Raw genomic sequence first — 144179 nt, 5'->3', positions numbered from 1 at the left:
AGCAGATGTGTACTGTGCGTCTTCCATGCCAGACACACAATCTACAGCTGGGAGCTACAGGCCCAGCCTTGCCCTTCCCAAGTGGGAAGGTCAGCCCGCAGTTTTAAGGGCTTTGGCTGAGCCATGAGCTCAGGCTGGCTCTATGGAACCTCCAGTCTGGTCCCTCTTTTTGCTCAAGCTTCTGCATCTGCCAACCTCTGTTCCTTGAGCTACGCAGTCAAGCCCCTCCAGACTGTGCGGCTAAGCTTACAGGGTTCTAGTGAGGTTCAGAAGAGATGGTGTAGGGGGACGCTGAACCGAACTGAAGCCCCTTAGAAATGAAGCTGGTTTTTAATTTTTATTCACTTATTCATTTGTTTTGGGTTTTTAAAAATTAGTTCTCCGGTGAGCTTGGTTTCAAAGTTGATATCTAAATTTCAATTTATATTGACATAGAATTGTCACACGTTTTAAGGCGACAGCATGATTATTCAACACTTGTGTATGATGGATGGTGAAACTAGAAAGTCTGACCCAGTCAAAGCAGAGGGTAGGGCTGTGGTGATGGCCTCTCTCACTGTGAATGCCTGGAAACATCTGAACGGAGGAAGGGCAAAGGATGATTTATTTTATTCATAGTTTTGGTTCACCACTGTAGGAAGACACAGTCCAACAAAGCAGTTTACATCACCCGTGGTCCGTAAGGTGACCTGTCTCCTCCAGCAAGACTCTGCCTCCAAGTTCCCAGTCACCCCCTAACCCCCCCCCCCCCCCCCCCACCTCCAGATGGCACCACCAGCAGGGACCCACCCATCAGTAACTCCAGGAGCCTTTTCCATGGTAACCATGACCACCAGGATGGGCAGAAGGATCGGGAATAGAGGATGGGCATGATGAGGAACGCTACAAAGTGCCTGGGGCTCAGAACCATGGGTGTGGTTCAAAGTGACAGGGAGAGGACAGTCCACAGCTCTCAGCACTCTCTGCTGAGTTCTTTAAGGTAAAGACAATTATCAGTTTCTGATGACAACAGTTGCACAGTCGTGCAACAGGACACAGAAACAAAAATGGGTCACTCTCCCACTATTGGCCGGTCATTTACGGCCCCACTGGTACATTTCCTTCAGGATACAGGGACATACTAGCTGCTGATGCTGAAAATCTGGGCACTTTGAGCAAAGTTCAAAATTTGTTTTCTTCCTCCCCCCCCTACCCTGACACATTGCTTTGGCTAACCTGGGACTCACTGCACAGAGCAAGCTGGCCTTGAATGCACAGAGATCCTCCTGCCTCTGCTTCCTGAGTGATGAGGTGAAAGGTGTGCGCTATCATGCCTGGCCTACTTTTATTTATTTTTAGTTGTGTGTGAGTGTGTGGGCACATGCACATGCATGAGCACACACACACACACACACACACACACACACACACCTACATGTGCCTGTGGAGGCCGAAGGTATCATATGCTCCATAGCTGGAGTCACAGACAAGCTATGAAGCTTCCCAACATGGGTGCTGGGAACTGAATTCAGGTCCTTTGCAAGAACTGAGTGTGCTCTTAGCCACTGACCCATCTCTCCAGGTCTGTAAAATGGAAAATTCTTACCAACCCCTAACTTGAATGTCAGCCTCTGTGTGACATGGCCCCTGCCTGCCTCTGCCACCTCCCTAGTCACTCCCCTCTCCAGCACTCAGGCTTTTGTCTCTGCCCCAAAATAAAATGCTTTTGCAGACCCTCATAGTTAGCTTTCCTTAGGTGTGTGGGTCTTAATCAAATGTTATACCTGTAATCCCAGCACTTGAGAGGCAGAGGCAGGCAGATCTCTGTGAGTTCGAGGCCAGCCTGGTCTACAAAGTGAGTCCAGGACAGCTAAGGCTATACAGAAAAACCCTGTCTTGAAAAAAAAAAAAACCCAAACAAACCAAAAAGATCATTAATTAGAATACTTTATTTACAAGCCAAGATCCTACCATATTGATGCTTTGAAATTGAATTTTCTAACTCATCAAGATGTGATCACAACATCTTTTAATGGCAGCATGGCTACACGACAGATGCATCCTAACTTTTAATCAAGATGGGTGGGCATTTCTACCTTCTCATTTTAAGGGGGTGCAACAGACTTTAGGGAGTCTTCATGCACTCCCCTGTGAGTCATAGCTAGTCAGAGACTGCAGGGTCAAAGAGTTGTATAGTTTTCACCCACTAGACACAGCTTGCCAGAATGACCTGCAGAAATCTTTCCTTACCTCTAGGTGTACTTTAATGACCCTACCTCAGACACACACTGAGTCCATTTTCCTCCCTTTGCTGTGTCCAGCACTCACCATGGGCCCCCCTGGGCCCCCCTGAACCCCACCCTTACCTGCCTGAATGTGCTGTACCTGTATCCAGGCTGCTTTTGCTCAGCTCATTTCATCAATGAAATGGACCGTCCCTGGTCCAGGTGCCAGGTCATCCTCCAGATCAGGACTGTCCTGGTCACCAGGCTCTCACCGCTCTGCTTCTCCCTCAGGAGCTTGCCTACAGCACCACAGTCATGACCTCTAGAAGAGTCAGGGCTGGAATGAAGCCTCCACTGACCAGCTCTGAGCACGGGAGATAGCATAGTCTACCCTCATGAGCATCCTTTTCCCCATCCACAAATGGGGCTCATACTATCTGGGCTTAGAGGATCACTTTGAGCAGCCAGGGTTTGTGAGGCACAGAACACACATCATGAACAGAGCTGCCTGTGAAGATGGTGGCCCTAGTAAAAAAAACACTTGCTGTACCAGCCTGACGGCACGTCCTCCACCCCTAAGCCCATGGGAGAAGAGAACTGATGACTGAAAGGTGTCCTTTGACCTCCTCACATATGCAGTGGCATGTGTGCACATAAATACACAATAATAAAAATTTAAACAATGATGATTTTGTCTCCCAAGAGCCATAGACTAACAAAACAAAAACAAAACCAGTCAAACAAAAACCAAACACCGGGCATAAGAAGCCCTCTTTGGAATTGTTGATCAGAGTTTTTCCAGATTACAAAAACATTATAGGCTATTGCTGTTGGCCTTGGTTGCCCCTCAGAGGTAAAAAGGAAGTCCTTATTGCTGAAGACACCATGCACTTTGGACACAGGACCCAGAGGACCCAAGCTGGACCTGACCTGAAAGCCTACCCCCTGAGGACTAGTTTTTATGGTACCAAAGGCACCATACAAGTTTCCAAATAGGGGAAGCAACCAATAGTCCTGCCTTGTATGACATTTACAAACTGAAACAATAACCAGCATGGCACAATAGCCCTAATGGTGCAGTAGAGGCACATATACGGTAGTAACCAACAGCAAGAGGGAAATCCTGCCTGGTACTGGAAACCCAGGAAACTGCCTGGGGCTAATGAAGTCATGGACCTTGGAGGAGAAGCTACAACCACCACTCTAGTAAACCAACACTGTAAACACTTGGCCCTGTGTGCATAGATAAGTATAGCCCTCAACTCATCCCTCATCAAGGAAACATCCCTTTGCAACAGACAGAGGCCACTGTAAAAAACAAAAAACCAAAAACAACAAAAAAAAACCCACAACTAAGCAAAATGCAGGGTTGTGGAACCCAGTCCCAACACAACTCTGGCACCTAAAGCTCGGAGAACACTGCAGAGGAGGGGGCAGAGAGATTGTAAGAGTCAGAGGATCAGATAATTTCCTGTGAGAGTGTGTCTTCTGGCAATATCAGAAGCCAACAGGACCACCCGAACATCGCGGAACAAGAATACCAACAGCCATGCTAAGGTGGAGGGGGGAAGGCTCACAAGACCTCAACCAAAGACAAAGAACCACAGGCAACAAAGGAATGCTGGGAGTGGGAGGAATGTCCTTCCCCAGGGAAGAGCACACCAGCTGGTAATCAAATACCAAATGGTCATGGTCATTTCTGAAAAAATAAAATAAAAGCAATGCTATACACACTGGGAAGGTTGTGTGTGTGTGTGTGTGTGTGTAACAACAATTAAAGGAAAGAGGCTATAAAACTGGACAAGGGGATTATATGGGAGCAGATAAATGGAAGAAAGGGAAGGAGGAAAATGGTATAATATAATCTTAAATTGTAAAAATTATAATTAAAATATACAAGAAACCATAATAAAATGCTCATTGGGACACTGGTATTAATTTTGTTCTTTTGACATTCAAGCAGAGAGTGGGCCAGATTCGATGCTAAAGGAAATATTTGTGGAACGGTAGGAATGGCTGTTGTTAGCATTGTTACTAGTGGGGTGGAGTCTCACCAACCAGATTGCTGCCAAAGCCAGCTTCAGACCTCCTGGGAGCTTAGTCTAATGCCCACTGGAGAAAAAAGATGAGTGGTCCCCTGTAACGCCCACAGCAGCCTGACAGGGAGATGTTTTGGTATCCCTAGGTTCCGAGATCCACAACTCATTGGTTACCTCCTGGGTGCCAGCTCCGTGGGAGCACGGGGTGGGGGGGGGGCGGTTTCTATGGGACTTCATTTAATCTCTCATGCTATCTTTACTCTTTAAAAGATTGGCTTGTATTTTAAAGTGTGTGTGTGTGTGTGTGTGTGTGTGTGTGTGTGTGTGTGTGTGTGTGTGTGTGTGTGTTGTGGGGACAGGCTCACCAGAGCAGGTTCCAGTCGGATCCCCTGGAGGTGGAGTTACAGGTCATTGTGATGTGCCTGAGGTAGGTGCTGGGACTGGAATTCAGGTCCTCTGCAAGAGCAGTGCTTGCTCTTAAAGGGGGAGCTGTCTCTCCAGTCACGCTTTGTGCTCTCTTGATGAGAAAATCAGGGCCAGGAAGTTCAGGAAACCACCGGAGGGAGGGTAGAGGTGCAAGAAGAGGAGACTGAAGAGCTGGGCTGTGAACAGGAGCTGCTAACACAGAAACCAGAACAATTCTCTTTTGTTTAAAAGGGGACAGCTTCGTCTCCCTCCTGCTGATCAGCCTTCTTAGCCTATGAGGGTTGAACTGAGGCCTCTAGAGCAAGGATTAATAGGGACCCCCAACCTCCCAGTGCTATGGCAGAGGAGTGGTTTATATTTCTGTTGCCCACTGCTGTTTCCAGGGAAATGCCTCTCTGCTTCTCTCACAGTGATCTTGCTTTCCTCCAGGCCCAGTGACTCAGCACAGAGCTCCAGAGGGCTTCCTGCACTTCTAGCCCTGTTGGCTGGGTGTTAATCACACGGAAGAGGCAGAGCCCCCCCCCCCCCCAGGCGAGCCCAGTCAGGGGTTGAGGGGTGGGGATGGAGGCAGCTCTCTACTGCAAAGCCTTGCAGCCCACTCTTGACATCTCTGCATAGGTTGCTTTCTCCCCCTTTCTGGCCTCCCCAGAGTATGTACGCTCCACACTTTGAAAGTGAGATCCAGGAAGCACATCCCATGTCCCTGTGGACCAGTGAGAGAGGGGCGGGGGAGGGCATTAGTGGAGCCTCACTGATCCTGAGCGAACACTGATCACCTCACTCCAAGGCTTGCAGAGTTAGGACTAGTGGATAAAACACAAATACTCTGGTAAATATGAATTTCAGACACATTGGTTTTTGTTCTTGCTATAAATATATCATTAATACTGCATTAAAATTTAGCTGGGTGTCCTTAACATAATTTGTTAAATCTGGCAGATAACCCTTCCAGCATGCTGATTGTGGAGCAAGGAAACCAACCAGCGTGCTTTTTCCTCCACCAAGACCCTTATACTTAAGAGCATCTTTGGTGTGAGATGCTTATGGTACCTGTGACAAACATGTGAAGAGGGATGGAGCACCTCAGCCAGGGAATAGAGTACTTAGGCCTTTTATCTGTTGCTTCATATTCAGGATGGACCAACGTCTGCGTGCTGCTGGCTGCCTGGTCCACGTCTAGACCAGGCCTCCTTGGGATTATGCTCTCCTCGTGGGTAAGTAAGAAGCTTAACTTGTTAGTGGTTTTGAACTGCACATGTAGCTGTAACGTGTTCCTGAAAGCCCGAGTGACGTGAGAAAGCCGCAGAGGACAGTTGACATGCTAAGGGACAGCCATGTTTCCTCTTTGGATTTGAAACATCTCTGTCTACCAAAATTCGAAACCTGTAAAGGGAGGGGCATGGGTCTCTTTTGTTCTCCATCACTCAGAATAAAGCCTGGCCCTCAAAAAGGTGGAGAATTGGATGAACTGAAGCCAGGCTGATGAACAACATAAACAAAACCAATACGCAACAGGCCCAGTGGCTCACACCTGTGATCCCAGCACTTAACACCCAGAGGCAGGAAGATCATGATCATCAGACTCGTGTGCACATAGTGACTGCAAGTTGGCCTGTCTCATGACACCTTGTCTCAAAAACCAAAGCAAAAACAAACAAACAAACAAACAAAACCCCAAAACCCATAGATAAATATGCACTCAGAGTCTATTAGAAGGGAACATTTCTGGAGCTAATCAACTTCCTTTCCTTGCTGAGACAGTCATAGCCCTACTTTGTTTATAGTAATTTATACCAAACTCAAACAGGACTTCTACTAGCCACTGACAAGTCACAAGTTCTCAGTGACCAAAGCCAAAGGCTTACATGCCTTTGATTGCTCTCCCACAAACTCTCCACAGATGAGAGGCTGTGCTTTTTTTTTTTTTTTTTTTTTTTTTTTTTTTTTTTTTAATCTTTAATATATGTTCGGTGACTCTTCTCTTAGTGTTCTGTTGCTATGATAAAATATCTGAGTCTGGACAACATATATATTGAAAAACGGATGTCCATATAATAAGTGGTTTCAGTGGCATGGGAGCTCTGGGGAGCACTCTTGGCTGCCTTCTTTACCTGTGGCACATGGCATCACAGTAGAGGAAATACATAGGAGGAAGAGGAAGACATGATGAAGCCAGAGAAGTGTGCTTGTGAATCAACTTCCTCACACAAGAACAACTTCAATCCCTCCCCCCTCCAGAATGTCCTGTCCCTAGTGACCTCCCACAAGGTTCCACCACTCAGCTTATGAACCAAGTCCCCAAGACATGTAGACCCGAAGGACAAACCACATCAAACCCCAGTGGGTCACAAAGCACAGAGAACTACCCAGCACTCAGTCAGTGTGTGGAGTCTATGACGACAGCATCACCAACAAGTACTGCAGGCAGGCTGCTAGAACGCCTTAGCTCCCAGAAAGCCCTAGTAGGTCACCCTGGTTCACCTGGGTGGCAGCGTGGGAGAGCCTGGTGTACCAGCTCGGACAGATGTTGTCAGGGCCCACAGCCAAGCTGGCCCCTCATTTGGTTCTGCACTGACTTCTCATTCTTTCATCACTCTCCCTGCTAATTCTCCAGGCTGGCCCCTCCTCCTGTCTCCATCACATGCTTTACACAGAGCTCGCCCACCTGCCCTCGGTGGTTGCTTTCTGTTGCTGTGGTAAAACACTGACTTGGGGCCAGGGGATTGATATGACTTTTAGTTTATGGTCTGTCTCCAAGGCAGGACCTCAAAGGCAAGAAGCCAGGGGCAGAAGCTAAAGCAGAGAGGATGGAGCAAGCCAATACTCTTGTTCATTTTTAGCTACCTTCCTTTTACACCCGAAGACCACTTGCCTAGGGATGGCACTACCCACAGTGGCTTGAGCCCTCCTGTGTCAATCAGCAATCAAGAAGATGCTCCACAGGTGTGCCCATAGGCCAATCTGATGGCGGCAGTTCCTCAAGGGAGGGTCTGTCTTCTCAGGTGTGTTAAGTTGATAACTGTGATGGCTTGAGAGAGAAAGGCCCCAGTAGACTCATATATTTGAATGCTTGATTCCCGGTTGGTAGAACTGTTTAGGAAGGATTAGGAGGTGTGGTCTTGTTGGAGGAGGTGTCACTGGGGTGGGCTTTGAGGTTTCAAAAGCCCCCACAATTTACAGTTAGCGCCCCCCTCTCTCTCTCTCACACACACACCTACCTCCACTCCTCCACTCACACAAAAGTACAGAAGTCATTTGAGTTGCCCTTCTGAAGGCTGGCAAGTCTGAGAAGCCATCTACTCTGCTTTGGGTGAGGCTCCCCAGCTGGTCGATGAGGTAGGATAACGTAGTGGAAGGCAGCATGAAAAGCAAATGCATGCATAAGAGGGAAAAAGCAAACAAACAAGCAACAACAAAAACATGTGAGGGAAGGATGCAGTTCCTAATACGCCACTCCATGGAGAACAAAACCAGTCCACAGCTAGAGATGGGGGCACACGTAATTCCGACCAAAGACTCAGGGAAGCAAGCGAAGGAACCCAAGAACAAGGCCAGTTGTGTAGGGACAGTACTGTGACCTAAGCCACCTCGTTAGGCTCTGTTCCCTACAATATCACAGGGGGGAACTGAGTCTCCCAAACATGAGCTTTTGGGGGACAGAGCCAAACCACAGCAGATAATCTCCCCACTCCCCATCCCAGGAAAAGCACAAAGATCATGTGGTGAGCATCACAGTTTCCTGGATGGAGGGCTTCGTGTGTTAGGAGGCATCATCTGCATGGGGCTCTCGCTGGCATCCCTGAACTTGGTTCTGAGGCATCGGGTGATATTCTTCCCATACACGTGTGAACAGGGGCATCATCTACTTTGAATACATAGCATAGTCATCACTTCAAACATTTATCATTTGTGACGAGAACACTCAAAATCCTCGCCCTGCACTAGCTATTTTGAAATACACAGTATGTCACTGCTAACTATAGACACACACTCTTAAAGCAATATGAAGTGCGTGATTCTTCTTCTTCAAGATGACAAGAGGAGGAACCAGGAAATGGAAGACACTAGTTTCTTGACATTGCCAGGGATCAGCTCTCAGACCTGACACGGCTCGGGCTCCTCGTGGAGGACACAGGTAGAGCCTGGCATGCCAGCCACTGCAAGTCGGGTGCTCTGCTCCTGGAGCTCCCACCTCGCAGGCCTTCCCCTCCTCCCACCATCGTGCCCAAGCCTCTTACTTGCTCCCACTTTTTTTCAAATCTGTCTAAGGCTCCATCACTAGCTGAAAACGTGGTCTCTTTACTTGCTTACAGGTTAGCCACTGTTTTCCCACAAAGAGGCACACACCAGGAGAGGAAGGAAGTCCCCTGGCACATAGTAAGTGCTTGATAAATATTTGTCAAATAAATAATGGGCCATGAATTTCATCATGAGATCTCCCTTAGGGAAGAGAAAGTCCAGACCACTCAGAAGGGCATCCCAGGTCATTCCCAGGCCCTGTCTTGTACCCGGCTCCCCAGTCAGCACTTCTGCCCATGGCACCCTCCGCTGAGCCTGGCACTGAGCCCTGTTACATGCGTTTTGAGGACAAATTATAAGCCTGAAACTCTTGAGGCACAATGTCCCACCCCATCTCCCTACCCCACGGTCCATGAAGTTGATTCTAAGACCCTGCTGGATGAACCTGCAGGCGGCACCAACGCTGGCCCTGACAGATCTGCAAAGAACGAATATTAATAAGAGATTAAGGACAACCAGCAACAAAGCAGAGTCACCATAACAATGTGCAACACAGGCTATTTAAAACCCAGCACTTGTTTGTCTCTGGGATTTTCCGTTGAATACTTTCAGAACAGAGCATGGAAGTGGGGACTGGGTCCTGATGAACGGCAGATGACCTAGTAAGACAGATGAGATTCTCCGTGGCACCAGGCCAACCACGCAGCCCCGGGCGAGCTGTTGGCTCAGGCTATGTGAAGGGGATGGCTTCCAGAGCATCTCATCTCTGCCTCTAGGTAGCAAACTCCCAGCATCCCTTAAAGCCTAGTTGTAGTGTCACCTCCAACAACTTCAGGTCCCTGGACTGGGGCCAGTTTCCCAGCATGCCCATGGCCTCCTGCTCATTCTACTGTCCTCTTCCTCCTGTGTGTCTCCCCAGCCAGCCTGATCCTTGTGGTCTAAGGTTTAGTGTGAGGCAAGACTTGGTTTTATTGGTCCGGATACTGGCCTGCCCCTTCGTCAGCTGTTGCCGCCCTTCCAACCTTAGGCAGCCCTGTCTCCTCTGCACAGTCAGTTCCCGAGCATTTCTTCATCTTGTTCTGAATTAACCCTTCTGCTTCCAAGGCTTTCCTTGGACCAAGAAATAGTAACTTCCCCTGGCTAACCGTAAAAGCTTAGTTGAAAGTTCATGGGGCTGGCTTTTCTGTTTCTCTTCCCTCCCACCTCATACTGTTACTCTCTTCCCCACATGTCTCCTCCCTCTGCAGCACTGTTCCCCTCTGCCCTGCCCAAGATGGCATTCCCAGTCTCATCCTATAGGAATTAGCACACTCTTTGGAGCCCAGTTCCCATATTCCATCCTCAATATGTCTCCCACCCTCAGGTCTCTTTCTGCACCTCCATGGAGAGTGGAGTGCTCCCACAGTGCTCCCTATTCGTCTGGCTAGGCAAGGTCCCATGCATTCTTGAGGTGCTTCTGGCATCCCATTGTTTTCAGAGTTCTTACCACCACATGGCCAAGGCCATGCCTGGTCTTGCAGTGTCCTTCCAGCACGGGGCCTGGGCCACACCAAGCTAGGAGCCACATAAGGGACTGTTGAGGCTGCTGGAGACCCAGGTGAGGGCTAAGAGGAATGGGTAGTCTTCCTGGGAACAGTGCTGTGGTTGCCTCTGGGGCATCACTGCCCGTCCATCCATCTAGCTTGACTAGAGCTAACCAAAGTATAGGACAGGGTCAGTGGCCCAGGGCAACCTGATCAGGTGGTTATCCTGCCCAAGAGTGGAGCAGCCATGGCTGGTGGTCAAGCCTGAGCATCGGGAGCACAGCTGCCATGTTAAGTGACAAGCAGGGACAGGGAAAGGCAAGGACCAAGAAGAACAGGGAGCCAAAGGTGAGTCAGACATAAAATGTCCCCACGAAATCCAGGTTATATGACACTCAGGCTACAAGAGGGATCAACACCAGCAAGCCTAGTTGGTGGCAGCTCTCAGAGAAGCCTGAAAAAACAGCCAAAAGGTCTGAGCGGTACCACAGCTCTGCTGCTCACTAACCAAGCTGGAGTCCCCGTCTCCTTGACCCCGAGTCTCTTCTTCAGTAATTGTGATTAGCAACTTACAGGGCCACTGTAAAGGCAACAGATCATGTGCATGTGGCAGTTAGTTCACGGACATCTTTGTTCTGTGCTGTCAGGAGCTGTGGTCTGGTCCAATAAGGCAAGGCAGGTGACATGCAACCAGTGGTGAGCCTTAAACAAAGGGAAAATAGAGAGAGGAGGGGACGCTGATGGCACAGGGCAAAAATCTTATGTTCAGAAACAACAGAAACTCAATTTGAAACGTGGTTAAGCAGAGAAAGTGGCAGTCCACAGCTGGGAAGGTCAGAGGCTTGTGGCCCTGTCACCCTGCCCACCTATTGGGTGGTCTCCTCCTCAGAGAGCCACTGCACACACCTACCCTGACCCCAGCCACCCAGGCCTAGTGGGTTTCTTACAGGAATGCAACAAGTCTCTTTGCCAGCTTTCCTGACGGTCTGGAAAGCCATTTCCAGAATGTTCCTGTTCTGGGGGCCATCAAGGAACTGACTGGCTAAGCCTGGGCCATGTGACCACCTAACCTGGGAGCCAGGCTAGAGGGAAGGAAAAGCCCCACCCACGCCCACTTCACCCTAAGCACAAATGAGGTGGGAGTAGGGATGGGCCTCTAGGGAAAATAGGTGTGTCACTCAAATGGAGGGTGGAGTGCTGGAAATAAGAACTCCAGGTGTGCTCTGCAAATGATGGCACGGGCTCTGATGAGGAAGGCTGGCAAACTGGAGCAATCAGCACCAAGCAGGCATTCTGAGCTGCTGCCTCAGCTGGGGCTCCTGATGCCACATGAGTGTGACTCAGCAGCAACGTTTGGTTTTGCAACCAGCTTCCCTCTGCTTCCCACTGCTCCGTGTCCCTAGGGCTACCCAGCTTCTGCTTAGAGATACCACTTGGCCTGGTTTTCCACCGAGCCCGGGAGAGGCTCCCCATTCTCTCTGCAGACCTTCCTTTCCCTCATCCTTCTCTGCCCAGGGCAGCAAAGTCTGGTGACTGCTGAGAAAATGTCAAAGGCCACCTTTCTTATGATGAGAGCTTCAGCCAGCAGTGTTGCTGTCTGCCCATGTCCTCCCTCAGTCAGGAAAAGGCCAGGACAGCTTGGCAAAGACCCCAGGCAGGCTCCAGAGACCAACCACCCAAGAGGCTGAGCCTAGGGTGTCAGCCGAATCCCCTCTGACCAGGCTCAGCATGTCTCAACATCAGCAGAGGTAGCCCCACTGGGGTGTGGAAAGACCTAGGGTGGTCACAAATGAAGGCTATGCCTTGAGAGGAGACTCCAACCTTAGAGGCCTTTTCCTGGATGCAACTGAGCTCTGACGGTCTGAACCGCACACTGCTGAGCAACGGGAGGAACGCTCAGCCCAACACAATCTGTGTGCAGAGCCGGTGCAGAGGTCAGCCCAGAGAAGAGAGAATCCTTTTGTTAGAGACATGCTGGGGATGAACACTGAGACCAGACAAGCCAGAACCAAGAGGCCTCAATGGGAAGAGCTGAGACAAAAAAGGAAAAGGGCTGTGTCAGCAGTAGCTCCTGTTTGAAAGGGCTAGGTGGAGACTGGGGGGGGGGGGGCACAGGGGGGGGGGGGAGAAAGCTGGAGTAGCAGACAAGGTCACTGTTCACAAGTTCCAAATAGGGATGTGCTACTGTCTGAGAGCCCTCTGCATCAGCTCTTCTTCTCTAAAGTGGGGTGCCCTGAGGTCCTTCCCTCACAAATGGCTTCTGGAGAAGGTGGGTGGGACTCTGGGAGAAGTAAAGAAAGCTTGACTTTCTAGGGAAGAAGCATAACATGACTGCTAAATCAAGGTCTCATCTGAGAAGTTAAGATGGCGGCAGATGCTTGGACTACAGCAGTAGTCAGGTGGACAGGTACACGGTCTGCACATCCAAGCTACGTGGCAAAGCGTCTGGGAGAGCATTCAGCAAGGAATGCTGCAGGTACCAAAGATCCCAGCCATCCCCACCCCAAGTTCAAAGCGTCTTTCTTTTCCTCCTTCATTTGACACTTCAAACTTATTGCCTGGAGAAAAGTGAAAGCCATTTGTTCATAGATTCCCAGCCGGGTGACCTTTGTCAGAGTTTTCATTGTCAGCTGAAAAAGTGATGTAGGCTCACAACCATCTGTAACTCCAGTTGCACGGGATCCGACCCCCTCTTCTGGCCTCCATGGGTACCAGGACTACACATAACATTAGTTGCAGACACACACTAAAAGCAAATATATCTTTTTATACAAGTCATGTGGCCTCAGGTGTAGGATGAGCACAGCTGTGCTGTGAGATGGACCTACAAGGTCCTCTCTCTGTCCACTGCCTGTGCCGGGGCCATGTGAGGCTCCCAGGAAGCAGACGGTGGGAGCATAAGACACAACGCCAATGGCAGCACCCAAGTGTAAAATGAAAGATGCCTCTTGTCCACGCTCCTCCACAGAGCCTCCTGAGGACCTAGAGGCTGGGTGGAGTGGCTCAGGTCTCTGGGTGCCACACCAGCAGAGGACAGCTGCTTCTTCATTGCCCAGAACCCACAGTGGGGCACCAGGAAAGAGATGGACACCAAACCCTAGTCACAGCTCTGTGCGCATTCCACAGAGCAGCTGCCCTTGATCAGAAGCTGCTCCTAGGGCATCTCCTGGCCATGTGGCCCTCATTGGGGGAGCCTAGGACGAGGCTTAGCATCAGAGCTAAGGGGCAGCTATGAAGGCGCAGGCCTTAGCGTTCCCTGGAGGGAAGTGTGTGTGCCACACTTTGAGCAAATCCCTTCATCCGCAAGACTCCTTACTCCTGACGTCCCAGCAGGGACTTCTGGGATGCAGGCCCCAGGGACAGAGCCCCACTGACCCTGGCCAAGAAAGTGGTGAGTGGGGTGGGGCATGGAGGGAGGGGGCCAGAGGAAAGCAAGGGGTTCTTGGTTTCATTATTTCAGCTGTAGTCAGAAGTAAGTGTCCAAGCCTCTCTGTGCTTCTCGTTTGGCAGGTATTTGAAGCTTGGACCCAAGCTGCTGAGTCTGGTCCCGGTCAGTGGGTATCAGCCATAGTCTTGGTTTCCAGGCCACCCCATGATAGCGATCCTCGGAACAGGACATCTGGACTTCTCAAGACAACCTGTCTGTGACTGAGAAAGAAACAGTCACACCCACCTTACATTTCTTCTATCTGTGACCTGGGATCATAAAAGTAAGCAAACCCTGCCTAGGCCTGCCTGGCAAGACTCCCCTGTCTCCCAGGCAGGCCAGGCCTGGTGCATCAGGTCCCTCACTGACATCCTAAAAGAAAACAAGTGACTTGGGGAAGTAGAGAAGGCAGAGGACAACTGACTAAGCGGAGGGAAAGCGTGACAGGGCCTATGAGTCTTGCAGGGCCGTGGAGAGCACAGACAGGCCTGAGGAGGGGCGGGGGGAAGGGGAAGGGAGGAACAGTGTCACCATAGCCACTCAGTGACTCTCCCCAGTGGGCCTTGATGGTGTCCATTCTGAGGGCTCAGTTCTACCACACTTTTTCCCAATTCCCCAATTTGCAATGAGACGCAGGGCCGCTCCCTTCTTGTCATGCCAATGAAAGAAGTTAAATAAGCAACTAAGCTATCTCTTTTTTTTTTTTTTTTTTAATTCTGTTGACAAATAGGTACTAGGCCCCACTGTATTCACCGTTGAATGCCTATCCTTCTGTGGGTACCAGCATCTGAAGATGCTCAAGTCCTTTCTATAAAGTGTCCTTGGGTTTGCATAGAACTTGCGAAGCCCATCCCTCTATACCTTGCCAGGAATGCCCACATCACGAAGCACCACACAAATAGTTGCTGGACATCGTTTAAGGAAAAAGACAGAGTAAGAAGTCTGTCTGTGCTAAATGCAGATTCAGTTCTGGGTTTCCACAGCATTTCAGCCTGTGGTTGCTTGAATCCACGGCGGAACGAAGGCCAACCATATACACACACGTATGTTATGTAAGCACAGGCTCATCCATAACACAAGTGATGCAGAACTTGCTTTTGCCTGCTGAATAAGTCACAACACACAGGCCAGGGCTGGAATCCCCAGTCAGGGCTGAGCCTTACCTAGAAGCCACTGTGCCTTGCTTGGCAGCAGCACTTCCTGTTGCCAGCCCTCAGGCTCCCAGTGCTGACCAAGAGAACTGCTTTGCCATCTGGTTTGACCTGATTTCCCTCCCTCGTTTTCTTCCCCACTCTGCAGGCTTGGGAGTCTGGGCGGGTGGTGCAGACGCAGCTGAGCTGGCAGAGCAGGCAGAGAAGCAGACTTTGCTCTTTTATGAGGCCAGTGGACAGTCCCCTGGCGTCAGGCCACTGGGGCCTTTGTGAAGGCATTTGGCCTGATCAGGAGGACCAGCTATGCCCGCAGGTGGGACATGGAAGTGCCAAAAAGGTTAGGCAAAGAGACCCATTCACATATTTAATTCCACACAAAGCTGTGGGTACCAGAGCAGGTTCTTAACTTCTTATTGTAGAAGGCATTGAATCTCGGTTGGTACAGAAAGAGTCTTGAGGTGATGTGCTCAAACTGCAGGAAAAACGAGGGGATGGGAAAATTTGAGAGATGAGTTTTAGGTGGGGCTAAGCAGAGAGAGCCCTGGCTAGTAAGGGCACTCAGGCAGGGGTTGTTTGGTTTAGCAAAGGCTGGCAGCCAAACAAAGTGTTGGGAGCCCAGAGATGACTGAACTGATGTCCCTTCCTTGCAGAACAGAGGAGGAAGTGGTTGTTGAGAGAGGAGCCTCTCCATCTGCTGAGTGGCCTTAGGACAGTCACCTGCCTCTCTGACCCTCAGACTGTCATCTTGCAAACCACATTTCAGGGTCCTAATCTGGCCTGCCCTTTATGCACCCTGAGAGCTCAGAGGCCCACAGAGGCTTTGCTCTGCAGATAGAGTCTACGCGTTTGATTCTGCTTAGGTCCTCTTCTCCACATTCCCACAGCCTCATCTGTCCTCAGCCCCTGGTGGCCTGAGGAGCAAGTGAAAGAGTCAGCCTAGGGGAGGTGCCAGGGGCATTGGGGAGGGGAGCTCTCTGGTGAAAGACGTTGGCGTCATTATGTAATTCCTGCTTGTTTTGTGGTTCTTCCTGCTGTATGTAGTTTATTTTATGTGTGATAATATAAATGTATATATAAAAATATAATAAAAATAAAAATAAAAAGAGAGCTGCAGGCACAGAGGTAAGGAGGAGGAATTCCTGTGGCCAGCAGACCGGCTGGGCTGGAAGGAATGGGCGCAGCCTGCTTGCACAGGTGGCTGGGCTGGGTGGGAAAGGCCAGGAGGCCAGTGCTTCCTGCAGCCTGGGATTCCAGAGCGTTTACAGGGTGATGTATGTCATAAGTCTGGAGGAAAGGCCTGGGAGGTAGGAGGACTAGTGTATCAAGGCTGCCTCCTCCACCCAGAAGGCCTCCTGTCCCTTTGGGTAGCACATGGGGGTGAGGAGAAAGCAACCCCTCTTCTAGCTAACTGATGAGCTGCATCAGACACCACGTTTCTCTCAATGCACAGTGTTGCCTCTGCAGCTCTGAGATCTAGAAGTCTCTTCTTCCTGTTTATTTCAGACACATGATTGAGCACAGGCCTCCCACCCTCTTGGCTGTGACCTCTGCTCCCTTAGCAGCCCTGTGGTGAGTTTATGTAGTCCTGATTGTTTCATAAGAGCCTTGCTCTAGCCACCCCTGCCCCGTCCTCCATCCACCCCCCACCTCTACCCCCACTGCCCAGATTCTGGGAGATTCCGGATCCTGGAGGAGCATACTACACATCCAATGAGGTGACTCCTTTGGAGAATGCAAACCAAAAGGCCAAAACAATCAGGGCAGCATTAACCCCTGGTGACAAGGTTCTAACAAGCCCCCACTCTGCTGACCACTGTACTCTGCCATGTGCTTTGTTCCAGTCTCACTTAAGTCTGTTTCAGCTGTCAGGTCTGATTAGCACTATAATGCAGGCGAGAAAAACAGTGTCCTGAGGATCCATGTCAGCTCGTCTCACGCACTGGATGTGCTACAGATCGTCAAGAAAAAAGGAAAAAAAAGGGAGTAAAAATTTAGGATACTTTACTACCTAGGTGATAGTCCCATATTTATACCAGGTGACCGCAAGCTCCCGTACGGAGAGTGCATAGTGACCTGCTGGTGGACATGCTATGCACCACAGACTGAGAAAGGTTTCCTAGGGCTGACACACAGATGAACCTGAGAAACAATGAAGCAAACGTGGGTTTGGGTTCTGGCTGGGCTTCTGCCCCGTCATTCATGTCAATTGGAACTCTGCAACCTGGGCCTCGTAGTGAGATGGAAATGTGCCTACCTGATCAATGGAGGAAGGTGTGGATGTGGGTGTGGCGGAGGATGGTCCCTCGGTCAGGGTAGTGGCCTGCTCTTTTGTTGTTTGCTATGCTTCCTACAGGGGAGGTAGTGGAGGGCTGAGGGGGTTCTGAGCCCTGAAACACTCAACTCCAGGTTGTCACTGTACTGGAGGAGGCTAGAGGGCCTGTAAAGTGACGCATTCCGCTGGAGGAACTGGGAAACAGTTTGGAGCCTCAAAGAGTGAGGAGAGCCGCCTCTGTCTTCCCTAAAGCCTAGCTCCTTCCTGCCACCTGAGGGGCGTTGCACCCTCTGGGATGTTCCCCTTTCAGGTGACTTTTCCTCACTTTTAAGCTGTTGTAGCAAGCACTACATAAAGGCCTGAGATATAAGAAATGCTTGGTTACAAATCCACTCTACAAATTCAACTGTCCCAGAGATGTCACATTTACTTCATCTTGTGGAGGTCAAAAGAAATGTGACCCTGAATGACAATCCTGCTGATGAGGGCCAGGCATGCCCCTCCCTGAGGGGAGGGCCTTCTTTAAGACAATAAACTGTGTGACATCTACCTCTGAAATGCACATGCACTCCACCTGGTCCCTCCTACAGGACCCCTGATGGTCAGTGTCACCTGTACAACTAGGCTGGATCTGGGCTGAGTTAGAGGCATCACTTGGTCACCTTCCCTGGATACTGCTAGCGCCCCGCCTCCACCCCGAGCACCTCTTCCCAGTCTTAGGGAAAACTCTCTGTGTTGCATGGCACAGAAAGGCACATGACTCTCTCTCTTTCCTGGAGGTAGGGAGGCAGCCTATACTGAGAACCTTCTAGAAGGAGAGCACGGTGTTAAAATGGAAGGAAAGAAAGTGTGTACAGGAACACACAGCATGGAGGAAGCCTTTGCACGTCTTTCTGGCACCTGCAGGTATGAGCTCCTGATGACTATACCATCCATCACCTCTCCCTGCAGCTCCATCCTCAGGGATCCTCCCTGTGCCCCCATCACCATATGACTGTGGTCAGTGTGAGGCTCCAGGCTGCTGCCAACAAATATTCTTTGGTTAACTCCTGGTAACACCCAGCCTACCTCAAAGAGGATGATGAGCATCAAAGAACCTCCTTATGGAGATGGCTTCAAATGTGGCAAACAAGCCACTGGGCAAAATATCCTTTTTTCTACCACTGACAGAATTCTGCCTAAGAAAGGGCAAGCTTGTATGCAGGCAGAGTCGATGGTCAAATTCTGCCAAGACAGAGTAAGCAAGTCCTCAATAGTTCCTGCCTCACAAATACATCTGTCAGATATATTGGGCCAGAAGGCTGAAGATGATGCTCCAATGTTGTAGAGAGTTTTGGGTGACTGCTCAGGTAGCAAACTGTCTCTGTCATCTTCTCATTTGGAAAGCTACTAACCTGCTCTCCCTGTATACTCAGGTAATCAATTTTATTCCTTCTCAAGTCTCTGATAGGGTTGAAGACCAGATAGTTTAGTTTTACAATTAAGCTTAGTTGTTTAGGGGTTAAGATGTTTTTAGGTCTAGATTGATGACAAGATGTCATGGAGATTGATTTACATTCAGAATTTTAGATGCACCAAGATAGGAAAGATGTTTTCTTCAAGGCTGTCAAATACAAATAGCCAGACCCCAAAGATGTAACATTTATATAATTCCTAATTGTTTCATGGTTCTTCTTGCTGTAGGTAGTTTATTGTATATATATGTAATAATATAAATGTATATGTAAAAAAATATTTAATTAAAATTGTTTCTTTGGACACCATCTCAGGAGGCTATCCAGGCCAGGCCATAGCTCATTCTTTTGGGCTCCTCTAGGTTCATGTTTATTGGATGTGCAAAAATGGCTTGCACATGCTCAGATCTGAGGCCATCACGTCCTGCTTTCCTGCTTAAAACCAAGCTCCTCCACACAGCTCCTCAGACCCCGGGTGACTGGATCCCCGTTTGTCTTTCAGCATTGGCCCTCAACCTCCTTCTCAGCGCCGTCATGTGCTTCGGCACCTCACATCATCTCTCTTCTGCTATGTGTCTGGTATGTGGCCCGTTTTCTTCAGAGTCTCTGGCTTCTCATCTGTAAGCTGGGCACCATACAACCACCAACGTCACGAGACTACAGTGAAGAGCCAGCGAGAAGACAAGTGTAAAATACTGCTGTCCCAAGGGCTCAGTAGGTAGAACCTGCCTTTGTCATGGTCCCATCTGCTGTCTCCTCTTGTTCATCCCTCAGCTGAATAAGCAGAGCATCGAGCATTTACTCAGTGAGGATATGGCCAGATAGATTCTCCATGAGGACTTTGTGTGATAATACGTAGAGGAGACAAGTGGTGGCCACGTTTGCTCCCACTTACTATCTGGCAGGCACCACGTGGAATGCTTAAAGGCATTAATCTGTGTCATTCCCCAAATCCACTAACTTGTATTTTATACCTGTCATGCCCAACTTAGTATAGTCTATGGTTTTGGGGTGTTAAACTGGAGCCAACATGATCAGCACTCCATAAAATTGTGGGTTGACTCTGGATGTTTGTTCCTTTTGTTCCAGACTAGTGATGAGCACTAGGATTCTTTCTGGAGTAGAGGGTAGCAGGCAGCTGCCACTTGGGGATCAGTCCTGAATCCTGGGGACCAGTAATGTTGTGCCCTCTGCAACTGAGTGTGCTGCTTGGAGCTTTCCACTTCTGCACACTGCAATTTCAACTCAAGAGCTGCCTTCATCGGATTGGCCAGCAAGCATGTCTGTGTGACACTTTTCTGCTTGTTAGTTGAGACAGGAGAGCCCGCCCACCACAGGCAGTACCACCAGGGCAGGTGGGTCTGGGCTGAATAAGAAAGCTGGAGCAGGCATCAGAGGGATGGGAGCCATTAAGGATCATTCCTCCCTAGCCCTTGCCTTAAATCCCTACCCTGCCTTTGATTGTGATGCGATGTGACCTGGAAAGGGTACCCAAATAAACTCTTTCCTCCAAGTTGATTTGGAACAGAAGGTTTAATCATAGCAGGAAAAAACAAACTAGAACACACACACACACACACACACACACACACACACACACACACACTCTAGAAGGCAGGAGGCGGTGGGGGAGGTGGGGGCACAGATAGCATCACAGGTGAGCCTCGGTGTCCTGAGCTCTGCTGACCCACTGCACTGAGCAGCAGTACGGACCTAGTAGCATGTGCTTCCTCTCCCCAAGAGGCTTCTCCTCAGAGCACTTCCTCTCCCAAAGAGGCTTCTCAGAGCAGTCACAGCGGTCAGGCCCAGCAAAGAGCACAGGTTTGTCCTCTATGGGGCTGAGACCTGTCCCTTAGCTCAGACACTCTGACCATCGCATGGTGTGGCAAGCCGCACGCACACAGGCTTTTGGGGAAATCCTCTTCTGATTTCCCCTCCACCTGGCCTCATTCTCCCGTTCCTGATGGTTTATTCCCGTGGTCATGTGGAGACCTGTCAGTCTATACATTTTGTAGTAAATTTGATGAAGAAAAATAAAGGGGTGCCTGTGAATAATGCCTGGAAGTGTTCTTGCATTTAAAACATATCCTCAGTTCATAAGTGGCGACAGCTAGGCCTGCAGGCCGAGTGCACACTAGCATTCATTCATCCGTTAGAATACATGTATTGAAGCGCATGACCTGGGTGCTGTTAGGGTGATAGGAGAAAAATCATGTACCAAATAGGCATGGCTCCTCTATTCAACCAGACTGCAGGGCAGGGACTGGAGAGATGGCGGTTCCGGGGTTAAGAGCCCTGCTACTCTTTCAGAGGAGCATTTCCAGCACCCACATGTGGCTCACAACTGCCTGTAATGCCTGTTCCCGGGGACTCTATGCCCTCTCTGGCCTCAAAGGCTACTGCATACAAGTGCTACACATAGCCTCACACAGGTTCACACTCATACACATAAATAAGAAATAAAATCTAGCCAGGTGTGGTGGTGCATGCCTTTACGCCTAGTACTTGGGAGGCAGAGGTCGGTGGGAGCTACACAGAAAAGTCCTGTCTCAAAACAAACAAATAAATAGAAAATAATAAGTAAGTAAGTAAGTAAGTAAAATCTTTAAAAATAACTGTTTAAGACCATAGGATAGAGGTAGAAAGTGAATTGAAAGCACTAAAAGGCAAAATAAGTTCAGTTGGCTAAAGTGACAAAACACAGGGTATGTAACAAAAAAAAAAGTTTGAAAAGAGGGTCCCCAAATGGATACTTCCACACAGATGTTACAGCATCACTATTTACAAGGGCTCAAAGCTAGAAGTACCAGTGTCCACCAACTGTGAGCATCCAATAGAAGGAAAATGACAGCTATATACGATAAGACACTATTCAGCCTTGTAAGGGGAAGGTGTTTCAGCCTCAGCTACCCAAGCTTTGCACATGCTGAGACCTGCCAGTCAGTGTACAGACAATTGACAGATGGGCATGATGGCATGCACTTCTAATCCAAGCACTTGGGCAGCTGGAGCAGGAGAGTGGTGAGCTCAAGGGCACCGTGGGCTACACAGCAAGTTCCATGCCAGCCTGGGCTATGCAGCACAACTTCCTCTCAAAAATAAATAAAGACAAAACTGTGTTGTTCCACTTAAATGAAGTGTCTAGAATAGCCAAATTCATAGAGACAGAAAACAGCATGGCAACTGCTACCCAGCTGGGGAAAGGGAAGGAGTAAGGAGGAGCTGCCTGGGGCTTGATGGTAGCAAGTGGGAGTTCTGCAGGTTGGGGTACAGCATGGGGGCACACCAGTGCACTGAGCTGCACTTTCAAACAGTCATTATGGCAGACTATATGTTATATAAGGCTATTTTTACCATCCTTTATATAAAAAGGACAGAACAAGAGAAAAGAGGTTGGAGAGAGAGAGAGGGAAAGACAGACAGACAGACAGACAGAGGAGAAATGCTGGAGAGAGGGAAGGAGGACTCAGACTCCCATGGAGAAAAGCCTGGGGCTGTGCCCTGGATCCCACATAAATGTGAATGAGTCTTCCTGTCCCTTGGGGCAGCTGTTGGGTGCCTTGTGAGGTGCTCTCGGCATCCCCACATCTGCACATGGTGCACACAGGATAGAGGTGAAGCCTTTGCTATTGTGATCTCTTGTGTAAATAAACGGCTGTTGGAATAAGCACAGAAAGCAGGGGTTTAAAGAGCCAGCTGCTCCTACTCCTAAAGGAAGGCTGTGTGCTTGGTCTTGTCCCCTGTAGGTCAAGTCCCCTCCCTAACCTTGAAGTGACCTTCTGAGCGCATCTCAGCTGTCACAAGTGATCACTCTTCCCAGAGACGTCGCCTTTCCCTGTCCCCAGTGACACCACTTGCTTGACCTCAGCCTCCTCTGCAGGCTTCCCCCCCCTCACCCCCCCCCCGCACACACACTACCAGGTGCAGCACCCACATTGGCATCTTCTGTCTTCTATTTCCACTCCTTCTTGAGACCTCAGCCGGACTTCCGGCATCCCCTACCACAAACGAATCCAGAATGGTCTTGTCTATACCCTGGCCACTCACTCCTTCAGTGTCTTCCTCCTACTCAACACTGTCACAGAGATGTCTAACTCAACATTCTAATGGACGAGCCTAACATGCACAAAATGAATAGGCCATACCCAGCAACTGAGATTCCATTGCTTAAATAAAAACCCTCATGCCATTTTTATCTTCTCACATGCCGCGTTCCACACACCAACAAGTCCTGCCTGGCCAGCCATTATACCATGCCAAGACTCTATTTGTCCAGTCTTACTGCCGCCATGTTGTTTCAGGCCCTGACAGCCATCTTGTGCCATCATTGGTACCTAATGAATATTTTTCCTGCTTTTGACTTGAACCCACTTCTAAACAATTTATCTCCCAAATAACAACTGATGTGATCCTTTGAAAATCTAAGATCACATCTCTTTTCCAAGCTGCATTGATATGGCCTTTCCTTTCATTTAGGGTAAAGGCAAAATATGTATCACGTCTACCACAGCTATAGTACACGGAGAACCAGAGGCGCCCAGAGCAGAGAGAGAGGGGAGGAAGCACCCTCTCTCCTTCCCTTAAGCCTACACCCACGAGGTAGGGGGGGCATGCAGGCCCTTCCTTTCCTGCACATGCCCTTACTCAGAATGGAAATTGTAATTATGGAAACAAGAGTCTAATTGAGGCTAAAATGAGGAGGAGGAGGAGGAGAATTCATTGGTCTATAAGATGAATAACTAAAATAATTATAGCTAGCCTTATACTCCCCTCAACAGTTTTGCCCAACTGAGTAGGGGAAAATAGTCAAGCCAGCATTCTGCAAAGACATGGTGGTTCTTTTCCCACTCCCCCCTCCTCACCCCCTCACCCCCTCCCACCCTGCCTTAAACTGTTTTAAAGTTCCCTGTTTCTCAGAAGCCAAGGAATTCTGCCTTTCTGCAAAGAGTTCTTCCTACGCACAGAGCCAGCCCAGCAACCAAGCTGCAGCGAGATTTCTCCCCAGCCCACGCCCCACCCCCACGCACACGCTGTGGCTTTCGCGGGCTGGAGGGATGCAGTGGTGCGATTCTGTCACTTAGGCACAAGCACACTTACGGCTGATGTACGGTTTTGCTTTAAATTGAAAGAGGGCCCCAGCAACTATTTACTACAAAAACAGTATTCCTTTCCTTTTAGGTCCAGGGATGTCACAAACACACAGCATGCTCAGAGCGCCACGCAGCAAAGACTTATCTTTAGTGTTCCGAATCTTTTGCCTAAACACTGAGGTGCAACCCCGGGCCACATATCAGACTGAAGCACTAAAGTGGACAGTCAGCTTTCTGCTGTTCCTGGACTAGCTAGCTGGCTGTCTCCTTGGGAGTTTTCTTTTATTCCCAGAATCCTCTCTGTTGCCTTTGGGTTCCGCATCTGTTTCCTCATTGTTGTGGCAGTGCTGGTGGAGGCTGTGATTACCTACTGACTTAGGCTGAAGTTTCTAGTTGAGAGTTAAGAAACTGTTTACAGCCTCCCAAGTGGGCTTGCTTGCTGCCCAGTCACTACTGGGCCAAACCGTGGTGAGCTAGGCTTGTGCTTGTTAGCTTCCCTACTAAGGAGTTCCTCAGACTCCTGCCTAGAGCCCATTCCAGTGGGGACCTCACTGCTTCATGTGGCATATTCACTCGATATTCCTGTGAAACACAGCTTTGTATTTTATAGCCTCTATCCAGCATGGTGCCCAGTACCATTCATTCCCCTTCCCCCAAGGAAAAGCATTCGGGATGCTATTGTGATAGAGGAGAGACATGTGCTTGGACTCACTGGCAGGGTGAAGGAGTGATGCTGGTACTGAGGGATGTACCAATGTGGTGGCGGTAACAGCAACAAGGACGGGTTTGGTGCTGGTGGTGGTGAGTCAGCAGCAGTGATGGTGGTGGCAGAGCTGCTGCTGGTGGTCTTAGGGGTGGAACCCGCAGCCATTATGGCTGAAGTGGCAGCACTGGTGGTCAGCAGTGATGGGTGTAGTGGTGGCAGTCAGTGGTGCTGATGGCAGCAGTGGTGGTCAGTGGTGCTGATGGCTGCAGTGGTGGTGGTGGTCAGTGGTGCTGACGGCTGCAGTGGTGGTCAGTGGTGCTGACGGCTGCAATGGTGGCGGTCAGTGGTGCTGATGGTCAAGTGGTGACTGTGACGCTACAGATGCTGCTGGTGGTGTCTCCTGCTCCTTCCAGCCTCCCTACTATCTCCTGCTCCACACCCCACTATAGAACTACTGAGTGGTCCTAACTCCTGCCATATTCTGGGAAACTCTGACTTTTCTCTTAGGGGTTGGTTAATGCTTCCTGGAGTCAGCAAACACATCCCTAGTCAGCCACCTGCTTCCCTTTTCACAGATGTTATCTAATGTATCTATACCCCAACTCTTTGTCTTTGTAACTGTATCTCCCTTTTAATGCCATGATCATGTCTGTGGGGCTTGGGGAAGAAGCAGGTTTTTTAAATAGAAGTTCCCCACTGCCTCTGGGACAAGGCTTTGTTTCTTACATCTTCTTTTCAGATTTCCTCTTTTTATTTTATTTTCTGTATAAAGACTAGGATCCTTCTCATGTGTCCTGGGTTCTCCATTTCTCAGGACCTGAAGGACCTGGGGCTCTTCAAGTTTTGAGATTTATTTTTTAAGAGTAGACTTTTCTTTCTTTTTTAAACAACAACAACAATACACACACACACACACACACACACACACACACATATATATGCTTAAGCAAAGTTTAGGAAACTTGAAATAAAATGTAAACGTTTACCAAATTTTCGTTTTCATTGCTGAAAACAAAACACAAAGTAATATAATTGTGTACTGTTCACAAGATAATTATAAGATGTATTAAATATATTAATTCATAATCCATAGGCAGAGTGGTAGAGTAATGAGATGCGAGCCTGAGCCAGTGTGAGCCTATGTGATGGGCGTGCCCTCTGCCTTTCACTTCAGCTCCTTTAGACGCAGCATCAGCCCTAGGAGTCAGGATCTCCATAGTGATGGCTGTCGTGCACATGCTCCATTTGTGCTCACATGCCTCGCCTCAGCCAGCTCCACGGACAGCAAGAATTCAGTGCCTGGCTGTGGAAGCGTCACTGTCATGTGCAAAGGGCCTGGTATGCAGTGTGCTTGTTTATAGCGGCCACTTCCTGCAACACAGCAAGCCATGCCATGAGCGGGCCTTGGGACAAGCTATGCCATGAGTGGGCCTTGACATAAGCCATGCCATGAGCAGGCCTTGGGACAAGCCATGCCATGAGTGGGCCTTGGGACAAGCTATGCCATGAGCGGGCCTTGGGACAAGCCATGCCATGAGCGGGCCTTGGGACTGAACGTCCTCTTGGCCCCAGACACGAAGACAGAAAGGGGATTAAATGACTAACTGCCTTATCTCCCTTTAAGACACTTAGGGCTACTGGGAATCGCAGAACGCCTCGGAACCCAGCTGGATATCTCTCTTGGCAGCATACTTCAACACCTAAAGAAATACAAAAGAGGGAAATTATATACACATATGGAGAGAGAGAGAGAGAGAGAGAGAGAGAGAGCAATCCAATCAGACTTGCATTCAGATTCCATCTCTTCATTCTCCTTTAACAAGTACATGAACGTAGACTGACTTGAACATTTGACAAATCCTCTGAGCTCCAGTTTTCATGTATATGAGCAGAATAACAATAGTGTCAATTATGTATATTATTTCAGAACAAAATAATACACGCAGAATAATGCTGGTCACAACAGCGGCTGTCTGTAGGTTCTCAGGGAACAGTAGCTGAATTCCTGCCCCTGTTGACACTTGAATTTAGTAAGTTGTTACTAAGTGCCAGGCATCAGGGGACAGAGAGCCAGATGTGGACATGTCCACCACAGAATGCTGTGTGCTAAGGACGCCATCTTACAAAACCAGCAGCCACGAGGCCTGAGTGGGCCTGGATCCCGAAGACAGGGGGAGAAACAGATGGATGGGCTCTGGCTGATGGAAGTCAAGAGGGGTAAACTTGCCGGAGGAGGAGGAGTTGGTACTCTGCCTTTAACTGAGCCCCACATTCCAAGCACCCCTGATGCTGGCTACTGCCTAATTTTCTCATCAGTTCTAATGACTGCATGACATCATCTGGCTCCCAGGTGTTGCAATCTCCCACACCTCCCCTGTCATTTGCTTTCTCGGTTATCAATTTGGAACTATTACAGGTCTCGCCACAACAAAGACATGCACCTGACAGTTCTTCCTCCTGGGAATGATGTCCTTATCACGCGACCTGGGTCAAGGGCTATGAGCCCTCTTCACAACTCATGGCCAGGCTGTCGGCTGGTTCACACACCAGATGTTACATAGTCTGTCTGAACAGGCAAAAGTAGAGCCCCGCTGCTGTTTAGTTCCCAGTTATTTGGTGTGATGTTTGATGTGTGTGTGTGTCGGGGGGGGGCATTCCTAACAGATCCAACACTGAGCTGCTAGAGGCGTAAGAAGCCCAAGTGGACGTGTAGGCTCCTTGGCTAGCAAGCCCTGCAAAATCATTTGTCATCCATTCCCACTCCCCTAAAGCAACCTTACGTCATCATCCCTCAGGAGATGACTCTGGGAATCACCCCCACTGTGCCTATCAGAGCTCAGGTGATAACAAAGAAAGGAGGCCATGGTAATAGTCAAACAAGTAGTGAGAATGTGGCTTCCACAGAAATCAGCAGTGAAGAAACAGCGGTGGAGGAAACAGGCAGCTGAACAGCAGTTCTGCAACCCTGAAAAATCCCAGCACATGTCTGTCTACCAAGGCAGTGCACTCCCACCTAGTTCCCACGGATTCCAAGGGCCTCTGCTCACCTAATCCAGACAGTTTCTGTCTTGCTGCACCTCTCCCTGAGGCTCCGGTTACCTATTCCATGAGCTTCCTGCAAGTGACAATTAATTCTTAGTTATCTTTTTAGCCCCGGCCACCCAGCTAGGCCCTGGCATTAGTTAGGAGCCCAGTCTGGAATGGGCAAGGGAAAGCAAGAGCAGAGCCCTGGGCTTTAAAGTCAGAGCTGTCAACCTTCAGGAGAGCTGAACATGAGATGGGAGCTGCATGGGCAGGCAGTCGCCGCCTCCCTGCGGATCTACAACGTAGGATGGCCTTGAGTGTTTCTGAAACACAGTCTTCCAGCTTTGTGGCTGGTCCCACTTGGGTGCTCCTCTTCCTCGGTGTGGGGTTAGCTGTGCTGCCTGCACAGGACCCGTTGTAATTAGTGGGGGTTGCCTCTTGTACAGCATGAGGAATCGGGGCTGTGATGTTCCTGCCTTGAGTCTGGACACTAAAGCCTCCTCTCTCCCCACCAAGGCTGCTCACACTCACACTGCTGGCCTCGCCCCAGAGCCTGACTCAGTCTGGGATGAAGCTTGAGAACATTCATTTCTAGCAGGCGGTGACCGAGCAGGGGACGCATAGAACAGATTATGCTTGGTGGAAGGCAGTGAGGAGAAAACAAAAACAAAACAAAAAACAAACAAACAAACAAAAAGAGGCAACAGAATCACAACAAAATCCCCAACGAAGCTGGGCATGGTAGCACAGGCCTTTAATCCCAGCACTCAGGAGGCAGAGGCAGGTGGATCGCTGGGAGTTCGAGGCCAGCCTGGTCTACAAAGTGAGTCCAAGACAGCCAAGGTTACACAGTGAAACTCTGTTTCGAAAAACAAAAACAAACAAACAAAGAATCCCCAACAAAACCCCAACTACTCAGAGGTTCTAGCTCAAAGTGTAGAGAAACAGGGCCACAATGCCCCTGACGACAGCTGAACAGGCTGTGCGCCGAACAAAGCATCTATCTATCTATTGTGTTACTCCTGACTCCAGGTAAGATCCACTATTTACCCCAAGATACTACAAGAACACGCTCCCTCCCTACATTTGCTGGGGCCCCAATATATTTTTTTAATATTATTATTTGGTTTTTTGAGATAAGGGTCTCACTGTGTAGACCTGGCTAGCCTTAAACTTGGAGCTCCTCCTGCCTCTGCCTCCAAGTGCTGAGATTAAAGGTGTGCACCACGGTCGGTGCTCAGCCTGGAAAGCCTTGTTCTGAAGGCGCAGTACCCAACACTGTGGTTAGAAAAAGGGGCCAGACACATGAGATAGCCCTGAAGTGTGACAGCACCACTTTGCCCAAACCTTAAACATAGAAACACAGGGGCTGTTTCTCTCAGGCAGGCTCATGACCTAGGCTAAGTGCACCCTGGTAAGAGCAGAGCAGAGCAAGTGACTGTGACTGGCCAGGGAGACGGTTTTGAGCATTTTCTAACCTTGACTGTGTTTACGCCCCCAGCAGCGCATGTGTCCTTCAAAGTCTATGTCAAAACCCCAACCTTTGTTGCATGTGCCACCTTTGTTCTCCTCAGGACAGGACAATGGAGTGAAGCCCTGGGTGGCAGGCGGATACAGCTGGTGGCTGCTTTATTTTCATAGCTCTGTGAACAGAGACCCAGCTTCTTCTGTTTGCATGAGAGAAATATGGAGATTACTCAGTGACAGGTGACCTAGCCAAAGAACCACTGTGGTCACCGTGGTGCCCTGCCATTCACTATGGCTGTGGAGCCTCCCAGAGTTGGATGGGGGCACTCTGGTGTGTGTGTGTGTGTGTGTGTGTGTGTGTGTGTGTGTGTGTGTGTGTGTGTGTGTGTATCAACAGAGGTCAGCCAGCTCCTTATGCTGGGTGTGGCTTGGAGTCTGCTGAGCAAACAGGCAGCATCTCCCTGGGAGGCCACCTCACCTCGACACACTTTGGCCCAACCTGTTCTCCTGACGCTGGGGTTTTGTAAGAGGCCAAATTCCAGGCTGGGGCAGAATAAACAAGAGTGCACAGCTAACGATTGGTGAGTTTGCCTGGAATGCAACTGACCGCACATTTCAGGAGAGACTTTGCGACCACACCTGACCCCATGCCAACTGTTTATAGTGCGACTACTGAACAATCTGGGGCTTTCTGGTCCCCATGGTGTCTCCTGGTGACTTCCTTCTGTCCTTTTAATACCAACAGAAACAAACCTGCTATCAACTTGGAGTTCTCTGCCCTAATCTGCTTACCAGATAAATACTATATTTCTGCTTAAAACCTCACACCCATCTAACAGGCCACTGTCTTCCAAAAGATTCCCAATTCTGCACCAGTTGGGACCTCTTGGGAGAGGAGTTTCGGCAGTCAGAGCTCAGAGAGGGCAATGACTTTCCCAAGGACACACAATTAGAGATGACTGGGTCAGAAGTTGAAATTTTTCTATAAGCAAGTCAGGCAAAAAACAATGGTTATATTTGGTCTTCCAGCCCAGAAGATACCCTTCCACTCTGGTTGAGATGCTTGGCCTGGAGTTGAAGGGGATGGGAGGGTCCCAATGTATTTCCATCTTGGAAGTAGCTCCACCCTCTGTTTAAATACAGCCACAGCCCTTCTGATTGCATTATCTATTTCCCCTCTTTTGGGGGGTGCTAGGGACCTCATACTTCTTAAGCATACACACACCACTGAGCTTAGAACCTCTCCCTCACCCCTCACCCCTCACCCCTCACCCCCTAAGATGTCAGAGTGAGCAGTCAGCAATTAGACAGAGTCAGTTTCTGGCCTGCCACCATCCTGCCTTCTAGAGCCAGGCTTTCTAAACTTTCTCCACTTGTGAAATGGCCCTAAACATTCTTTCAGAGATCGCTGGGAATTCTGTCCTAATCCCATCCCATCCATTGAATGATTTTTTAAAAAATGAAACTCAAGTCAGTAACGCAAACAGCAAATTTTATAATCAACCCTCCTATCACAGCGTAAAGCAAAGCTGTGCTGACTGGAAGACAAGATCCGAAGCCTTTGTCTTTTGTACTTAACTCTGTGCAGAGGGAAGCTTTGTCTGGACAGTACGGACCCTACAACTCAGAACACAGGGCAGTCTTGGATCTGAGCCGAGCTGTTTTGGGCATCGCTCAGTGGCACTGTGTGGAGTGAACACTTGTGCAGAAGAAAGTGAACCAAGTCTGCTCTGTGGTGAGGTTGCCTTGCCAGAAACACCACAGACTCGAGTTGAATTGACCCTGGCCTTTGTGTGTTTAGAAATCTTTGACCACCGTCAATTTGACTGCGACCCCACATTCAGCTACCTGACTCACTGTGGTGTCCAGTGATGGCTTTTGAGATGCGATTTAGGTGACAGTGGCTCTATCACTAGCTACTGTGGCTGCACTAGATTAGTTTTCTAATCTGGAAAGAACATGGGAAGACACAGTATACCCATAGATCCCATGTAGGCTTCTGAAACCGCTATTGAGTGTAAACGTCCAGTTACCTGAATGCTCCTCAGCTGCTGGAGACCCAGGTGTACCGTTGCCTTGTCCTGATGCCCGTTATGGGTATCCCCAGGCCTCTGAGGGGTGCCCCAACTACCCTGTCTAGTGCGATCAGCTGCCTCACTGGTGGGAGACCACTGCCCTAGCAAGGCTCAGGTAAGCAGTCTACCCCACTCCATCCTCCCACCCCCACCCCAGCTGCTTCTCCACACCTTCCTGGTGGCTTACTATTTCTTCTGACTAATTCTCAGTGAGCGCTGGGAAGCCCAGTTTAGGTTGGATTCTGCCAGTTCCCCAAAGCCTACTTTTAGCTTGCTTAATTCTCAGGCCTTCCTGCCACCATGATGGCTGCTATTGGTGTGTGTGTGTGTGTGTGTGTGTGCGTGTGTGTGTGTGTGTGTGTGTCTTCCAGGCACCCACACATTGCTACCCTCCTAGCAATACCGTATGACACTGGCCTTGGCTCAGTTTTCCACATGTGAACACTAAGGTTGGATGAGGCATACCCAGAGAGTGGGGGATGGGTGCAGATGAAAGCGGCCTCTTAGATGTGTGGCAGTCAGTAAGGTCACGGCCTCCATTTTCTCCTCTGCTCACTCCCACTCACAGCCTTGCCACTGCAGGACTGGAGTCAATGGAGGCACAACAAGGCCACAAATAGCCTCCAGGCCTGGCCTTGCCTTCCCGGTTGGAAACCCAGATTCTATGGCATTTGAGCAATTTGTAAGCCAGACTGGCAATCTCCTGGTTGTATTAGGAAAGCCCAAAGCCATAGCTCAGCAAGCAAGCAGGGTGACTTTAGAGACCCAGCTGCCCTGGAATGCATTTCTAAGCAGGAATTAGCTGACACAGGCGGTGTCAGCTAGAAAAACAAGGTCCGGGTGAGGTGGCCCAGAGGTCCCACTGACTTCACTGACTGGGTAGCACAGGCCCGCAGAGTCACTGCCCCTTTGGTGGCTGTGCCATTAGAAACCACACAGGCGGCCGAGGTTAACAGTGGCTTGTTAACGGGAGTCCTTAGTGTTCCTGCTGTCATTTTAGGAAGAAAATTACTGATATATCAGTCACTCCCTTTAAACCTGTACAGTAATAATTAGCCAGACTCCAGGGAGAGGCGGGTTACCCTTGACCTTGGCTGCTTGACAGGGAAGTGACCCACAGAGTCTGTGCTATCCTTTAACCCTGACCAGCAGGGGGCTGATGTGTGGGGGTATTTAACAGAGAAGGGTTACCATGCACATTAACTCAGTTCACAGTTTTCCAAGTTTCAGGTGACCTTGAGAGGAAAGAACTCTCAGGTCAGGATCAACAAAACCAGGGCCCACCAGGCAAATCCGGCCCACCTATATTTTTGTAAATAAAATTTTACTGCGGTACTGTCGGGCCTGCTTATTTACACATCATCTGGGCCTGTTTGCCTCTAGCAAGTAATAGCTCTGAACTCTAAAATATTCACTCCTGGGTCCATGGCCTCTGCTCTACTTTACATAGGCCAAGTTTAGATGACTGTAGCCCCCATTTTTTGACCTTTGAGCTTGGATGGGTGTGGCTCTATGGCCTGCTTGGATGTAGGAACTGTGCAGGGAGTGCTGTTCATCACTCCCAGATAGAACTTGTGTTCTCTGACGTGTGCTCTCAAGTGTCCTCAAAGGCCTGTGTGTCAAGCCTTGGCCCCCGAGCTTAGCAATACTGGGAAGCAGGAGGGCGTGACAGGAGCCCTGAGGTCACTGACAGTGTGCCTGAGAGCCAGCAGAGGGTAGGAGGGCTTCCTCTGGGACAAGCTCCCACCATAGTGCACTGTCTTGCTACAGCCCCAAAGCAACTGTCCTGAATCCTCCAAAACTGTGAGACAAAGCACACAGTTCTCCCTGTGAATTGACTAGTTCCCGGATTTTGTTACAGTAATGGAAAGCTAACTGACACAGCACGTGCCTTGGGTATCACAACCTCTGGACAGCTAGCTTGGTTTACAGTGAGTGACTGGAGATCCCTTCAGATCACAAAGGATGTTGAGCATGAATTGAGATGCTTAAATCCCGGACATGTGATCATTGCTATGTTATGAAAACACTGGTTTTGCTAAGTGACTGGCTTGTTCTTAAAGTGTTTTTCTTTCTTTTTTTTTTTTTTTTTTTTTTTTTTTTTTTTTTGGTTGTTGTTGTTAGAGTTTAGTTTAAGGTGTGTAAAATGTTTAGAACAGTGACTGCCATATAAAGTATACAATAAATGCTAATCAAAATGACTCATGTCGATTACTATTAAGAACACGTGCATTATTTTTCATATATTATCTTATTTCCAACTTCACAATTGCTGGAAGGTAGTGACTACAGTTTTGTTGTTGTTGTTGTTTTCATTTATTCAGTAAAAAAATTTATGGTGCCTGCTTTGTATGATCAAATGGTAGACTCTGGGACCCAGATGTAAGTAGCAGGCACTTTTTCTCCATTGAAGGGAGATTTACTCAACACTTGGGAGCAAAAGTGGACAAGGGTTTACCAGATGAAGAAGGGAAAGAGACATTGCAAGGCAGAGGATCTGGCATGTAGAATGACCCAGAAGCCAGAAATGCTATGCTCTTTGGGAGGAACCCTGAACAGACTGACATAACGGAGAAAAGCGCCCTGATCCCTCTCAGGCCCCGGGACACTGTGGAAAAATGATGCGACCGTCAGAGCTGTAAGTGGAGTGCTATGGAATGCTGTCTGCTAGATACAACATGGCTGCTGCAAGTATGAATTCACAGTGGCTATGGCCCTGAACAAGATCTGCACACACAAGCTGCACACATGTGTGTCTGCACACACATACACAGCCCCGAGCTATGGGACAACTGGCCACGCCCTCAAAGCTCTAAAAGCGTGAGCTGAAATGAATCTTCCCCGAGTATCTGAACCCTGGATGGCAGCAGTGAGAGGCTGGCCCTCGAGGGTCACTTCCAGCCACGCACTGGAGAAGGAAGACTCATATAGAGCTTTTCCCTGGTTTGTTGTGACCAACTCTACGATCCTCATAAACTAGATCTGAGGAGGCATGTGGAGAAATGGGGGCAAGAGAAGCACTGTAGGGCTGAACTGAGCTCAGGGGAAGAATCTACAAGGACCCAGGCCACAGAAGAAACCAGAGACAGGAGGACGCGGTCAACTCTTCACCATGTTCTTTTCGGTGTCAGAGAAGGTGGCATCTTCTCCTGTCTCTCAGTGGTGTGGCTCTCTCATCTCTCTTGATCCCAGGTAACTCTGAGACCCTGAGTTAGTTTCTGCCAACCATGCCATCCAGAAAGCAAGCTCACAGAGTGACACAGAACAGCACTGGGTCATTGTCTGGCCCACATCTACTGAAACTTGAGGCAAAATGAAATTAGGGTGAGTTCATCTATAGGGTAGGCACCTTTCAAAAGAGAAGTTACCGATTTATTCATTTTTTTCATTTGGAATTTCAAAAATCTCCATGTGTATGATGTGTGCACATGCATGTACGTGCACGTGTGATGCACTGTGAATTCGATGTCTTTGCCACGGCTCACCTGTTAAGGTCAGAGCAAAGCCTGAAGTTGGTCTCCACTTCCTACCTTATTAGAGTCTCTTGCTGTTCTCTGCTGCATAGGCCAGGCTGGCCGGCCTGTGAGTTCCCATGGTATTCCAGCTCCACCTCCCCGCTTACTCTAGGGGTGCGGGGCCTTCGGATGCATGCTACCATGCCTGGCTTTATGAGGCTCCAGTGATCTGGACTCAAGTCCTCACATGGTTGTGCAGCAAGCTCTTTGCCTACCAAGCCATCTCCTTGGTCCCAGCTTATAGCACTCTTCTTATCCAGACTTTAAGACAAACAGGTTCAGCCGCACTGATGACTGGTAAACATCAGTCTAACCTAAGGGCTCTGAGCGTTGGACCTCAGCCACAGCATCCAGCCCGGCTGCTTGCTGGTCAGCTAGCTAACTGGGTAGCCTAGTTAACGTCTCTATTATTTCAGTGTTCTCACCTGGAGGAGAGCACCAGCTTCACAGAGCACAGGGATGAGGGGCAGCAGCCGCTGAAGCACTACCAGATGCTGGGTGTGGCAGCTCAAATGTAATTCCAGCTCCCAGGAGGCTGAGGCAGGAGGATGGAAAATTCTAGGTCACCTCGGGCTATATAGAGGCTGTGTTTCTAAAACTAAAACTAAAGAGGCAGAGGAGGAAGAGGAGGAAGAGAGAGGGAGCGGCAGTGCTAACAGACTGCTGTGATTTGAGGAATATGGTTGGCGTATATGCTTTCAGGTTTCATGCATGGGAACAGATGCTGAGAATAGGGAATCTGGAAGCCAGGCCTGATGGGAAGTTGTTATTCTTAGAAGGAGTTGGTGTAGTTCTCATGGGACTATCGTCAGTTGTTCCTCCCAACTTTATGTCATCCCACCATGAACCCATGGGCCATGGTGTTACTAAGGGGGCCCTCTCCAGAGACAGAACAAACAGGGCCAACTCACTGAACCTCTAGCCCATAAAACTGTGACCTAAATAAAAAAAAATCATTTATAAACTACCTAGCCTCTGGTATTTCGTTACAACAAGGAAAATGGACTCTGACAGCCAAGCACTTGATAAATGCTATCATTATCATTGGGGACACTGAGCAGCACTCTGATGCACTCTAGCATATGAGGCCTGTGACCTCCGTACCCTAGAGGCCTTACCAGCCATTCTCCTCTTGACTGAGACCATCTACCCCAACATCCTCATCTTCCTTCCACCTAGAAACTCTATGTTTGCCCCTATCCCCGCCTCCCCCAGGGAGTTTGGATCCCAGCTTGCTGACTCCTGTAGGTCCTGACTTAGTCATCCTTGCAGTCCCAGGTGGAACCAGCTCCGATTTCCACACCACCCGGTACCCTGTGGACCCTGTGGACCCTGTGACCCACCCGCAGCTTTCTGAAGCAGAAGTGGAGGTGGGGGAGGGAGTGTAGCCCGGCCAAGCCGGCCTTGTGTGTTTTCGCCTTCATGCTCCAGCTGCTGGTGTTCCTGACTCGTGGGTTAGTTAAGATGCAAGACTGTCAGCCTTCTGTGACACCTCCTCACACAGCGTGTAACTGGCCAGGGCACAGAGTTCATGAGGGAGCTCCATTGGGGAAGCTGCTGTTTGTTTCCTCTCTGCATCTGTCCTCATTTTTTAATTTTTTCTCTGAATAATAATTATCTGAGGGCAAACCTCCTGTCATCGTCCCCCCAACATGTGTGTATGCGTGCATGCATGCCCGTGTGTGCTTTGTGCATGGGTGCATTGGTGCACATGTGTGCATGTGTGCAAGGGTCTGTGTGTGTGTTATTTTTCACATGACAAATTGTGAATTATCCAGCTAGATGACCGAGAAGGTTATTATTTCCAACAGTACACTGGTGGCTCACACTGTTGAGCACTAGCAAAAGCCTGGCAGTGGGCTAAGCTCCTTATGGGTGTTGACTTGCACTATGTTGGCAGTCATCCTGGGCAACAAATGCCTTTTACAAAGCATTATTTGACAGAAAAAGAGGCTGCAGCTCAGAGAATAACAACTTGTAGGTGTTAAAGGCAAGACGTGACCCCTGGCCATTTGACTCCCTCCCTGTGATTTCTGGTGCTTTCCAACGACCCTGAGTGAAAGAGACCATGTTAAAATGCACCTGCTGATTCAGGTTTGGCCTGAAGCCAAAGACTTAACATCCCTAAAACAAAACACTCCCATGCTTTAGGTCATGTTAATCTAAATTATACTATGGCTGCTCCTGACCAGTTAGGCTATGAAGTACAATTCTTTCCTGGGAGAAATTTTTGGGACAGAATCATGGAAAAGATCTGTGATGTCCAGTCCTGGGTCTGAATCTTAGCAGTTAGCACATCATCTCGATGGCAGCATGACTTCCACTCTCAGAAACTCCGTTTTCCTCGTCTGCAGGATGAGGGCAGTGATGACACTGATGAACGGCTGCGAAGGAGCAGACATGATAATGCCTTAAGAAAGGGTTCTCCACACATACCAGAAGCTGTTAGCATGACACAAAGCAGGGGCTAGAGACAGCTTCAAGCAGGACGGGGCATTGAGGGGTCCTGTGTTACTGTCATTTCAATTTTCATTCATATCCTTCACTTTAAAAAAAAGAAAACCATCTCTGTAAGGAAAAGGGCACCACAATCTGTCTTGCCCTATCAGAGATCCTTATTACCGCAGAGCTGGACCCTCATAGAAGACTCCTCCAAGTATTTTATACTTACCATGTGATTCTCCCAGACCCCTTCCATCGGTGGCAACTAGATGATCTCAGAGGAAAGCTTGGACCAGCCCCAGATGGTCATTACAAGCAGACAGGGATGCTGAGCAGTGCCTGCCACTCCATCCTCAGCCACGACAATGCAGCACAGGGAGCAATAGAGATTGCCACCCCACTGAGTTCTTTCCCATTGGCTCCCTTGATGTGCCCTCTGTGACATACTAAGTGTGTGGGCTATGAACTGTTTCCTCCTCTTCCCAGTGAGCAGCAGATATGGTCTCAGCTGCTCCAAGACGTTGTTTTGATCAACAGAACATTTCAAAGTGACAGCCTGAAAAAGATGGACAGCCTTTGCTTTCTCCCACATGAAAAGCAGCTTTGGGGAAGCACCCTAAGGTGGAGGCTGCCTTGGTCACTGTAGCTCTAGTCAGTTCCAGGAAGGCACCCCCATTTGAACTCTCGGCCCCACACCACTGTGTGGAGCAAGACTTTCTCCTCTGAGCCCAGTCATCCTAAGGCCTAAAATATAGAATGGCTTGTTACCCAGCAAATGAGAAACAAGCCAGTAGACATTTCTTGCATCTACAATTTTCTAGCCTTCCCTTCCATTATACACCCACCAAGTATTCTGTGTCAGCCGGTGGCTCCCAGCAGGCTTCTTATGCTCAGCACAAGCATCCCAGGGAAGCCTGACAGGATGGAAGTCTCAGCCTGAGAAAGTCTAAGGAAGAACTCAAGTCTGGCCAACAAGTCGGGCCAATGGTCATCTTCACAGCTGCACATGTTCATTACCCTTCCTTTGAAGACCCACATTGTTGGGGACTACCCTCTCTGCTGAATCAGATCAGGCCCTGGCATCAGTGCTATCAAGAGCATCCCATGATAACTTTGCTGAACAGCGGTGTAGCATGGGACACTTGAAGATGGTCTTCATGATGTTTGGGCCCACTCGGTGAGTGCATAAGTCACAGAGAAAAGGCTCGGCTGGGGGTCTTGTCAGAGTGCAGGTTCCGATTCCAGGGATCTGGGTACCTCTGGGATTTAGGTATGTTTAATAAAGTTGTGTGTGGTAACCTCAGGGGACTAGCTCCAGGAGACCCACAGATCCCCAGATGTGCAGATGCTCCAGTCTGCTTTGTAAAACAGTGCGGTGCGGGCATGTATCATGCACACTCTGTGTGTACTTGTCATCTTCTCAAGATTACTGACAACGCCCACGACAGCACAAAATGTCATACAATGGCTGTTGTACTGTAGTGTCTAGAGAATAATGACAAAAAGGGGGGGGGCAAGGTCTGCACGCATGCTCAGTATGAGCACAATCCCCCCCCCCCCCCCGCCGAAAAGTTTCAATCTAGTTGGTTGAGTCAGCAAAGCTGGAAGCACAGAAGGCCGGCTGCATTCTTACTCCCCGGCGACGCTTGTCTTGCAAACCTCAGTTGAAGCAGCAAAGCTCTAGGGAGTCACAGTCTCAGAAAATGTCTTAAGTTGTAAGTGACGCAGCCGCAACATGAACGCTTCCACCAGGGGCAGCTACATGAAGTTCTACTGAGCTGGCCTCAGTATCCCTCTTACAGTCTTCAAGGGAGGTTCCCTGTGGCAGACGTCATTCGACAGAGAACAACGTCCTAAGCAAACAAACGGTCTTTTGTTAGGAAACCCACCCAAAGCTGCTCTGGTGGGCTGGGGTCTAGCTGGGGTGAAATACAGAAAGGGAAGCGGGGGTCAGAAATGGTCTGTGGCCAGAGTGGACATATGCTTGAATATCAGGTTAAAACATCCAGGTTTCCTTCACGGTCATAAAGGACACAGAACTTCTTTTGTTGGGGGTAGGAGGCCTCTCTGCACAGACAACAGCCTGGGTTCCACATGAGCACAGTGATGCCACCACTGCTGTCCCTTTTGTGACAGGAGTTGTGTCACACGCAAGACAGAGGGATGCCAGGATGACTTGGGGGACTGGAATTAAACATGACGCAACCATAGGTTGACACTGACCGGTCCTCTTCCTTACAAGAGGAAGGTCCTCTGGTTCTTTTGAGGAATTGCCCCTCGCAAGGAGAAGGAATGACTAAAGTTCTACTTTTAGAGAGCACAGCTCAGTTCACGTGTCCTCGTGCCAAGCTGAACACAAAAATGTGTGTGATGGAATTAAAGGCTCTACTGCCTGGCTACCCGTGGGCAGCCGTGGGCAGCCTGGGTTACTATGGAAAATTCCTGATTAAAGTCAGCAGAAGAATTTCCTAGCTAGCGACTGTTATTAATAGGCGCCTCAGCTTTGTGCTGACATTCAGGATTTGGTCCTTTAATATGTCACTGCACAAGCAAGTGAATAAACGCCACCGCCACCCTCCCCACTTTAAAGTGAAGAGCTACACCCACCTTTGTCAAGCTGACTACCCTCTTTAAGAACCCACAAAGTCCTGATCAGTTAGCATGGAAACAAAATAGCAACCATATGAAATAGGACCATAAAAATATTGCCTGATGAGTTATGTTAGGGGCACCCTCTCACTAAATTAATTAAACTCTCTTTATTATGTCCCTGTGTCCTTTCTGACATGTTCTGGTTCACTCTGCATGCTTGCGGGAGGGTTCGTGCCAAGCTCTCAACAGACTAACTCAAAACCAAAGCAGGGTTCTGGAGAATTCCTGACTGGCCAGAAAACTGACAGCCAGTGACTTTGGGTTGGTCAGCACGCTTCACTTGCCATCACATTCTGCCTCCCAGAGAAGGCAAAACCAGGGAGCTGCTGTTTGAATCCAACCCAGGGTGAACTAGGAAGTAGCACTGTCCTCGCTATGACTTCCGTGTTTTCCCCTCTCACAAAATCATGCTGTTTTAGATAAAGGCACCGACAGTGGCCTCCCAATTTCTAGGCCTCTTCTGCTCCATCTCATGATAATTATGTCTTTCCCGCTCCCGCCAGCTATTCCCGGAAGCCCCTGGCAGCTTCCTGAGACATCTTTACAGGCACATAGTCTATTTTTGGCCTGGTTAGGGGCTAGACAATGATTAATGCATGGGAGCTTTGTTTTCTGGCAAGAGAAGCTTCAGTTTAGGCTGGAGAGGCCTTTGGGTATTGATCAGAATCTCATCAAAGTCAAAGTGGGGAACAGAGGTCTCTCTCTGTGTGTGTATGAGTGTGTGTGTGTATGAGTGTGTGTGTGTGTGTGTGTGTGTGTGCGCGCGCGCACGCGCACGCACATGCACCCATACACACATGTATGGGTGCTCACAGCACTCACATGCATGCCTTGTGTATGAACATGAATACCAGAGCCTTATAACTCTTTCAAACTAATATTTCTGTCCCTTCGGAGTTTCAAGGAAACATTCCACTTTGCAGCTCTTTAACATTGATGAGGCCATCCTTTACATTTCAAAGAACTGTGGAGCACAGATAAAAACATACACTCCAACTCATTTCCATTTAAAGCACCTTCCCCGAGCACCTGCCACGTGTGAGATAGTGCTGTCTCACCAGGCTTTGGGTGAACAAGATGAAACCGATAGAGGTGCTTCTGACTTCAAGGAAATTAGACTGTCCTAATTTAAGAGGGGAATCGGTGGGATGAATGGCAGCCTGCTCACAGTGATAAGCCCTGACATTTCCATTACTAGCTACAATATGCAAAGTGCACGCGGATGTGCCTGTGTGTACAAGGTTAGGCTATTCTTATCTCCTGCCAGTGGCTGCTGGTGGTCTCAGATTGTTTCCCCACTGGTTCATCCAACTCAGTGGAGAGAAAGGTAATCCACTGGAGTCACAGGATATTGTGAAGGAGGAGTGAGCTGAGTGGGAGACGGACCAAGAAAATCTGGGCTTTTGTAGTAACTTAGATTGTGTCAAATGGGAAACAAAATGTCCAGGTCTCAAAATCTCTGGGAGGACCCTCATTGCCAGCGCACAGTGCCTGTCCCATCCCTTCCCCTCTTGCCTGATGCTTCCTTTCTTAAAGCCCGTGCGCCTTGTGCGAAGGCGGCAGGCCATGCTGCTGTTGTGTCATGCTGTCTTCTGCCTTCAACCCCTACCTAGTGCCCCTGCCCAGAGTGTCTCCTGGTTCAGGGGCTGTGAGGGAGTAGTTGCTTTGCTCTTTGAAGAACAGCTGACTTGCCTTTGTGTGGAGGAGGGGTGGTTACAGGGCAGGGAGGCTACCAGGAAGAACAGCAACCCCAGTTGGGTTACTTCCTGTTTTGAAACCCAAGGACTTGTTTGCAATCAAGGATGGGTGTAGAGGTTGGCAAGACAGTTTCCGTGTGCCCTTAGGACTGTCTGTGGCATGCAGTAAGCATGTCCGGCAGGGGATTCTTGAACCTGTTTCTCAAATAACAGTATGCCCTCCCTCTGTGGGGCCGCATTGTTCTAAAGGCATGGCAACACGTAGGAAAGGGGGCTGCTGGGAGATACTGTTCAACCTATATCTTCCTTCCTCATCCCATGGAGGAGCTGCTGGGAACTTTCTACCTCCTGCAGCTCACCTGAAGCACAATTTGGGATTCTTGGACCTGACACCACTGTCCTTTAAGGTACTATATTGGATGCCTACAATGGTCTCTGAATCTCTGCCTTCCCTAATCACACCCTGAACTTTCTGCAATGTCTAGTCCTCCCTTCAGTCAGTACAGAAATGAAACTCTGTGACCCAGGCCTGGCTGGTCAGAATATGACATCACCTGACCAGTGGGACTGGCTCAGGCATGGGCTGTAAGCTAAGCTAAGGGATAATTATAACTCCATCCATTAAGCACTTAGTGTGCGCCAGACACGTAACACCCAGCATTTCAGTCGACTCTCCCAGTGGCCTTGTGGGGTCAGCACTCTTATTGCTAGAGGGCCTAAATATCCGTCAAAGGAATCTGATAAGGTCACTGTCTGAACCTGACTCCAGGACTCCAAGTCGAGATTTCGGTGTGAGGGGAGACATAAATGCTCCATGGGTGTTGCCTTCCGGGAGACTTTGAGTTTTAAGTATGTATCTTCCAGGGAGACCACCACCGCTGTGGTGCAACAGAGGCCAGCCAGGCAGAGGAAGAAACTGCAAGGCTTATGGCCATCTGGAACTTGGGGTGTCGGGGGTCCCTCCTCTCCTGCTTTCCCCAGCAACACCAGGGCATGAATGCCCTCTCTGTGTTCTCTCTCTCTCTGTGCTCTCTCTCTCTCTCTCCTCTCTCTCTCTCTCTCTCTCTCTCTCTCTCTCTCTCTCTCTCTCTCTCTCTCTCTCTCTCTCTCTCTCTCTCTCTCTCTCTCCCCCCCCCCCCGTGTGTGTGTGTGTGTGTGTGTGTGTGTGTGTGTGCGCGCGCGCGCGCGCGTGTGCGCACATTCATCATTGTGTGAAATCTTCAAAATTTGTTCCTTTGATGAATCATGAAGTGTTATTATCACTACTCATGCATATAAGGGGCTGACTTGAGCAAGGGAAAGCCTGTTGTACCCTGAGATCTGGGTCACAAGGGTCAGTGTAAGAACGTTACACTCTCTACAGGGAACAGAACTGGCTAAACCTACCCCGATGGGACTGGTAAGCTCAGAAAACGATGCCCAGGATGAAGCCTCCGGGCCAAGCTGCTCTTTGGCCTTCTGTCCCTCTTTGGCCCTTCTCCCTGCCCTGCTGGAAACCTTATGAGCCAGAACTTCTTCCACAAGGTCAGGACCCCTTCCCCTCAAAGTCAGTCGGCAAGTTTTAAAACACTATTCTAACTGTCCCCTTCCTTTCTATGTGACAGCAGGCCATCAAACCAATCAATACCCTTATTCCAGAGGCATCCTGCCCTATGCCAGAAAGGAAGAAACGCTCCTACAAGGGCCTCAGCAGGGTCTCAGCAGACAGGCTTGGCTGGGTTTGCCACGCGGTCTGCTAGCAATAACTCAGACCTGTTGTTCACTTTGGTATCTGGCTGTCCCTTCTTTCCTGAGTCTAGGCATGAAAATGGAGGGAGCGCTCTGCAGCTTGGAGCCCTAGAACCAGCCCGAGGCCTGCAAGGCTTTGATTACATCAGTGCGTTAGGCTTCTCTCCTTAAACTGTAATTTGTTGCGGGGGTGTCTACTGAGACTGACCGGCAGGAAGTGACTGCCCACTGCCCCCCTACTGGGAGGATAATGCCAGCCCTCAGGTCTGTGGGGCTGCGCTCTTTTAGGTAGTATGCTCAGTGACTTGTAGCTTATTTCATTCATTTTTCCTACTGAGCAGAGTTGATGTTAACAGTCAGGCCTATTGGTTTAGTTTATTCTTCTAAATATGAGGACACGCTCTTGCTACATCCGCAGTCCTGCCTGCTTCCCTCCACACGCTCCCTTTGTCAATGGAGCAGGTTATGCTAATAAAATGAGTGCCACTCAACTGACTCTGGTTTCTTTAACAAGGTGAACATACACGCGGCATGGCATTTTGTATGACATCATAAAAGGCCACAACAAGATACTTAGAAGTAATCAGAATCACAGGATGGAAGGCAGAGGTGTGCTGGCGGCTTTGGTGAGGTGGGGCGGGGGCTACAGTTCAGGGCATATAGTCTTATGAGATGAGTCATGAAGATAGACGGTGGCGATATTTCAGCAATGTTAGGAATGTATTTAATGTCACACATATTAGACAATACTGACTTTGATTCAAATTACTTAAATCTATCTCTATGGATTTCAGCAAATGAAACACACACACACACACACACACACAAAACCCTACACTGTATAAAAGAAAATCTCCTGACAATTAAGAAAAATGCAAAGTTTAAAACATTGAGGAATATCATTATTTCAAAAAAGAAACAGTCTTCATGCTGGGTACACTGACTCACCCCTGTCATCCCAGGACATGGGAAGCTGAGGCAGGAGGATTCCAGCTGGAGCCACACAAGAAGAACCTGTTAAAATCCTGTCAAATTTGGTCTTCTGCTACAGCCCATGAGGAACTGAAGAGAAAAAACAGACCTTGTCTCTTCCCTGTCTCTTTTTCAGTTTAAATTGTTAGTGATGAGGTTCTTAGCCTTTTCTGCTTTGATGACGAAATGCCTGCAGCCCCTTACTATCACTTCTGTATTTAAGTACACGCAGTGCCCAGCACTGGACCCTCATCCTGCATTTTAGAATGTGCTTTATGTGTCTTAAGAACTACTAAAAGGATGATTTATATGTCATATTGATATAAATACTATGATAAAATATTTTGAAAAACAACTCATTAGATTTTTTTTCTGACTACAATTTTTTCTGATTATAAATTTTATACCTATGCATTCTGGAAAATGTAGGCGAATATTAGGAAAGTCAAATCACTAAAGCTGCCATTTTGCCATGTAGAGAACTAAGGTCAAAGAACTGGTTTACTTCCATTAAGTTTTTGTTTTTCAAAACACAGAGTCTCATCATGTAGCCCAGGCTGCCCTCAAACTCTCTCTCTCTCCACCTGCCTCAGCTTCTCTAGTCGGTCAAAATGTGTGCATATGTATGTGTGTTTCCTTAAAACGAAGAGTATTGTTTGCTGTTAAACACGCGGGCCATGTTTTCATCCTCTGTTCCAATTTCTCCTGGGAAATTAGTATGTGTGGTGTATATGAATGATATGTGTATGCATGTGTTACAGTACCGTATTCTTTCTACATTTCAGGCATTATCCATGTTCTGGCTTCTAGGAGGCTCAGAAACTACATGGTGATAAGGGCTGCACTCACTGGATAGTTTGTTTATGTCCTATCTACCCTCCTGTCTCGGCATATTCAATCTTTCTTTTCCTCTTCCTACTTTGTCCTCTGCAATTCTCTAGCTTATTTTAGTGGCGTGGTGTATATGGTTCTAAGACTGCAATTTTGTACCTGTTATTGGAAGTGATACATGGACATGAGCTACTTACATATTGAAAGGGTGATTGACCAAGATATTAAATTTTTAAAAATTTAGATTAAGACACTGCCTAATCTAGTGCAGATGATAGCAGAGTAGAAGGGGCTCAGTGCAGAGAGACAGAGACAGACAGACAGACAGACAGACAGACAGACAGACAGACAGACAGCCTGTGGCTCGTCTGCTTCTGAAAGTGTGTAAGTTTATCTACTGTCCCATGATAAGTCTGGCTGACTCATTCCTTTCTGGCTTGTGCCTCTGTCAGGCCTCCCGACCACTCCCTAGCCTGCAGAGTCGGGTCTTTCACGTGGTTTTCTTTTTTGTTTTCATTGCAAACACCAGCACATGGCTCTACTGCCTTTACCCTCCAGGGCTCCCCCCAAAGTACACCTTAGCACTTCCTAAGTTGGTGCCACCTCTCAGGGCAGAAAGAAGAGTGAGCTCCAGAGATGGAGAGTGAGGAAGTGGCACCATCCAGAGCAGAACCAAGGCCCCCTCCTTTCTCCATTTGTTCCCAACAACTGTTTCTGAGGACTAACAGGTGTCAGACACACTGTAGGCTCTGGAGACATAACAGTGACAAGGCCAACACAGGGTCCCAGGACTTCAGACTCTCATTCTATAGGGACAAGATGCAAGGAGACAGGTGAACACAGAAATGGATGAGGCGACTTTAGATTGTGTCAAGTGTTGCACAAACTAAACGGGGCAACACCCTAGGGAGGAAACGAATCAGAAGAGAGAGGTAGCAGGCAGATCTCTGAAGGTAAGGTGTTCTGAAGGGTTGGGCTGATGGTCCTGCTTGTACAAAAGACTGCTCTGGAGGATGGTGCCTCTTGGCGCCTTCTGGGGTGGGAAAGGGTCTGGGTAGAGGTGTGGGCAATGAGGCTGAAAAGAGAAGCAAGGTGTCCTATTCTGACTTCTGACTCCAGGAGCTGTTTTAGATCAAAGGCCTAAACTGTAAGGTCAAGGAGCCAGCGAGCTGGCCTGTCCCTCCCCTGCCCATCCCAAGCTCACACCCTTTCTTGAAGGGTCATGTTTATACCTAGCCTTATTTTTAGTGTCCAGCTAGCTTTTCGGCTTTGCCAACATCCCCTTCATGAAAGAAGAGACACATTAATTTTGTGATTGGGACACACTTGACAGTGAGAGGCATCATGGTGACAGGAAGGAATAGGGGCATTGGCATGAGAAGGGACTAGACTGGAGCCTTAGCCAAGTCCTAAAACTAGACTCCATGTTCAATCAAGAACATCTTACTGAGTGTTGGTGGGCCAGACCTTTAATCCCAGCACTCGGGAGGCAGAGGCAGGCGGGTCTCTGTGAGTTCGAGGCCAGCCTGGTCTACAGAGCGAGTCCAGGATAGCCAGAGCTACACAGAGAAACCCTGTCTTGCAAAAACAAACACCAACCAAAAAGTCTCACCTCTCCCAATTAGGGTCCAATTGGTTAAGCAACTGCATCACCCATCCTAAAATCTGACATGAGGAGAACAGCCACAAAACTCTTCAAAAGTGCAGGTGTTCCTCCTGCCATTTTGTTTCTTACTAGTGAAGGGTCTGTCTTCTGGGTGAGCCCATTGCACAGGTTTTACACAGCTTACCTACTCTACCATTGCAGTTTCCCTGAGCCTTAAAACCCCCTCATCAGCACTAAGCCAAGGGTATCAGGCATCTCCAGAGCCTTCTCAGTAGGACATCTTTAAACAAATTCAACAACCAGTTAAATGCTCAGCATCATTTTTAACTGTATGGGCTTCGATATCAAACCTGGAATCTCTGCTCAATGGGTGATACCAACAAACTCAGACTGATTTTGTTTTATGATCCTTCCACCATTATCCTACACCCTTAAAATCCATTCCCACATAAATTCCCCCAAATTAAAGCTTTTTAGGTGTGTAACATGCTTTAGAGTTTTGTGTCTTAACTTGCCGACACAGATCTGGCCCATAGCCTTAGGCCTAGCTCCTCCCTGCCCATACCTTGGTTCTGAGCTGAGATGGGCCTTGTGGTCATTAGAATACCTGAGGGCATCGGCCTTGTGGGCCACATCTGTCTATACCAGCAGGCAGTGCTTCCCTCCAGCTCTAGGCATACCATACTGCATATTCAGATGCAGTAAAGTACAGACACTTGATTTCGTGGATCTAAGCAGTAGGAAATATTTATTTTTATGCATTAAAATTTGAAATGAAGGATATCAGCTGGCGACTTCTCTGTGGGGGTTGCTTTCTTCTGCTTTGTTTTGGCAAGAGATTTAAAAACCTTAAGAAATATTCATGGTCAATATTTAATAATGGAAAATTGTGCCTAAAAATTCTTACTTTTAAGTCCGTTTGGAGAACAATACGAGTGCCTGGCCACCCTGACCTGGAGTCATTGGGTGCTACACGGGGCAGAGGCTTCCTTTTGTTTAGCTGGCACCTGGCTAATCTCCTCAAGCCTCACCATCCTCCAGTCTTATGAAGACTTTACCGCCTGCTCCTCGCCAGCCTGCCCAGTGACAACAGTGGAAGCCAGCAGCAGCTATGCTTACATATGATCTTGGTCCCTTAGGTGGTGGCAGTGTTACAAGGAAGTTGGGACCTTCAGGAGTAGAATTTACCTTGGTCATTTGGGGTGGGAGCCGTGACCTTGAATGAGATTATGGGCCCTGGCTTCTTCCTCTCTTGCTTTCTAATGCCCATGCAGTAAACAGCCAACGTCAGGTGATGTGCCCACCAGAGTCACAAAGCAATAGATAGATCCATCTGACTGTGCATTGGCCCCTTCAAAACCATGAGCCAAAGCGAACCTCTTCTCTGTATAAGTTGATTATTACAGGTATTTCATTATACTTATAGAAAGCCAACTGATACAATCTCTGAAAGCTCCCGTCACTTTTGCACCTCCTCCAAGACTCTCCTGTGGGCTCAGGAGATGTAGCCCAAGTATGATCTCGGCCCCATCGTGCTCCTGTCTCAGCCCCTCTAGCACTGGGATTCCAAGCATGTGTGTCTCTAGGTCTGTCTGGCTTTTGAGATCTTGAAAAGGCAGAAGGAGCTCAGCGTCCTTCTTCCTCTCCCCATCCCCCTGGATCCTGGGGATGTTTCGGCATGTATAAGGTGCCTACATCATGTCATAGATGGACACAAGAGTCCCTTACACTTTCACAGCCTCCTGGCCACACACAATTCTGTTTCCATTAAGCCAATACCTAAGGCTAATCTTTCTTCAGAAAGATTACATGATATCATGATATGGCAGATACCAGGAGCCAGTCAAAGAAGAGGAGGAAAAGCAGGGAGTGAGTGGGTAGGTAGATGGAAGGAGGCAGAGGAGAGAGAGGAAGACAGACATGTTGAAGCTTGTCACTCTATAGGATCTTCTCTGTTTCCCCGCCCCTGGTGACATCTTATTCTTGTATAGTGCACAGGCTGGTGCAGATGAATAAATGTCACTAAGACAATAAGGGACAGGAAATTCTTAAAAGCATCCCTTTGGTTGCACCCACAGGCCCTGTTAGTCCTAAGAGAACACTGGTAAATCCAAACATTCATTTTTTGTGGGTCTCCACTACCACCATCCTCACCACTCCTGGCTGGGTTGGTCTGCACAAGCATCGCTTTGCTATCAAAACAACGTTGTTCTTGTCTTAAAAATAAGGAAGCAGGGCCTTCCCTGCAGTGCTTATTACAGCTCCAAATCCTTTTTTATCTTACATCACGTTCAGGGAGGTTATATCCCCCAAACAAAGCTGATTCTCAGTTTTAGCTGTAGCTCTTTTATATGCTAAAATGTGTTGCCCCAAGACATATGTTGAAATTCTGGCCTTCCTTTCCCCCAAGTATAACTTACTTGGTCATGCAAGATGTAATTTGTTAAGCTGAAGTCACACTGAAGTAGATGGGCCCTTAATCCAGTATGATTGATGTGCTATCGGACAAGAAGAGCCTCGGACACATAGACATGAGAGGAGCATGTTCTGTGACAACAGAAGCAGTGGGCAGATGTGTTGCAGGCCCAGAAATCACAAAACTTGACAGCCATCCCCAGAACAGCAGAAGGCAAGGAGATACCTGATTGAGTTTTTAGAGGAGTGTGACCCAGCTGATGCCTTCACTTGAGACTTCTAGCCTCCAGAACGGGATAGAACGTTTCTGTTGTTTTCAGGCACCCAGTTTGGGTCCTTCCTTATAACCACCTGATACAGCTTTATCTTTGGATGTACAGGGAACAAAAGTCTTTCAAATGGGACCAAATAAGCCAAATAACTGGGTGAGTTTGATAGAGGATTGGAAGCAAATACATACTCTTGGTAGATTCTAGAAAAGGTCTGATTTCTTCTAAGTTATCTTTGTTTTATCTAAATCTAAACCAAAACTAATGAAGTCTAAGGATGAAGGGGTAGGAGGGAAAAATGACATGGACCGTGGGCAGACAATGTCATGTGCCCCGGGCCCAGCACATGACCAGTCCCACGGTCTCTCACAAGATCCCAGAGGAAGAAGTCCTACTACAGATGGTTTAGAGAAAGAAAACACGTAAGAAGTACGGTGAAGATGAGGGACGAACCAGGGATGATGAAGTTCGCAGTGAATCTATGAGACACAAGGCCACTAAGGGACACAGAGAGGGGTAGACACATGACACCCACCAGGCAAGGGGGGAGGAAAACCTTCAACCTCTGTCTTCTTGTGCCAGGGCCTCCCATTGGCTGAACTGGCAGGAGGCCCAGAGGGCACAGTAGCCTGGAACAAAGAGAGGGCGAAGTGTAGAGAGAGGGTCCAGGGAACCAAATGGAGAATTTCCAGGGAAGCCAGGAATCTTTATTCTCAGCTTAGCATTTTTATCTCCTCTCTGGCAATGGAGGCTGAGAAAGGCGGGGGGGGGGGGGGGGGTGAGCTAGCTCAGTAATGAGCTGTAAGACCCAGGGGTAATTCCTTACAAACATCGAGCAAATAAACCAACTGCCTGAAACAGCTTTCATAGGGCATGCACGTCACTTTGTTTTCTCTTAAAGTCTCCAGTGATAGACTTGGGTACATTCTGCTTCAGCTCCATGTCATAAAAGGCACGGAGGGGATTGTACAGCATATTAGAGATAATTAACTCCAAGCCAAATCAGAGCTGCCAGAGTTCAGGAAGGATCCGGGTCAATCTTATCCTAACCAGGCACGGAGGCCCGCATACAGGGGAGGAGGATAGAGGGCAATTGACGCAAAGCTTTCTGTATCTTGCAGCTTGAGGTCTGGATGAAGGCGTTAGTGCCTGCAACCAAAATAGCAGGTCCATCTGGCAGCATGTGACAGACGGGGAGCACTTCCTCGGCCCCTGTGCTGTCCCAAAGTGCTGTCCAGTATCTAGGGACTGTTAACACAGAGGCAGCAAGATGGAGCTTCTGTGGGTCAGCTGGGATCTGAAGGGGAGCTGAGACAAGGCTGACTTTCACCACCTCTGGGGAGCTATGTCTCAGCTTTCCTCTATCCGCAAGAGGAAAAGGACAGAAGGATGCACAGTCGCCATGGTGGGCTGATTGGGCCGGAGGTCCCTGTGCTGTGCTGTGCTGCATCCTCAGCAAACAGCAGAGGCGGAAGAGGAAACAGGTTCAAGGAGCTACATCTGTATGCTTTCTTAACTAGGAGCCTGAGAGGAATTCAGACTGAGGTTGTTTTCAGCAAGCCAAATTAGCCATTAGTGAAACACACGAGCCAGGCTCTCGGGGCGTGGTCTTGGTAAGCCTTAAAGAAAGTGTGTTGCCATACTCGGACCAACTGAACATCAGCTGTGGGTGGTTTGGGCCAGGCTGGTGAGGGCGAGGAAGACTGGAGACATCCGCTCCCTCAGAAAAGGCACCAGAGATTCTCTTTTTTTCCTCTTTGACACAGGTGTCCACATGCCTGCCACAAGGGGACTCAGCTGCTGGAGTCAGAAGGGCAATGGCACCAGAGGATCCCGGTGTCCTCCCACTGCCCTCACAGGAGCACTTCTACCTTAGAAAGATGAAGGCGACCTTCTTAAGAAAGCCTTCTTGAGTTTGGCATCTTCGCCCCTTTCAGTGAGGGATGCCCCGTCGGTACTCAGCTTCAGGGCTATGTAACACTGGTTTCCCGCGCGACTCCTACCGATCCTATGGCATCCTTCAGGTCCAGCTCCTCCCAGTTGCATCTCACCTATCACTCTATCCCATCCAGTCTGCTTCCTGCCGAGCCCCCGGGTCTCATTTGGGCTTCTTATTTGGAAACAGCAACCCCTTCCCATACTAGAACACAGGGATGGGGGCAGGTGTCTTCTCTCCACATCTCAAGGACTTAGATCAGTACCTAGCACATAGTAGACCCTAAATAAGCACCTCCCTTTACCTGCCTCTGTGGGACTCAGGTTCCTTGGCTCCCAGCAGCACCTGTTTCTGTAGCTCATGGATGCAATGTCCCTGGCAGGAGCCCCCAGCCGTCAGCAGATGAACGCCTAAGAAATAAACAAGTAGCACTCCTGCCTGGTCTACATCCCATTTCTTACCTCAGAACTGGCGACTGCGTTCTCTAGGCCAAGATCTTGGATACCAACCTGAAAGGGCCTTAGCATCTCCTTGGGCCACAGCGCCTCTCCCCACCAATGCTTCTACTCAATCTGATCCTAGGGGAGTAAACTGGGGTAGCAATGCTATCACGGAGCCCAAGAACTACCCAGAAAAGGGAAACTGAGGCTCAGGTGGAGAACTGGCCTTGCGATGAGCTGTAAGGATGATGGAACAGAGACTGAGCTTCCTTTGTATCCACATTCCAAGCTCTTCCCATTCCTAGAAAGTGGGGACGGAGAAGACTAGGCCAAATTTGCAAGTTTTCATTGTCTCTGGGGTGATGCAGAGCCCAACAGGACATTCTGTTGTCTCAGTTTTCCCATCAGAAGATTGGGGTGCTCAGCTGATTTCTATACGGTGCATGCACGTGTGTGTGTGTGCGTGCATGCGTGCGTGCGTGCGTGTGTGTGTGTGTGTGCGCACACGCATACAGGTTTATGTTCCTTAGAAGACTGTGTGGAGGCTGACATAAGGATAATAAAAGCACCAAAGTAGCCTTTCCTTGACATCGACATTCAAAGACCCACATACATTGAAATTTTCTTTTTTTGATCATTATAAATACACAGATGTATCCTTCAGAGCATGCCTGGTGAGGAGCACCCACTGTCTGTTTGCTTCTCCCCTGGGCCATCTATCTGTCCCCAGCTCCAGGACATCTGGTGCCCGTGGTGATCCATTAGCAGCCTTGCCTGCCCCAGAGCAGAGCAATCCAGGACACCATGAAATATTTAAGCACTCTTGACAGCAGATCGCTTCCTTTAACTGGATTCTGTTGGGATCATGGCTTGGGTTACAGATGAGAGGCCTGAGCAGCTAAGGCGGAGGAGTCAAAGGCCTAGTGCAAGGCTGCCACAGCTAGGGCATGGACACAGAGAAGCAGATATCAGCTTAGGTCTTTTGAAAGAGAGGTGGAGTTGGAAAGCTCAAAGGGACTGCAGACCTCATATGGAGGGCCCAGGACATGTGACTCCACTCCAGACTCGAAAGTCACTGTCCTGAGTCAGACCTGGCCAACCATCCAGCCTGGCCAATGTCTAGTTCCTCTGATAGCTTCCGACAGTATGCCAAGACTCAGTTTCTCAGCCTATGAGTTGGGGAGGACTTGCCTCACCTTCCAAGAATGCCAGGAAACTTAAAAGCTGTAAGGAGTTGGGAGGCGTGTGGCAGGCATTCACGTTTATGTTCCCTCCTTCCACGTAACCAGGGGCTTCTTACCTGGCTCTGTTAGGAGCCACAGCCAGGCATGGCCTGGGAGGTGGAAGATGACTATGTTCACGGGCATCAGCGCTGGACCCAAATCCATGCCACTGGGCATCAGAGCATACTACTAAGCATATTATTTGAAAAAAAAAAAAAAAAAGAGTCCAAATAAATTAATGCTTAAAAGTGTGGTTTGGTACTGTGTTAAGTGCTTTGTCCATACTGCTTTTTTCAAGGAAAAAACATCACACAGCATCCTGGCAGGCAGGCAGGCAGAAGCTTTTCTTCTGAACTCTGCTAAGCACTGACGGCCCTCGATGGCTTTATAGGCAGAGCAACCTTGACTTCAAGTTCATGGCTATAAAATAAATAGCTTCAATGGGACTGGGGAAAACTGGTCAGGGAGTATATGAGAGTGCTTTAGAGTCACAATAACAAAAATGATTTTTCCTGTAGAAATGCCAACACTGAAAGTGTTTTTATAGCTGGGCATTCACAGTCATAAAATCCAAATTCTCCCAGCTCTCCCAATGTTACATCACACTGCGCCTTCCCTATCACCACTAGCTCTGACACGGGACGACGCGCTGTACATCATCTTATCCTCGTAAGTCATCTTTCCTAGCATGCTATAATAACGTCTCTCAACAAGGTTGAGTTGTTCACAGCTGCAAAGTCTTGCAATCTGTTGCTTTTGTGGTTTGGTGAGAGGGAAGGGGACCCTATAAAGCCAGTCATTTGTAAGATGGACACTCAGAGAAGCTTGTAGTTAGCGGCCATGGTCTATCTGGGTAACCTGGCGGCCACAGCCCAAAAGGAAACTCCGATGCCAGAGCCAGTCCACTTGCCCTGAGAGAAGCAAAGCCTCTGAATGCTGCCTGACAACACCTTTGACCTGCTTGATGGTCACTCCCATGGGTACACATGAGGTCTGCCAGCCTCAGTGTAAAAAGTCAATGTATTTGGAGGCCCCTCCCCACAGGTGCACCAGATCCACCTATAGGCACGAACTTTATCTCATGGAATCTAGATGACTCCTATCTCCATTTAACAGCCCAGGGAAAGGAGGTGAGACCCTTCCCAAGTTCACACAGCAGGAAGCAGCGAGGTGGAGATCTCCACCCGAGAACCACACGTTGCTCACCAAGACCGAGATTCAACCCCAGCACGCAGCCCCACTCGACCACACAACCTGCTGGCTCCTGCCACACACTGGAATGACTGGAGATATTACATTATGGCTGTGAGCAAGAGGGATAGACCTGTGCCACAGGAGGCTCACCCTAAGGCAGAGAATAAGCAAGAACGCAGGCAGCTTCTGCTTGACATGAGTCTAGTGGTAAAGATACTCAGGCCTACAGCAGGCAGCAAAGATGAAGGCACGAAGTCACTGTAGTCAGGGAAAGTTCCTTCTTAGGTGGTATTACTTGAAAACTGTTGTGATAAATAGGAGTTGTCCACAGCAAAGAAAACAAGGGCAGAGGGCCAAAGCTTAGGACTAGCTCACCCGGAGGCAGATGAGGAAACAGGTGCAGCATAGCCAGAAGTCATGAAGGAATACCAGAGGGCGACCACAGGTCTCAAGGGTAGAGCGGTGAGACTGAATATTTACTTGAGTACAGCCTAGGCATCGAAGGGTTCGGGCGTGGAGGTGACAAACCAACTTTGCATTTTAGATGATCCTTTGATGGTGGTGTGTGTGTGTGCATGCAGGTGCATACGTGTATCTGTGTGGGTGCGCATGCTGAAGTGGAACACGGGGGTGCTAGGCACCACAGCAAGCATGGATGAGATCTATGGTACTGAGAGAGGGGGGGAGGATGTAGGATCCATTTAAAGGCCAAGTCATCTGGATCTGAAGGCTTGGAAACGAGCAGTAAGGGAGGAGGGGACACTCAGTCTTGTGCCTTGAGCACAGCAGGTTAGGGACAGGGCCTTCCATCTGGGGCCATAGCAGGATGTGGGAGCAGTGAAGAGCCCTGTTTCAAGGCAGGCATACCCTGCCTCTGCCCACAGAGCAGGCAAGACACTCTGAGATAAACACTCCTCTCTGCCCAGTGTCTTCCCGGAACACAAGGCAGCCAGGCCCTGCAGCAGCCAGGGCACTGCGCTCTCTAGATTGGGTTCCTGGAAAAACTGTTCCATAATTGATAAGGAGCCCTCCTGACATCACCACAAGATGAAGAGGCGTTTCCTTGCTGGCCCACAGATCTGGGTTCTCTGGCTCAGCAGCAGGAATGGGGGAGGCTGAGGAAGGGACAAGGCAATTGTGAAACACAGTCAGTCGAAGACACCGCTGGGAAGCAGCACTGTACTAATGTGCATTTGCTGAAACTAGTTCCACATCAGCCCTCTCTTTCCAAAGCACCAGAGTCCTTCCCACCTCGGAGGAGAAAACCAAGGCACAGGGAGGTCAGGCAAGGGCCAGGGGTAAGGCCTCTGGCTCCAGTTTGCAGCGCCCCACTGTGCTGAATAGTCCCAGGTGCTGCACAGCCCAGGTCAGTAGGTGGGTCTAGAGCAGAAGGCACTCTCAGCCTCTCCTAACTTAAGATGGATTAGTCAGAGCTGAGGTGTTGCTCAGTAGGGGAGAGCATTAACCTAACATGGGCAGGGCTCTGGGTTCCACTCCAACGCCATATAAACATGAATTAGTGCGATGGGAGACAAGGGAAATTACTGAGCAAAGGCCACCAGGCATCAGTGTTAAGTGCTCACCTGTTTGCTCCACTCCCCTGAAGAAGGGCTCATGGGCAGCTAGGAAGCAGTAGCCCTGGGATATGAACACAGGTAATGTAACCCCAGGGCAAAGACTTCCCAGTTACTGCACAGACTCATGCAGGCACACGGTCTGCAAAACGCCCAAGGTCCCTGCACCGAATATTAGTGTCTCAGTGAGAAGCACACGCACCTCTGCCCCCCTCACAAAGCCCAGGAGAAGAGTTACTCTGTAGCTGGCCTCGGGATGCCCAGCTGCTCATCCTTTGACCTTGAGTAAAGTGACCTTCTTCATATAACTGCCACAGAAGAGAGGAAATGGGACCCTAGATCCATCCCTCTAACCTAGCAGTTTGCTGCTTGGAAATGCTTGATCGTTTGCTGGATTCGGCCCTTTCTTCTCTTCGCTCCTTCCCCCTTCTGTCTACTGGCTGGCTGAGCACCTGCTGGCCAGTGTGAGGCTGCAGACTGATCCTTACAGAAGAGATGCAGGCCCACCCTCAAGCCCAGAGGGGCCCTTTGCCATCTGTGGCCTGGGGAAAGTTATTTCAGTCCTCTCCTCTCACCTGCATGTACACCATCTAAACTGTCCCAGAGAGCAGGCAGTCACGGTTCTGAGCAGACCCGATAGGCACCGCCCTCCACAGCTAGCTCAGGAAATGTGTGGTGGACTTTGAGAGTTTGGGCCTGGAAGGGAACAAAGAAGGATTAGATGCAGAGCTGCCTTTAACTAGCTTCCTGCCTAGACAAGGAGATGAAAGGTGCTCTGGGACAAGGGTCACCTGAGGGAGCAAGGCAAGTGCCCTACGGATAAAAGGGGAAAAACACACTTGTCATGGAGATGCCTTAGGTTTTAGAGAGCAGCCCAGAAATAGACTCCCCCTGCCTGCCTCCCTACCTCCAATCCTGCACCAAAGGGCAGAGCCAAATTTTCCCAGGATCCTTAGTAAAATAGGGTAGAAGCCTAAGGCTAGTCCCACCCAAGGACAAGAGTCAGACAGACAGATAGGCCCTGTGGACAACTGCCTTATCACTACAAAGCCTCGGGCCATTGTCTCCAAAACACAACTAACATATAAGAGGCACGTGTATGGGCTCTCAAAGTCCACCACACACTGCTGAGCTAGCTAAGAAGGAAGCAGTTCATACGTACAGCCTGTGACTGCTTCCTCCTGGACAGTGTAGATGGTGTACACAGTTGGCGAGAGAAGAAGGGTGACTGTGGGTTGTGTAAACTGGGACCAGCTTTTAATATTTATTTTCTCTTTAAGTTTTTAAAGAAATTATTATTGGAGAAGGCAGTGCGGGCGTGAGCATGCCACTGTTCCTGTTTGGAGGTCAAAGGATAGTTGTTGGTTCTTACACAAACACTTTTACCTGCCCTGTTCTCTCTCTCCTTCTCTCCTCTCCACTCCATAGGGGTGTGTGTGTGTGTGTGTGTGTGTGTGTGTGTGTGTGTGTGTGTGTGTTTTCTTCTAAGACAGGTGGAAGTTATTGGCCAATATTTGGACATCTCCATTTCAGAACACTGAAAGAGGACGCACTTGGAAATTTTATTTCAACCATTCCACAGAAGAAACTGCCATCAGTGTGTGTGCCCTGAACCAATGGGAGAAAGCAAGTGTGACAAAGCCAGACTCCTTGCATCTAATGCAGAACCATAATCAGAGCCGGCGTCCACTGTACTTGATCTCAAGCTCGTGCTGCGTAATGGTCTCTAGTTAGAGGAACACTGTGAATGCTCCTGTTGGCAGTGCACATCAGAGGGGATGAGCAATTTGGGTATCAAAGACATTTAGACAGAAGGAAATAAGTGCTAGTGTTCTCCAGCACAGGGGATGACTGCACCTCACAATGATCCATTATCTACTTTATGAATAACTAGTGGAGATGAGCTCAAAGGCTCCAAGCAAAATAATGATGGAAAGGGAAACAGAAACTCCTTGATTTGGTCAGTTCACATTGTATACAGGTACTGAAATACCATGCGACAGCCCATAATTATGCACAACTTTGTTAGTTGAAATTATTTTAACTGGCTCTTAAAAAGTAGGACCACAACTGGCAGGAGGCCAGCATACTCAGTGATAGTACACTCAGAGATGCACAAAGCACACATGCACAGAGGCTCTGGGGGCTCCTTCATGCTGTCAGCTCATGCATATGCACGAAGCAACTGTTGAGTGACCAATCCAGAGACAGCTTCTGGGCAGAAAAGGACTGGGCATTTGATCAGGGAGGTGACCAGAAACCTTATTAAAAACCACATTCTACCTCTCTGGTCTTTTTGAGCCTTGGTTTCTTTATTTATAACAGTGAGATTAATATAACTAGATTGGTTGTGAATGTTAATTTAGAATATTGAAATAAGAACGGCCTGAGACAATACTTGAAAAGTAGTAAGGGCTTAATAAATGTCACTTAAATGGGAATCTGAGGACCACAGAGACATACAAACGTAACAAATACTTATTGGTATTCTACAATATGCCAGCCTTGTTCCAGCTTCTGGGCATATGGAGACAAATAAAACATGTCATGGTGTGTTGGGAGTGGGGGGCTCCACACTTTAACTGGATACACTCATCCCTGTCTAGTTATGATTCCTGCACCCATGGATTCAACCCAATGCCAGGAATATATGAAAAACAACAGCTTCACTACCAAACAGGTAGAGGCTCTTTGCCACTTTTACTTCCTAAGTAATGCGGAGCAATCCCTATGTATGCAGCATTGGCAGTACATTAGGCACTATAGGTAATCTAGACAGAGGGGGTTATCTGTAGGTACTAACTACATCGTCTTATGTAAGGGACTCAAGCACGTACAGATCTTGGTATGGGGGCCTCAGTACATCAACACTCCCAAAGATGTTAAAGATTGCCCCGTGTTTTATTTGTGCATATGAAAAGCATGATCTCATCAGTGAAGACACGCTGGCTGTGAGGGGCACGAAGGACTGGCGATCCTCTTAGGCTATCTCTTGCATTGAAGAGCATGATCATTGAAAAAAAAAAAAAGCATAGTTTTGAGACACAATGTGCTTCGGGTGGGTTAAGAGATTCTCATATCACATGTTGAGGGGCAGAAGGCAATGCCAGGCACCCATACTTGTCAGAAAAATACAGACAGGCCTCGGTCTACCTTTCTACACAATCGAAGAATCAAACTATTATCACTAGGGTTCCAAACTTCGGTTTTGCCTAGAAATTTTGTTTCAAACAAACAATAGCTTTCCTGGGTACCGATGTTGCTGAGACCTCCCCTTGCTGGTCCAGACCCCTACAGCCTCTACGCTCTGTCTTCCTGCTCTGTGCCCCTGGGAGGCTGTTCCTTCCCCTGTAGGTCCTGGTGAGGAAACAGGACTGGGAAGTCTGAAGAAATGGGTTGGGATAGTTACACCCTGTCTTCCCACTTAGAAGGCCACACGTGTATTGTGAGTCCCTCTGCCAAAAGCCAAACTTCCTGCCAGGTGGCTGCCTCCAGGGTGCCCTCTATCCCTATACCCAAAGGCCCCGGGGAGGTGACAACACAGGGCTATTACCAGCCCCAGGGAACTGTGCTCTGTCTCATGGGTCCCCTTCACCTTTGAAAATAGCTCCTTTATGAAGCTCTCCTCACATTTTGCTTAATTTGAACAGTGCCATCTGTTTGCTCCTGGCCACTGACTGACGCCTTTAGGTACCAGCCTGGAGGCTGCTATGCTTTGCACATAGCTTTTTCTGGACCGGTGGAAAATCGGGCTGGAAATTTGGCCATAACAAGGTTATCCTTTCAAATCTTCACACATCCTGTATGCGGTTCAGCTGGGGCTGACCATGGGAGCTGCTTTTCTTCCCAACTCTTGGGAAAAGCCCGCTTGAGTCTGCTCTGGGACCAAGAACTTCAGAGGTGTGTGTGGGGGAAACAGAATTCACATGGCATGGGAACCACAGCTTATCACAAATGGTGTTTCTCAGGACTCCACAGGGTCATGCCTGCTGAGCTCCCAGTAAGGAGTCTGGACCCTTTCTGACTCCATAGTTGGCTTGACTTCATTTCCCAGTGGCTCCATGGATGCTGCTCTAAGTAGCTGCTCTGATCTATAGCCACTTTGCTGTTTATACTTCTGCAATATGTAGGAATGTAATTCACATTTTTAAACCCAATGCTTTGCCAATGAGTAAAGCTTGTGAAGCACCCATACGCATGCGCTATGATTACACCCATTCTCCTGGTTCATCCCTATGACAGTCTGAGGAGCATGTGAGACTGTCACAACTTTGCAAATCTTTCTGATGGTGAAGCTTGGTTTCTACAGACTGTTACTATGGCTATGAGGAGATGTTGTGTGACAGAATTCAAGCATCAGAGTGTAAAAATATATTAGCAACGGCTGCTGTGTCTTAGGTCGTTCCAACCCTATTTTCCATAGGGTTAAGTTACATGCGTAAGGTCATGCACAGTATTGTCTCTTGACTCAGGCTGCCATGCTCTTAACCACCAGGAAAAGATGGAACCCACCTGGGATCTCCACTTCAGGGATCCCCCAGAAGTCCTGTCTGCAGTGCAAACTGCATCCGACCATAAACCAGGCTGGCTTTCTGCTGCGGCAGTGAGAAGCGGAGCTTAGTGCTGAGGCTGGCAAACGCAGCATCTGATGTAATCTACTCCATTATGGAATGTGCCAACAGCTCATGTTAAAACAAAAGATGGAGAACTCGTCCGAGGACGGGGATGCCTAGAGCTTTGCCAGCTGAAAAGTGGCACACTTGACACCACCCAAGCTGATCATGGCAGCCGCCAAATGAGAGGCAGGAGACCATCATGACCCCAGGCTGCAGAGCAAGGAAGAAGGATGCTCGGACAAGGTGCGCTCGGGCTCTCACAGCATCCTTACCTCACAGGAGCCCATCCAGGGAGCAACAGCTGTAGGACAGTCACCCTTTCCTGTGTGCTCTCTCTCTTCCTGACTGTCCGAGCTTGCAGCATGCAGCAGAACAGGAGAGATGCCCCATTTCCCCTTTAGGAGGGTTCACTCACTAGCCTAGTTTTCTTTCCATTGCTGTGATTAGCCACTCCTCAGCAGGAGGAAACATTTATTTGGCTTACACTTCCAGGTCATGGTCCATCACTGAAGGAAGTTGGCAAGGACCTGAGGCAGATGGAGGAACACTGCTGGCTGGCTCACTCACCAGCTCATGCTTACACAGCCCAGGACTGCTTGCCCAAGGACCATACACAGTGACTGTGAAGACAGTCTTTCACCCCAGCACTCAGGGGGCAGAGGCAGGTGGATCGCTGTGAGTTCAAGGCCAGCCTGGTCTACAAAGCAAGTCCAGGACAGCCAAGGCTACACAGAGAAACACAGTCTCAAACAACAACAACAACAACAACAACAACACAACAACAACAACAAAACCCCAAAAAGACAGTTTTTCACAGACAAACCCAAAGACCAACTTGATAAAGAAAACTGCTTGACTGAAAGTCCTCTCTCAGGTGAGTCTAGGCTGTCAAGTTGGCATTTGATGGTAACTAGAACTCTCAGTTGGGAAGGCTGAAAAGTAATGAGGAAAATGTGATGTGACTTCATCAGCTACAACAGGGTTGGAATAAGAAACAACTGTGGGTCAAACCTAGTACGAAAGATACTGAGAGGCTAATAAAGGAGGGGCTCCCGAGGACAGAGCACCAACAGGACCCAGGAGCAGCTACCACGATGGCAGCCTGAGAGGCTTTCCTAGAGCTAGCTCAACTGTGCACCGAAGCTTCTGGTCCAGGGGACTTCCAGAACATGTAGTCTGGACTCCACATCTGGCTCATCCCCAGGAATGTGACCCTTCCCCTGGGAATGACCGGATTAGGAAAAGAGGCCAGCTGACTCAAGATAGACCAATCATAATCTCTCTGGAAGTGACATCGTCAAAGGAGCCAGGACCCCTCCCCTACTTTTTCTCTTTCAAATTGTACACATGATTTGTACAGTACTATAGGCCAAATACCCAAAATAAAGTGACACTAGCAGGTGCTCAGGTTTTATTTAAATGAATCTTTCTGTATGTTTGGGGCCAAAGTTTGGCCAATTAGTCTCCCTAAAGAGACAGTTCCTTTAACCCAGAAGTTGAAGCACTCATGCTATATAAAATGGATGGGGACTGTCAGGGGGACAAGGAGGAGAGTGACTAAGGAAAGGAAAGGTCACGACAAGCTTCCAAAACACTTCTCAACACTCTTATTGGCAATGCTCTTTGTCCTTAAGCTAGCTTGCAGGGACCTCAGCGTTTAAAACCCCGTCACCGCATCACAACAGCAGTGTGTCCCTGAGAACCCTTCCTCAAAGGGACTGAAGAGAATCCTGTGAGCTCTTTTAAGTATTTTTAGCTGAGTGCACTTGGAGGCCCTAGGGACAACCTTAGTGTTTCCTCAGATACCTTGTCCGACCTGCCTCCCGAGACAGGCGCAGGAAGGTAGCAGGCTGCCAGCTCCAGAGCTTGACTGCCTGCTTCCAATCTGGCTCATCCCTCTCACCCTGAAGCTAGAGACAGCTGATGCTACCTTGTTGAGTTTCGGCCCCTTCCTAGGAGGCTGTAGACGCGCACCCCCCGGTGAGTGCTTTGAAAACACAAAGCACTTTGGACACGCCGGTACTGGATAATGTAGGAAGACACTGAACTGGCAGGACTTTGTTTTTGCTCCCACTTTCCTTTGAAGGTACCCACAGCGTCCCTTACGTCCCTTGCTCCTGAATGAGAATGCAGACAGACCCACGCGCTCTTTGATCTCTGTTAGGTAATGACAATAATAAAAAGGCCTGTGGTCACTTTAAGTCAGGGACACTGCCTCGGTCCATTGTGTCATTCTTCCTCCTTCTTCCTGCCTGAGCTGCTGCCAGCAAGAACCTGTGGGTCTGGCATTTCTGCCTTCCCACTAGCTTGGCGGTTTAGTTTCTGGTCCCTCCGGGAATCATGTGGGGGGGGGGTAAGGACGGAAGTTAAGAGGGTTGGTCCTGTCAGAGGTTGGTTTTGTCCTCTCAGGGACTGGCAGGTGCCCTCTGTTGGCATTCTCCTTCCTGGCTGGTCTAGAGGCGGCCTTTCCTGGCCACCAATGATGGCGGCGCTGGGAATGTAGGCGGTGCTCATTTGGCTACTCTTTCTCACTTCCCAGCATGGCCTCTCCTTTCAGGCACTTCCTCCTAGACAAGGTACTTTCCTTCTAGACCTGAGGCTGCCATTCCTACTGCTGCTCCTTCTCCGGCTTTACTTGCCTCTGACCCACCAATGTGGGCCATGCCCTGCTTCTTCTATGCTGCCACTGGCCACTGTACCTTCTGTAAGTAGGAACAAAACTCAACCCCACCGCATGCCCCAGATGCAGGCTGCGAAACTCCCCAAGAGCCCCCATGGACCAGAGCTGAGAACAAAAGAGCACATACCTTCCTACAGTAGTCTTGGCATACTCATCCCTAGCCACCAACACTCCAATTCTTACACTTGAACAAGAACAAGCTTTGAGAGGCGTGTCACTGCTTTTTATACTGCATTTTTGAGAATTCTGTATGTGGCTGGCCTTCCCCAGCTAGCCTGTGGAGTGTAGCAGCTGTGAGAACCTGGTGCTTTGTGTGGCATTTTTTAACAATTCTGGAATTTTGGTTTCTTTAAAAATACAGAAATATTATAAGAATGTGCTTTTGTGCCAACCACAGTTGTAGGGATGTGCAGCGGCTGCAGACTGTCCGCGACAGCTGACTATGATTTGCCTCGTGCTCTAGCACAAGCGTGGTTTTGCTGGCTGCAGATAATTTCTGTGATTGTGTGATGCTTGGCATTCAGGGAACTTTTTGGAGGGTACATAAATGTGAGGGCCCCAAGAGGCAAGCCAGTGGTTGGTCATTTAGGGAGGCTGGTTTCAGTTTATTAGTATCTGTGGTCAAAGAAGAAACAAAAGGAAAGAAATTAGATTCAGGAATTTTCCTAATTCCTCTATTGCCTCTATCCTTGTTTCTCTCATATCTAGTGTCGGGGGTGGGGCGCAGGAACCAGGGGAATAAAGGGCGGGAAAAAGAAGAACCCACAAAGCAGCAAAGACCAGTTACACTGCTGGAAGCTTCAATTCAAAAACTCCTGTTACGTTCATTCATTAAAAAAAAAAAAAAAAAAAAAAAAAAAAAGTGGAAGGTGGCAGCCTCAGGTTCAATCCCTAACATTAAACATAAGAAAACCATTAGCATGTACAGTTAAGTTGGAGACACTGAGGCAGGAGGATCACCTAAGAATAGTCTTGAAGGCTGACCTAGACAACATAATAAAACATTACTGCAAAAATATAAAAAGAGCACAAATGTGAGGCTGAGCATCTGCCCTTGCAGCAAGCCTGCTGAAATGAGGAGGCTGAGACGTGGTGGTCCAGCTCACCTGCAAACACACCATGGGAATGCAGGTCACATTTGCACCCACGGCTGCCTGGCTACTTTCCATTGCTGCATATGTCCTCTCAATGAGGACAGACAGCAACCCATGGTCTTGCTTTGTAGGGTCTGGCATGTGTGTCCCCAGGCTTCCTATGGGCTCAGGGGCACTATGGGTTCTGAGGGTGTCCCAAGAGGCCTGACTGAAAAGGCAACAGCAAGTGAGACGCAGAGGGGAACTTCCCTGAAGTGTATGGAGGCAGCTTGCACCAAACTGGATCTGGGATCCAGAGACCTGGCAAAGGAAAGCCTTTCTTTCTTTGCCACACATTCCCTTCTCAGCCACGCACCCTGGCACACACTCGCAGACCAGAGCTGCAAAGGCTCGGTAATGAAACTGACATGGCAAAGAGCAAGTGGTTTGCCGCCCCCCTTTTCTGAGCCCACAGAATACTTAAATGCAATGCATCATGTGGTTCAGCATTTTCATAGGACGGCTAAGATCACTTGTGCCAAACTTTGAAGGGCAGATGGCAGGGGACGATATGTACAAAGAGAGCTTGATAGCCTGTGACCACTTCTTCAGTGGGTGGAAACACAGCAGCCTCCTTCCCTCTCCTCCCTGTCACATCTTCAGCATGTCCTAGCTTCCATGCCTGGGCTAGCCAGCTACAGGGCAGGAGATGACCAACCTCCTGCCATTTTCTAGAGGCTCCAATTCCAGTGAGAAGAGCTAATATGTAAATCCAAGGTGACAGAGCAAGGATAGGTATCATACAGAGCCACGTGATGACACCACAGTCATCCAAGGGACCACAAAGTTAACAGCGATCCCACAAGGAGAATAGAGCAGCCTAAAGAATTCCTGCTGTCTAGTGATATCACGGTTCAAATGTATTACACCTGCTGTGTGTCTCTGATGCTGCAGGCATGGACAGTTGCACTTCCAGTGACACCAGTGGGTAGTGCATTTGGCTATGGACAGTACATAATTCTTGACTGCATATCACCACTGGCTTACGTATTTACTGTACTATTCATCTGTCACTATTTTAGAGTGCGCTCTGCTACTTATAAAACAAGCATTTACTATAAAAGCATGCTGTTACCTGAGCAGCAGCCTCATATACTTTGTATTTGTCTCACAGAATCCAGAGACCACACGGAGAACCTGACCTAAACCTACAGGTACATTTCTGCATATCCTGCATGTGTATATGTATACATATCCATAAACATATATACATGTATATGTACACATATACACACGCATACATATATATATGTATATGTATATCCTGTATATGTCCCTGCTGTGGTGACACAAAGTGGGGAGGAGCCAGGTGAGCGCTGAGGTGATCTTTCAGATGTTTCATGGCTGGTACTGATTAACCAGGCTAAAGACTGCCTACCCATCACAATGGACTGCAGATCAGTGCTGACAGAGGCAGTTTCATGGAGGACTGATGCCCAGTCATGACTTGTGTGCTCATTTTGCAGACATACTTTTAATGGGAGCTGTCCTTGCTACAGACTCTGAAAAGGCAGAGAAGAGGTCTATTGGGGGATGCTCAGGACCTCTTGGTTTTTGATCCACCACAGCTGAGTGCAGTCAATAGACGTCAGTTGAACTTACAAAAGAGTAACAGGTAAATGAGGGAAGAGGAGGAAGTGTGACAGAGAGCCACAGTGCAGGGAGATGGACAGCAACAATAAAGCAGTAATTTTGCTTTGGTCGACTGCAGTGGATGGTGTGCCAAGACCTTACACAGACGGTGTGATTCCCTCCTGCCTGCCACGGCAAGAACCCTGGCCAAGATCAGAGCCGTGAAGCTATAGAAATGCAGAGAACAGGCCCCACCACATATTCTTACATAGGAATTTGTCTTATCCATAGAAAATATCAGCTTGTAGAGACAGGCCTATGTGACCCCCAAACCTCTTCCTTTAGGTCATATTCCCAGGGTGTAGTGGGGCAACTCAACTTAGGTGAAGTGGACACAGAAAGAAAGCTGTAACCAAGTATTTTGGTTTATGTGTGCATAATTTGCATACAGTATCCTGGATGCAAATCTACTACCTCACTTGGGGTGCAAAGAAACAGTAATGAATTTGGGCCAGCTGTGGGAACCAAACAAGCCTTACTATGCCATGCACACCCACTAGGAAAGACAGAACCCTTTGACGGGTGGCTTTAATAACATGCAAGGCAGTTCAAGCTACCTTTGGAAGGCCACAGACATAGTAAGGTGAAGTTGTGTTGTCTGTAGCCTCCCAGTTGAGGAGTGGTCAGTTGGTCTGTGGGCCAAAGGATCTTGGCAGCAATTTTGGAGTGTTTTGGTGCCCTGGGGTGTTCTGATTCTCAGTGGTCAAAACATCCAAATTTTATGTAAAATCTAGTATTTTTTTTTTCCATCTCAGAGAAAACAATAAAATTTAACAAGCTGCTCACTAGTTTTGTAGATGCTATTCACAGGTTCTCCACAATCCTGGTATTTCCGTAATTAGCCTTCAGACCCCAGAAGTGAAGGCTCTACGACAGCCCAGGAGCTCTGAGGGTGGGACCTTCACCCTGACAACCTGCACATTCCAACTCAACCACAGAGAACAGTCACTGCTGGATTGAGGTGCACCAGCCCCACGAGGCACCAAAATAACATTCAAATATTACCCTGTACAGCAAACAAAAAAGGAAAGCAAACTGGGCTGCTAGCTATTTCATGTGTTTCTCTCGGAACACATCTGATTAATATTTTCCCTCAAGTGATTGATAGGCTTGGGACTTGTGAAAAACCAGATTTGTGTGCATTCATTAACTTGGAAGCATAGTCTGGTACTATTTTTAACCAACTAATCAACATATTTCATTCATAAATCAGGATTTACCAGTATAGTACATGAAAGGAGAGAACACGTTATTACTTTAATTTGGTTAACATGTAGAATTGTACTGTGTATGTAATGACCTGCTTTGGCTATGCAGCAGCAGCTAGAAACAGAAGTGGCTGTTAATGAGGCCCCTGGCTCCCAGTCCCAGCAGCTCAGCACGGGACACTTGGTTTGCACCCTGACCTTTCAGTGTACATGCACTACCTCAAAAGCTAAAGGCCCCTGTTACTTCTGCACATAGAACCAGTTATGTCTGCTTTGGTGGTGGGAGGTGTGGGGAGTGGTGGCAGTGAGAAAGGGTCTCCCCTCTTTCTCTCCCATCTCTTGCCTCCAAATACTGACTAGAATAAAGCATGAGGGCCTGTAGCTCAGTGGCAGAGCACATAGGTATCAAGCATGTTATTCCTATCCCTTCCTATGCTATGAGCCCCAATATGAAAGGCAGAACCCTCTGAGAGGTGACTTCAACAGTCACCTCTAAGTTCTCCAAGGGCTGGAGAACTGATTGAAGAGCACATATTACTCTTGCAGAGGACACTAATTCCATTCCCAGCACCCACATCTGGTCGCCCACTCTCATATGAAACTCCAGCTACAGGGGTATATGACACCTCTGCCTTCATGGGCACTGGCGCTCACATGCACTCTCTCTGTCTGTCTGTCTCTGTCTGTCTGTCTGTCTGTCTGTCTGTCTCTCTCTCTCTCTGTGTCTCAATTAAAAATAAAATAAATCAACTGGGTGTGGTGGTGCACACCTGTAATCCCAGCACTCCAGGAATCAGAGGCACGGGGATCTCTGTGAGTTTGAAGTCAGCCTGGTGTGTCCAGGACAGCCAAAGGCACATAGAGAAACCCTGTCTTGAGAAAAGCAAAAGCAAACAAACAAAACCCAAAAAGCAAATCAAAACAAAAACATAAAATAAATCTTGACCCAGGTATGGTGGCTTGAGCCTTTAATCCCAACACTGAGGAGGCAGAGACAGGCAGATCTCTGAGTTTGAGGCCAGCCTGGTCTATAGAGTGAGTTCCAGGACAGCCAGGGCTACACAGAGAAACCCTGTCTCAAAAAACAAAAACATAAAACCCTTAAGATAAGTAAAAATAGTTTTAAAACTTAGTGACTGCAGCTCAGTTATATTAACCGGGGATTTTACTCTAATCTCCTGGTTCTTCGCACCCTGCTGTGCCTGGTCATCACCACAGCCCATGCACTATGTTCTGAAGTCATCCCACAGGGTTCCCCTCCTGTATGTCTCCTCTCAGTCTGATTCAAACACTAAAGCAGAACTCAGGATTATGCAGTCTGCAAGGAGTCTGGACAACCTCCCCAGGCCCTCTACACATGGTGTTTAGATTAGAACTGGCCATGCCAAGAGAACTGCTTTGGCCTCACCTACAAGTGCAGAGTGGTGGCTAAGAGGGATCACTGGTGACCTTTCTGTGACACACTGGAACCAGGCCCAGTCACATTGTTTCTGCCCAGCCCTGGAGCCAGACTGCTGAGGTCCCCACCCAGGGGACATCCTGATGTGGCACATTCTGGTGCTGGGCCTTGCTTTTGTGCACTACAAGAGGACATCTCTTCTTCTGTTTCCTGGTGGTTTGTCACTGAAGAAGCTCTTTTACATTATGGGATGCATGCTCATTGGAGAAGATTCAGAAGGCCAGAAATCTACCTTCTTGAAGGCTGGGGGTGGAGGGACATGGCTGGGCGTGGTGGCCCACACTTTTAATCCCAGCCTTGGGGAGACAAAAGCAGGCAGATCTTTCTGAGTCCCAGGCCAACCTGGTCTACAAAGCAAGTTTCAGATCAACCAGAGCTATGTGGAGAGACCTTGCCTCAAAAATAAATAAACAAACAAACATAAGACTGTAATTCCACCACCAGGAGCTGGTGACCACGAACACTCACCTCTGCATTGCTGCTCCCTGCCTACTGCGCAGTAGCAGAGCAGGTCTGCTCACCAGGAGGGAAGCTCAACATCCTCCATCTCTGAAGCTAAGAGGGTTTTAGGTGTGGATGAACCACAATCAGAGTCAAGTGATAAACTGCAAACCTATCCCTAGGACTGTGTGTGATGGAATTCAGAAAATGTCTCTGTGTTGTACAGCTGCACTTAAGAAGCCATGTCAAAGTAAACAGGTACAAGGCCTGGTCAAATGGCTCTCCTGGCACCGACCACCCCAGCCATGAGCATGTACAACTGTGTTATCTCATATCTAAGAGCACAATTCCTTCATCCTTTATTGTTTTAATGTTATTTTGTGAACCAATTCACAAGTCAGTAAAAGTTCTTCTATAACAAGGGTTCAATGGCTACCAAGCATTCCACTCTATAAACTTACCATTTAAGTTCTCACCCATTATTAAACTTATTAGATGATTCTGTCCCCTTTTGTCATTGCAAACAATAACTGCATTGAACATCTTCCTGTGAAAATCAGTGTAAATAAGTAGGGTTCTCTTGTATGGGTAGATTCCTAAAAGGAAAATCGCTGGGTCATAGAGTAGAAATGTTTTCTGAGTGTTATGTTTCATGTTGTTCAATTTGTTTCCAAAAAAAAGATGGTACTGAGTTACCATGGAAATCAGGACATTTTTATTATTTTAACAAATCTTTAATTATATAAGTGATTCATGGAGTCCAATCTCCTTGCAAAAATATTTTTTAAAGACTTATATCTCTTTTAATGGCCTCTTCCAATGTCTTAAGCCTTTACAAAAGACCTCTAGCGATGTACAGGCTCCATTACCTGTGTCTCTGACAAACTGTGCATCTGTGAACTAACTGAACATATGTCTCTATAACTGCAGACATTCAGCATTTCTGTATAGGGACAAGGGCAGCCTTCACACTGGCAGCCTCTACAAGGGTGGTGTGTACATCATATGTCTTGGTTCATGCCTCCAGCTGTGGGCCTTGGAGGTTTTCGCAGCAATACAGATAATTCCATACTTTTCCATTACATCAATCTCTTTAGCTGTTCCCTATACATACAGATTTGAAACATCCTAGTCTAGTTTTCACAAACAGCTGCCGGCAATACTCTTTTACACGAACTGGTTTGTTTGTTTGTTTGCTTGTTTGCTTGCTTGTTTCCTCTGCTCAAAACTCAGTGGTAGAATTTCTGAGTTATTCATGGGCCACTCCCACTTTCACTTTGAATGGATTCTGTCAGATTGTACAGGGTATTTAAAACTACTTTTATTGGTGATTTGGGTCTAATTATCAAGGCTGTGACTGAAGTGCTCTGTTTAGGTCTCTTCACATTCTATTCATCAGCTCTCTACCCCTATCTGCTTGGTCCCTCTGTGGTCCCTGACCTGGGGTATGCAGGGAATGAATGTGGGTTAGGCGCTCTCCATCCTTTCAGGGCCCCACTGGACACCTGAATCCTTTCAGCATCTGCCAAACCCCTGCTCATCTTTCCAGACAGCACTCAAATGTCCATGCTTGGAAGCCTTCCTTGGAGATGAGGCTGAGTAAGGCAGCTAAGCTTCCGTGTCCCCATGGCACCCTTATTCAAAGGCTCTTCTCGCCTACTGCAACTTGTGGCTACCTCTAAATAGAGCTATCGGGAGAGTGTGGGCTTGAACGATGCATTACAATTGAGGGTCACCTTCAAAATGTTTGTGGATCCCTGAAAATGCCAAGAATGTATGTATGTGTTGAAGGGAAGGAACCAAGCACATACAGCTGTCATTACAGACAACACAAAAAGAATATACAGATCAAAAAGCCAACAGTTGACTCTCAGTGGTGGTAATGAGTTCAATTAAAATGATGAAAAATCAGTAAGTAAGGTTAATCAGGATCTCCTCTCTCTCTCTCTCTCTCTCTCTCTCTCTCTCTCTCTCTCTCTCACACACACACACACACACACACACACACACACACACAGAGAGAGAGAGAGAGAGAGAGAGAGAGAGAGAGAGAGAGAGAGAGAGAGAGGAGAGAAACCGAACCACAGTCATCCCTCCAGAAAGTATTTATAACAGTCTTAGCTCACCATGTCTTCATGAAGCCTAGAAGACTTTGCTGTGGTTTATGAGAATGAGAGAGAAACCTGCCTAAGCTGTTAGGCTACAAAGAGCTCGTTGTCCTGACTTCTAGCGAGGGTGTGGATGAGGAAAGGGGACCGGAACAAACAGAGCAAACGTCAGCAGAAGGTGCTGCCGTGGAGCTGGGTGGCATGTGAGCTGCTTGTGTTCATTTCTAAGCATCCTGGCTTATTTTGCCACGTGCATACTTTTAAATCAGAGAAAGAGAATGACCAAGGCAGTTTTCAGACATTTACTCAGTTTCTAGGAAGAAAAAAGTTAGATACAGTTAAGTGTATATATATGTGTAACGGGAGAAAACAATTCCAAAAGCACTTAGTCCCCAAATCCCTCTCTCAGATGAGATAGTCGCTCGTTCAGTAGGGGCAGAGCGCGGTAGTAAACAAGACAGGTACGATACCTCCCCTCACGAAGCTTCCAGCCTAGTAAGAGCCAGCAGCTCAAATACCAGACAGGGTAGAGAGCGAGGGGGAAGAAAGGGAAACCCAGGGCTGGAGAGACGGCTCAGAGGATAAGAGCACTGACTGCTTTTCCAGAAGTCCTGAGTTCAATTCCCAGCACCCACATGGTGGTTCACAACCGGCTATAATGAGATATGGTGCCCTCTTCTGGCATGCAGGTGTACATGCAGGCAGAATACTGTATACATAATAAATAAATCTTTTTTTTTTTTTTTTTTTTTTTTTTAAGGGAAACCCACCAGCAGGGCAGCTCAGTGCTAGAGTCTGAGCACCTGGGCAAAGAGATAAATGGAAGCTATCTCTCACATGTTTAAACATACTTACCCCAATAGGCAAAAACACTGTTTCCAAGAACCCTCCAAGCATTAAAATCCACGGATGCTCAAGCTCTTTATGTAAAAAGGCATCGTATTTGCATAAAATCTGCACATTCGTCTCTGATGTGTTTTGTCGCCTCTAAAGTACTAACACAATATACATTTTGCATACAGGGTCTGTCTGACAAAATATAGTCCAGAGAACAGTGCATGAAAACCTCTCCACGTTCAGTGAAGATATAGCTTTTTCCAAATATTTTTGACCAGCGCCAACTGAATCCACAGATAAGGAAGGCGGCCAGCTTTTGTGCGCCATCTGGGAGATCTTTGTAGAAGGAAATTAAGGATTTATTTATATGCTGCTTGACCACTGTCTAGTTTTTGAAAAATTATATTCTTCAATTCTTTAATGTCTTGTGAGACTGTAAGTTAATGACAGCAGGGCTTCATGTCTGAATATATGTTCAAACCCCATGCATCCGTTGCTCCCCAGTAGGATTTCCATACACATGGACTTTGATGTGTCTCCAGGAGCCATCAAGGAGAGGCTTGCTGTATCTGCACGTTTTCCTCTCTGATGATGACTTGGACCATGTTCTCCTTCTCTGACCTGCCATCTTAACCTGGCCCTCAGTGCATTACAGACAGCGCTGCCATTATCTCTAGCACGCAGCTGCCACTTCAAGAATTATCAGCATGTCTCCAGGACCTACAGAAGCCTGTCAGATGTAGGCACCTGGTAGATTTGGTTTATCCCAAGGCATATTCATTGCTGGTTGGCACTCTCTAATGACACATGTCCCCAACTGAAAAGTTAATAATAATCATAGTTGGGACACTGATACAGCCTACAAGCTACTCTAAGAGCATGGCATGTTTCACCTCATTTACTCCTTTAGAAAACGGTCTGGACATTATGTCATTGTTTTCCAGGTACCAAAACTGAGGGCCAGAGAGACAAAAAGTAACAGAAATGACTTAGCTGGTGACAGAGGTGGGACTTGAACGATTACCTAATTAAAACATCTGTTTTCCTACCCAGTAACCTAGTGCCTCTTGAAATGCCCCAGTCAGACAGTTCACACGGGGACAGTCTCTTGCTTTGTTTACAACATCTGTTGGACTCAATGTGTATTTATTTCAGCATGTATTAGAAAACAGTTAATAACAGCATAATATATATATATGGCAAGTCATACTGAGCTTTTAAAATTTGTATCAGTTACACAAGTTTTTCTTTTAGCTTATTTACTTAAGTTCTAAAAATTATGTCCATTTGAAAATAATACTGAATAAGAGGGCAGTAGAACAATGTAATACAAATTATGAGTCTGTATATTTTTAAAGGACTAGAACTGGAAATAAACTGCCTCAAAACAACCATATATGGATTTAAGAGAAACATACACATGAATGTATATACACATACACACATGAGGAAACTAAATTTTAAATTCTTACTATGCATTTATAGGGCTGTAGAATTTTGCCTAAGATTTAAACTGAATCTCAGATGTTGTCGAATGAGATTCCACACCGTCCCTAAATTTCTGTATTTGAAGCATGTTTCTTCCTTTTTTCTTTCTATTTTTGGAGCTTAAATAGCTGAATAGATTAAAAATTGCCTTTAAATAAAAAATGAGCTATGAGACCTGAGCTCTCCTCTGCCTCATTTCAACTCTGAGCAAATGGTGAATTCCTACAGCTCTGGACATGGTGGTTTCTAACTACCAAGCTGCCAGAAGCATGGAGTGTGGCCATCATGCTACCTATTTCCCTTGCTAAAATATTTATGCACTTATTAGACTTTACTGGGCTGCTGGATGTGAAGGCGCTCCTGTGGGGGCTGCATCATTTCAAGAAGCCCATTACTGAGACTCGCCTCACCTACATTAGAGACTGGAGCATCTACTTATCTGGGATATTGTTCATTAATATTAGACAGTTTCTGTCTCTGCACTTGTTCCAAGGTACTGACAACATTATGTGTGCGCATGCATGTGTGTAGACACGCACTGGCTGGTGACTTCCAAGCCAGCCACTTCATTAAGAAGCAGTTTAACTTGGGGAGTATATCAATCAAGACCAGCTTAATGCAACTGCAGCGCTGCATCTAAGATGATTCAGCCAAGGGAAGCAATTATTATGTATAAAGTGTTTTACACAAAGTTGAAATGGCTTGCTGTTTAAAAATAACTCTCTGGGATTCATAATGACTGACCCGTCATGAGATCCATTGTGCAGTAGAAGTTTTCTGTTGATAGGAATGTCACATATGCTGCTAAGATACTCTGCATCTCCCCTCCTGACAAAAACCTACTAAACAAAACATGAGGAGTACTATTTGTAACATGCTTTAAAGTTTTTGGGTTTTGTTTCCTAAACTCAACTTAATATATATTACTTTGGATTTACTTGTGATTTGTATAGAAGAAAGAAAGAAAGAAAGAAAGAAAGAAAGAAAGAAAGAAAGAAAGAAAGAAAGAAAGAAAGAACTTTAATTCCAAAAATGCTCATTAAAGACCTACCATAGGTTTGTACAAAAAGGACAGAGTCCCTGAGTTTGAAGGTCAGCTGGTCAGTGGGAGTTACACAGTCAACTACACAACAGAAGACTACATGCTGAATGTGACCTCGGAAGAGATGCCACCTCTGCTGGTGGACAGAAAAGAGCATTTAGGAAAGGACCCTTGATGAGAAGGCCCAGGACAAAGTAGGTGCTCTTGGCAAACAGGCACAAATGCAAAGCTGAACAGTGCTGGCCGGGGGAACAGGGCACACGTGCTCTCTCAGGACTTGCCCTCCTCCTGTCTGCAAAGCTTGCTGTTTCAGCTCGAGACTGCATCCTCTAGTTTAAGGGAAAGTCGGTCCAGATCCAGGCATATGACTCAGCTCCCACCAAAAAGTCCTAGCAGTGGATTGTGAAGGGTGTGATGGGACTCTGGAAGACATCCTCTGGGATGGGGAGGAATTGGGCTCTTGGCAGCCCTGTTTCTTATTTCTGAAAGACACTGTATGACAACTGGGCCTGGTGACTGGAATCAGCATTTTAAGGCCCTAAAGAAAGTCAAGAACATTCTGAGACTCTAACTGGAGCCCTGATATCACAGGCTGGCCAGCATTAGCAAACACGCACATAGCTTGCTTTAGGTGTGACAGAAATCTCTTCAAATGGCCTTGAGCACTGTTGTCCATGTATTTTGTACTATGCAGCAAATAGCACTCATGCTGAGAGTTCACAGTTTGTGGAGACAAGTCTTGCAAGGTGCTGGACAGTGTCCCAGGGCAGTGGCAAGAGAGGTATTGAGACAAGCTTACAGGGTGCTAGGCAGTGCCCCAGGAGAGGGCAGGAGAGGGCAGGTGGCAAGTACTAAGTGATGAGCCCTTTGGCCATGCCCTAAGAGTTTGTCACTGGCTTTCAAACAATGGAAGACTTCCTACCCGGGTATGCGAGGTGACTTTGGTAGCACAGATAAGGCAGGACACTGGATCCCACAATGAGAAACTTAGCTCTTCACTATTCTTTCCCAGGACTTCCCATTACAGACAGTATCTGCCATAGTTTAGACTAGGAATTCTTTAAAACCCTCTCCCACCTTACTATTTCTTGCTTTAAACAGAAGCTCTCAAACCCAGGGGCTTTGACACGCATACAGGATCTAGGAGAAAGGCAATACCATTCTTTTACTCCCATTGTTATAGTCCTGAGAATCACCTTTTGGTTATACTAAATGGTGCGAGGTTTTTAATATCTGTATGTTTCTTTGAGCATATATTTAAGTCTTTTGAAATAAGGCAAGTAACAGAAAAAATATAAAGTGAGGTAAATAGTGGTTCCAGAACGAAACCCACCAAGGTTTGATCAGAGTTGATCAGGCACACCTGCCAGCCACTGAAACGTCTGCAACTGCAAGCCCAAACAAGCCTTTCTCCTTATAACACATGATTTGGCATGCATTTTGTCACATTAACAGGAAACTAACAACACGTATTGGACCAGAATTTCTAGTCAAGCAGTTCTCCAGGCAGTTCCAATGCATGCAAAAATCTGAGGGTACAGGGCCAGGGAGAGAACACCTAGTCAAGATACTTCTGCAAAACCAACTATATTGTTTTACAGGAGGCCATCTGTCAGGCCTCAGTTTCTTCAACTATGTAATGAGTGGTTGTAAGACTGCTAGCGTGTCACTAAACCTGACTGCTTCTGAGAGCCCAACCCTCGGGTACCCATCACCTTGCTTAAGGGACAGAGCCTGACTTTTAACAGAGTACTGGACAACACCAACAGTGTTCATGCTTTCCAAGTCCTTAGTAGGTGTGGCCTCGTGGTCTGTTGTGGCCAATGGGAAATAGAAGTGATGCCTACATCTTCTGAAAAGTCCCTCAAAGAGAAGACTTACATCTCCATCCCTTTCTCTGTCCTCCCGTCTGGAATGCAGATCACACTTTTTTGTTTTTGGTTTGTTTTGTTTTCAAGACAGGTTTCTCTGTGTAGCCTTGGCTGTGCTCGACTTGCTTCGTAGACCAGGCTGGCCTCGAACTCATAGGGATCCACCTGCCTCTGCTCCCAGAGTGCTGGGATTACAGGTGTGCACCACCACACCCCACTCAAATCACAATCTTGGCTGTAAACGGGAAGGCATACTTTGAGAAGAGAAATCCACTCACCACACCAACTGTTTCAGTCCCCCAAAACTATTTCATGTGAGAAAGAGGCATTATTGTTTTAACAATTCTTAGTTTGGTTTCTCTATGCTCTTACATTATCATAAAGAAGCCTCTTCTACCTTGTAATGTCGTAAGAAGATGCTCTGACAAAAATGCAAGATAAGCCAGCCTTTAATTCCACTGTCCCTTGGGCAAACAGAACTCTTTGCGTCTGAGGCTAGCCTGGTCAACATACAGAGTTCTAGGACAGCCAGGGCTACACAGAGAGATCCTAACTCAAAGCAAGAACCCTTGTATCTTGGGGCCCAGCCTGGGAATCTGCATTTTATGAGTCCCCGTGGGCTAATGTTTGTTAGTAACATGTCCAAAGAACAGGAGAGCAAGAAATCTGGACACAGAAGAAAAGGATTATTTTTAGTCACCCTCTCCCATAGATGGTGCTTTTCTAAAAAGAGAAAAAAAAAATTCAAAATTGACATTCTCTTTGAAATATAAATTCCAGTCACAACCAAATCATTAGACCAGTTAGACCAGTATTTGTGGGTTTATGGTTATACTGAGAGGAATTGCCACTCCTGACTCACAGTCTGTCTTCTGGACCCTTCAGCTTCCCGGCTTGCTCTGCAAAGCTTTTTCCCCCCTGGCAGCACAGGTAAAAGTCTGCAGCCCAGCCATGGGGTGTGAGATGGCAGCTACTCGGCAGCAAGACTGTGGTTCTGATGCAAGGCAAAGTATATCTACTCAAAGGAGCAAGGAGTAATCCAGATCAGCAGCCCAGATCACAGAGGGAAGTGGAGCCCTGGGAGAGTCCAAGTTAGCCTGTGTGATGCACGTCACAGTCAGCAAGGGGCAACCCTGCTCTTGCTCACCCATGTCTTTGCAGAATTAGGCATCTGAAGGAAAGCATGCCCACATGCTGTGCCTCACCTTTTCAAAGCAGTTGTTCAGTAAGGATGCACTGGAGGAGCTGGCTGTTCCCACCCAAACAGCTTGTTAATTAGCGCTCTATATTAGCACTCTATGGGAAGGTGGGAGGAAACTTCAGAGGCTTGCACACAGTGCAGAATACCAAGCAAGGGAAGAAAGCACAACCGAGCAATTAATCATTAAAAATGGTGTGCTCTAAGTAAACACGCACCATTTTCCAATACTGGGTCTCAGTGAAGAACAGAAGTGGAATTTGAAAAAGCTCTGTTCTGGAGATTGGTTCCATCTCTGCACAGCTTACCTTATGGTAGCACGTTGCAGGCCCTGCTGGAAATTAGGTGGGTCCAAGAGTTAACCCATCCTTTCTTTGCCTTCCCAGAAGTTGCCTTTAACTCTTGCCATTTTTACATTCATTAAAAGTATATTATTTTGGCGTTTTATTAGGGAGCTCATTAATGTTGCTAGCCAAGTAGCTATTGAGCATGCATTTCCTGTGCAGTCAGACTATATACCTGTCTAGACTTACCTCCTTACTAAAACCAATACTAAGGGCACTGAGTCCTTCAATTCTATTAGAAAGCTCCTGGGTTGCTGACTCTAAAAGGATAAATTGCTTTAAATATTTCTGCATGTGTAAATATGAGCTTATGTCACTGGCGGCAGTATCTGGTAGCTTCTTCTGTAGGAGTGCCATATTTTATAATGCATCCCATACAGCCCTTGTGGGTCTCAGCCTACAGTATCTTATGGAATTGCTTTGTACACAACATAAGCAGCCTTGGATGGAGACTATGATTGCTAAAGTCATTAGATAGGCTTCTAGGGAGCTTGGGTGTGGGCTATTGGGAAATGGCTGGCAACGTATGCTTCGAGAGCAGTGGCGAGGACATCAGAGCTGTAGTAGGCCAATGTTCATCCTGTGCGATTATGGGGTGAGATTTGTGTCATCTGCTAAGACTAAGGAAAAAGAGAATGGTGAAGGGGATAGTAGCGCTACTTCCCAGAAGGCTCCAGGTTTGGTTTATGGTTGGCTTCAAGACCCAGAGGGGGCTGGGCAGCAGCTAGCAGGGCACAGGCATTCCCTAGTCTACAGCTTCTCTAAGGGTGTGTCTGTATACGACACAGGAAGGGAGCTTCGTAAAATTTATTTTCGAACCCGGTAGCACCTTAATGTTTAGACATATGCTTTCCCAGCAACCTGCAAGCTTCCTGGTGAGCACGCTTCACGGGAAGGACTCCTGCTGCCAGCAGAGTGCTCCGTCCAGCTCTTATCTGCAACTGTAGATCCCCATAAAGATCCTAAATGGAGCTGCTGAATTGTTGTCATGGTTACCAAGGGACAGTTGCTGAGGCCACAGTGTTTTCAGGGAGGGTAGTCTTGGGTTGAACAGCCTAGGTTTCCGAGTAGGCAACAGCTTTGCAAGAATGGTTTCTCTCTTCTTTCTCTCTTTCTCAGTGTGCCTAACCATGAACCTGACCCTTAATAACGTGGATGTCCCCAGTGGTGATCCTCGTCTCAACCCAAACCAAACCTTAAGCCACCGGACTGATCTAGTGCAGAAGCACTGGCTGGTCTTGGCATATCTTTTCCTGCAAACCAAGAGAGGTTCCTGGACATTTGGACCACATGGCTTCTGCTAGGTAGAAGACACAGCTGGAGAAACTCTCTGGACTCACTGTATTAATAAGAAACATGCATCTTGAGCACTGCATAGGGGCGCTGCGCTTACACAGACCTGATGTAATTCACTAACCTAGCACGGGGGTGGGGTGTAGCATCCATAGTTTATCTCTGGGGAAGGAGGGACTTGCAGTGCTGATGTCAAAGGCTGCACACGGAGTAAGTGGCAGAGCCGGGATTCGAACTCAGGGCTGTTTGGGTCTAAGGGCAGACTAGTTTCCTCTAAGGCACAGTTGCTATTTTAGATACCGAGAAGAACTGATAGCTCCGAGAGACCCATAGCCATCCACTGGACACATAGCATCCATCTCTTCATTACGTAAACATGTCCTGAGTCTGTTCTCAACTGGTCACTGGCGACATAAAGACAAATCACACGTAGCCTCTGCCCTTAAGACACTAACCTACTGACAGCCAATAGTAATTTAAAAAGAGGAATCTATAAGACTGTAGTAAGGGGAAGTGGAAGAAATCATTCTGGAAGAAACAGTACCTGGCTGAGCCAGCTCAGCCTCATATTATGTTTGTGGTGGGGGTGGGGGGGGGGGTGCAGAAAAAGGGGAAAACCAGAGTAAGACCCAGCAATATCTATGCTCAAAGAACCCACTGAACTACAGACACACACACACACACACACACACACAATATATATATATATATATATATATATATATATATAGAGAGAGAGAGAGAGAGAGAGAGAGAGAGAGAGTAAAATCTTTAAATAAAGATCCACATAGGTAAGCCATATAACAGTAGTATTGGAGAATTGAGAGACTAGACACAGAAGGTAGGGTCAGAAAGAGCTGCAAAGAAACCATGGAATAAAAGATGACGGTGATGATTCTTTCAGAGAAGGTCCCACTGTATAGCCCTGGCTAACCTGGAGCTCACTCCATATGTAGACCAGAATGGCCTGGAACTCACAGGAATTTGTCTTCAAGTGACGGTGTTAAAAGTGTGTGCCACCACATTGGGCCAATGTTGTATTTCCCTTGTTTTGTTAGAATCACTTAGGGCTCTCTTCTGGTTTCATTTTTCTTCAGTTTTCATTTCCCAATGAAAGAAAACATTTACTTAACACATATCTAACTAACGCTTATGCTGAGGGCAAAATATTACTTTAGGCTCCAGCACAACACATGATGGTAGGGGCTATGCAAAGGCAAAGACGTGTCCTTGAGGAGACAGTCAACAACCAACATAATGAAACTTTGAGGCAACATAAGAAAGTAAATTATTAATTCAGATTTGAAAAAGATTTCGTTATTGCTGGTTTATCTATTCATGTCTCCATTCCAAATTCATTCCCTGATGCGTCCCATCCACGACTTCAACTCTTTAGAAACAGTGGTTCTCAACCTTCCCAATGCTGCAACCCTTTAATACACTTCCTTGTTTTCTGGTGACCACCCCAACCATAAAAACATTCCCTGAAGGGGCTGCGACTCACACAGGTCAAGAGCCGCTGCTTTAGAGCAAGCTCCGGTCTAGAGACATGCCACCAACAACAAGCATGAGCTGTATCCAGGTTCAGGAATGCCCGTAAAAGGGAATTTAGAAGGCAGAGTAGGTAGTCTGGGGACCGACTCCTCAAAAACAAATAGGAGTTTACCAAATGGAGACGCCAAAGGCCTGGGAAAAGGCACTGAGGGTACTGCCCACAGGGCGAGAAGGCTTGGACTACGAAGTTTGGCCTTTATTCTCCAGTTAACGGACTGCAGACCACGGCCGTGAATGAATTTTCGTTTTCGAAACACCTTTCCGTTCTGCTTGGATGGTGGGGTAGAAAGCATAGAGTTTATGGCTCAGCCATAGACACCTGCAGCATCTGCATCTCAAAGGAAGGATGGAGAAAGAGTAGGCAGTGCGGGTGGAGAAAGGGAGGTTGAAGGGAATCTCTCCTCTCTTCCGAGACGCACCTTCTGGATAAGGGCTACGCAGTTCTAGCCACTGCACAGCTGCCGGGAAAACCCGCCTCCCTTTGCATTAACCCCCTCCCCGGAGGCGGAGCTCGGACCAGAGCACGTGATGCCTGGGGCACCCACCTTTACTCAGGGCAGGCCTCTCGTTTATTCTCGGTTACACGGGCTGCCACTTCAACCCCCAACATTTCAGGTCGGTGTTTCAGGGTTCAAGATGTCCATTCTCTTCTGAACGTTTCCCTATGAGCTTCCTGAGAAGCCTGCTTTGGGAACATATATCTCGAAGGAGCCTTTGCCCACAAAAAAGATGGCGGCACAACGCCTGCACCCGGTGCGCGGACTCCGCTCCGACGCCGGCCTCACTGGGCGAGGCGCAGGCGGAAGGGGCGGCTATGAGATACCCGGAGACCTTCCTGGGAGGGGCTGTGAGCACGGGAGGCGTGGCCTATCCGGAACTATAGTGTCGGATTGGGCTTCCGGCTGATGGGCGGGGCCTCCGCAACACCCCGCCCCTCCTTCCTCGAACCGGAAGTGTCTCTCGGTCTTTCCAGCTGGTTGTCATTTCACTCGGCTCGGTCCTGAGGAGAAGGACTCAGCCGCGGCTGCGGGACCCGGGCACCGGAGGCAGTGGCGGCGGCGGCGGAGGCGGAGGCAGCGGCGGCAACAGCGACAGCAGAGGAAGACGAGGAGGAAGAAGGAAAGAAAGAGCAAAGCCCGGCGGAGCCCGCAACGACAACAGCTGGGACTGCGGGACCGGGGAAAAGCGGTGGCGGCGGCGGCGGCGGCGGCGGCCCAGCAACCGTGAGGAGAAACAAAAGCCTTCTAAATTAGTTTCCAAGCAGTCTAGGGGGGGAAGGAGAGCGCGAGCCCACGGGGGAGGCCTTTCTCCTTTAGCGTAACTACGGTAGCGGGGTTTTCCTTTTTGTCCATCCCCCCACCTTCCCCCTCCCCCCCGGCGGAGAATCGAACTGAGAGAACTGAACAAACCGCCCCTGGGTCCCATGAGGGAAAAAAATCCCGGAGCCGCAGAGAGGGGAAGAGGCAGAAACCGCAGGACCTTTCAGGTCGCCCCCTTGCTCCCCGCACCCCCGGGCCGCCAGCTCGCCCTTGTCCAGTCTCGCTAATCCCTCCTGATCGCGACACCCCCCAGAGGGAGAAACGGGTGTTTCCAGCCCCTTTCATGGGGGAAAGGAGGCCGAAGGGAGTCCAAGAACAGCAAACGCAGCAAGATCTGCACCCGGAGCCCCAGGAACAGCCCCAGAGGCCCACACTGCACCCTACAAAAGAACAGAAACAGGACCAGGAACAGCAGAGATCTCCCTGCAATCATCTTTCCTTTAGTCAAGGCTGATTTCCTCGTTGGCAACCAGAAATTCACCTCCCGCCCCAGATAACATAATATAATCTATCTATATATAAATATATAATATATAATGTTCTTAAATTATTCCTGATTTTTTTAACCAAGCTGCCAAGAAAGAACGTATTCTCCCCTTAATCCTATTCTAATTTTTATGTGAATCTAAACTGCTGAGGAAAACCATATGTGATTGTTAAATTTTATATATATATATTTTTACTCCGCACAATGCTTATTCTTCTATATCCATAGATGCTTGAGAAGCTGTGTTTTTGTCATTCATGTACATTTTCCTTTGGAAAAAGAAAGCGCCTATTTTACTAACCAAAGACTTGATTTTTACCCTTTTCCTTTTTTATTCTCTCCTAGAAATAAGCCCAATTGGATTCATATCAATATTTTAAGAGATTTTTTTCAGTTGTTTTTCCTTTAAGAGAGACCAGAATTCTAAATCAGAGACACTTAGGGTGATAAGCTGTGATCTTTGAGTTAGCTATAAATAAGATACTTCAAGCAAACAAACAAATTTGAGATACGAGGGGGAAAGACGTGAGACATTAGGTTGTCTTTTTTAATTGTGAGATTGTGCTCCTAAAAATAATAAATGGGGGATTACGGGTTTGGAGTGCTAGTGCAAAGCAATACTGGGAATAAATCTGCTTTTCCAGTCCGATTCCATCCACATCTGCAGCCTCCACACCATCACCAAAATGCCACCCCCAACCCTGCTGCTTTTATAAATAATAACACAGCTGCCAATGGCAGCAGTGCCGGTTCAGCTTGGCTCTTTCCTGCTCCAGCTACCCATAACATTCAGGATGAGATCTTGGGGTCAGAGAAAGCAAAAAGTCAACAGCAGGAACAACAGGACCCTTTAGAAAAGCAACAGCTCTCCCCGAGTCCAGGCCAGGAAGCTGGAATACTGCCTGAGACTGAAAAGGCAAAAGCTGAAGAAAATCCAGGGGACAATTCTTCAGAAAACAGCAATGGAAAAGAAAAAATACGCATCGAATCACCAGTGTTGACAGGGTTTGATTATCAAGAAGCCACGGGCCTCGGGACATCCACCCAACCCTTGACGTCCAGTGCATCGTCCCTTACTGGTTTCAGTAACTGGTCAGCAGCGATAGCGCCTTCTTCCTCCACGATAATCAATGAAGATGCAAGTTTCTTTCACCAGGGAGGAGTCCCTGGCGCTTCAGCTAATAATGGTGCTCTCTTGTTTCAAGATTTCCCCCATCACGTCAGCCCTGGCTTTGGTGGTAGCTTCTCCCCTCAGATCGGGCCTCTGTCCCAGCACCATCCCCACCACCCCCATTTCCAGCACCATCACAGCCAGCATCAGCAGCAAAGGAGGTCTCCTGCCAGTCCCCACCCCCCACCCTTCACACATAGAAATGCTGCTTTTAACCAGCTGCCTCATTTGGCGAATAATCTTAACAAACCTCCTTCTCCATGGAGCAGCTACCAGAGTCCCTCTCCAACCCCCTCTTCTTCCTGGAGCCCCGGAGGTGGAGGCTATGGTGGCTGGGGAGCTTCTCAAGGCCGAGATCACCGCCGAGGGCTGAATGGTGGAATAACACCCCTGAACTCCATCTCACCTTTGAAGAAGAATTTTGCAAGCAATCATATTCAGCTCCAGAAGTACACTCGCCCTAGCTCAGCTTTCGCTCCCAAATCCTGGATGGAAGATAGCTTGAACAGGGCTGACAACATTTTTCCTTTTCCGGTAAGATGTTGTTCCATTAATAGATTAAGATGAATAAGGAAGTAGTGTGGTAGCGTGTCTGTGGACAGAAAGAATCCGAGTTGTCTGTGTTCACATTACACATGTTAGAAAATGAATCGGTTGCCAATTTTTAATTTTAGCAAATGAATGTAATTGGAACAAAATAGTCAACTGGTTCTTGGGCTTTAATTTTTCTATTTATAATTATAGATATCTGGTAGTTAGTGATGTCGTAATTAATGATAATACCTTTCTTGCTTAACAAGAGAATTTTCTGTACTTGTCTTGAGGAAGAATGGCAAAACAGTAGTATGTAGCAGAAATGTGTTTTATTGTGGAAACTAATGAATGTTTTCTGCCTATCTGAAGGAACTAACTAAAAATGACCTTTTTTTGACATTGTAAGGTAGGGATTCACTGAAACCAACTCTGGGTTCCAGTTTTCCTCCCAGTTATATTTAGACATGAACCTTGCAGTCTGAGCAGTCTGAACTGATCAATTCAGCAATTCCTCTTAAGCCTCTCTGCAAATTCTGACCTTTCCTGTGTCAGTAAGGACTATTAGCTAGGGAGAAATGGTACAGAGGCGTTGTTTGTCCTGTTTAAATTTTTATTTTTATTTATTTTTTATTACTAGGTATAGAACCTAGGGCGTTCTAAGTAAGTGCTAACCATTTCTTTTTTAATACCATGAAGGTGTTAATTTTAGAGGGCCTGCTTTGGGTTTTTTTTTGGGGGGTCTGTTTTGTTTTGTTGGTATGTAATGCCTTTCACCTCTTGTTTATTTTCCAGTGTTAACACTAGGAGTGTAGATAAGTAAACCATTCCTAAAAATAGATCCAGGCAAGGATCACTTGTCTCTTTGCTGCTAGCATATCCTTTTTTCTGGCAGGAATCACATTGTTTGATGTTTTTGAACTAATGAACAGCCAGTTTATCTTGCAGAAACAAGGTAAAGGGAATCTCATGACTAAGCTGAACATCACTTACCACACTCAATGTATATACTATAGAGTATGGTCTTTTTTATGTCCTTAGGAAATTTATAGAAAGTAATAAGGTAAAATGAGCCTGGCCTCACATCAACCTGCAAGGTCAGTTCTACCACTATCCCGCTTACAGATAAGGAAAGTAAACATGGGGTTAAAACCATACATACACGAATGTGTCACACACGTGTGTTACGCAAAAGGGTTATTTTAAATAGAGTTCTGGAGGGACTAAAGGATATTATAAAACAGTTGTGTTCCTGTTTAGGGGAAGTGAAACTTTGCTAGAGAGAGCCCCATGTCAGTCCATGAAATTAAATAAATGTCTCGTCACTCCTTAAGGATACAGTTGCAAGGCATCTTAAAATATTTGGTCAAATTTAGTTTTATATTTTCTTTAAAAGACTTTTATTTTTGCCTGTCAAAAAGTTGTTGGCATTTTGCTTTTAGAAAACATTATTTTTTTGTTCAAGCCAAAGTATAGTTGTCATGTAATGACAGATAAATAGCTGTTCAAGACATTGACAATGGCTTCAAAAGTTGTTAGCAATATCCCATAGAACATAAATATTAAAGCAATTTAATGCAAAGGTGACTTATGAATTATGTATTGTTAATTCTTAAAGCCCATACCTTTTATCTAGGTGTTGATGAGCGTGGGAATTGAATACACTCTTCTTTCTTATTTGATACTTGTTATGCTATTGATAAATTTATGTGACCTCATGATCACTTTCTCATTCTGAGCTTACTAACTTATGATAAAGATTTGCTTAGGGAAAATGAGAAGTTCAGGAAGTGAAATATCTATATATGTGTGTTAGGTTTTCTCCCTGTGGGGCTGATAGGATGTATTGAACATGGGGAATCTTTTTGATCAATTTCTTAGGTTATTAACTGATTTATTAATAACAGACTAAGATTGATATTAAAAGATGTTGTTAGGAACAAACTCAGAGGGCTGGGCACACTGCTCAGTAGTAGCAGCTGGGTGGCATGTAGAAGGCTAGGGTTGGGTCTTCAACACTGAAAACATAATTACTTTCCTTTTGTTTCTTCTTCTCTATTATGCTAAGGATAAAAATATAAATATAAAATAAATTAAAAAGGTGGTCAGTAAACCAGTTCAAAGATAGAAAGACTAGGTGTGGTAGTGCACGCCTTTAATCCTAGCACTTGGGTAGCAGGTGGATCTTCATCAGCCCAAGACCAGCCTGGTCTGCATAGCAATTTCTAGGCCAACCAGGGCTACATAGTGAGAACCCATCTCAGAAAAGAAAAATTTTTTTCAAATATGAAAAGGTTAGAAAGTGGATTTTCTTTTCTGCTCTCCATCTTCATCATTTTTGGTAGTGAGTTTAGTGTGAGATTATAACATTCTTATACAATCAGAATAGTATAGCATTGTTACATTTTAAAAGAAATTACCTGAAATATATCTAATATTGGGCAATAGTTATTTAGCTTGAAATCAACCAGAATTTTTTGTTTTCACATTCATTTACTGCGGGTATGTTTATGTCTGACTATACATCCAGGGTTTTAAAATCATCCCACAACATCACAGGTTTGTTGTTATCTTAATAATGTTTAAGGTTTTAATAATGCTTAAATCTTAATAATGTTTAAGTGTTTAAATTTTTATATTTATTTATATTTTGTTTGTGTGCACATGTGGGAGTCAGAAGATGACTTATATGGCCCAGTTTTGTCCCTCCACCAAGTGGATCCAGGGATCAAACTCAGGTAGTGACTTTTACCCAGTGTGTCATCCTGCCTGACCTCCTCCCCACTTTTTTTTTTTTCCATTTTCAACAATCAGTTTTGTCCACATTTATGAAGCCTGATTAGGCATTCCAGTAGCTCCCAACTGATCCACCAAGGAGGTGTATTTTGAGAAAAAAAAATTACAAGTTGCCTATGACTTTTTACTTAGCCTAAAGCTTCAAGGTATGAATTGAGAAGGCATGACTTGAATCCTGTTTTCAGACACATTAAATTAATATGCATTTAATTTTATGTCTTATGTCCTAAGTGCTTTATATGTATTAATTTATGCAATAATCCAATGAGGTGGAAACTATTATTCACATGCAAGATTTGACTCTTAACTGTTATGCTATGGTGCCTCTTCGCAAAACCATAATACAGATGTAAGTTGGAGTGAGAGGTACTCCTTCCAGAAGCAAGCATATAAGATGGAAGAGGAAAAGTTAACTATATGTAATGACCAAAAGCTGATCGTAAGCCAGAAATAGATTCTCTACCCTGGAGGCTAAGGCAGGTTGGAGAGTCTAAAAGTTATAGGCAGCCTAAGCAATATAATGAGGCTTTCCCTTAAAAAACAAAAGTTGGCTCATAGAGTTTAAAAGTAAAAAAAAATAGGCCATATTTGTTTATCGACTTTTAAATTCCTAAACTTCATAAGGCTAAGGTGAATACTTATATTTCTATCACATTTACTTACGTATTTATGTGTGCGTACCAATACCACACAGCACATGCATGGAGGTCAGAGGACAACTTGCAGAGAAGTAGTGTTTCTCCTTTCACCGTGTGGCTCTCTAGGATTGAACTCAGGTCATCAGGGTTGGCAGCAAGTGCACTTACCCAATCTCCGTGCCTCACAATCCTCTCATTTTTAATTTTGAGTAGTTGCTGTATGTGAGGAATGGGTTAGGTCTCTCAAATTGTCTCTACTGCCCCCTACAGTAGGATCTCTCAGTCCCATGACTTAGTTGTATTGTCTTATCTTCAAAATAAAGAGACAAGGCCCATACTTATGTAAGTAGGTTTGATTTGACCCTATATTAATGAGAAAAAAAAGTCTTGTCTGTCCGCAAAACACATCCTGAAACTCCAATTTCCAAACCAAATAATAGATTGGGATGCCTGCCAGTAATTATATTTGAATATAGCATCTTTTTGGAGTGATGCCTAGACCTGTCCTTGCAGGAAAAGTAGAGCAGAATTCCTCAGGCTATATACTATTGTCTAAAGCTCCATTTATATTCCCATCTGCATTAGCTAAGAAGCAAGAAAATGGCCACAAAGATTATCCTCAGTCTTGATAGGGAAAGAGAATTCAAGATCTTACTTAGTGCTCCATTTGCTCTTAACCTTAGACACAACATGACAGGTTTGTTAAGTTATCTTAATTTCACAAGTAATTCTTGTCACTGTAATAACTTACCTGGTGTTGTCAGCTTAGAATTCTTAAAATTATATCTCACACTGTGTGCTTATAAACAGAAAGTCACTACAGTACTTCATGTTGACAAGTCTTGGTGAATTATTAAAAATAGTCATAATATGCAGCATAATTCAATCTTATTTTTTCTTAATGTGATTCCAAGAGACGTTTTTGTTTTGTTTTGTTTTGTTTTTCATAGGAAATCTTTGGTTTGACTTAAAGAGAAACCAATTTTGTAATTGTGAAGTATGTGTTGGATGGTTCTAGCTATGGCAGAATTGAAATAGTGAAAAGCATGCTGGGAAAAGCCTATGAGGTACAACCTCTTCCTCTTTGTAGAGAGCTTCTAACTAGGTCCATTATTTCCTGATGGAGCTGAAACTATCTGGCATATACTTTTTTTAACCCTTTCCCCACTGCAGTTTTCTAATTAATTTTTATTTTCCATGTTTGGGTAATTTGCCTATATGTGTGTCTCATGGGGCCTAGTGCCTGCAGACCTGAAGAAGGCATTGGATCCCCAGGAACTGGAGTTACAGATATTTGTGAGCTGCCGTTTAAATAGGTGCTGGGATCAGAGCCCAGGTCCTCTGCAGGAGCGGAAGAGTTCTTAACCACCAAGCCATCTCTCCAGCTACCAGGCTAGAATTTTTAACTGTATTTTGTTTTTGTTTTTTCAGGGAAGCCATGAAATATGACTAAAAATTTTGTTCTAAGATCTGTCAGGAAAAGCTTACTCATTACAAGCCTAGAGAATGTGGTTATTGGTAAATGAAACTAGGAAAGTGATATGTCGTTCCCCAGGGTAAACTCGTGAGGATAATTCTTGGTGGTGCTCCTGAGAAAGAAACAGGGAAAGTACTCTTAAAATTAACTTAGGCTTGTGTTTGAATTTTACAGTTTAAATTCCTTTTTCTTTCACCTTTTCTGTCTTGATAGAGTGAAAGTTAGCTTGAAAGCCCTGTGCTGTGATGTTGTTTCCAAGAATGTGTTATACCCAGGCTTTTGGTCTCATCACAGATGAGAGAACGTGAATAATGTGCCGTGCTTTAAGATCACAAGCCCACAGTATAACTATTGTCTTTTAACTTTTGTGACAAATATTCATTTGAATTATTCAAAAATTAAAAAGATTTTGGCTTGATACATTTAGGTCAGTAGACATATTTTAGAATTTCATCACATTTTATATTATTGAAAAGATATTGAGTTACATTTTCAAGTTTCAGATAATAACTGGTAGGTAGAAAATAAGGTTGCATACATTATTATTTAAGTCAGTCTCTGAATGTGAAATATGAATAATTACTGAGAAAGACTATTATATGAGGCCAATGTAGCTGGGCTGAGACATGCTTAAGTTTGATTCCGACCCGAACTGAATGGCCTGGAGTGAGTCCTTTACATTTGGAAGCTGAGACCTTCTCAAGATGTAATGGTGAAGGATTATGGAGGCCATTCTGAAACTTTAAATGTGTCTCTCAAATGTTGAGAAAAATGTGAAATGAAGATAATTACAAATTTAGCTAGAGTTTCTCTTGACAATATTAATATATTGTATCTCATTGTTTATGCTTTGTTTCTCAGAGTACACCTTTACAATCAGCTATAGATGCAACCTATGAGAGAGAAATCATTTAGCAAAATTATAACTTTTCTCAGGAAAGCAAGTTTTAGAGTTATACATATTTAAGAGTGTAAATAAGTAATGTATACAGGTGTACAAAGTAGCTTATTTAAGAATTTATCTACAAATTTCCGAATATTTTTGGAAATATCAGGCACTTGCTGGCCTTGAATTGTGATCTCTGGCATCTACCTCCCAATTTATTAGATTACAAGCATTTACTGTGGCCTAAAACTTTTAATAAAACAACTCAACCAAACCTTTGAATAGCAGAGTTCTGGTCCTGTTTCATGTCAAAGAAAACCTGATCAGCTATTTAAACTTTGACCAGCCTGTATCATTCAGTGTTTTGAAATATTTTGCACTTAGCTGTTTTATTAATTAGGCATCAGGTATGAATGCCTGTCTCCTGTGTATGGGCTGAATTATTAAACTTTAAAGCCTAAGCTATGTAAGTACTTCTCCTATTGTACTGTACTGAGGCTGGACAATATGAATTTGCTGAGTATTTTTTATATACCCCAGTCATTTTTACACACCTAAAGTAAGGTATAGTTAATCTTTCAATATTATGTATTTCAAAGGCATACATAAAATAGTATATAACATTTTAAATAATAGTTCTTTCAGGAAGCCTAGAGGGATGTATCTAGTTAGTAGGGTCCTGGTGCTAGCTAGTAAAACATCTACTACTGCCATTTTGTTGTCCATGACCTCAAGAACATTCTACCCCTAAAATAATTTTAGTTATGATCAGTCAAGTCTGGACTCCAAATATGGCTTTGCTGCTTCCTAGTCATATACCCCAGGACAAGCATGTTACTTTCCTGATTTTTTTTTTCTTTTCTCTGGCCCTTTTGAGAATAAAATAAAATTATATCTAATATTTGTCTTCCAGAAGATTCTGTTGTCAAAAGACAACAAGATTTCAATAGCGATATTAGTTAGGGCCAGCAAGAGAGCACCCATGGCCAAGCCTGATGACATGAGTTCAATTCCTAAAATCTACAAGGTAGAAGGAAATAGCCAACTCCTACAATTTGTCCTCTGATCTTCACACAAGCACCCTACTAGATAGCATTTGTACATGCACACACACACACACACACACACACACACACACACACACACACGCACGCACGCATGCACATTAATTTTGAAAAATAATAAGGGCTAGAGAGAGATGGATTGTGGCAAAGAATATTTTCTACTCTTCCAGAAGACATGAGTTCTGTTCGCAGCACCCATATTGGGTAGATCACAACTGTCTTTAACTCCAGCTCTGCGAGATCCAATGCCCTCTTCTGGCCTCTTTCTGCACTTGCATAAATGTGCATGCATGTGCGCGCACACACACACACACACACACATTTTTTAAAATTTTACTAATCCAATTTTGTGAATAGCAGTTTTCTTTAAAATGTCAAAACATCTGGTAAGGTGGCTCAGTGGGTGCATGCATCTTCCACCAAAGCTGATGACCTGTGTTTGAGCTATAGAACCTGCATGGTGAAAGAGAAAACTTGACTCTTTCAATTTTATCTTCTAATGTTTATGATGGGTCCCATGGTACTCATGCCCCTGTACATGTATACGTGTGTGTGTGTGTGTGTGTGTACACTTACACATTCCCCCTACTAAATAAATAAATGTCATTTAAATGTGGAAATCAGTGTATTACTGGTATGCAATACTTTTAAAAATAAAATCATTGCACATAAATAATAGTGGAACTCGGGCTACATAATAGTCTTTATTTTCCTGTACACAAGTAAATAGTGTCTAACTGATGACTTTCCCCTCTTTTTTTTTTAAAGATTTTCTCCCTCATGAGTGTTTTAATATTTTATTGTGGAACATTTCAAACATCGACTAGACAAAATAGTGTGATAAACTCCTCTGTACATGTCACCTAGCTTTGGCAGTCACCAGCTCATGGTCAATTCTCTCGCACACTCCAGAACTCTTCTCTGCCTTGTATTTTGAAGTAATTCCTAGACATTGTAGGATTTCATTGTGAAAGCACACACTTCTCAAAGATACAGATATGTGGTTCACATTTCTGTCATCCTTGCTCAGCCTAGTGTTACTCCCACATACACCAATGCCCTCATCTCTTCCTGAGCCATCAAAAACAGTAATTAAAATGTTTAGCTAAAGCACCAAAGCAGCTGCTGGTGACCTCAAAATCTAAGCAGAGTGTAATATTCTTTACACTCTAACTTTAGGCTTCTGTGCAGTTGTGGGTATGATATCTGCAAAGAATTCAAAAGAACAGGCAGGGCTGTGCTTTGGGGATTGTTTTTCTGTTGTGTTTTAAAGAGGAAATCAGAGATTTGGGGTCTTTTAGGAGCCTATGAGGTACATTAAACCTTGTTCATCTCTTTTGGTATACAGGTGTTTGCTTTTAATGGGTTGTAGGCTGGAAACAGTTGACTATGGCAAGCAAGGGAGGGCCTTCTCAGGAAGAGTAAGGACTGGGAACTTCCTGTTTTGTACTTGAGAATTGAGGAGTGTGTTCTGCCTAGGAGACTATACCAAGATGAATATGGGGTGGCCTTGCTGGAGGCTGAGCACTGGGTGCTGCTTGTCATAATTGTCAAGGGTCACAAAAAAGATGTCAAGAGTTGCAAAACATAAGTCTCGGCTTAGGCATAAAAATTGTATAGGCCCCTCTGCTGACTGGGCCTAAGCTGGCCAGGCAGACATGGAGAAGAGGAACTCTCACAGCCCTTTAGAATCTTCATGTGTCTTTATGACCTGATTTGCTTACTCCGGGCAGCATTTACTATCCTTAAAACAATGGCCTTTTGTGATGAACAACTTGTTAGAACATGCCTTGTGATATTTTTGGATGCAGAGGTTTGGGCTTATTGTGATAACCTGTATGAAACTGGCCATCGTAAAGCACAGAACAACCAGATTAACATCACATTTGTTTGGTTGGTTGTTTTTGATGTTTTTCTAGACAGGGTTTCTCTGTGTAGCCTTGGCTGTCCTGGACTCACTTTGTAGACCAGGCTAGCCTTGAATTTAGTGGTGTGCCTCCCTCTGCCTCCCTAAGTGCTGGGATTACAGGCATGTACCACCGTACCCAGCTAACCTGTTTTCAAAATGTGGTCCTCACATATTTTTCTCATGTACCACAAAGAGAAGACAAGCAGGGATGTATACTGAATGTATCTTCTAGCTGCCAGCCATTGTGCCTCACATACCATGTCTTGTTTATTTCCCACCAGTTTTCTATTTGTGTGTGTACATGCATATGAGTGTGCAGGTGCAGATGCCCTTGTGCACACATGCGTAGGCCAGAGGAGGACATGGGGTATCTTCAAGACAGCATCACCATTTTGGCTGGGCTGGCTGGCTAGCTAACTTCCGGGATCTGACCACATCACAGTGCTGAAGTTACAAACACATGAAGCTGTGCCTAGCTTTTCATTTAATTTTATTTATGGATCCTAGATTTTTTTTTTCATTTTTTCCTTTTATTGAAAATAGATTGTCTTCTCATATAATATATCCTGATCTATTTCCCCTCTCTCTACTCCTTCCAGCTCCTCCTCTCCTCCCCTCTCAATCCACTCTCTTTCTGTCTCTCATTAGAAAAGAACAGATTCCTAAGAGATAACAACCAAACAGGACAAAATAAAATATAAGACAGTCAGGTGTGGTGGCGCACACCTGTAATCCCAGCACTCAGGGAGGCGGAGGCAGGCAGATCGCTATGAGTTGGAGGCTAGCCTGGTCTACAAAGTGAGATCCAGGACAGCCAAGGCTACACAGAGAAACCCTGTCTCAAACCCCTCCCCCCAAAATAATAATAGTAATACCATTATATCAATGCTGGACAAAGCGACCCCACAGAAGGAAAGGAGTCTTAAGAACATTGTGTCTTGCTTTTTACATGGTGCTTCAAACTCAGGTCTCCATGCCTGCACAGCAAGTGCTCTTACTCAGAGCCATCTTCTTAGTCCCTCATCACAACTTTACACAGATATTTCCTGTGTGTTTGAAGTCAAGGTTCAGTGATGTTGCAGTCTCAAGATCACTTTTTCAGTAAGTAGAGATTTAAATAAAATCTTACAATTATTTCTTCCAAGCAAGGTAAGAATGACTAAATAGCCAAGAAGAAGAGAACTAATGGAGTCTGAATTACCCAGTTTTGTTTTTTAATTAAAATAGGTGGCAATACGTTTTTTAAAAAAATCACTTGAAGGGTTTTATAGTACTCAAAGTATATGAATATACATGGCATTTAGTGAAGGGAAAATAAAAGGAAATTTCCTCAAAGGCTTTCTGAAGAGATCTTCTGATTTATCAGTTCCTGAGGGAACCAAATGGAGTTAGGAACGGATCAGATGCATTCAGCTAGATTTTAGAATATTTAGTAGCCTAAGTAAGACTCTACCTTTATTGAAGGTGTTATAAGAAAGTTCTGACTCAGAAGTGGTGAAGAAACATGGATAGTAAGATATGAAGAAATAGTAAATGTATTCACTTGCCCCCTTTTCACATTCTCATGGTGTCAATCTCCGACACTTACCTGCATCCAGACCATGCAAGCACAACAAAGAATTTCATACCTTGTGCACGTCAGTAATGAGCATTCTAAGTTATCACATGACTTATTTAAATAGATTTTTTAAAACCAGACCTCTGAAGCTAGGCTCTACCACTTACAGTGTGACTTTAAGCTTTATGTTCCTAAAATGGTATAGCAGCTAGTGACTCCACCTGGTCTTTGTAAGAAACAAATGCAGATAAATGATACATAAGTTGTGTGAGAAATGCAGCCAGAGCCAGGAGGAACAGGGCAGTTCTTGCTTTACGGTGGCAGTAGATTTACAGCATGCTGTACCTATCCTGTGGGGAGCATGTAGTCCTAGCCAGGGAGATAAGCAGCAGCCTATGTGTCTGATGCAGCCTAAGAGTGCTGAGAGACACTAGGGAAAGAGGCCTCCTCTGTGCTGGGGTGTAAGGCCTTTTGGAAGCAGTCCTGAGGCCTAACTGTACAGTCACCTCTTTGTGATTTGTGGACATAAATAGCATTTCATCCAAGAAGAATATTTATATTTTGGAAAATCTTGGATTAAAACTCCCATAGTTAGCTTTGATTAAATATGAGCGCTCCCAGAACTTTTTAAGCTTCCTATTTGTTTTGGCAGCTGACACACTGGCATAGACTTTACTTTTGAACCAAAATATTTTCCTTTCCCTTCTTCACCAGGGAAAATTTAAGCCAGAAAGAGAAACTTCCATAGCCTGACATGGATTAAGAGCAGACTGAAAGTGATCACAGAAAGGGAAGGAAGAAAATAGGGGGTTGACTTTTGACTTGGGCTGTTGATAAGCTGGTTATATTCAATTAATTGTATTTTCTATAACTATATACTAGTCTGGCAGCACCCATACACAGGGACACATGATTATAAAAAGAGCCAATAAAGAGTGGTGGTAGTGGTGGTTATCCTGGGATATATTTAAATAAGAAAAGTTAGTCTGAAGACAGAATCTCTGAGCACAAAAGAATGTCCAGTACAAAATGTATAATGTAATGGTTTCTGTTGTTCTTATCTAGTGAATGTGGATATCCCTTTACAGAAGAGTGAAACGTGAGAAAATTTTTTCTTGAGGGTCTCTAATCTTAGGGAATTGGTAGAGGTAATAATTTCCCTCTAGCTAATGATCAAGAAAATCCATAATGTTTAACAAGTGGCAGGTACTGATAAGTTACACGAAGATGAGATCATACTGTCACACTTCTTACACAGGTAAATAGTGTGGACCAGGATGCGCTCTACAGCTCTTTAATGATAGGATTTGATTCTTAACTAAAGAGGAATGAACATGTGCTTCACCTGTCTTTTCAAGTGGAGATGGCTTATGGGGCATTGTTGGCCAACAGTGTTGAGAGGCGACATGTTATTAGTAAATGTCTCAAGGCAGGTATTCTATATTGTTGGATGAAAAAAGAATGATATGCCTAAAATAACAGAGTATAGATGCCAGAGTTAATAGTGACAGTCTAAGTGCTAGATTTGTATTTTGTTTGCTCTTAGTGGTGAATATCTTGGTTTCTTCAAGAGCTGCTCCCCGTTTGTTGCAATTGAACTTGATTTGTATTTTCTGAAGGTTTGTACTATAGAATTTGGAATTTTTCTGCCTGGAGAACAAAGTCCCTCTCTTTATAAGGAAACTTAAAATGTTTCTTCTAGCTTACTTAAGACGGATTGTATATAGATAATCAGGATAATAAGATGCAAACCACACCCCCAAAATAGCTAATGAAACTAATCTATTAAGTGCGATTGCTTAGTAGTTTTTAATGTATAGTCCCAGGCCTCATATGGAGACTTGTCAGAAGTATGAATTCTTAGCTACTCCCTGACATGCTGAATCGGGAGTGACTCCATAGTCTGTTCTTAAACAAGACCCTCAGGTGATGCTGAGGCATCCTCAAGTAAAAAAACATGGGTGGCTGGGCATGATGGCTTGCACCCTTTAATCCTAGCACTCAGGAAACAGAGACAGATGGATCTCTGAGTTTGAAGCCAGCCTGGTCTACATAGAGAGCTCAAGGTTAGCAGGCTACATAGTGAGACCCTGCCTCAAAAAAGCAAACAACAGCACCAACAAAATTTTGGCTTAGATGATCATATGAATGTTAAAGTTGTTGTGGCTTATAATTCTAGCTACTTAGTGGGGAGTTCAAGACTCTTGAAACCAATCAGTTACTGGCATACAACTTAATGTAAGTATAACAAATGAGGTCTAATGGCACAGTGCCTGAAATCCTAGCACTTGATAAGCCTAAGCAGGAGGATCAAGTGCTGGAGGCCGTGGTCAGGCAAGACCACTCAGTAGACAAAGGCACCTCTGCCAAGCCTGATCACCTGAGTTAAAGGAGAGAACTGACTCCTCCAAGTTGTCTCTGATTTCAACACATGTATAACTGCACACATTCACCCTTCCCCAAAATGCACACAAAGGAAATAAATGAAAATGTAATTTAAAAAAGAGCTGGCGGTCAGCCCAGACTATACAAGGAGAACCTACCTTAAAAACAAAACATACTCAACAGAACCTATAAGATTACTAAACAAAGTAAAGTCAGAACAGTGCAATAAAGGTGCTTGTGGAGCCTTGAAAATGATGGGTGTTCCTTTATATTTTGTGGTAGTTATTAAGTTCATGGGTTTTAGAGCTAAAGGCCTGGGTTCAGATTCTGTTGCACAATATATCTGACAGGGATAAAGTCACTCTGCTACTGTAAGCTTGTTTTTTGATATGTGAAAAGAGATCATTGAATCTACCCAATTATATAAGGCTTTTGTGAGAGATAAATGAGAGTTTGCACTTAATATTTGAAGTTAGTTGCCAGAATTATTACTATTTGAATAGTCCTGCTCCTTTGGTTTGCAGTTGATAACCTGCCAATGTGTTTGTCACATTGTGTGTGTCACATATGTCACACTAGACGTAATGTGTATTCCTCACCTAACTGTCATCCCAGTGGGAAGACAAGACCAGGGCTTTGTGTTCTCTTATGTTTTTCAGATTTCTGTTTCATGCTTGTCACCTTACACATTTTGTTTGTTCTTTATTTTGTTGAGTAATATTTAAGTGCTTACTGTTTTCCAGACATTTGCCATATTCTTATGCCTTCAGAGTCCTTTAAACATTTCCTCCCCCACTTTGTTCAAATAAGTTATAGTGGTCCTGTGATGATTACCTTGTCTAAGGCAGTGTCACTGGCTTTGGAATGAGGCTTAAATTATAGCTGTGCTGCTGAACTCAACAGGAACTACCCTGTGCAGTAAATTATATAAGTTTTCCTTAGTATTAGTTTTTATTATTAGATGGGAATATCAGATTCTAACTTAGAAAGTCTGAAGCTTTTAATCGAGGCAGTGCTGATACAGTACACTGACTGATTGTGGCTGTTTATTTGGTGCTCAGTACAGAGAAGATCAACTTTTCTCCTCCCAAGGGAGGCTGGCAAAGATAGTGTGAAACAAATGTTTGTTGGTTGTGGCAAGAGGATGTTGTTTAATTTTTGCAAGATATTTAATCTTCTCCCCAACAAATTATATAGGTAAATTTTTTAAAGCTTGTTATTTTGCTTTTTATTTCCATAATGGGCTGTTTAACTTTTTTTAAAGAGGGCCAGGGCTATAGTTCTGTGGTAAAACTTACTTTTAACACACAGAGGCCTCAGGTTCCATCTCTAGCACTACAAAATCAAAAAGTTCAATATCTTACTCTCAGGGACCTCTATCTTGTAGATTGAAAGTGAACTTTGAGTAGTGATTTAAATCCACATCTTTGGCTTTTGACATAGTTGTCAAAATGATAAAATGTATACCCCCGAAGAACCCAGATAGTTAGGATATTGGCAAACCAAAAGAAGAAAATTGGCTATGGATATAGCTCCTTACCAGAACACTTGCCTAACACCTTGACAGCCCTGCATTCTCTTGCCAGCGCTGCAAATACACACAAATGAGAAGCATTTTGTGGTAGGAAAGAGACAGTAGACATCTAATGAAATTCCTTCCTCTTCTGGACAAGGACAGCAGTCTAGAGGACAGCAGTGCCCTGACTTAGGTGGATGTTCATGTTTTGGTGATTGGCTCAAGGATACTGAAGAAGTATTGTCACTTGACAAATCTTGTATTTTACAATTACTTTCTGGGAAATAGATCTGAGAAACAAATCAGCAATTATATGTGGTCCATTTAGTAGTTACAAGAGGCAAATATGGAAAAAAAAAAGAAAGGAAAAAAAGGAAATCAAGGCCTCCTTGCTGAATTCAACTCTTTGGTCTTTGATTAGGAAACCTGACATTGTTCCTGTGTGCTGGCCTCACTATTGTATCTCCACCTGTTCCCTATTGGCACAAGACCAGATTGTTAAAATGTTAAATGTTAAAAAATAGAAAAGATAAAAAAAAAAAAAAAAAATAGAAAAGATCACCAAAAGAGAAAATTAAGAATGATAAACTTTGAATCCCAATTGACTTGACAAAATATGTGACTTTTGACCCCATGAATTACCAGAGCATTGTGGAGACAAATGTTATATAAATGTGGTTTATAGGAAGTCTGATTGTTAGTATGTTTTGGATTGTGGGCAAGAATATCTATTTCAGTGGAATTGAAAAGATGATGGTTGAGCATTAGACTTTGTACTTCATTATCAGTGATCTCTTGAGGCTCTCTTTCCTTCTAAAACCATATAGAACCTGGAAATCTGTCTCAACATACTGCACCTAAAGGTCAGTACCAATTGGTCAGAATTTGCACGTTGCATTTACTTGTGAGCCCATAATTAAATCACAATGAAGTAAAAGAAAAAATAGCATGGGTATAAAAGGATTGAGGTAGATTTTAATCCAAAAATTACTGAAACTTACATTTTTCATTTAAGATTCTAGTTTGATATACTTTTTCAGTTAAAGTCAGCACAGGTAGCCATGGAGTTGGCAACTGTTTTTACTTAGTGAAGTTTTGAGTAAGTTTACTAAGTTGTTTATTGGTGTCCCCCTAACACACAGAAGCTTTCATAAGTTACTAGAAATAGCTGTTATAAAGAAGCCACGCTAAACCACTGTTATTTTGCATCAGTGCTTCTCTGCATTTGTGATTGGCAAAATGCAAATTCTGGAAATTGACAAGGCCACTGGGGCTTTAGTTCCATGAAAAAGAATGATTGCGTAAGCTGTTCTCCCATCCCTATTATTTATTTTGGCAAATGAAAATGAACAGCTGTAATGGGGAATGGAGAATATATAAACAAACCTTAAGACAAGGAAGTAGAGAAGAAATATTTCACATGCTTAAAAATCATTCAAAGGCATTCACCCACATGTTGTTTTAGCAGTCATTTTGAGCACCTCCATCCAGTAGATTTGCTTAACACATGGTGATACAGAAGGGTGGGCAGTGCTCCTTAATCCAGTGCGCAGCATGGACATAAAGAAAATGATACTTCAACAAAGACATCACCACCGAGCTACTTCCATCTCAGGCCCTTGTGGGCAATCCTGTAGGGCAAAGTGGTAGGATTGACTTGTCTGCACCATCACCCATTTGAGGTCTGGGCTATACCGGGACATCTGATGTACATGTCATGCTGGAAGCATTTGATGTGAAACAGATCCTGTCCTTGGGACATGATCAGGATATAAGAGGTGAATGTTTCATACTGACTGTGGCTTTGGAAGGTGATCCAGGTACAGGCATAGGTCATAGTCTGCTAGAAAGAAGAAAAGTCCAGCTGCTATGGATTGAGCTAGTGTGGCTTGGTGCTGACTTCCAAACTTTGCCTTATGTACTTGAAACCTTAAAAATAGAGCAGCCTTCCCTTTTACACACTCTGTACCTTAGAAAGTCTAATTCTGGCTGCATGTCCTACTTCTGTGGGACCTAATTAAGAAAAGGAAGCCGGAGAGTGAAAAGTCAGGAGGAAAAGGTGGAAAAAATAAATTCTGTAGTGAGTGGCTCCTCTAGAGCAGAATCAGATGTTAAAGCACCCCTCCCCAACTCTTATCCCCATTCTCATCCTAAACTCTCCACCACCACTCCCAGAGGTAAACCTGCAGCACCCTGTCTTCTAATATTGCATTAGATCCAGATGTGACTGCACCTGGCCTCCCTAGGCTTCAGAGTATCAGAGAGCCATGTGTTCAGTGGACACTGCTGAGCATCTAGATGGTGGGCAGGATAAGGAGGAGAGTCCCTATTTCAGGGGTTATGACCTGTTAGCCTAGAAGTTAGGTATCAAAGTAAAAAGAGTGAGATCCCAGCAAGTAAAAATAAAATTAAGAGTGAGGCAGAGCAGTCTAAGGAGCTGGATTAGGAAATTGTGTTTGGTTGGTTTGGGTTTTGTTTTTAGCAAACTGAAACTCTAAATTAAAAAGTAACTAGGAGCTGTGTGGGTCCTTAGCATTCATTAAGGCCTGAGTTTACTACCAATAGCAAAACAACAACAGAAACTAAGTGAAAAGTGATGTAACTGCAAAGAAGAGCACAGAGGCCTGCTGGTGCGGCTCCTGTGGAAGCCCTCATAAGACTCAGACACTGGTCTTTGGGCTCAGATGTCTGTATCATCTCTTTCTCTCTGAGTTTAAAATCTTTCCGTGAACCTTAGCTTCTCAAGCTAAGCTTCAACTATAGTAGTTGCTAGATAATTCCCTTCATCTGAGGAATGCTAGAGCAGTTGAGCAGTTGTAACTTCCCTTATTTCTTACTCACTCATTTGATTAAGCTGGAACAGGCTTGCATTCCTCAGATGAAGGGAATTACCTAGAAACTGGCTGAATCTGAGACTTACTGATTCAGTTGGCTGCCCATTGTGCTTCAGGGATCTGACAGCTTGATAGAAAACTATTAGGACAGTGTGAAAAGGTTTACCCTATTAATCTAATCTACTCCTAAATGGAGAAGATTAGCTTTCTTTTACATTTATTACTGTTGTTAAGGTGAGGCTTGTTTTTTTTGGTTCATGCTTTATTAATAAAAGTGATGCTTTTGTTGAATTCTTGTCAGAAATGCAGTCACTCCCTAATGAGCTCTGTGAACTTTTGTGGGTCTTGATGTTTTGAAAGTGCTAGAGTATGCGCGCTTTCCTGTTGTGTAGGTCAATGCTGTGGGGAGGGGGCTCCTTGGAACTGAGTCTTACACATGCTAGTGCTCTGCTGATGTGTCAACTCCAACCCTTCAGATGCTATTTTAAAAGTGGGCTGTGGCTGTTTGTGTTCACAGGATCGCCCCAGGACGTTTGACATGCACTCGTTGGAGAGCTCACTTATTGACATAATGAGAGCTGAGAACGATTCCATTAAAGGTAAATGAAGAATGGAACTATCCTAACTTAGTAAATATTTAAAAGTATAGTAGCTACTTATTCTGATGAGCAATATCATTATTATGAAGTCATTGTGTCTAGTGAATTGTATCCTTTCTACACATAAACTTGTTTTTGTTAAAAAGTCACATTTATCTGATGAGCATCTGCAGTAACCCATCATGATACCAACTAAGAGTACTGCCCGAGTCTTCATTGCTCAGAGTGGGCAGCTACCTTACAGACCATACACATCAGTGTCATGTCTCACACAAAAACCTCCTCGGAACCCTAGAGATACTAAAATGTGATGGTAACTAAACACCAAGGAGAACTCATAGGTTGGCAACTTCTGACCTAGTTTCACAAGTTAAAAAATGGCCTGTAATTTCTGATTTAAATGTTTTATAGTTATTTTTTCTATATATGATAATTTTGAAAAAATACTATTCCTGCTTGGATTCTGGCTTCAAGTCTGTTAGTGGCTGGCTGTGTTACGGTCTTTACCAGGGCACTCAGTCTCACCAGGCCTCTTTCTTTTCCTTGCTAAGAGACTCACAATCACTTAGAGCCTTAAAAGTTAAATACAGATGCATGGACTCCATCCCATACATGGAATATGGATTTGTCGTGTTCTCTTTCAATGTCTCAGATCATGCTACCATGAAGCCAACTTGATAACTGTAAGAGGAAGTGTTCTTATCACTCCTTATGAAAACTACTACACAAAAGGAAACCTTTTTTCTTATAAGAATCTCAGTTTACTAGGAAGCAGGTTTCTTCGTTTTAAAGAAATTCAGAATATTTGGTATATTAGATCAATCCAACTAAGTTTTAATACAGTTGTTCATTCATTTATTCAGTATTTATGAGGCCACCTTGTGCTGGACATAGAACTTGGCACTGAGGCGGATGCAGTGCAAACTGACCTAGCCCATTCTCCCAGAAGTTAGCATGTCCTATCACTGATACAGTTACAGTAAAAACCTTTAAGGATAACTTTTTTTTTCTTCAGCTATTTGGGGATTTTAATTTTTTTCTCAAAATATGGTTGTATCCCCCCACATACACCCCATCCTCCCAACACACACACACACACACACACACACACACACACACACACACACACACTTCCCTCTCCGACTGCTTCCAAAGCCTCCAAGAGAAATGTTTGTGTGTCCTGCAGATACAAGAAATAATGTGTATATCCATCCATCTCATGAGGTCCCCTGGAAAGAAGGATATTTTGTAGTGCAGGAATATTTTGAATGTCCTTACTGAATGCCTTGTGGGATTCCAGATCAAGTTCGATATGTGAACAAAACAATCTCTCAGAGTTTGCTGTTCTTTAGTATGACTGCAATTCAGCCTTTCCCACTTTCCCTTTTGTCATATAAATGAGAATCTAAGGCTATTTTTAGCACCAGAAAATTATATTTTTTTCAAAGTAGCTCAAAGAGAAATATATGTCCATTCTCTGGGTTTGTACTCTATAAGAGATTGCCAATTTGGGGGCATGGAATAAAGGGTACATGAGAGTTTCTCTGTACTACCTTTTGTAACCTGCTTATGTGTGTATAATTATTGCAAAAGTTAAGTACAGGGAACGTTTGTAAAGGGCATTTATTTTTCAATTGTTTACTAGATTCTTAGAGCAGTTTTTTGAGGACATCTCTTATAGTAGGTGCTGGGGAAAGTAGGTAGAACAGCAGTAGACACAGTGTGCTATGTGACATAGCTAGGAAGCAAGCCTTTAAAGTAGTGCTTAAATATAAAGAGGTTTGCACTCATTGTAGAATGAATTAAAGGGTTTCTTTGGTTTGTCAGTTTTAGCCAGGATATCTAAGGTTAAGTTGTTTTTTGTTTTGTTTTGGTTTAGTTTGATAAATTGTGTTGTATAAGCTTCACTTTTACTTTGTATTCTATATAAAATTTATCCTCACTAATAGTTACTTCTGTATGGGAAATCAAAAGTTAAGTGACAGGAAAATATACATAGATGTTCTAATCTGGGAGCATACAGAGTTTGTGGAGTATGATTTATAGAGGCAGCATAGCAGAACAGAAAGAACAGCTCTGGATTTAAAATGTCCTCACAACTGTGCTGATGTTGCAAAGTTTAAATGACAGCATGTGTCTTTCACAGTCAACATGTTGCCTGGCTCTAGAAGGCACTCAAGAGCTGGTGTAGACTTTACTGGAATCTGCTGAGTCTTTCATTGTGCTCACCACGTGAGGAAGCCAAGTTCAGTTCAATTTTCAGGATTAAATAAGCCTCACTTTTTTTTTCTTCAAAAAAGCAAGGAAGGATCTATAGATGAAGTCATGGCCCTAAAACACCAGTTTATAATTTTGCGTGGCTCTAGAAAGTCCTAAACATTGAGTTAGTGTAGTCTTCACTAGCAAAATGCAGTTCTGTCCAGAGCAACACTTCGTCTCCCACAAACTCTTGTCTGAGGTAGAGCGTTTGATGCTGCCACTGTGGACTAATAGCGATTCCCTCCTAAGGTTCTGTTTTAAGGCCATCATCATCTTTGAATGCCTAGAAACAATCGCTGTCCTCCAAATCAAGCACTGAATCCCCCAACACATCTGTCTACACAATAAATCCTCCTCCTCATGCTCCTTTCTCAGAAACACAGCAGAGAATCACCGTTCACTCTGTGAGAACCTCAGACACCTTAGAAAAGTACAGATTTTAACTTGAGCATAGCACTAGAGACTTAATCATACAAAGACAAATTTTGCATTAGGCTAATTTTGTATTAAAATAGTTTCATAAAACATGAGTGGCCTTATTATTTTATCTTTTATCTGTAATTCCTACAGATATGTCAGTGTTTAAATCATAATGCCTCAAATGAATGCAGGAACTACAACGTGAGTCCTTGTTGCAGCATATATTAGTTTAAATGAGAAAAAGAAAGTTATAAAGGAGAATTTTCATATTCCATTTGAGAAAATACTTCCTTGATACAGGGGTTTAATTTTTATATTTACATTTTATATCAACAGATAGTTGATGTGTCTAAGGGCTTCAAAAATAATTTTTAAATCTTCTTATGAACGTGTTGTTGGTTCCAAACTGGTTTCTTCAAAACTTTTAACAGTTGTTCAAAAGGAGGACGTTGCCTTCATTTGATCATGAGTATCAAGAGTTTTTGTGGTTTTTAAATAATCTTTAAGTAGTGTTTTTAAAGAGCCTTTAAATTGCTGTCATTTGCTCATGGCAGGGGCTCAGCTGTCTGGGAGGAAAAGGGTCCTCCTGGTGCTTTACCTTTGTGTCATTGCTGAGGCCAGTTAGCAAGTCCTTATGTTATTTTTATCCTGGAAACTGCATTGCCTTCTCCGTAACTAGTGCCAGTGACAATACACAGAAGCTTGTCCCCAGAGAATGATTTTGTTTTCTTTGCTCCACACCCTGACTCATATGCCAAGAGCCTGAGTCTATGAATTTTGATCTCCACACGTGGCACCTTGAGCATACCTACAATCCTATAAGATTGTCAGGAATGAGCAATCCTCTCCTATTTAGATGTTTCAGGTGATTGTTTGTGGAATACTGATATTTACTTTTTTTCTTGCCTGTAACATTGGTACTTATTTAGAAATGGAGTAGCAAATTGAAGGCAAACCTGGGTACAGCTGTTTTCAACCTGTACCCAGGCTGAAGCAGAGGTTGGACACATGAAGTAGTCATGAAATATGGTCTCTTATATATATATGGTAGGAAAGACCTTTGACAATTATAGAGCTTTTCCCCCCTCAGCATCTGCAAGGAATAAAGGGAAGTGAGAGTGAATTAGGAAGTAGTTTATGGAATGGAGTCAGATGCATTGGGTAAAGACACAAAATTAGTACTTAAAATGTGTAAGACAGTCCCGTTTCATGATAGTGGTTGAAGATTTCAAATCTGACATATAAAAGCAATTTAATATCCAATTTGCTTCATTTTACTAGAAAGCAAACTAAACAGCAAGATTACTTCAAGAACAAACACAGTCCACAAGTCTTTGAAATACTGTAGTTGTTCAGTTATTAATTAAATTATGAGTCAATCTCATATTTTTTATTTGAACATAGTGAAATTGAAGTCTGTTGTATTGTTTTAGAATAAATCTTGCTTTCAGTTTTTGGGAAGAATGGGACTCAACTTATCAGCAATAATTCCTGTGTGTGTGTGTCAGGCATGTCAAATGCTAAGTCTGCATGTAAGCACTAATGACTGTTTGTAGAGCCTGTTGATATGCATCCTTCCATGCCTAAGGAGCCCATGAGATATGTATGTGATGGGCTCATAGTATACTGTGAAGCATGTCTTTGCCTCACTCGCTTCATACATTCATTTCATAAGGATTTATTTTAAGAACTGTGGGCTTAACACAAGGATGTTCTGCATTTAATTCTGATTGCCAAAGGTGTTGTGACTTCCACATTAAACACCTTTGATATTTCTCTCTCTCTCTCTCTCTCTCTCTCTCTCTCTCTCTCTCTCTCTGTTTTTGTTTTTGTTTTTTGAGACAGGGTTTCTCTGTGTATCCTTGGCTGTCCTAGACTCACCTTGTAGACCAGGCTGGCCTCAAACTCACAGTGATCTGCCTGCCTCTGCCTCCCAGAGTGCTGGAATTAAAGACGTGCACCACCACATCTGGTTTTTCTCTCTCAGGGGCTTTCCCCTACTGTTTTCATCACTGTACACTTTTTCCTTAAACAACAGCTTAAATGCATGGGCAAGTGGTGACTCCATTTGTGCCTCTTTTCTTTGTTGCTGAGCAAAAGAATTTATGATAATCTCTTTAGAAGAAAATCATGAAATATAGCTGCAGTTCAGTGCATAACACTTGTTTCATTAATTTCATATGAGTTGGTTTTTTGTCTTTATTGAAAAGTAGTGGTTAGGATAATTATGTAAATTCTTTATCTGTCATTGGGAAAAATGAATTTAGTGCTACTTTTTGTGAGAGATGAAATAATGACTGGCAAACCTTTCTTATATACAATTCTCTTAATATTCTTATGTTCCAAATTGTAATCACTTAGTTCTTTATTTTAGAGAACAGATGCTATATACTGATATGCCGAGGCCTTAGACTTGATTTCATGTAGATACAAACTGCCATGAAGAAGAACCAAAGAGAACAGTGCAAAACACAGCTAGATTTCCCTTCTCAATTAAATTACTATGTGTGTTATCAAGTGTCTTCTGGAAAGTTGAAGGAATCGTAACTATTACATGTATTTAGAATTCAGACTCAGCCAAGCAGCCTCCCTGCTTATGGGACCCAGCTTTCCTGAGAGCACTGGTTTCTTCTTATCCTCAATGGATGATAACAAGTAACTCAAAGCAGCTGAGCAGGGGAGTGGTTGAGGTTTCCAAAGTAGAAAATTGCTGTACTTCTAAAAGTCTCCTGAGTAATGGAGTAAGAGACATAGCAAAGAGTATAATTTCAACTGGACTACAATTAACTTTGTGTGTGGCTACTTTGAAATGAAGGGTGTTTCTTCTCCTTCGCTCTCCCTTTCTTAGCTGGGGACGTGGAACATCCTGAATAGCCTTCTCTTGGGCTGGTGGTGCCTAAGGACAGGACCTCAGCTGTGTGGAGGCAGCAGCACTCACTGTGAGCAGGAGGAGCTGGGTGGGTTTCTAGGGTCACTGCTAGGGCAGGGCCTACTGAACTCTGAGCAGCTGCTAGTTTTCAGGGTTACTTTGATCAGGATTTATTGCATACCTCAAGCCCATGTCAGCAGAGATAGACTGTGAACATGCTGGTACACTGTTCAGATTTGGATATTGCTGCTGTTGTTGCTATCTTAAAAAATAAAAATAAAAAAGTAGGGGAGGAAAGACTGGGGAATTGCCTAGGAGAGAAGAAATGTGATGTTGAACATCCATTTGTTGGTAGAACTGTGCTTCTGAACTGAACCATAGTTGCATAGAACACACACACATCCTGTCACCCTGAGATCCACAGTGGCTTGCTTGTGTATATAGATTGTACACAATCTCTCCTCTGCCCCCTACATCTGTGATAGAATATTTGATGCGTATTTTTATTCTAAAAATCACATAAGTAATTGTCACAAAGCAGGAATTTATCTTATGTCATCCATGACGTGAGGTCATAGTTGCTTAAACAGTCCGCTATTTTCTTCTTGAACATTGAGCACAAAGAATCCTATTTGAGTCTGTGAAAACTGAGTGGTCATAGTCACCTTAGAACATTGCCACAACTCTGATTTTACCTGGGTGGCAGGTGAGGGTACAGAGGGCCAGGAATCGGTGAGTAATATTAAACCTTCTATGTTATTAGAAGGTTAATGATCCTAAGCATTTGTAAAACGTTACCTTGTAACATTATTCTTTTCAGCCTCACTAAGACTCTCATATCCTATGGCTGCTGTGACCTAATTTTGTTTGACATACAGTGGGGCAGTGGAGGGGGGGATTGATAAAGGTATAAACCAAATTTGGTAAACATTTTGAGATAACAAGCACCAGTAAGATAACACACTGGTAAATAATTTACTTGACAGTTTAACACTGCCACCTTAAGTATTGGATGTAGTTTAAATAAGCATGAATTGTACCAGATGGATGGACAAAGATAGTAATAGTCTCCATTTACAAGTGAAAGCTGAGTGATATTTCAGATATTGTTAGCATTTTGTCAGTGATAAATATTAGAGATCCCTGCTGTGTGAAAGAGAAAGGGGCTCAGAATTATACAGTCCGTGCTACTACCACTTCCTGTCCATATTCATATGTGTTATGCATCTTTTGATGATATCACCTAGTTTTCTATTTTTTCCTTCTGAAAAGTTTCTATGAAACTTTTATGTAGAGGTTTTATTGCTAGTGCATTTCATGACAGCTACTAAAACAGTCCTATATGCAAGTGCCTATTTAGTAAGTACTTTGTTGTCTCTAATGATCCTTGGACCTTCCTTGATCGTGGTATATAGTCCTGGCCTATGTAATTGGAAAAATAGGGCAAAGGGAACCAGGTTTCCTGGTTCATACCTGTCATAAAAACATCCAAGATCCCCTTTGCAGTTAACTTAGCCACAGCAAGGAAAGAACAGTCCAGAGTGGAAAAAAATTGCTTCCTGGGAAGGGAGAAATGGCTCAGTGGGTAAGAGCCCTTATCATGCAAGCATAAGGACCTGAGTTCAGATCTGAACCCCTGTAAAAGTCCAGAAGTGATCACATGCCCACCTGTTAACCCTCCATTGCTGGGTGTGGACACAGGGATTGCTGGGTCTCGTTGGCCTTAAGCTTAGCTCCAGTTTCAGCCAGAGGCCTGTTCAAAGAAATTAGGCAGGAGAATGATAGAACAGGACACCTGATGTCCTCCTCTGCCTCTGTGTAAGCACCACTTGCATACACACTACACTGACATGCACACATTCTGTACTCATACACATGCATGAAATTTTTAAAAATGTTCCTGATCTGCTTGGGCTCTTTACCTGACTATTGTGCATAATTAATTCAGTATCAACTGTTTATAACTGATTTATGTTTCTTTTTTATTTCATGGTACCCATGTACTCAGTACCAAAACTTAGAAGGAAAACAAACAACAAAAACTAGTGAATTGTTTCTGTTCAGCAGTACAGTTTGAATAAGCTTAAATAGCTTTAAACTGGTTGCTACTCTGAAAAATACATATGGATGGCAATGCTGCCTCTTAAGCTTCCTTATTTTAATTGACTGGTTCTAGATTCAGCCCCACACTAGGGCACCCAACTCTAAAAGCTGGGCTTTGTTTTATTCTGAGTTACCTGGAAAGTAGCCCAGTTGGAATCTGAAGGGAAGGTAGTTCTGAAATCTCTCTGGAGTCCCAGGGTTGCACACCAGTGCCATATATCAGAAAACAGGAGTCAACCAACTAGAAGACTCCTTTTTTAGTGCCTGACAAACTAGCAATATAGTGCAAATCTTTGTTCTGAAAAATAATCATGACTAATAGAAGTTATAAATAATGTGAAACAAATCTTAACAATGTCTACTGACTATAAAAATTCTGAAAGTAAGTATCTGGCCTGACTGAGTAAATAGACATACTTACGTCAGCTGGTCTCACTCCAGGGATCAGAAGCTTTTTAGCCCAGTGGTTATCACCTTTCTTAATGCTGCGACTCTTTAATGTACTTCCTCATGTTATGGTGACTCCAGCCATAAAATTATTTTGTTGCTACTTAATAACTGTACTTTTTCTACTAGTATGAATTAAAATGTAAACATCTGATATGTGACCCCCCCCCAAAGAGGTCGTGACCCATGGGTTGAGAACTGCTGCTCTAGAGGCAAAACCTTCACGTAACTGGTTTAACCCTGACTAGTTTCTAAATGTGTTCTTTCTGAGAGCTACTCAATATAAACACTGTCAAATCTTCTAATTAATATGCAGAACTACTGATGGTAGTTTAAAGATTGTTAAGTTCCATTCTTTCTTTTATAAATGAAGACATTAAGGTCTAGAGGAAAGCTATCAACACAAGGCTGTACCACTGGTAATCAGAGAGCCAGGTCTGAACACAGTGCCAAATGTGTTTTTTATTATTGCTTAATATTTCTGGAAGTTTATTATAGGCTAATACAGTTTTCTCAAAAAACACATATTTCTCATGGTCTTAGAAACTAAGACACTGCTTAGTAGCAAATTATAGTTATGAAGTAGCAACAAAAATAATTTTATGGTAGAGGTCACTACAACATAAAAGGTGACAGCATTGGGTCAGTTCAAAACTGTTCTAGAAGAAAGGGTTAATCTGGGCTTTTGCTTCTAGAGGATTAAAGCCCATGATGGTAACAGGAACAGCAAAGAGCTTACATCTTAAAGCACAAACAAGAGACAGAAATCACATTGGGAATGGTACAAGGCTATTAAAACTCTTAAGGCCCAGTCTCAGGGACACAGCTCGTCTAACAAGACTGCACCTTAAACAGTTCTGTCAACTGGAGACCACGCATTCAAATGTCTGAGCCTATGGTAGACATTCTCATTCAAACCAGCACACTTGCATATGCAGGATTGTTTTCTACAAGTATGTGAATGCTGGTGCAATGCAGGTAAAATACATTGGAAAATGTTGTTGAGTTCTCTCTGTTACTTACTAAGGTTTTAGTTGTTTTGTTTGTATTTTCTGGGTTAGGTGGAGCTAGGAGTCTTGTTATCATGTAGTGAAGCCACTATGAAATATTATCCTTGTAATAGGTCTTAGTGTTTATTAAAGATTATGAGATAGTTCTGGAGAATGTCTCAAATTGCTCTGCTTTATGCTTCTGCTGTTAGGATGTTCCCTAGTACCCAAAAGAACATAATACTATAAAGGACGAATAAATAGAGGAAGAGGTAAGGAGAAGGGAAATGTGTAGGTCACTTACCTTATATTGTCATCTCAAGCAAATAGCGTTTTGGAGCTTCATTTCTCTATTTGTCATTTGAGACTGGACTAGGAGAATGGGGACAGCCTAGTATGACGAGACAATAGCCATGTGGCTATTTTGCATGTATCCTACATTTGGCTCCTGCCTCTATACTAGCTCCCAAATATTACACATGTTTGTACTCTCTGAGGTCCCTGTCACTGTGTTTCTGCTTTGAAGTAACCTGGACACTGCCTGTGAACAGCAGTGCTAATGCACTCATCCAAGTGGAGGGCACTACTGACACTGTTTCTTTTTCATTTTCTGTGCTTTGGAGAATTGTCTTCAACCTAAATCCTTACAAAAACTTTTTCTATGAATTTTGTAATCTCTAGTTTATAATTGAAACAGGTAAAGCCCAGAAAGGTAAAGTAACTTCTGTAAAGTAACTCAGCTTCCCAGTAAGGGAGAGAGGGTCAATGTAGGAAACAGCCTGGTGCCCAGATTCAGTGGCACAGGCATTTGTTGTATAGCCGCAAAGAAAGAAGCAGTCACATGGTGTAAGCAGTGCAGCTTTGCATGCTTCCAGGGGCAGCCATTAGTATTTCTTAGTTTCAGCTCAAGAATTCAATTTAAAATTTGTATTTTGTCATGATTCATGATAATCTTCTATGGAACGTGTGGTCTTCACACTGTCTGACTCCCTGTCACAGAGTGGAGGCAGGTATCCTACCCCCTGATGCTGATGCCTCAGCCTGTCCTGGGCTTACACAGCCTGTTGCCCAGGTGACTCAGACCCACTCATTTCCCTTCCCACCCACTTATTGGTCTGTTTTTCTACTTCTCTTCCCATTAGATTATCTCTTCCCCTCCTTTTTAACCAGCTATGGAAAAAAAAAATGCCTGCATTATTTTTGTTTTTGTTTTGTTTTTGTTTTTTAACTTTTGCCATTAATCACTGGTACCATAACATCCTCTTAAGGCAAGTTATCCTGTTGCTCCCACTACAGCATCCAGAATCAAAAAGGCTTCTGGCAAGGATAAAAATAGCCTTCCTGCTTGCTGGTTTGTTGTTAGCTTTCCTGGCAGTCGGAAATCTTTTGAATTCCTTAATTAGGTCAGCTGCTTGTAGCTTCTCTGCAGACATTCCCTTCTGCCTAGAACGCTTAAGTTGCTTTTAGACCTTGCAACTTTACAGCTGCCTTGAATTACAGTCGAGTAGTCTTTCATTTTGTAGAAATGCATTCTGTTGGCTTTTACAGTGTTTTCCACTGCCCTATCAGAATTTAAAATTTGAATTTGAGGTTTTGGTACAAAAAGAAGGTGCCCTTGTTTCCATTAGCACTCAGAACATAAGGTGGGTCTTGAAGTTTCCCCTTCCTAAAGTCCTTCTGCAGCTGTGCTAGTTACAATCAAAGCCATGGGTTTGAGTTTTGTTTCCTTTTTCTCAGAAAAGAATTACATCCCTGTTTGTAACTAAAGATGCTACCAAGCTTCCAGTTCCCTGAAGCCAAAAGATTCCTTTTATCTCCAGAATTCCAGTCTAGTACTTACTAGCCAGATGAAAGTGTCCCACTTCCTTTCTCCTGCAGGTAGAAAAAGTTGGCTTATCTTTGGCTATTGTTGGAAAGGGGAAAGGAATTGCGGTTAATTGCTTAACTACTACTACACACTAAGGGCTGAGGGGTCTTATCACTCTCCAGAAGTTATTTTAGGACTAGCTCTCAATGCCTATAAATGGAAATAAGGACCTTTGTGTCCCCAATAGTCAGCAATATGAAGTAAATTACAGTACAAGACTGTGACTTCATCCTTCTTCCTGTATCTGCCAAGGCAGAGACATCACCACTTGCTTGCTTTATTTCTTTCATTCATCCAGCAGCTGATTACTGAGTACTTTTCTGTGCCCAGGTTCTGGAATTCAATACCCCAAAAGTCTGTTTTCAAAGAGTTTGCTGCCATAAAGGAAGACATAGCTTTGAAAGGAGTGTGGTGGTTAAATTTAACTGACAGGTTGACACAACCAGAATCACCTGTGAAGGGAGGCAGGCCCAGTGAGAAAGCATCCAGTTTGGCCTGTGAGGGATTGTAACTTGGTTAATTGAAGTGGGGAGACCCATATCTGAATGGGGGTGATACCATTTTAATGGGCTGGGCTCTGGACTGAGGGAATAGGAGAGAGCTAGTAGGAAGTATGCATGCTTTTGTTCTCTGGCTGTTCTTGACTGTGGATGTATGTACTTCAAGTTCCTGTTGCCTTGATTGCCCCACAATGGTGGATTGTAACCAATAATTATGAGGAAAATAAAACCTTTCTTCCCTAAGTTCCTGTCTGGGATATTTAATCACAGCAATAGGAAATGAAACTAACACAATCAGTAACCTAGTATGAGAGATGCTACCATACAGAGTGAACCAGAGCGTTAGTAGGGAACTGCCCAGAGTAGGGCAAGAGAGGGTAGAAGGGATGGAGGTAGAACCTGAGTGGTGAGACATGAGGACTCAGAGAGGCGCCAGTCCACAAATGCCTGGTGGATCGAGTAAGGCTTGTAGACAGAAAGGAAAGAGCACGTGTGTCAGGATTTTTTTCTGGCTTTCACTGATGGCCACATCTACCTTAACTCTGTGTGTATATAATGGGTTTTAAATGGGTCTTTAGAGAAGAGCAAGAATCTGCAGCTGGTGTCAGTGCCAGTTTTCCTCTTTGTGACTTTACATAGAAATGCTATGAACAGTTGGTTACAGGACAGATAAGGAGACCAAATAAGGTTGTGGACTTTGATTGTTAAACATTCTTTTTATCACAAGGTACAGAGCATAGTGAGTACATTGCATTAGGTCATACTGACATTGGTTCACATTTGTGTGAATACAAAGTTGCTATCATTTATAATGAGCTTTTAGCCTTTGCTATATGTTGTCCAAGTATCCATAGCACCATCTCACCAGTGTTGATTAAAAACAAAAACTATGTAAAACTATGTATCCAGAAGATGCTCCAGCACACAACAAGAACATTTGCTCAACCATGTTCATAGCAGCCTTATTCATAATAGCCAGATCATGGAAACAGCCTAAGTGTCCATCAGTAGAAGAGTGGATAAAGAAACTGTGGCACATTTACACTATGGAATACTACTCAGCTATTAAAAACAAGGAATTCCAGAAATTTGTGGACAAATGGATTGAACTAGAAATGATCATAATGAGTGAGTTAACCCAGAAGCAGAAAGAGTCAAATGGTATATACTCACTTATATCTGCATACTAGCCCAAGGGGCATGTCCCATGAAAATCTTCACTTATCAGGAAAGTGGGACAGAGGGGAGGACATCCTACTGGGACTCTAGATGAGAGAAGCATGGGAGAATAGCAAAGTAGAAGGATCCAGAGGGTCCTAGAAACCTACAAGAAGAACATTATGATAGGCAGATTTGGGCCCAGGGGTCCTGCTCAAACTATGGCTCCAGCCAAGGACAATACAGACTGTAAACATCAAACCCCTACCCAGATCTAGCCAATGGACAGGACATTCTCCACAGTTGAGTGGAGAGTGGGTTATGACTTTACACGTACTCTGCTGCCTCATATTTGACCACGTCCCCTGGATGGGGAGACCTGGTGGCACTTAGAGGAAAGCTAGCAGGCTACCAAGAAGAGACTTGATACCCTATGAGCATACACAGGGGGAGGAGGTCCCCTTCAGTCACAGTCATAGGGGAGGGGAGTAAGGGGAAAATGGGAGGGAGGGAGGAATGGGAGGATAGAAGGGATGGAATAACCATTGAGATGTAATAAGAATAAATTAATAAAATAAAAATTTTTTAAAATTTATAGACTAAAAAAAACTATGTAAAGGCTATGTGTTACTTTTAATAAGTATTTGTGACAGTATAGCTTTGACTTAGATGTGAACTAAATAAAATTGTCAGTCTCAGGATTTTTCTTAAACAACAACTACAATGTAAGTAAGCATCCATATGCAAATATATATGCATATTGTGTATATGTATGGAGGTTAGATTTTTTTAATTTTGAAGTTTTTAAATAATATTTTAATTTTTTATATATACATTTATAACATTACTCATATATAAAATAAACTACATACAGCAAGAAGAACCATGAAACAATCAGGAATTATATTAATGTTACATTCATAGTGTTTTGGCTATTTGTATTTAACAACCTTGAAGAAAACATTTTCCTATCTTGATGAGTCTAAAATTCTGAATATAAATCAAAAGCTATCATATCTCATTTCTACTAACTTAAAACATCTATCTAGACCTAAAAATATCTTAACCTCTAAACAACTAAGCTTAATTGTGAAACTAAACTATTTGGTCTTCAACCCCATCAGAGTCTTGAGAAGGAATAAAACTAATCACCTGAGTAAACTGGAAGTGCAGGTTAGCCGCTTCCAAGTTGAAAAAAATGAGAAACAGTTTGCTGCCTGAACAGTCACCCAAAACTGTATAACGTTGGAGCATCATCTTCAGCCTTCTGGCCCAGTATATCTGACCGACATATTTGTAAGGCAGGAACTATTGAGGATTTGCTTACCCTGTCGTGGCAGAGTTTGGCTGTTGACTCTGCCTGCATCCAAGCTTGCCTATTTTTAGGCAGAATTCTGTCTATGGTTGAAGCACGGCCAGGGTCACTGAAAACTCCTTTCTTTTTCTTTCGGAGTATCTAAGTCTGTGTTTGAAGAAGATGCTTTTATTGTATTACTTCCTGATGCATCATCTATAGCAATAATATCTAGGTTTCTCTTTGGGCAAATAAGTTCTAATTATGAAAGTAGCCTGTGTATTTATTACTAATAACGTAGAGTATTGCCTTTGTATCTTCCTGATGAGCTCACTTAGTCCTAAATGAAGGCGATAGTGCATACTGTTTTTAGAATACTCTTCTTACTGACTCTTAAGTCCATCCTTATGCTAATAGTAGTTCTTGCCAACTAACCCATGCCCAGCATGGAACTGTCAAGCTGTACACAGACCTTCTCTAGCTGTAGAATTTGGTAGTGTTGCTCCCCAGAGTCACACTGTATCGGTTGCCTATATTTGGCTAGGTTGAATCGTGTCTACAAATATAGCCTCTGGCTTCTTGTACGATACATGTGAGGCTCTGGCTCCAAATGCCATAGCTGCCTCTGGAGACACATCACATTTCTGGCAATGGTGTCCTTTAAGAGGAGGAGGGCTGATCAGATAGTGGAGATTATCAATAGCAAAATCCTTCAGGGATGGAATTTTAGCCATCAAAAAGGTTCACTTGCCTAAAATCCTAATGCCATTTTTTTTCTTTCAGAAACTAAATTATAAATGTACAGAAATATATTTATAGATAGATGAGTTATCAAAAAAACAGAAAACAAAATAAAAAACCCAACCACAGACACTGAGTTATATTTATGTTCACCTATCTCAATTATTGTTATCTTATCTTTTAACCATTTGTGAAGTATTGATGTTTAAAGTTTATTAGAATGATTTTATTGTATTCTGATGCCCAAACAGTAAACTTAGATAGGTTTGTTGGTTTGTTTTTTTAAGTTTTAATTCCAAAGGGCATTTATTATATAAAAGAGATAAGAGAATTTATCCAGTAGCTCAAATGGTTACATAAGAGTTGCTATTGTTGTGGCTAGAAGTAAAATTTGATGAGTTAATTTTAAAAGAGGTTTCCATTTTGGGGAAAAGTATCTTGAAAAAAAAAAAAAAAGATGACCCTGAAAATATTTGAAAAAGCTTGTATCCTTAACAAAACCAACACACAGATTTTTTTTCTAACAGGTTAACTAATAATAGCCATACTTAGAGGTAATCAAAATATCCTTTAGAAGTTCCATACAAGCAATGCAATATTACTTGATACTAAAACAAATGAGCTGTCAAGCTCCAGAAAAGACATAAAAGAGCCATACATCTCCAGAAAGTGAAAGAAACCATTCTGATATGGCTTGGTTCTATGATTTCAGCTATATGATAACCCAGAAAAGGGGAAGGCTACAAAAGATCTAAAATTTGGGTAATCAGACAGAATGAATAGGCAGAACACAGAGAAAATCTTGGGGTAATGACACTACTGTGATTCTGTATCAACAGGTGCATATGGATGCATGTTATACAATTGCCTGAACACTATGAATAAAAGTAATATGACCTGTGGATTTTTGGTGTTAACAAAATGCTTATTTCAATTCATCACTTAAAATGAATTACGATTCTCATGCTTTCACTGTGAATTTTTTAAAGAACTCTTTAGATAGTTAGCTAGCTAGACAGGTACTAAGACAGGTAGATACAGTATCTAGTCCTTCACTCAGAACATGCAATGAGTCCTACTGTGAATCTGTGGGAAGGGATAGTCAGTGCCTTGCCCATTGAGTAGGAAAGTGATCAGTATTGGAATCCACAGAGCAAAGAAAACAGAAGGCACAGAGGGACAGTGGGGATAGCTTGTAGACGATTCAGTTCCTACATAGTGTGATGGGCGCCTTGGAAGGATTTCCAGAAAGTGATAGTTATTACCTATACTTATGAGTGACTTGATTACTTAGTTGTAGAAAGAATTTACATAATTTAGAAACATTGCGAAACTTAAAAAGAAGGGGGGAAACTTCTTAATGCCACTGCTGATACTTTAAGACTTGGGGAAGAATTCTTGATTGCTTTAGGAGGATGTTATATGCGTATTGTATGGGCCTCTTGAGATCAAAGCTGGTGCTTGCCTTGCAGTAACTCTATCACAAGACAAGCTAAAGCCGGTGGCTCCCAGTATCATGCTGTGCCTTGGGTGCAGGGTAGAACTGCTATATTCAGAAAGCTAAGGAGCAGACCAGTTGCGGAACGTCACTCACCTAAAAGTGGACACACACCTAAGCAAGGCCAAATTTTGTGTCTGTGAAGTAAAAATATTTCTTTGTCCTCAAAAAGTACCCAAAAGATATGTTTCTGGTAAGTTTGAATTTTGTTTAACTGGACCAGCTAGTGTGGTAATCTGTCATTTAGATTCCCATTGTTGTAGCCTTTCTTAGCTCAAAATAAGAGACGATATGGCTCATATGGAACAGCCTTGATTTCTACACAGTGCTAGCACCAAAGAACTTAGAGCGCATCCTCAGATGACAGACAGTTCTTTTCAGCCCTTAGTCTTAATGTAAGTGTTGTTGCTTATGAATTGCCTTCTTAGTTCATCTTGTTAAAATGTTCGATGATGAAAGAAAATGGTTTTGATAGCTCCTGTTAACTCATTTGCTTAGAGATCTGTATAGCAACAAAATCTAGACAGACATTTGGTTAAAGAAAATCAAGCGTTGGGCTGGAAAGATGGCTCAATGGTTTAGAGCACCGCCTGCTCTTCCAGAGGTCCTGAGTTCAATTCCCAGCAACCACATGGTGGCTCACAACCATCTATAGTGTGATCTGATGCCCTCTTCTGCAGATAAAACGCTCATATACAATAAATAATAAATAAATAAATCTTTTTTTAAAAAAAGAAAGAAAGAAAGAAAATCAAGCGAGAACCCTCCCCGCTGGTTTTAAACAGTTCATGTCATGATCCTGTTTCATGCATCTCAGGTCCATTTTTTTTTTTTTTTTTTTTTAAATTTTGAGTATGCTGTAGCAAGGATAGAATTCAAGCTGTAGGTAAAGCAGTTCCAGTGGCTTTTACCAGAGTTGTGTGCTTGACCTGTACATTAGCAGTAAGGAAATAAACCAATATTTAGGCAGAAATTGAAGTATCAAACTCAGATTTCACTTTTTTCCTATCTCCATTCTTCCACTTACTCCCTAAATAGCAATAAGCCGAAATCTTCACTAGAGCAGTTAATTTAATCTTAGAGAGCCCCGTTACTTGACTGTAAATTGGTTGTAAAGTTTAGTCAATTGTGGTTTGTTCATGTTGGACCCCAGCTTCGGATTGTGGGTTAGTTACAGATTCTGGCAACAAAGAACAGACTTCTCTTTTTGTTCCTGTGAGTTCCTTTCCAGGGGAAGATTCTAACATTGAAGCTTCCTTCTGAAGAGTTGTTTTACATAGTATTGGGTTGGTGGGACCATATTAACTCTGGTTCCCAGATTGCTCCATGAACTGGCATTGGGAGAAGGCCTGTGCCAGCCTGAAGGCTTGCCAGAGTCTCTGCTTTTCCACAGGTCCTCAGTCTCACAGCTTTGTGAGGCCAGAACTGTTTCCTAAAGGAACCTTTGTACTTCAGAGTCAGTCACACATGGGCAATACTCCTGACTATAGTCGAGAATTAGCAACCAGGTTTTTAGCTTTTGCTGTACTTGCTAATGGCTCACCACCATTTTTCTGAAGGTTGGTAAAAATGGGTACATGGAGCATGGATGCTTAATTATATTTATTTTGTGACTTAGAATCTACACACTATGTATTCAGTGAGGATTTGTGGACTAGATAGCTCACATTACATATACAGGTGCTTCAAAAACCAGAAACACAATTTCTTAAAGGCAGAGAAATCTCATTGCCTTTGGAAGACAGTTCATCCAACAATTTGAGTACTTTCACAAGCTTTTTTCTTCTTTTCCTTTTCTTTTTCTTTTTTCTTTTTTCTTATGGTTGTTGTTTTGGGGGGGGGCAGGTAGCTTGAATAGTGATTTTTAACTTCAAAAAGTATGAAACATTTCAAACTTGGAATCCAAGTGACGGTCCACTTATTGAGTGCTCACTGCTCATCATCTGTGTCACAGCTTTGAGCTCTTTCTAGCAGGTAAAAAAGTCAGACAAACTTTCTTCTTTACTTTCACTTTGTACTGCGCAAACCCCAAATTCAAACCTGCCAGCATGCCTTTGCCTATGAAAACTTTTTTCCTAAGGAAAAAGCCACATTAAAAAAAAAAAATACTGTAGTTAATTGCATCCTTTACAAAAAGTAACAACCAACACAAATGAGAAATATGTCATATTTATGGGGCATAAGATTTCAAGATTGTTATTTTAGGTTGGTGTCAGACACAGTGGTGTAAAGGAAAGCACTTTGGGTGGTGGTTGGAAATGAGGCTGACTTACTAGTGAAGCATGAGGGAGACTTTATCACCTTCAGATGGTGCATCAATGCTTGATACATCCTCTGATGCTCTATGTTCCTTAGAACAAACCCATGTCCCATAACGCAAATTTGTAAATGCTTTGCATATTGGAAGCCATCAACACCACTCTGTTATTGAATAAGTTTAAAATATCTATGAAAAAAATTAGTAACGGCCTTCTTTTACCTTCAGGTCGTCTAAACTATTCATACCCAGGATCCGATAATTCTCTGCTTATTAATGGTAAGTGATAATTGATTTACCCTAGTGAAGTGCACAAACCTGAAGTTAGTATCAGGTTAAGAAAATATAGTATTTGTGCTTCAACAAGTGCAGATATGACACTAATTTGTTCAGCAATGACATTTGTTGATTGCTATTAATCACCTATTGTGATAATAATTCTTGTCCCTCAAAATTATAACAGAACCTTTTCTCTAAAAATACTGAAAGCCACTCAATTATTCTGCAATTAATGAAGAGAGAGAGTGTGAATCTCTTAATGACACAGACCACCTTCATCAAATACTAGTTAGCTTCTGCAGAGCAAATGTCAGGAATAGAGAGGGTGACCAGAAACTTAGACCCAGAAAGAGGCAGCCCAAGACCAGTGCTTTACATTTCAACAAGGTCATTCATTACTTACCATCGAGGAGAACATGAAGAGTAGAGATGAATTAGTCCTTACAGTTCCTTCCATGGAGTCTCCTTCCCTGACCCAGACACTTCTAATGTGCCCAGAAACCCTCCTTTTTATGTGTGCATGCCAGAAGAAAGTTAAAGTCCACAGGGAAGGCAAAGGGTTCTACTCACAGCATTAAAGAACTTTAAAGTGAATGTGTATGTTTTGGTATCACAGTTTAGAATAGGTGGAATACAGAAGTCTTTCTTTTTATTTGCTAGTGTGTGTGTGCACACGCACATGTGTGTTTAAGATTTATTTTTTAATTTTATTTGTATGTGTCTGTATGAGTGTATGCTACATGTGTGTGGGTTTCTGTGGAGGCCAGAAAAGGAGGATTCCTTGGAGCTAAAGTTACAAGCTGTTGTGAGCTGCTATATGGGTGCTGGGAACTGAACTCAGATCCTCTGGAAGAGCCAGCCTTAACCACGGAGAGAGTTCTGATTTTTTTTTAAACCCAGATTTCTGTTAATTTCAAATCTCTTAAATATCTTCTATGTTCCAAGAATTATTCTTGCTGTTCTCTCATCATTTCTCAAGCAAACAGAAACAATAACAACAACAACAACAACACCTTGTCTGTTTCACGGTAAATGAGGAATTGAAAATGATTGTTATAACCAGGTCTCCATTTAGTTACTACTTGAAAATAGTGTCCTATGTGGGATATAGGTTTGTTAGCCACCTCTCAAAAGTCAACAACAGAGTAGATGAACGAGAGGTGCTGGGCCCACCAGCTCTTCTGGAAGCTGTATGTCACTAAACCTCACTCTTTGATCACACTTGGATCTCTTTATGCTCAGTACAAGAAATTAATAAAATAATAATAGTAGCAATAAATATCTATAAAATATGTAACTATACTATTCAGCAGAAACCATCATAATATGCTCAGCATATAATACAGTGGCACAAAAGCATCTAAGCTAAAACCTACCAACCTACCACCTAATGATGAAGGCATAAGAAGGACATCCCAAACAACATTCATCTTTTCCTATAAACTAGATAGATCCAGGCTCAGGCCCTGGTGCTGGAAATTACAGTGAGACAAGATTGGGATGTAGCTGAATGATCCCAGGCAAAGTGGTTGGCTTTTACCTGTGTCAGTTTCCTCATGAAGTTGTTGAGTTGAATCAGTGAAGTGAGAAAGACTCTCTAGGAGCTTTCCCTTGAAGATCAATACGTTTAAATCCTTTTGTTATGCCTTTTTTTCTCTCTACATTTTTTTATTTATTTATTTATTACGTACACAATGCTCTGTCTGCTTGTACCCCTGGAGGCCAGAAGAGGGCATCAGATCACATTATAGATGGTTGTGAGCCACCATGTGGTTGCTGGGAATTGAACTCAGGACCTCTGGAAAAGAAGTCAGTGCTCTTAGCCGCTGAGCCATCTCTCCAGCCCCCTATACATATTTATTTTATGAATAGTTTATTTTCAGTGACTCTTACTTAGCAAAGGAAAAATAATAAAGATGACTTTTTCCTTAGGTGTGGGTGTTGGCTATTCCTTCAGCCATGTTTATGAAACATTCTTGCAGATGTACCACTTCTATAATAAGTTGATCTTATTGCACTGATTCTTAGTAGCTTTGTTCTTGGGTTAGGTTAGATTTTGGATGTATTTATCTTGGAAATCTAATATGTGGGAGTAAATGTGCTTAAAATAGACAAGTTCAGAATTACAGAAACCTCCCATCTTATAGGTTTGAAAATTAAAATAGCTAAATCATTTATCATCACACCAACATAATAGTCAAATTAAAATCATTCTTTTTTGGGCTGAGAGTATAAGCACTAAAGATTTATAAAAAGGAGCAACAACAACAGATTGGTGAGCTGTGTGTCTGTAAGAGTTGTCTGGAGTGAGCCAGGCTTTATCTTTGTTATTGAGGTAAATAACCCAAACCACTACTTTTAAATGTAGCTCCCTCAACTTTTCACTGTTTAAAAAATAGATAATAAAAGCCAGATATCTTGTCACTTTATCACCAAGACTGGCAGGGCCGCAGGGAGCCTAAAACCATGGCAAGTGTTTCTGTCTATGAAGTGCTATGTTTTACGTCTTCCAGAACTTTACCTCACTGGTGTCAGCAGTCAGAGCCTTTTCCTTCTCTTTTAGATTAAAAATAAGAGCTACTTATTCCTCCTTTTGTACGTTTCAATACAAACATTTGACCTTTGACTGGTTTATTATGTAACTTCTTTTGAAAATTTCAAGCAATCTCAGAGTTTTGGGTGAGGAAGTGAGTTTAAATAGAAAGGGGCTGATTTTTTTCCCCAGTTTGGTCTAGTTCAGATTGGAATTTCATCAGAATTTGCGTGCACAGTGATAAAATGGCTCACTGGTCCATAGATCCCATGGCTTCTTGTTGTGTCGTGCTTTAGTCACCCATTTTCATACTAGCCAGGGGCCCTCCTGGACTAGTGACTTTTCAAAGATGTGCCAGTGTAAAGCAGTAAAGCAGTAGTGCAGTTCAGAGTAGTATACACCTCACTTCTCCTTACTTATAGAAGGTTTGTTTTTATTTTTTCCTGGGGGGAATTCTTGAGATTAAATGTATTTAAAAGTCAAATTTTTCTAGCCACTTTTTGGGTGCCATGTTAGTGTATCAGTTTTCTGAGAGTCAGTAACAAGCATACAGACTATGTGACTTACTTAATAGTTTTTTCCTACATTTGTGGAGGCTAGAAGTCACTTTGTGAGAGCTGTGGCGGCTAGAATTCTGAGATCAAGGTATGCTCTGGAGTGATGTCTCTGAGACATAGCCTTGGTGTACAGATGGCTTTTCCTTACATAGCTGCCCTCTTTACACATCTGCATCCTGATTTCTTCTTAGAAGGGCAGGGCGCATGTGGCATGAGAGCCCAACAAAGATCCTCACTTAACTTTAAAACTCTTTAAAGACCGTATCTCCAAAAGCTACCATATTCTGAAGTCCTTAAAGGTAAAACTTCAGGATGTAAATTTGGGTGTGGGAAAATTAAAATGCATAATGAATGTCTTTTACTAGTAAATTTTACCTAATACGCACGTTTTATGAGTCTGAAAAATAAGCTTGAAACTTAGCTTCTGAGTTAAATCAAAGAGCTAAACATGAGCCAGATTTACCTCAAGTGTTTTTCTGTGACTTAAGCGCAAAGTTAGATGTTGACTGAAAGACTGATTGTATTCATCCCTATGCTAATGCTTAATTTTACCTAAGGACTGCTAAAGCAGTCACGACTGCTAAAAAGAGAAGTCTGTACTTTTGTTCTGTCATTTTTCCCTTAGATTTTATTTTCAATTCTCCATTCTCTACTATTTTAGCCCTTAGAATTAGCTGTTTGAAAGATAAACTTTGGACACAAGAAGATCTAGAACAACAACAGAATGTTAGGTGTTAGAACTCATTGATGTAGTTCTTTTCCTTTGATGCTATCTGTTCATTTAGAAGCATCAAGTGTTAGCTTGGTCCAGAGCAAGAGTGTTGAGATCTATCTTTTAAAGGCTATCAAAGACACTGTTTGTGGGTTTTTTGTTTGTTTGTTGGTTGGTTGGTTTGGTTTGGTTGTTTTGCTTAGGGGAGTTCCCTTATTTTATTTTACTTTTGGTTTTTTGAGACAGGTTTCTCTGTGTACCCTTGGCTGTCCTGGACTCACTCTGTAGGCCAGACTGGCCTCAAACTCACATCAATCCACCTGCCTCTACCTCTCGAGTGCTGGTGTGCACCACCACACCCAGCTAAGATATTGTGTCTTAATGGGCTTTTAGAATGGAGGAGGAAGATTGTTTGCCTGGAGTGTGGGCAGAAATTTTAATTACAAGCTATGTGTGTAATTAATTTTGACAGTGAATTTATTAAATTATACTTGTTATAAAATCATTTAAAACTATTATTTGCATCTTTGTTGAACTGCATGCCTTGATCTCAAATGTAGATCTGTGTCAGCTTTTGAGATCTACCCTCTTTGGTTCATAGATTAATAACTATAAGTTTCAGGTCTTTGAATTGTATGTGTGTGTATGTGTGTGTGTGTGTGTGTCTGCTGGTACACATACAGTAATATTTGCACATGTTTAAAAGGGTTATATAATAGGTGTTTTCTTTTTATAAATATATCCTGGTATGGCTACTTTCAAATGAGAAGGGGCAAAGATGCTTATTAATAAAAAATAGTAACTCACTTTTACAATGAAATGGTGGAGGGAGCGAAGGAAGGAAGGAGGGAGGGAGGGAGACAGAGAGAGAGAGAGAGAGAGAGACCAATTTTTCTGTACCTACTTTGCAATTCTAGCCAACAGACTAATGGAATGTTTTACTAGAGGGAATTTGACTGTGAATATAAGGCTGATATGAAATCCATCTGTAAGCAGTCCTATAGAGGTGTTTTAGAAATGAAGCACTTATCAATAGATGTAATAATATGGATCCAGAAGCTATAGACATTTATGACCACAATTTTTCAAGCAAGTTTTACTATTCTTGACTCTTGTTAGTTCTGAACATGAATCATTGAAGATTCTGTAAGCTCAAAGTGAACAATAAAAATAAAGGTATACTTATACAAATAGTATTCATTTTAACTCTGATGGAGACTAGGGGCTTTACCTAGCAATATGAATATGTACCCTTTAAAGCTCATAACCGTCTAGCAATATGAGCATGTATCTAAAAATGATACGGTCAACCACTTAGTAACTTTGGGAAAATAAAATTCTTAGCACAGTGTACTTCAGCTGACTTAACCAGAACTTTCCCAAAACATGTGTCTTTGGGAATTCCCCCCTTGTCACTCCCTTAGTGTTTGCAAAACATCAAATGACAAGGTACACTTTATATCATGAGATTAGAAATCTATGTGACTTTTTCCCCAAGAAAGTCTGTGTTTCAAGTATTTCTTCACAATGTGTGTTCCAAATATGACTTGGAGTTGGTAGGGAAGGAGTGTTAGTATATCTATATAGGGTAAAAAGGCATGTTCATCAAACTTACAGCTTGTTTACTTTGCTGTGTATGTCACATGTTAAATTCATGTGCACACATGTACAAAATATAAGCAGGAAAAAAAAGTACATTCTCATTTTAAGTTCCAAATGCCATTGTTTTCAGTACTGGTGTAGACCAATTTTGTTTTATTTTTAAAGTTTTTTAAAGCTGTAAACACTGTGCACTTGCAGCCTTTTCCCCTTAATAGGGGAAAGTGTCTGATTAGTTTTCAAACATTAATCCCAGAAGTTACCCTATATGCCTGTACATTAACCACTTAACTTTATAGTACTTAATAAAAATTGAGAATTCATACATGAAGATTTTTTTCAGATACTTTATTTTAGTTATTTATCTGCAACTCTTACTATTTTTGAAGGATTTTTTTAAATGGGAGATATGTGAGTTTTCATGTTGGCTTTGTAGCTTTTAAAAGCCATTCTTTTAAATATGTTTTCTCAGAAATTGAAGCAGCGTCAATCTACTTTTAAAAATAGAACTCAGATTCCCAAGTCATTCTTTCTTGAACTACTTTGTCTTTGAAGTGGTTATCTAAACAGAATGTTCTGAAGCAGTCTCCCACTTTTGTGATGTCACTTGTCTTTCTAACCTCTGCCTGGTAAGTTGGAAGGTAGCTCTTTCCCTGCTAGCCTTGAAGTCGCTGAGATGCACCCTTACCAAGCTTTCCCTGAGGGCGGTGTTGCTGCTATCTTAGTCCATTTACTCTAGTAGTTCAGTGGAATCCAGTGCTATGTAGTAATGGTAGAAGTGTATGAAAACTAATTTTAGTTTGCAAAATACTCATCTTATAGTTCTGAGTTGAACTGATTTGTGTTGTGTCAAGAAGCCTAAGAGGGAAAGTCCTAGCAGTTTTTAGAGTGACATCTAAAGAGCGTATCCCAATGTCCTAGTTAAACCTAGTCCCCAGCCAAATCTCAGCCATGCTACATTCTTGGCCTGAACATGGCAGTGCCCTGTGTAGCATGGCAATCCTGATACTCTTCCTGTTTTTCCTTTAAGATCTCACCTAGATTCTATTTACTTCAAGGTATTCTTCCTCTTCTGTCCCTGTTGACACACTACATGACCAGTAGAAATATGTTCCCCAAAGACATCCAAGATTGATGGTGGTGTTATATACTGTTTTCTCCTATATGTACATACCTACGTTCATACATACATACATACATACATACATACATACATACATACGTTCATACATACATACATACATACATACCTACGTTCATACATACATACGTACATACATACATACATACCTACGTTCATACATACATACATACCTACGTTCATACATACATACATACCTACGTTCATACATACATACGTACATACATACATACATACGTACATACATACATACATACATACGTACATACATACATACATACATACATACAATCAAGTTTAATTACAGATAAGGTATATAAGAAATTAACAAAAATAATGAAAACAAATTTAAATTGCACTGTAATAAAGTTCTATGAATATAGTCTTTCTCAAAATATTTCCCAAGTGACTAACAGGCAGGCAGACAGCACACAACAGCATGAACACATTAGACAACAAGATGATCTATACCAGCTTCCATAATGCTACTCAGAACTTATAGATTGTATTTCTGGAACTTTGCGTTTGATATTTTCAAATTGAGATGTAACATTGGCAACCGAAACCATGGAACATGAAAGTGGGTAAAGAGAGGTCACGGTAACCATAGGCATGCTTCATTGTCATTACAAATGCTGTGTGACCCTGTGGCATATACAATCACTGGTTCCTTGAAGTCAAAGCTTCAGGTTGTTTTATCCACTGTGCTTAGACTACAGGCTTAGGAAATGTTGAATCAAGGCCCTTGAACAGGGTAGTCCTTCAGTGCCAGTTCATTTCAGAAGAAGCATTTCCTCAGATGTTCTTGATCTAAAGTTTATGCTATTTCTTATGGACTCAATTATCTTTTCCCTTCCTTTGAACTGCAACTGACTTGGTAACAAAATGTCAGACCTTCAGTTTTGAACATTTGGGACTGGGTAGAAGCTTTTTTGTTGGTGTGTGTTTGTTTGTGGATGTAAAACTGTTGACTAATGACAATATATAAATTGCCTAAATTTTTCACTTAGATTTTCTTCTATTTAGAATGAATAGAAAAATACTGTAAAATGTGTATTCTGAAGTGGTGAAGTAATAAATTCAATATTGATTTATTTACTAAATTGCTAGCATGGAAATCTGAGAGAAAATATAATTAACATAGTGGTAATTGTGGTGTAGATCATGACACACACAGCCTTAGCTTCATAATGTCTTGGCCCTGGGATAATGACTATAGCCAAGGGTTTTCTTTAAAACAAGTAAAGTTCAGTAAAGATTCATGGTATCTTTGAAGTTCTCTTTTTAAAATGCATAAAACTGATCACCATCATCCAATTCCTTGGTTTTTGATACATAGATCAGGAAATAAAGAATGTGACCATCTTTCCATTTCAAAAGCTCATAGATGAAATCTCAGTGGATTCTTTGACAATGTTTGAAAGGTTGTTTTTTGTTTGTTTTTTTGTTTTTTCTTCTCATTTGACATGCAGCAAGGACTTATGGGCGAAGGAGAGGTAACATCAATGTTTCTCACTTTTGAATGTCAGTTCTATATGGAGAAGACTCGGGCTTACCCAGTTTATAGTCAGTGTGGGGAAGGAGTGAAGGGGAGCAGCTGGGTGTGACCTATATCAAATCGTGTTGTAGTTGGACTTAAGGAGCTTGACAAATTACCCGGACGGTGGGGCTTATGTTTAAATTCTTTATATTAGATTTTTGGCTTACTTATATTTAAATATTTGCCCTTTTTAACTCTGTAGAAGAATTTAAGAATTTTTTTAAAAGATTTGAATCCTTAAAATCTAGACTAAAAAATATCTTATTAATTGGAGAGTCATTTATACTTAAGTAACTTACATCAGCTTGTTTTACTAAGTAAACATGATACATTTGTTTAGTTTTTAAAATACAATGAACTGAATAAATGAGTAATTCTACAAATGCTTTAGAAATCGTAGGGGAATTTAAGACTCGCTTTTTAGATGTACCCAACTGAACTTAGCTTTCTTGTCTGTAATACTTTTGTTATTTTATACGACCATTAAGTCACTTAGCTTTAAAATGTGATTTTTAAAAAAAGATCATTCAGAAAGAAATCTCCAATTGTAGAGCCATTTTGGGTCATAATTTACTAATAGCATAAAGATAAATTTGTGACAAAGATACATTTACTATCTATGCTTGGGAATGGGACTTACAACCGTGGCAACCAAAGGACATGTGAGCATTCCAATAAAGGAATAGACTTGAGATGATTTCTAGTTGACAGTTCCTCAGAGAACACTTAGAAGTGAATAGCAGCCTGAGCAGCAAGAAAGCTTGAGAGAGTGTAGCTGTCTGCCCCTCTGTGCTTTGCTTATAACACAGACATTTCTATTCCTCGTCAGATATTATGAGAAGACTTAGACACATTGGTATTCCTAGTCTTTTCTACTTTATATATAATCCAGATGATCAGAATTTCAGTTTCTAGGATAGTTTTTCAAAACAGATGACATCCTTGGTAAGGTGATAATTACTCAGATAATATATCTCTAGCATGAATCCAGATCTTAAATACTCAGTTGGGTACCAACATTAAGTGGGCCTTGGTTATATCCTTTTCGTTAAGGTAAAGTAATTTTGAGCACTCACTTAAAATTGACTTGCTCATTTTAAGTAAATTCTTAGGAAAATGTGCAAAAGCACACTCTTTTGGTCCATTAAAGACATTTATGTGACCAGCATTTTATAGCCAAATTTAATATTCCTGACTTGTGTAGGTTGCCATGGGGCACTTGCCAAGGCAGTGCAGTCTGCTGCCAACTGCTTTCAAGAGAGTGCTCTCTTCCACTGTGCTTCCATGTCACATTCCGAAGCTTCTGCGTTCCAGTGGGACACTTGAGTAGCCTCTGTTTAACTATGGATAGTCCCTCTGACTCAGTAGGCTTTAAGGTGATAACAACTCAAGAGCATAAGTGATCATCTAGTGAGCAAATAAAAGTAGCAGTCTAATCAGCTCATATTTTCTCTGGTGTATACTAATTACAAGGAGCTTTTCCTACTAGCTTTCTGTTCTGCTCTCTGTTTCAGGTCAGTCTTCATTGTTTCCCATGGAAGATGGATTCCTGGATGATGGCCGAGGGGATCAACCTCTGCATAGCGGCCTGGGTTCACCTCACTGCTTCACTCACCAGAATGGGGAGAGAGTGGAACGGTATTCCCGCAAAGTGTTCGTGGGTGGATTGCCTCCTGACATCGATGAAGGTATATTCAGGAAGGACTGTTTGGAGCCCCGCATCATAGGGTGGCCCATGGGGAAGTTGTACCTAGGGTTTGCTGTTGTTACAGTCCCTGTCCTTCCTGGCTCTGCCTCTTTCAGCCTTGCTCACCTGTTCTCTTGTCCTGTCATCTTATCATACCATAAGATTAGTTTCAGAAGGAAGAGGATCAGGACCGTGAGGATGAGCTGGAGCAAGGACCAAATTCAATGGAAAGCAAGAAAAGTCCCAGAGAAAATTTCCCAAGGATTCTATTATAGACAGCATAGGCTTAACTGCCCTATTCTGTTTTGTAATTTCTTTCCTACCTCTGATTGTTTCAAATTTTCAAATTTTAGATTAAGCATGAACTTTAAAAAAATGTAGTCTATACTTGTACTACAAGAAAGAGACTCTTAAAAGTGATTAAATTATAAACACACACACACACACACATTCATTCAGCAAACATTCATGTGTTCTCTAAACAGCTGCGCTGTTCTTCAGCTTATTTATAGAAGTAAATAAGATAGAAGAGCCCTGTTTGCAGAACCTACATTCTAATGGGGAGGGCACATAAATAGTATGTAACCACAAGAGAAAGTATCAGAGAACAGTATTAGAAAGCAGTGTTATGGGGTCTAGCATGCAAGGAGCCTTCTTAGATGGAATGTCTAGGGAAACTCACGTTATAGAGCAAGTATTGGAGCTGAGACTTGAGTCGGTCACTAGCCGTATAAGGACGTGGGGGCATCAGTTAAGAGTGTAAGATTTAATAATATTTAGTCACTTGTCACTTAGACTGACATCAAGTTTATTCAGCTTCTAGAAGGTTGAAGATTATAACAAACAGAATTGTTAAATAACTTGATAAAACTACGAAATTTCAATTCCATTCATACCCATTCTCCATACCACCCTCAAAATGCAGAGCTTAAAGAATATTGTAATATGCAGAATTGCACAGTAAAAATTACAGGATTTCTATGAGATGTAGGGTGAGAGGCAGATCATTTGACATTGAATAAGCTTTGTACCTGAAACAGGAAAAAAAAAAAAAAACAGTGTCAGTACTTGGACATAACTTGAACAGTCCAAGCAAGTCAGGAGGCCCAGTGTGCTGTGGCAGTGCTCCTAAAGCAACAAAGCTATATGCTGCTTGTAGTCATGAACATTGGTTAATAAAGATGGACCACTGAGTACGTGAGAGAATGCCAGGAGCCAGCCCTCAAGGCTGGTCCCTCCTCTCTTGCAAGAGAACCCTGTATGTTGGATTGGATTGGATTTTCTTAAGCTGGAGCTGAGAAGGTTCTAGCTTTGCGTCACACAAGCAGAGGCATTCCCTTTCCTAAGAGGATTATCCTTAGCTCTCCTCTTACCATCTAACTCACCTTGCTCAGGAAAAGTCATTTATGAACCATACAACTTCCAAGTTAGCCTAGCAGCATTCTCCTGCAAGTCAGTCTCATTCGAGCTGAATTGTACTGCAGAAACAGGTATATCAGATAGACTGAACTGTTTCATGTCTGGAGGGAGATTAAACAAGGGAAGGAGAAAGGCTAGAAAAGCCCATGAGATGCTGGAGTTGCATTGGGGATATCAAAATATGTTTGTTGGTTTTTAAAATATATTTAGGTATAAAAATAGTTATAAACATATCTACTGAAGGAGACTTGGAAACAATGAATACCCTCTAGTTATGAGCATATAACCTTTCCTTTTTGCTACTAAAAGGAACCAATTCTGCATTTTAATTTTTTAAAATATTTTATTAATTTATTCATATTACATCTCAATTGTTAGCCCTTCCCTTGTACAATTCTGCATTTTTAAATAGCATTCTAAAGGAGCCCGGGAGATGGTTCTGAGGTTAAGAGCACTGTCTGCTCTTCTAGAGGTCCTGAGTTCAATTCCTAGCAACCACATGATGGATCACAACCATCTAGAATGAGATCTGGTGCCCTCTTCTGGTGTGCAGGAGAACGGGCAGGTAAAAATACTGTATACATAATAAATAAATCTTTAAAAATAAATAAATAAATAGCATTCCATGTGTTGCCATGATTCTAGAGGTAAGGCAAGAAAACAAGATACAGAATATCTTCCTGAGCTACAAAGTAGGGAAATGCAAATGACAGGGAAAGGTCAGAAGGTCCTGGGAACTCCCAGTGGCTCACTCATGGAGGAAGGTGGAAGATAAAGCATCAAAATAATTAAAGAGGGAACTATTTTAACGTGTTAAGTAAAGTAGATGTGTGTGGATATAATAAATAACTAGAAGAGAAAACAGAGCTCTTTCATACTATGCAACACTGATGAGCAAATGTAGAAGAAATGGTGGGAATATCATCAACATTTGGTAGCCATTATGGTGGGTACAGATCTATCAATGGACGCCCTCTAATTGATGGCATGACTAACGCAGCGGTTTGCTGGTAGGTAATACAGAATTCCTTGCAAAGTGCAAATCAAAAACAGAGAGGAAAATGGATTCTTGATAGAGAAACCAAGCAGAAGCCAAGTGACCAAGTGTCTAATTAAAAAATGAAGTGACACAGAATCATTTGGTAATATCTGTGTTTGGGATATATAACATGAAGCTGCTCATGAGGAAGCAGAATACATATGCAAATGAGGGTACTTCTAGATGGAAATGCCATAGAGCAGGCTACTCACAAACACCATAGTTCTGGAGGTTGGGAAGCTCATTAGGAGATTCCTTGCCTTGTCAAGTTTTTTCTAATAGCCATCATTGTAATCCCACATGATAGAAATGGCAAGGAGCTCTCTGGGGTCTCTTTTATGAATAAATATGATAACTGATACTGTTGATGGGACTTCTACCCTTATAGCCCAGTCACCTACCTCAGGCTCTTGTAAGTTCTCTCAACATGGGGATTTGATTTCAGCATGAAGATTTTCAAAATAGAGTGCACAAACACTAAGTCTTAGCAGCACACTATGAAACATGCTGTGACCCCTTAATATAGTTCTTCATGTGATAACTTCCAATCATAAATTTATTTTCATTGCTACTTCATAACTGTAATTTTGCTACTGCTATGAATTATAATGTAAATATCAAATATCTCATATACACATGGTCTTAGTGACACCCAGGAAAGGGTCCTTTGACCCTCAAAGGAGTCAAGACCCACAGGTTGAGAACCACTGCTATATAAACTGAATGTGGAGAACTGAGAAGGGCTAGTGCTTCAGGGATTTGACAGTTAACACAGCATGTGCTCTGGATAAGACTCTTGATCAGATGGAGTCTCAGCACTGGAGAGTAATTGTATCAGTATTGATTTCCTAACACATATAGTTATAAAAGGAAGTAACCTTGCTTTGAGCTGATAGCAACCGTAGAATTTGGGAATTATAAAGCATAATATCAGTAAGATGATGGATGGATAAATTGATTCATAGATGTATCTCACTAGAGGAAAAGGGAGAAGTTGAAGGCAGACCAAGTCCTGAGTGTAATGAGTACATGATACAGTGCACAATACAAGAGCTCTTCATGTTGTTGGGGAGAGATTTTTATTAAAAGGGAGAACAAAAAAAAAAAAAGGTAATAATCAGGTAATGGGGGGGAAACACAGGGCAGGTAATGGACATGTCAGTCACGGAAGAAAGTTGAGATCTAGTCGTTTTCTAGTTTTACCTCTGTCGCTGTTTTCTTTCTTTGTGCTGGATAAGTACATAAAAATGTAATAATGAAAAATTGAAACCCCAAGTTTGTTTGAGTGGCCATATTATTCTAGCTGCAGGATATTTGTGACCTCATTACAGTAAAGTGATTTTATATTACGAAAACTTCTAAAGCTCATACATTTAAACCAACTTTTCTTGTTGCTGTTTTTCATTAGATGAGATCACAGCTAGTTTCCGTCGCTTTGGCCCTTTGATTGTGGATTGGCCTCATAAAGCAGAGAGCAAATCTTATTTTCCACCAAAAGGTAATTCTTGAGATTCCAATTTTGAAGTACATTTTATTCTTAGATTGTCTAATAGTAAGACTTTTCATAAATGTTTAATTTTCACTGTAAAATTTTTGTTGTTAAATTTATGCTTTTCTAAATGTGTTTTTAAATTTCTACCTAATATACTTTTAAGTCAATTTTAATTACACATTACAGGATGTTTCCAGATACTACCAAGTGGACTTGGGGAGAAGCCTAGTACTTGTGCCATATCTGACAACCAGAGTTCGGTCCCTCTGGACACATATAGTGAATAAGGAGAACCAACTCCTGCAAGTTGACCTTTGACCTTCATGCAGGAGACAGAGAGGGAGAAGAGGAAAGGAGAGGGAGGGGGAGAAAGGGAAGAGAAAGAAAGATGATGTTAAAAAATTATTTCTACTAAAATGAGCTATTGAAGTGTTCAGAATTTTAGTAGGAATGTTGTTTTAATTTATCATATTTTCTATTTTCCCTTCCTTAATTTTAGTTTAAGCTTTTTATCCTATGTATGACAAAGAAAACAAAACGTTTAAGTCTTATTTTCTGTTTCTTCCTTTCTAGGCTATGCATTCCTGCTGTTTCAAGATGAAAGTTCTGTCCAGGCTCTCATTGATGCATGTATTGAAGAAGATGGAAAACTCTACCTGTGTGTATCCAGTCCAACCATCAAGGATAAACCAGTAAGTGTAGCTTAGCATAAGGTTTCCTTTTATTTATGCCTCCGTTCACCTGCTTTGTGTGAAAACATCTTATGTTTTCTACTTAATTTTATATGTTTGAAAATAGAGTGTAATAGGTTTTATTATGTATTCTTTGGTAATTTCATATATGAATACAATGTATTTGGGTCACCCACCATCTGCCCCTCTGACTTTCAGAAACCAATCCCTCCACTATATCCTTCTCCCAACTACACCATCTCTTCATCCTCCTCCCTCCACTCCCCTCTTCAGCCTCCTCTATTTTCCTTCTTCTAGTAACTTACTGAGTCTAGTTAGTGTTGTCCATATGTTTGTGCGTGGGTATAGAGCCATCCTCCAGAGCATGGTCAGCCAACCATGGGCCACACTACTGAAGAAAACTGACTGCCTCTCCCCTAGTAGACAACTCCTGCCAAAAGCATTAGGGATGGGGTCAGCATCTCCCCTACCCATATTGGAGTTGTGACTAGCTTGATCTTGTGCAGGAACCACAGCTGCTATGAGTTGGTGTTGTGTTACTTTAAATTGTATCGGTTTGGCCTACAAAGCAAGTAACTGGCACGGGGAGACTGAAACGCACTTTAAGGCTGCCAGCACTTCGCTGGGCAGAGTCTGAACTGATCCTAATCTGCTCGTAAACTAGACAAACTACTCTAAACCTCATAACATACACGTATTTCAAGCACTTGCCGCTATGACCCCTGGGCCGGTCCTCGTCCATTCCCGACCATCCTCCTCTACCCGGTCCAAAACCCTCTCCTCCCCTAACCGGCAAACTTTCCAGGAAATCCCGCCTTTCACTTCCTCTCCTTCTGCCCAACTGATTGACTAAACAGCGCTTTATTGCCAGTTGATACATTCACTCAGCATTCCTCCACAGTGTCAACACTATTTTTTAGCATCCTCCCCAACCTCAGCTCCTACAGTTTTTCCACTCCCTCTTAATATTCTTGAGCATTTGGGGATGAGGGAATATGAGGTAGAGGGCCAACTTAGGTGAATACTACACATTCAAATAGTCACCTGCACTTTGACCAATTGTGAGTCTCTGTATTAACCACCATCTACTACATAAAGAAACTTCTCTAAAGAAGAGTGAAATATGCTTGATCTGTAGGTATAAGGATAAATATTTAAAAGGTAGTTTGATACTGTGTCCCTTCAGCAAAATAATGGGAGGTTCTCCTCTAGAGCCTATGACCTATCCAGCCACAGGTTCCTGGCCCAGTTAATGGTATCAGGCATGAATTCTGTCTTCTGTAGTGGGCTATAAGTCCAGTAGAAAGCTGTTGGTTATTCCCATGACATTTATGCCACTGTTGTACCAATATGCAAATCTGCCAGGCTGGCTGTTGGTGTAGCTCACAGAGGTCACAGCTAGGTAAGACTTTTCTTCCCCAGCAGCCTACAGAGCATGTGGATGAGGGGGGATAGGACGGGGGGCTAACTAACACTGGGAGTGTTTGAAAACCCATGTGGAAACTTACTATTTTATAAGCATATATATGTTGTTTATATATAGAGAGAGAGACAGCTAGACACTGAGAAGGAGGAAATTAGACTTATATTACACAGAGGGACAGTGTTCCCTCCTGAAGACATAGGTTATCAGACAAAAAAAAAAAAAAAAACCCGCCAGATGTGAGATACCCCTTCCACTTGAGTTGTTATTTGGGGTCCCAGAGACCCCAGTGTAGGCTATGGCCATTGCTCTTGGCTACCCTCAAGAACTTGATGGTAAGACCTTACTGCTAAAGACATCACACACTCACAGTACATGGAGAAATCACACTGGTACACAGGATGTACAGCCCTGCACCAGCAGGCCTGGTTCAGATACAGTATTCTTGATTAGGCTAATAGGCACTAAAGTATTTATCAACATAACACTGCTCAGTGCTTAAGAGCACTTGCTGCCCTTGCAAAGGACCTGAGTTTAGATCCCAGTACCCAAATAAATAAAAATAAATAAATCTTTTTAAATTTTTGCAAATATTAGCAATATTTTTAATATCAATAGTAAGCTTATATTTCTTGGAAATGTGCTGAGTCCTATTCTATTTACATTTAAATTATGTAGATCCTATAAGGCTGGGTAAAATAGAGGTCCCAGTAAAGTAAAAAACAGACAGTTAATTTGTAGGTAATTAAGGATGTATGGATGTGTTAAGGGGGTTGGCTCATAGTAAGTGAGCAGTTTGTAGCACGTTTACTGAAATGAAGGAAACGTTTTTGTTTTTTGTTTTTAAAGCCTTTTAGTTTTACAACTTTATTTGTTTGTGGTGAACTGGGATATTATAAAATACTCTGCAATAATCTTGAACTTTGTTGATATGAACATCTTTGTTTATACATTCTGTAGGTGCAGATTCGACCCTGGAATCTCAGCGATAGTGACTTTGTGATGGACGGTTCACAGCCGCTTGACCCTCGGAAAACAATATTTGTTGGTGGTGTTCCTCGACCATTACGAGCTGGTACAGTTAAACAAAGTCTCCATATCATTAGCATATGAAATATAAAAATCTTCAGCTGAAATACTCCATGACCTTTGAGTTAATGTGCAAGAGAGAAAGTTCTAGAATCCAAGTGTTTGAGTTAGAATTAATGTGTTCTATTTCATATTAATAGTTGACCAACCTTGGACAATTTATGTAAACTTCCTAAGTCTCAATTTTCTCATCTGTTAAATGGAATCAAAAGTCCATGTGCTTTATAGAGTTGAAGATTAAATGAAATTACTGATTAAGAGTGCTTAGCTGTCGTACTAAAATGCTCCTTATTGTTGAAGCCCAAAGCCCTTTGTGTGGTGAGGTGTACAGTACATCTTTCCCATGTTCTCAATTTCTCTGCAGCTGTTTACTAAGTTCTTAGATAAAACTGCAATCCAACATGGTTTTAGAATAATAACTACAAATAAATTATATCTCCAACTGACTTAAATGACTTGAGGGTTAAGTTAGCTTAAAATAAGGTTTTATATTTTCAAACTTTCATGGAGAAGATATTTCAAGCTTTTAAAGTAGAGTATCTTTTATTTATTCTCTACAATGTCTCTTGATCATATCACCTAGGCTCCCTCAGGTACCTCCACCAAATTTCCCCCCTCCTTTCATGTCCTTTCCTTTTTTTTTCCCCCCTTAATTTATTGTAACCCACTGAGTCCACTTGGTGCTGCCTGCAGAATGCTGGCTGGTCTTACTGACCATAATTGTAGTGAGTTCATGAGTGCAATGGCTGTGGCATGCCCAGGAGACAGCATTTCACAGCGCTCCGCTCCACCCTTCCGCCTCCTCTTCCATGATATTCCCTGAGTCCTGTCGGGACAGATGGTTAGATGTCCCATTTAGGACTGAGCACTCAGTAGTCACTTATTCTCCATCCTTCGGCCAGTTATGAGTCCCTACATTGGCTGCTACTGCCCACTGCAGAGCCAAGCGCCTCTCGCTGGGTTGCAGACAACACTAATTCATAGAAATAAACATACTTTTGGGAGGCAGTTTGACAACATTAGTAAAGCAACAGTTGTAAATTCCCCTTTGGGTCTATGACTTCCCAAGCCGTGGGCTTTTGACCAGGCTTACAGTACCTGCATGAATTCCCTCCTGTGGAAAAGGCATTAAATCCAATCCAAAAGTAGTTGTTTATCTCCTTACCTTTGTGCTACCACTGAGCGCCAGTGATCACATGCTGTCTGTCAGGTTGATGGAGCAGCATCTAGGCTTCACTGCTATGTGGTACCACTGATGGCTTTTTCTCCCTTGTCCTTCATAGCACCTTCTGGCTCAATGAAAGCTAGCCACTACACTATGTTGTCTCTTCAGCAATAGTTTGTTATCTAGTTACGGTGGACAACCCAAGAACAGTGACCATGGTCTGTATTATTTAATGGACCTCTCGGGTATCATTGGTCAGTAACTCATAGGGAGGTTTCCCAAGCCTGGCACTGAGATGTTCATTTCCAGCAGAAGTGTTATCCACCCGTGCAAGGTGCCTATGTTGAAACTTCTTTTATTTTTTTAATTTTTAAAAAAGATTTAATTTTTATCTTATGTGAGTGGATGTTTTACCTACATGTATGTCTCTGTGTACCATGTGTGTACAGTGACCCTAGAGACCAGAAGAGGCCATTGGATCCTTGGACTGGAGTTAGAGACAGTTGTGAGTTGCCATGTGGGTGTCAAGTACAGGTCCTCTGAAAGAGCAGCCAGTGCAAGATGTGCTAGTCAACAGCTATGTGTAAACAAAGGCATAGGCTTTGATGGTGAGGAGGGTCAGAAGGGCTCCCAAAGAACCAACCAGTTACTGTTCGAATGTTCAATTTATAGGAACCAATGTCTTGCTAACCAGCACAGATAAGACAGCAGTGCAACCCAGAGCAGACGAACCTAGGTTCCAGGCCCGGCCCTGTGACCTGTGACAGATCATTCATCTTAGAGCCTCAGTTTTCTCAGAACAGCACTACCTGTTGTATGGATTGTGAGAAATTAGCCGGGCGTGGTGGCGCATGCCTTTAATCCCAGCACTCGGGAGGCAGAGGCAGGCGGATCGCTGTGAGTTCGAAGCCAGCCTGGTCTACAAAGTGAGTCCAGGACAGTCAAGGCTACACAGAGAAACCCTGTCTCGAAAAACCAAAAAAAAAAAAAAAAAAAGAAAGAAAAAGAAAAGAGAAAGAAATTAAGAAAGCACACTGTAAGCCCACCAGCTTGCAGTTAAGCGCTGTGACCTAGCAGAGAAGTTATAATAGTGAGTTTGATTTTAGTAATGACTATAATGATGCAAACTCAGAGGTCAATCATTTTTCGATGAAACAGTAGGTGAGCCAGATGAGCTTCCCTGATTGTCTCTGCTTCTTCTCTTTAGTGGAGCTGGCAATGATAATGGACAGACTGTATGGAGGCGTCTGCTATGCTGGCATCGACACTGACCCTGAGCTTAAATACCCAAAAGGAGCTGGACGAGTCGCATTTTCTAATCAACAGAGTTACATAGCTGCTATCAGTGCCCGCTTTGTTCAGCTGCAGCATGGAGAGATAGATAAACGGGTGAGTTCGGGGCTGCTTTGGAAAGTTCTAGCAACGATGTACCATCTGATGGAAGCCCAGGGTTTGATATACACTGGCACTTGCCCACAACTGACACCGGCATCCAGCACTCTGTGGAACTGCCCTGAAGTTTTCATTGGTTGATTTTTATTGTGCTTTTCTCAATCTGAGCCGGGGAAGCAATTTAGTGATGTTTTTTACACACCGATTCAGGCCGTGTGTATTCACTGTCAGTGGCCATTCACTGGTGTGAATAAAGAGAAAGCTCATGCTGTAACTACAGGCGACTGGGGCAGGATTTGCTGTAGCACAGTTGCATGCCTGCTTGCTCTTCCTCCACACTCCCATGTCAGTGTGAGTTTCAGAGCCAGGGGTTATCATTAGGCATGATTAGGTTTGGTCCTCCATAGCAAGATCCCTGGGTCAGTGTCCAGACCCTCTGCAGAGTGTGAGACTTAAAGCCTAACTACCCTTCCTCATCTTACACGAGCCCTAGGACGCGTCATCCAGGAGTCTTCCAAGACCAAACATTGCCAGTCTTGTCGCTGGTGAGGAAACAACCAGGTCATTTTAATGCTTGAAAGACTCAGATGACGGCTATGCTGGCCTACTGAACACTGGTACAAGTCACCTCTCCCTTTTAGATTCAGGCAGACTGCTCTCACTGACCAAGAACAAACTGAGCCACATCATGTTTTACCAGAGTCCCAGCTTTATAATCACAACCCAAGATGTGGACACATAAGCCATCAGCCAAGCTCAGCAACCACTCAGAAGTCTGAGAGGCAAAAACCAGGCATCTTCCTGCCCACTAAACCTTGTAGTGCACTATTTTTTGAAAGACAGAAGCACTTAAATGGTTTTGTTTAAATTATAATTCCAAAAATGTAGTTTCTGATAAAATTTGTCCTTTTTTTGTTTGAAACTTTATTTTAACAAGCATGTAAAATGATAGATTATCTTATGAAAAGCTCATTAGAGTGGACGATCTTCATTTCAGTAAGTGCCTCTTCTCTTTTTTGGCACCGTGGAACAGGTAGGTTGAGGCACAGGGTAAAAGTGTACTCACACAAGGTACTGAAATGCTGGCTTCCCTTTTAACCTCCCCATTGCAGGTGGAGGTTAAGCCCTATGTCCTGGATGACCAGCTGTGCGATGAATGCCAAGGGGCCCGTTGCGGGGGCAAATTTGCTCCATTTTTCTGTGCTAATGTTACCTGTCTGCAGTATTACTGTGAATATTGCTGGGCTGCTATTCACTCTCGTGCTGGCAGGGAGTTCCACAAGCCCCTGGTGAAGGAAGGTGGTGACCGCCCTCGGCATATTTCATTCCGCTGGAACTGAAGGATGGACAACTCCAGAGCTCATTTGCAGGCCTCAGAAGAAGTGCCCTCTTCTGTTCACCCGACCCTCCTCCGCCTGCTGGCGCTGGCACGTCCTGTGCAGCAGTGTGTAACTAACAGTAGTAGAATGCAAAGAACAACTACAACATAGGAATTCTGTAGACTCTCGTGTCACTACAAACAGTGTGTTTAAACTCCCTTCCCACTTTGCCATCTTGTTGCATGCGAGTTTTCATTCTCTTGTTTTGCTGAAAGCCAAGAGGATCCAAACTTGCTGCAGCATTTTCTTAGATGAGAGAAATATTAACAGAGAAATGAGACAATATTTTGGGTTTTTAATTGCTGGTAATGATATAACATATAAGAATCCTTTATTGAGATAATCACCAACAGTAACACTATTACCTATTCTGACACAGTCTCCCCCAGGGAAGTGCTTTTGCTGTTTCCTTTCCTTTCTTTCATTCGTTGTCTCTTTTTCTATCCTTTTTTATTCTTTAACAGCAATGGAGGAAGTTAACAGTTATTAACAGGAAAGAGTATGTCAGAGCAAGATTGAGCAGCATAGCCATGAGAGAGAGCATTGAGGCTGAGTACAGCCTGATCATGCCTCAGATACTGTACACAGCAGAAAAAACAAAGTAGACAGAGCTGAGTGTGTTTTCTTTGAAATAATTCCTAAAATCCTGAATGTAAGGATTGGGTGACTTGACTACTGAGGGAGTACGTTTATTTATTTAACTGACTTCCTAATCACAGCCCAGGAAAGCTACCAAAGCTAGAATTAATGGTATCTGGTGGGAAAGCAGAAGAACAAATGCATAAACTTTATTTTTGTTGTTATATATAAACTCTATACCCTAATTTACTAACAGTCATCAGGTGTCAGCCTTTGCTCTCCATTTTGACATTAAAAACAACATATCTAGACATACCTCAAAGATAACATTTTTCACTTTGTGTTACACTACACTTGGAGCCAAAACTGGAAGATTAAAAACAACATGCAAATTGGCTGCCCATTGGCCTTGTTTTCCATTTGAAGTTACTTTGGAACCCTGTAATTTAGTTGTAACATAGAAAACGTGGGGGGGAGAGGTTTAAAAAAAAAAAAAAAAGTCAAGTAGTTGCAAAGTGTTTTGCACTGTTGAACTAAGTAATTGTGTAAATCTGTGCAAAAGTCTGTATGTTTATCTTACTCTTCCTATAAGGTACAATAACATACACTTTCCGAACTTAGCATGGGACATAGTGTTTGAAGTGCCAACTTCATCAAGTAATGCATGTTTATTATAAATACAGCCCTAGCTTTGGAAGATGTTCTTATGTTTTGAACAGCATGCTTCGGGGGTAAATTTAAAATGGTCTCTTGAAGCCCTGGTCATGGAAGTAACTTTTGATTTAATTGACATTCTCTTATTAAATGCCCTACCGTAGTTCAAAGGATTACCACCAGTGTGCAAAGCATTTAACAGCAACAGTCTAAGTGCAGTCTTGCTAGCTGTGCTGCCTAACAGTACCATCTTGGATCCTTCAGAACCAAAGACTTGCCCGCAGTGCTGTCGCCGCCTTGCTGGTGACCCCTCTGCTGTCTGTAGGAAAAGCAGCCCTTTATTTTTAACACAGGCTTTAATGAACTACACCTGTTAAGTTCCAAAGGTCAAAATGGAGGCCTTTGCTGTCTAAGAGTCCAACAGAAAGAGGGAGCCACTGTCAGAGAGTCCCCTGCTAACAGACAGCAAAGCAGCAGCGTGCAAATGGAGGGTGCGCTCATGTAGCTGGTCAGGGACATTTTTTCTTTTCTCCTGAACTACATGATTCTAATTGGAATGTTCGTTGCCTCTTTTTCTTCCTTTACTGCTTGTGGGTGGCTTGGGTGTGCTGTTGTGCTGGTCCTACTCAGTAAACAGGTGTGATGAGTTAACAAGAAGTAACACTGCTTGAGAACTAGCTTTGAATAATCATTTTCCCTTTGTACATGACCTGCTGAATTTCGGTACAGTGTTTTGTAGCTAACTTATTTTGTCATGCACATGATGTATATTTGTTATGCACTACTTTTGTATATCTTGTTTTTCCAACAGTGAACATTTTTAGGCACACTTTTCACTGACGGGATATCTCTTTATGCAATACCTCAATTTTTCATATTGCAAAGAGTAGCTTTTTGTACTTTTATTACTGAGAGATCTTCATATACTTCATTTTTTAATATAAATAATTTTAATAAATTTTATTTTCTTATATTCTGCTTTTTATACATTTCAGTGCTCTGCATACATTTTAAATTATGAGTGTTGTGCACTGGCAATGCTATTTTAGAGTCTGCAGAGAAGAGAAAGCATGTTGCTTAAACATCCTTCCCCAGCACCAGCTATTGGTGTACCTATAATTTAAGAAATAGTCTATGTAAAGTCACAAATTAATGAAAAAAATTCGCATGAAAATGACAAGATAACACTGTAGTTCCTAAAAAAAAAAAAAAAACTAAATGCATAAGCATAGGGTAGAAATTTAAAATAACAAAATTGTCTACAGCTTCTTACTAAGTTTTTTAAATTATTCATAAAATGCAGACATTTTGGGTGAATGTTTAACCATTTTTAATCTTAATTAATTGATGTTACACGTTTGATTCAGAGATGTCTGCTCTTTTAAAATCTATATAATAAAACAAAATCACCTGCCACAGGACAGGTTTGTAATGTTAGTATGCATGACTAATGTAAGAAATTGTTATTCTGCTAATACTTACTTGTGATTGTGTGACGAGCGTGTTTACAGATGATTTGGTTCCACTTCTTTACAGGGCATAAACAATGATTATCTATTACTCTGAACTTTATGATAACATGTCCTTCAGATTACATGGGATTGTAGTTGGGAGTTACCATGTAACTCAAACATAATTAACATGTAATTAGTTTACAGGTTTTAGGGTATCACTTCAATTTACCAAGCATGTAGTTCTAGCGCACTAGCATGGCACCAGCCATGTATTTACAATGTAGTTA

The 144179-nt window shown here is 44.0% G+C and overlaps 1 protein-coding gene across 4 annotated transcripts; it reads left to right on the top strand.

The window, feature by feature from the left end:
* Positions 1-81559: 81559 nt before the first annotated feature.
* On the top strand, positions 81560-143664 carry Cpeb4 (cytoplasmic polyadenylation element binding protein 4). 4 transcript variants are annotated; one of them, XM_051167381.1, is made up of 10 exons: positions 81560-84006; positions 101584-101665; positions 120296-120346; positions 128361-128384; positions 129943-130116; positions 133982-134071; positions 134639-134757; positions 137141-137255; positions 139642-139823; positions 140939-143664. In XM_051167381.1, the coding sequence occupies exons 1-10, from the start codon at positions 82882-82884 to the stop codon at positions 141164-141166; spliced, it is 2190 nt and encodes a 729-aa protein (XP_051023338.1). In that variant the 5' UTR covers positions 81560-82881; the 3' UTR covers positions 141167-143664. The 4 variants fall into 4 exon arrangements, with proteins under 4 accessions (XP_051023338.1, XP_051023340.1, XP_051023339.1 ...); XM_051167383.1 differs by lacking the exon at positions 120296-120346; XM_051167382.1 differs by lacking the exon at positions 128361-128384 and having other exon boundaries at positions 81561-84006.
* The last annotated feature ends 515 nt before the right edge of the window (positions 143665-144179 follow it).

This window comes from Acomys russatus, chromosome 25, assembly GCF_903995435.1.
Source record: "Acomys russatus chromosome 25, mAcoRus1.1, whole genome shotgun sequence".
NCBI lineage: Eukaryota > Metazoa > Chordata > Mammalia > Rodentia > Muridae > Acomys > Acomys russatus.
Note: the sequence above shows the minus strand (reverse complement) of the source record. Positions and strands in the feature narration are given on the sequence as shown.

What these genes read in the sequence shown, in the direction of transcription:
- Cpeb4 (XM_051167381.1), top strand. Translation starts at nt 82,882, where the DNA reads ATGGGGGATTACGGGTTTGGAGTGCTAGTGCAAAGCAATACTGGGAAT. An exon ending in TAATTCTCTGCTTATTAATG is followed by an intron (nt 120,347 to 128,360) that starts GTAAGTGATAAT and finishes TTTGACATGCAG; the next exon opens with CAAGGACTTATGGGCGAAGG. An exon ending in GACTTATGGGCGAAGGAGAG is followed by an intron (nt 128,385 to 129,942) that starts GTAACATCAATG and finishes TCTCTGTTTCAG; the next exon opens with GTCAGTCTTCATTGTTTCCC.